Source organism: Gobio gobio (genome assembly GCF_949357685.1).
Source record: "Gobio gobio genome assembly, chromosome: 9".
In the NCBI taxonomy this organism is placed as follows: domain Eukaryota; kingdom Metazoa; phylum Chordata; class Actinopteri; order Cypriniformes; family Gobionidae; genus Gobio; species Gobio gobio.
The window spans coordinates 32500377-32622272 of record NC_137115.1 but is presented as its reverse complement, the minus strand read 5'-3'; the positions used below and the strand labels follow the sequence as shown (position 1 = coordinate 32622272).

General features: G+C 39.4%; 2 protein-coding genes across 2 annotated transcripts; one reads left to right on the top strand and one right to left on the bottom strand.

Annotated features, from left to right (window-relative positions):
- Positions 1-8926: 8926 nt before the first annotated feature.
- Positions 8927-43903, bottom strand: serpini1 (serpin peptidase inhibitor, clade I (neuroserpin), member 1). The gene is made up of 9 exons (XM_079825242.1): positions 43796-43903; positions 24078-24347; positions 18805-19035; positions 15391-15585; positions 12920-13124; positions 12740-12849; positions 12100-12186; positions 10049-10138; positions 8927-9614 (listed from the first exon to the last, which is right to left on the bottom strand). Exons 2-9 carry the CDS (start codon positions 24328-24330, stop codon positions 9541-9543), a joined length of 1245 nt encoding a protein of 414 aa, XP_079681368.1. The 5' UTR covers positions 24331-24347; positions 43796-43903; the 3' UTR covers positions 8927-9540.
- A 384-nt stretch (positions 43904-44287) lies between these two features.
- On the top strand, positions 44288-62774 carry pdcd10a (programmed cell death 10a). The gene is made up of 8 exons (XM_079825098.1): positions 44288-44412; positions 52211-52379; positions 55984-56037; positions 59750-59867; positions 60473-60599; positions 61060-61138; positions 61256-61338; positions 62224-62774. The coding sequence occupies exons 2-8, from the start codon at positions 52290-52292 to the stop codon at positions 62303-62305; spliced, it is 633 nt and encodes a 210-aa protein (XP_079681224.1). The 5' UTR covers positions 44288-44412; positions 52211-52289; the 3' UTR covers positions 62306-62774.
- The last annotated feature ends 59122 nt before the right edge of the window (positions 62775-121896 follow it).

Here is a 121896-nt window from a genome sequence, read left to right as displayed (position 1 = left end):
ATGGACTCCACTAGACCCCTGAGCGTATGCTGTGGATCCTTTAAGTCCTGTAAGATGCGAGGTGGGGCCTCCATGGGTCGGACTTGTTTGTTCAGCACATCCCACAGATGCTCGATTGGATTGAGATCTGGGGAATTTGCAGGCAAACTCGTTGTTGTGCTCCTCAAACCATTCCTGAACCATTTTTGCTTTGTGGCAGGGCGCATTATCCTGCTGAAAGAGGACACAGCCACCAGGGAAAACCGTTTCCATGAAAGGGTGTACATGGTCTGCAACAATGCTTAGGTAGGTTTTACGTGTTAAAGTAACATCCACATGGATAGCAGGACCCAAGGTTTCCCAGCAGAACATTGCCCAAAGCATCACACTGCCTCCGCCGGCTTGCCTTCTTCCCATAATGCATCCTGGTGCCATGTGTTCCCCAGGTAAGTGACGCACACGCACTCGGCCATCCACGTGATGTAAAAGAAAACGTGATTCATCAGACCAGGCCACCTTCTTCCATTGCTCCGTGGTCCAGTTCTGAAGCTCACCCACTGTTGGCGCTTTTGGCAGTGGACAGGGGTCAGCATGGGCACCCTGACTGGTCTGCGGCTATGCAGACTCATACGTAACAAACTGCCATGCACTGAGAATTCTGACACCTTTCTATCAGAACCAGCATTCATTTCTTGAGCAATTTGAGCTACAGTAGCTCGTCTGTTTGATCAGACCACACAGGTCAGCCTTCGCTAACCACGTCTATCAATGAGCCTGGGCCGCCCATGACTCTGTCGCCGGTTCAACACTGTTGATAGATACTGACCACTGCAAAACGGGAACACCCCACAAGAGCTGCAGTTTTGGTGATGCTCTGACCCAGTCGTCTAGCCATCACAATTTGGCCCTTGTCAAACTCACTCAAATCCTTACGCTTGCCCATTTTTCCTGCTTCTAACACATCAACTTTGGGGACAAAATGTTCACTTGCTGCCTAATATATCCCACCCACTAACAGGTGCAGTGACGAAGAGATAATCAGTGTTATTCCCTTCACCAATCATAGTGTTATGCCTGATCGATGTGTGTGTGTGTAACTGTGTATATGTATACACACACACACATATGGTAACACTTTACAATACGGTTGTATTAGTTAACATTAGTTAATGCATTAGTTAACATGAACTAACCATGAACAACACCTCTGTTCAGCATTAGTTAATATTTGTTAATGTTAGTTAATAAAAATACAGCTGTTCATGGTTTGTTAATGTTACTTCACAGTGCATTAACTAATGTTAACAAGATTTTAATAATGCATTAGTAAATGTTGAAATTAAAATTAACAAAGATAAATACATGCTTTATAAGTGCAGTTCATTTAAAGGTCCCGTTTTTCGTGTTTTTTTGAAGCTTTGATTGTGTTTACAGTGTGCAATATAACATGTGTTCACGTTTCATGTGTAAAAAAACACAGTATTTTTCACACAATTTACTTATCTGTATACCGCTGTTTTCACTGTCCTCAAAACGGCCTGAGAATTTCCTCGTTCTATGAAGTCCCTCCTTCAGAAATACGTAACGAGTTCTGATTGTGCCAGCGATTCCCGTGTTGTGATTCGACAGCAGCTTAGCTCACGTTGCCCGGAAAGGTCACGCCTCTTACCATAACGGGGAGATGAACGCGCTCAAACTACAGCCCCTGAAGGCCAAACAAAGGTGATTTGACTCCGGGATGAAAATAACAGCGTCTGAACGACATGGCGACAAACGCAACCGAACCGAACGCCCCCTTTTTTTTTTTAAGAATACGCCGCGTATTCTTGTGGGCGGAGGTTAGTCAACAAACTGTTCTATTGACGTCATTAAAGCAGGATGTACAGGGATGTAGTCCAAACCGGCCGTTCGCTGTAGGCTTTGAAAGGGAACTTCTGTCAAATAAAATATCTCGCTTGGCATTGAACTTTGAGCTTTATAATTTTACAGGGATTATTTATGCTCTAACAGCAACATTACACACTAACTAAAGTTTGAAAAATGGGATCACGAAGAACAGGACCTTTAATTAGTTCATGTTAACTAATGAACCTTATTGTAAAGTGTTACCATATATATATGTGTGTGTGTGTGTGTGTGTGTGTGTGTGTGTGTGTGTGTGTGTGTGTGTGTGTGTGTGTGTGTGTGTGTGTGTGTGTGTGTGTGTGTGTGTGTGTGTGTGTGTGTGTGTGTGTGTGTGTGTGTGTGTGTGTGTGTGTGTGTGTGTGTGTGTGTGTGTGTGTGTGTGTGTGTGTCAAAAATGTCCAATTCGTTTTTCAAAAATTCTCAGAAATGTACTGATTATAAAATGAGATGATAATATTAGCAATACAAATATGATATTTTAATATATTCAAATAAATATTGAAATAAAATGTGATTAAAGAAGCTGAGTTTGATGCTGATACATAATTAACAGTTTCCTTCTTACTGTAAAATAAACTCCTCATATGAGATTACAGCACACAGCTAAAGTTGCACTACATGTATTTTTACACAGCCATACACACAATGTTACAAAACAACCAATGCAATTTAATAGGACAAACTCCATTGAAAGATCAAGGGGAATTTGTCTTATAGCCAACCAGATCTGCACTTCATAACAACTCCTATCCACAGTGTCATCAGTATTCAGAGTTTCATTTATGTGCGCTATCTTGCAGTTATTATGGTTTAGAGGTTAGTTTGGTACCTTGGCAGTCTGACAGAGCTGAGATCTCTTAGTGCATTATCCACCAGCTGCAGACGTTCCACCCGGATCAGTCTCCTCAGGATGCGGATGAAGTTCTCCAGCTGGTATGGATCTCCCAGGTCTTGATAAGACAAGTTCAGCACCTGCAGTCACAGAGACAGGAGCTGTTACGCTAGTCTTTAGTGTCACATGACCCTTCAGAAATCATTCTAATATGCCAATATGGATGGATGGATGGATGCTTGTTTGGTGTCTCACCACACAGTTCTCCCAGTTCTCCTGAAGTCTCTCCTCCCATTTCTGTCCTTCATCCTCTCTCCTCTTCCTCCTTCCTCCTCTGAGAAATATGTCTTCGTTGTTAACAGACAGCTCGTCTTCAGCAGGTCCTGTTTGATGACATCACTGATGGTCTGTGTCCAGTGATTTTAATAAAAAAAATTGTGACCCAGAATGACCTCTTACCCTCTCTGACCCTGGGACAGGCGAGCTGGTCTCCGCGGACATCATGCTCCTCTAGCCAGTGCCATGAAGCAAACCTGAAGCGGCTGGATGGCAACTACACAAAACAAACACAACGACAACGTTCAATGTCTGTATAGTATAGACACATAAGGCATCAATCAAACCACACATGATACTTTGCAATCATATTGACTATTGACTTACTGGTGTGGCAACAATGCCAGAGTCTGGAGTCAGTTCCACAGAGAAAGGAGAGTGTGTGTCGCTTAACTCAGAGTAGTGCGAGTGAGACTTCGGAAAACTTTCACTGCTGGTGTTCACTCCAGAGGAACTAGACAGAGAGAGACTGTCATTAACAAACATTACATCAACCTAATGCTTAATATTCAAATTTGAATAGATATGTATATAGCTATTTGACTTCACATTTCCTGCTATGATAAGCATTATACAACTAAATAATATTTGTTAATGTTATTAATGACATGTAACCAACTCATTTCGATAAAATAGAGACAGATCCTTGGCTTCCTCCCAAAACATACTAATATATATATATATATATATATATATATATATATATATATATATATATATATATATATATATATATATATATATATATATATATATATATATATATATATATATATATATATATATATATATATAGCGGTCAAACGTTTGGTGAAAAGTAAAAAATGCCAGTCAAAAGTTTGGAAACATTTTTAAATGTTTTTAAAAGTAGTCTCTTAATCTCACTAAGGTTGCATTTATTTAATCAAAAAATACACTAAAAGAGTAATACTATGAAATATTATTACAATTTAAATGAACTGGTTTCTGTTGTAATATATTTTAAAATTTAATTAATTCCTGTGATGACAAAGCTGAATTTTCGGCAGCCATTAATTCAGTCTTCAGTGTCACGTGATCTTTCAGAAAATATTTATAATATTTGACAGTATTACTGTTTTTGCTGTATTTTTGATCAAATAAATGCAGCCTTGGTGAGATTAAGATACTTTAAAAAATCTTACCAACCCCAAACTTTTGACCGGTACTGTATGGTTTGTATTAAAATTTTGTATTGTCCCTGTTTTTAATTAATATAGGTAATACAAATGGACATTTAACTGATATTTTTTCCACTAAACTAGGAAATCCCCAATTCCATTTCAGAAATTCCGTTCAACATATGGTAGGCCTATACTGCAAAATTTAAAAATATCTCGATTACTTTTTAATGTAGTCCTAATTATTAGCCTACTTCCTCCATTCATTTATGAATTCAGATTCAATCATATTAAATAATCACTTAATTTAGCTGTTATCATATACAAAACATCTCAGAATCATAGTGTACAGTAGAACACCTACGCTGCCCAAATGTGCTGCCTATGTAGGGAGCTCAGCAGGTTTTGAGATACATCCTCTGTGTGTAATAAGAGCCTGCACGTCCTTACATCCGCTGGGCTGAGGTTCTGGTGTAGATTACCGTGAACTCTGCACCCTGATCCGGATTAAAGTCACCCACGTCACCCGAGCACATCGGCACATTATATCAGAACACTGTATAAGATGTGCTCGCATTAACGATGTCAATGGCTTTTGATGATGTGCTAGGTATTGTGAAGCTATACAACTAATAAATACACATTATTTTCACTTAGCCTAGTGATTCATTCAAATATATTGAACTATTTGTAACATGGACATCGATTAGGCTACATCATGTCTTTATGTTTTAATATAATGCCTTACTATATCATAACAACCTAAAGCCTAAGTCCAATTGCTTTAAAGGTCGATATCCCAGTGGTAATTCCCATAAATTATGCAGAAAAGTAACTATCAACAATTTTCCAAACACGAATAAAGCAGACAGATCTAAAATAAAAGCCAGCTGAACATGCGTTTGTTCTAGCAAGTGTGCTCTATATTAGGAGATACTGTTCAAAACTTTTCCTACCTTTCGGACATGTCCGTAGGTTCTGACAGATCCCTTTGGCATTTGACATGCAGTGAAGAAGGTTATTTACAATGAATATAGTGCGGTTTCCCATTGATGATGGATGAATAGTGTGCTAAAGTGCGACAGGTGAGTGTGAGCTCTGCGCACGCGCGCAGCAGCGTCAGCTTCAGTGATCTGCGCACGGAGGTCAGCCAGGGCAGCACTGCAGTGTGTCTAAGGTTGCACTTCGGTGAATTTTGGAAAATGCAGTAGCCTATAGATGTATAATGTCAGTATAGCTGTGCCTGTACCCCTTTAATGCGGTATTGGTTATATTTTTCATTGTACATGCAGGCTCATTGAGATCATATTGAGATTTGTCAAACACCACAGGACCATTTAAATTAATTTAATATACTTAAAATTAATTAACTGATATATATATATATATATATATATATATATATATATATATATATATATATATATATATATATATATATATATATATATATATATATATATATATATATATATATATATATATATATATAGAGAGAGAGAGAGAGAGAGAGAGAGAGAGAGAGAGAGAGAGAGAGGCCTGAACCTGCTGTCTGTCTGAGAGATTATAACGTACCTAATAATAGCCTTCATAATTGACTCTCATAAACATAGATTAGGGAATTTGCCAGGTGATTTAAATTCTTTTTATTGATGATTGCATGTTTTGATCATTGATTACATATAATACTGGTAAAAAGTTTGGTTAAAAGTAAAAAATACCAGTCCAAAGTTTGGAAACATTAAGGTATCTTAATCTCACCATTTATCAAAAGTAGGCCTACACTAAAACAGAAATACTGTGAAATATTATTACAATTTAAATTAACATGTTTTCTGTTGTAAAATACTTTAAAATGAAATTTATTTCTGTGATGACAAAGCTGAATTTTCTGCAGCTATTACCTCACTCTTCAGTCACATGATCCTTCAGAAAATATTTATTATATTTCACAGTATTACTGTTTTTGCTGTATTTTTGATCAAATAAATGCAGCCTTGGTGAGATTAAGAGACTTTCAAAAACATTTAAAAAAATCTTACCAACCCCAAACTTTTCACCAGTAATGTAAGTCAAATTACATTTTTTAGAAGTATATTCAATATATTAATATTCAAATGAATGAATTTAAGCATATATACTTAAAAATTAATTAACAAATATATATAGGCCTGAGCGGCTTCAATATGCTGTCTGTCAGAGAGGATAACGTACCTAAGACCCTTTTCACATTTCCAGGTTCCTCAGAGTGGAAGTCGTCATGGTTGGGTTAACTTTTATAGTGGTGAATGAGAGTATACACTAAATATATTTTTTGTGTCCCCATTTGCTCACATAAAGATGTTAATTTTTACCATCACTTGACGCTGTATTAGAAACACCCTCACAGCAGCGGTAACTTGTTTTTGTAATTTGATGCAAAAGTAATATAATGCAAAGTATTAGTGTTATAAATGTGCATGCATTTTTTTCATCACAGTCTGTGAAAAGGGTCTATAATACATGATTGACTCTCATAAGCATAGATTCGGGAACTTGACACACTGTAAAAATAAATCAGGTCCCCAATTGAACATTTTCTAGTGAGCGATCACATCTAAAATTTTCAGTTTCATTTCTTGAATTTTAATTGAATTAAATTGCATCAATTCACAGAAATTCAATTTGGCCAACTGAAAAATTTAGATGTGATCGCTCACTAGAAAATTTTCAATTGGACACCTGAATTTTTTTTACAGTGCAGGTGATTTTTTTAATGTAGTTTGATCACTATCTTCTCAGCTGTTTAAAAGATTAATGCAGTTATAAAAGTTTGATAAAATGTTGTTTAATTTTCTATTAAAAGATGATATTTTTTTACATGATCTGTACCTCCTTAGCAGATTTTTGACAAATTAATTCTAACTATTGAACTAATTCTGTACCGGGTGCTAGGTGGATTCTGAAGGGGCTGGAGAGGCTGATGAATTGACAAGGATGTCCTTTAAGCTTGCAAATCAAGATCTGTAGTGCTGAAGAAGAGGAGAATCTGAGAGAACTTTGGATTCTCAATAGAGGATACCAAATCCCAACCATCACAGAGAATCCATGTTAAAAGCCTTGTGAAGAAATTTGATGCAACACTCAAGGACAAAGCAGCAATAAGAGATACTTGTGGAGAATGTGAGCAATGGTTGCAAGAAATTGACAGGAGTGGCCTCCCATGGCGGTTCAAGACTTGTATTTATTAATACATGGCATACCACCAAGAATCCTCTCTGACCACTGCCGCTATATGAGTTCTCAATTTCTACTGTTGCCAAACTTGAGATGGTTGTCAGTTGGTTCTTGCGACGATGACTGGGTTTCCTAGAAATATCAGTAGCATTGCTGTGATATTTGCTCCTGCAAACTGATACTCCCCAATACATGTATTGAAGAGTTCAAAGTAATGCGAGTGAGAGAAGTGCTGCAGTACTGGGAATCTTCAGATCCAAAGATTACTGGAGCAAGAGTGGCAGAGAGAATGGGATAAAAAAGTGGAAAGGAGAAGCTGCAGTGGAAGGAGCTGAGGCGCGGCTGAGCCACAAAATGTTGGTGGGAGCAGTTGCCAAAGGGAAGAGCTGGTCTTGGAAGTCCCACATTTTAAGCTGATCCGAGAGGAAATCAGGGCAGCAGGGGAGGAGTGAACTAGCTGAGCAGTATCAATGAGACAGCAAGGTGACTGGATCAAATGAGAGCAGCAAAAGATCACATTGAATGATCTCTGGAGAATGGATCCACACAGAATCAAGTTTGCAGGCCAGTGAATCGGGGCTTTGCAGGCCAGTTACTTTGTAGGGCATACATGGCACTCAGCATCACTGCATTATGATTTATTTACACGGTTAAAGAGTCGGATTCTTATGCTAAACATGGCCAACATTTTAAATCCTTCTGGATTCGAATACGTTTTTTTTTTTCGAGTATGGGCCTGCGTGAGGTCATCATAGGCGGAATTGCTTGTATGGGCACTTCTCCCGGATGAGCGCATGCGGAGCGCTTTCGGGTTATGGAAGCCGCCTGAAGCGCTGGCATTTTGTTTTTAGACCACGAATTCAACAATGTCACTAAAGAAGTGTGTTTCTGGTTGTGAGGGAAAGATAACCTTGTTAAGCTTCCCAAATAACCCAGCGTTAAACAGTGGATGCAGTTTGTGTGTGTGTCTTTAGCTCCGCCCACTGCACTCCACGAGTTCGGCTGTTTTCGGAAAAAAATCGGTACAGCGTATCGGTCTTTTATAAATATGATAAAACTACAGACTTTTCGGAGGTGTGAAGGATGTAATTCTACTCTATAGGTACTCAAGATTAACATGAGATTGGCTGAAACTGTCTGTTCAACTGTGTGTTTAATTTAGAAGTTTTTCCGTTGGTGGAGCAAAAATACCCTTAAAAAATAACAAGTAATATTGTGTCATAAGTGTAAGTCACTCAATATTAACTTTCTGTTTATTGATGTTGTATAAAATGCAATCTCTCTAGAAAGCTTCTTCTCTCTAAAAATAACATTCTGTCCAACAGCTAAAGCTTGACCGAAATTGGATCATGCAACAGGTCAGTGATCCCAACACCAGCAAATCTACAACAGAATGGCTGAAAAAGAAGAGAATCTGTGGATTGTTATAGTTTTCAATAGAGATTATTTTAGACATCAGGAGGCCTTTTCTCTATCTATATTTTGCATAAATTCTGAAATTAGCACAAGACGACACATTGAAGACATTCATCTTTATTTCTGAAATAGAGAATACAGCTGGTATTTTTTCATCATTTATACCAAATGCACTCTCTCTGGGTCTGCCTGAGTCTCCATGGCAACAGCGCCCCACTACCTGTACATTCGCAACCTTACATTAAATCAAAAACTCATATTTATATAATAAGGCATATTAGTATGTCAGCAGTAGTTCAGCCATGTACAAAACCAAACAAAGGGTGGTGGGGTGGGGGATCAAAAGACCTTAAGTGAGTCTACATATAGAGAAGTGCACAAATCCTTGCAATAAATATCAACGTTTCTCTACAGAACACAATAGCAAATATACAAGAGAAGAAATACAGGAATTACAGGAACGAACGATGCTGGTGTGGAATAAGATGTGATAGAATAATGTAATATTTACAGCTCTGTATTTCCTGGTACGGTTAAAGCTTATGAGTATCAAAACACAATCGCTTTTAGAATATAAATATCCTGTTTATATAATATTTTCTTGTGTGTTTAGAAAACCATGGCAAAGTAATGAGTTTGCTTTCTGTGATGTAACATGGTGGTCGGTTGAAGATAAGCATGAACTTTGCTGGGTGTCACGTTGTGATTGCTGGGCTTTTACATGTCAAAGTTGTTGTCAAAGGGCTCGATGACTTCAGGATTCATAACTCTGCCCATGAAGAGGATTGATCCTGTGAGAAAACAGAATAAAAACGATTAATAAACAGCACAACTGATAACATTCACAGTTTCCACAATTTAAGCAGCACAACTGTTTTTAACATTGATAAAAATAATAAAAACATGTTTCTTGAGCAGCAAATCAGAATATTAGAATGAATTCCGAAGGATCATGTGACACGGAAGACTGGAGTAATGATGCTGAAATTTCAGCTGTGCACCACAGGAATAAATTACATTTTAAAATATATTACAAAAAAAAAAATGATATTGTAAAATATTATTCCAGTTTAAAATAAGTATTTTTGATCAAATACATGCAGCCTTAAGCCACTTTTCAAAACATTAAGAAATTTTACCGACCCCAAATCTTTTAACGGCAGTGTGTATATCATTTTTCTTTTCATTTGTTTTATAGTCATGGGTTTTTGAAGATGGCATGTACCCGTTTTCCTGTTTCTGATGACGAAGAAGAAAGGGTGGTCAGCCATGACCTGAGGGTAAAGGACCAGCGTCCTCGTCAATGCGATCATACCTGTAGAAAGGCAAACAACAGTCGCTCAATGATGTGAAACCATTTTTTTGGGTCAAGATTAAACAATTTTAGAAAATACATTATGGAGAGGCATTGATTTGAATGCACTTTTCATTTATTAAAATGAATTGCGGTATTTTTGTGGGGTTTAAAATGAGGGTGTTGTAAAAAAAGTCTTATTAAATTCTTGGGGGAAAAAAAACCTTTTAGTTTAAAATATTAATACTTAAAAATGTTTTGTTTAGCAAAAATCCATTGTTTAAAGTCAATGCTGTGTAACCAACATGCAGGAAGCCATTTCTTGTCATGTGACAAGAAAACCATAAAACCGGGAATTTTTTTTTTTCCCCTTCAGGCCCTCAAGGTTAGTAGGTTCTTTTTAAACAATCAAATTTGCCCTTTGTATGCCCTATATATTTGTACATACCAATCAGGCATACCATTATGACCACTGACTGGTGAAGGGAATAACACTGATTATCTCTTCGTCACGGCACCTGTTAGTGGGTGGGATATATTAGGCAGCAAGTGAACATTTTGTCCTCAAAGTTGATGTGTTAGAAGCAGGAAAAATGGGCAAGTGTAAGGATTTGAGCGAGTTTGACAAGGGCCAAATTGTTGTGGCTAGACGACTGGGTCAGAGCATCGCCAAAACTGCAGCTCTTGTGGAGAGTTCCCGTTTTGCAGTGGTCAGTATCTATCAAAACTGGTCCAAGGAAGGAACAGTAGTGAACCGGCAACAGGGTCATGGCTCCCTGGTCAGGGCCAAGGCTCATTGATGCATGTGGGGAGCATAACAATGAGTTTGAGCATTACAAATTCCCCATATCTCAATCCAATCGAGCATCTGTGGGATGTGCTAAACAAACACAAAGATCCATGGAGGACTTAAAGGATCTGCTGCTAACATCTTGGTGCCAGATACCACAGCACACCTTCAGGGGTCTAGCAGAGTCCATGCCTCGATGGCTCAGGGCTGTTTTGGCAGCAAAAGGGTGAGCAGCACAATAGGAAGGTGGTCATAATGTTGTGCCCGATCGGTGTATATCAAGACTCATTTCTATATGTAATAATGACTTTGTTCTTAAATGTGATAATGTATCTTATTTTGAGCCTATACATGTATTAGGATGTTTACGGTAATACCATTCTCTTTACCACTGATACCTAAAACATAGGCTCGAAAATGTTTTTTTTTTTTTTAAATGAAAGATTTTTTCCCTTCAAATTTTCTTCCACTTGAAAAATGTATAAAATACATAAAACAAAACACAACTTCTTTTCACCACATCCAACACAAAAAACAATATATTTCATGCTGTATTCATTTATATATAATCTTTAAATCTAGGCTTAAAAATATTAATAATAATAATGGTTATATTGAATATATAAATAGATATATACATTTATGATTAAAAGGGACACAATTTGAGTCATTAAAGCTTTTTGTCTGAAAATGGTAAAAACATCAATTGAAATTACTCATCTAAGAAATTGGCACATGCTTTATTCTTAAATACTTTGTCATATTCTCAGACTTCCTTATTTGTTTTTGACATCAATACAGAACTTCTGGTATATAAAAACTAATATTAAAGGATTTAACCTACACTACATGATGACTCAGTCAACCTTTCGTAAGCCTTTATTAAAAAGACACGTGTTGAACAGGAGGGGGCGCTTTTAGCTTGTCTGAATGTACAAGATTCTCTAAGCAATTTACTGCAGTGAGAAAAAGGCGTATAGAGAACAGACAGAAAATGAAAGGATGGGGAGGAAAGTAAAAGTGCACAAAAGGGAAAATTGAGAAACAGTGATAAAGAAGACTTGAAAAGGGAAAATTTGAATTAGAAATGCAAAGGATGATTGAAGCGTAGACGAAGACAGATAGAGAAAGAATATTAAATGTGTAATGTAATTATAGTTGAATGTGCCAGTAATATAGAGATAAATGTCACCTGATCCTGCCGCCCCCTCGGCCCCTTCCTCCGTCACCTCCAGGTAAGCCTTCTGCACAGCCTTCCCGATAAACAGATCCTGCCCATCTGTAGACAGACAGAATATGTAAATAAAGAAGATTACAGAATATGTAAAGAAAAGATATCTGAATATGCTAAGCAAGTTATTTCCATTTATTTATGAGCTGGTGTAATCAGGGATGCAGTGTATAATACACATTCAGCTCATTCACAGATTATAGATTTAAGGGCATATTTAATATAAAAAAATAGTAAAATAAAAATATTAAATAATATTGTTATATTAATAATAATATTGAATCTTAAAAAAAAAGAATCTAAAAACATTACAGTTTTATTTTCACCACACCCAACAAAACAGAAAACAACACAGCTTCAGCTGAACGTGCTGTATGCATACATGATCATCACAATTAGGCTTAATAATAATAATAATAATAATAAATAAAATTGTTCTTGTATGAGCAAAAGTCGCCACCACAATAGCTGGATGGATGCCAGAGCAAAACAAGAGCGTTACATCATGTCCTTGACCTGTCAATCACGTTTTAATCATCTGTGTACATGTGCAGAATAACAGAGCGTTCTCATAGGTCAGTGGGTTTGTTTTATCGATTACCTGTCACCTCGGCTGTCATGGCTGACAGATCAGCATCTTTGGTGAAGATGTTCTTGATGCCCAGCTGCTGCAGTGTGTCTCTCAGATCAATCTTTTGTTCCACCTTGAATCTAAAAAATGATCCGGTTAGCGTGAACTTTGATGAAAACACCTGGTAAAACATAACACCTTGTGCCTCACCTGGGCAGGTAGACCTCCACCTTCTGCCTCTTGACGTTGTTAGCCCACTCCTCCAGCACCTGGGCTTTGATGATGGGCTCCAGGGCGGCCAGAGGAACCTCCTGACGGGGCAGAACGATCATCATGCTCATGTCTTCACCTTCATAGAGCATCTCCAGGACCTGGTACACTCCACCCGCCTCTGTGGTGCCATCGCTGAACTCTCCTGATGATGGAGAACATGGCGAGGTCAGTGATTATTAAATCTACATGATGGAGAGGATTTCAGTAGGACAAAGCCATGTTATTTTAGTATGATTGAGATCTATAATAGCTTTTAGTAAGTACATAGTAGTTAAGGCCCACCTAATATAAAGTGGGACCGTAATTAGTAATTCGTTTTTATTTGTATATTTTGTTTTCATTTTATTTTTAGTTAAAGTTGTAGCAATTTTGTCATTTTTATATGTTGGTAGAGCATTCGTATCAACTAATTATGGCATTTAGCGGGATGTTAGGCTAACGTTTTGTTCTGAGCCATTTCCAATGTCCTCTAAAGCCAAGATAGGCAATTTCAGAAAGGCTAGCAATAGCAAGCTAATGAGATCCCCCTCTCCCTCCACAGTCTCCAAAGCCACGCCTCCTTCAAAACACATGAACAGAGTCTGAGCAGAGTCTGCAAAATGTCACGAGAGACGGCGTTAAATTACCTCATGTCTCAAAACACATAACATTACAATAGTAATGAACATTAACAACTTAGAGAGCTCTTATTTGAACCAACTGACTGCTGCAGATACATTTCGGCGTTGAAAGTGTTGACTATCAGAGTCTGAGGACACAAACAGCTCAGAGTAGGGTTGCCTTCTCTTATTTACGGTATTTATGGCGTGAACGCAGCATAAGCTCGATGTTCTGGTTCAGGATAAACTGTAAAAGCTGGCTGCTGTTTGTTTGTGGTGCTCTGTGACTGTCTACAACTCTGCATAGTCTTACGAAACACGTTGATGACGTGTGATGTCTGCGTGAACAGGGTGAGCGGAGGTATGCAAATACATACATTGACAACAGGGTTGCCAGGTCTGTGCAACAAAAGTCCCCCAATGACCAGTCAAATGTAGTGTGATTTTCTCCATCGGGTGGCTGAATTCTCCACTGAGAATTTGTATGTCTGGGGGGTATTTGAGTACGTACAGGGGTGGAAATCAACCCGCGGGAAAAAAAAACTAGTTTTTTGGCTTTTAGTATGAATATGTTAGTCTTAATGTTTTAAATAAGCTCCAAAACAATGACAAAATTTGCATTTAGAAGATATAAGCGTTCAAAACTTACAGTCTCTCACTTCCGCCAATATGGAACAATGATTTTGATGACATCACGCTGCACTTCAGCTTCTCATCAGATTTTTGGTCCAATCAAATGCTCTCTAGAATCTCCCCCAAATGGACCCTGAAGCTGCGGCTAAAATCGGTCACTTGTTCACACATTTACTATATTCTACATAGTGAATGGCTCATTCCGCACTATATAGGGGATAGTGAACGATTCAGATTCCATTTCCATTGGAAATAAAGTCGAATAAAGAGTCGAATAAAGTCTGGTTTCACGTTAGTGTCACGCAAACCACAAGGAAAAGAGCTGTTTGATATGTCCCACACTTGTCTTTCTGTTTCAGTGGAAACTACGTCAAAACATTGAATAATACTGTGCGTTTCAAGGCACTTCGGTTGGCCTTTAAAAGTATCCCAATTCCAACGGGAAAACCGCAGACTTGGCAACACCGATTGACCGGCAGGTAGGACATCCTATCATTGTATTCGGACCGAATGCAGTGACTGGACGAAAAATTGTTTTGGTCGTGAGACTTCCACAGATGATATATATGTACAAGTTTTAATATTTAGACCACTTCTATTATTGATTGCTATCAGTATACGACAACCAGTATAACAAAAAGTGTTTATGAAAAACCTTGCCTACCCTTGTGACTGCTTTTCCCGTATTTAAGAGCTAGAGAATGCATATGTTGAAAGCTCTGTTTTTCTCATTTACCTTCACCTGTCTTTTTTGTCAGAGAGATGGATGGGACAAGCGCACTGCAGTGATTCTATGGAATCTGAAAGACTCAGCCCAACCAATCAGCAGTGAGCCATGCATACTGTGTACACTACTGTTTTTAATAGTCTCTTCTGCTCACCATGGCTGCATTTATTTGATTAAAAATACAGTAAAACAGTAATATTGCGAAATATGTGTGCAATTTAATGATTTTTCTATTTTAATATATTATAAAATGCTATTTATTCCTGTGATAACAAAGCTGAATCAGTAGACGTTACTACAGATTTGAAACTTTTTAAGATTTTACTCTTTTCAAGCCAATATTCAAACTTTCCTTTTTAGTTAAACTCCTGTTGTCACTCTATAGGAAAACTTGTACTGCGAATCAAAAAAACAAATTTTAACAAAAATTTATTCAAGCCTGTTCTCACCGTAGTAGAAGTCTCCCTGCTGGTACATCATCAAGGTCTGAACTTCACTGCCGTCATCCTTGGTGAAGGAGAAGGTTCTGGTGTTTTCTGGTCTGAACTGGTTCTTCCAGCTGCCCCTGAAGTACACAGCATTTACTAACATGATCATGGTGGAGCTGCTGAAGTCGTCCCCAGACACCAGGTTGTGGATTTTGCCTGCAACAGCAACAACAAAAACCCAGACTGAAATAAATGCTGCCTGTCACAATCCTCTTTTTCTCGGAACAGGAAAGACGGAATGATCTCTTCAGTGGCATAAAATCATCTCTCTTTCAAAGCCCTGGGATTTGTGCTGGTATCTGACAGTCCTCCTGCAAAGGCTAAAGCTGACTGTGAGAAAATGGATCTGCCTGGAAATGGATTGGAAATGTCATTATAATGCAGAATATGACTGATCTGCCATTATCTACTTTAGTGTCCTGCACTAAAGTCATAGTAATTCCTCTTAACGCCATCTATTAATTTTGAAGAGAGTTGTACTTTAAAGTAAAATCATTCTAAATTGGATTATACACACTATGTTTTTTTTCAGTGGTTAAATTACATTTATATTTCTATATAATATATTTGGGGAGATTAATCCTTTTATTCAGTAAAGTGATCAAAAGTGACAGTACAGATATGTATAATGTTACAAAATAATTCTGATAAAAATATATCAAGGTTTCCACATAAATATTTAGCTATTTTCAATATTGATAATATATATATATATATATATATATATATATATATATATATATATATATATATATATATATATATATATATATATATATATATATATATATATATATATATATATATATATATATATATATATATATATATATATATATATATATATATATATATATATATATATATATATATATATATATATATATATATATATATATTTATTTTTTTTATTTTTTTTGTCATGTGTTTATATATATATAAACGCTCAATGACTGAATATATCATTAGCAAAATTATTAACACCCCAATATCATATATATATATACATATATATATATATATATATATATATATATATATATATATATATATATATATATACATATACATATACATATACATATACATATACATATACATATACATATACATATACATATACATATACATATATATATATATATATATATATATATATATATATATATATATATATATATATATATATATATATATATATGATATTGGGGTGTTAATAATTTTGCTAATGATATATGCAGTCATTGAGCATGATTACCAATCAATGTTTCTTTGCGGTGATTGGTCATATTATCTTTTTAAATGTGGAGTTTGAGTAATGTGTATATGCCAGATGAAGGTCACGTTGCTAATAAAAAGTTTTTGATACCTGCAAGTATCGATAATGTGTGGGATTTCCTTTAACTTTCAATATTGATAATAAGAAATGTTTGAGCAGCAAATCAGCATATTAGAATGATTTCTGTCGGATCATGTGACACTGAAGACTGGAGTAACGATGCTGAAAATTCAGCTTTGCATCACAGGAATAAATTACATTTTAAAATATATTCAAATAGAAAACAGTTATTGTAACGATATTTCACAATAATACTGTTTTTACAGTTTTTTTTTTTTTATCAATTAACTGCAGCTTTGCTGAGCATAGGAGACTTTAACATTAAAAAATACTACTGACTCCAAACTTTTGAATGGCAATGTGTGCATATAACTACATTTAAGAATCTTCTAGTCCATGTCTATTAGCTTTGAGGCCATCTACTGTATATGCTTCTATATGTACTTATAAATGGACAAAACCTTCAGTACATCCCAAGACATGAGGTGATTGGTCTCATCAGCAACAACGATGAGACTGCCTACAGGGAGGAGATCCAGCACCTGGCCACATGGTGCGCTGATAATAACCTGCTCCTCAACACCACCAAAACGAAGGAGCTCATCGTGGACTTCAGGAAGGAGTCAAGAGGCACACACGACACCATCCACATCAATGGAATGGCTGTTGAGCGTGTCTCCAGTTTCAAGTTCCTGGGGACCCACATCTCGGCGGACATGTCGTGGACGACCAACACCTCCAGCCTGGTCAAGAAGGCTCACCAGCGCCTCTTCTTCCTGAGGACACTGAGGAAGAATCAGCTCTCCTCGGCCATCCTGGTGAACTTCTATCGCTGCGCAATAGAAAGCATCCTGACCAACTGTGTGGCAGTGTGGTATGGGAGCTGCTCTGTTGCGGAGCGCAAGGCACTGCAGCGGGTGGTGAAAACTGCCCAGCGCATCACAGGGACTCCACTACCTGCCATCGAACACATCCAGAGGAAACGCTGCCTGCATCGAGCTCGCAGCATCCTCAAGGACTCCTCTCATCCAGCCCACAGACTGTTTTCTCTCCTGCCCTCCGGCAGGCGTTTCAGGATCCACCGGACCAGGACCAGCAGACTAAAGAACAGTTTTTTCCCCAGAGCTGTCTCTTTACTGAACTCAAACCCCCGTTGATCCACTTCCCTCATAAACTGCGAACTCTCCTACCTCACATCTGCCTTCACTTTGTTATTTGCACTACCGACTGTTTATTACAGTAACAACTGTTTACTTATGCATTCTGCACCACCATACCGTAACTGGATTATGCTCATCTGCACTGCCGACTGTATTTACAGTAACAATGTTTACATTTGCATTTTGCACCGTACTTCTAACTGGAATATGCAACCACTTTCCACTGCACTTTTACACTTTCTTTCGGATAGCTCTGTCCATAATTTATTGTACTAACTTAATCCACTGCTATATTCCTCATATTAGCCTAACATATTATTGTATACCTCTAACTGTAAAATTCTGTTCAAGTAATAACCGTCTGTATATTTATTCATAGTACATAGTCACCTGTAAATTCTGTTTATAGTAATAGCCATCTGTATATTATATTCATAGTACATATTCACCTGTAAATTCTGTTTATAGTAATAGCCATCTGTATATTTATTCACTGTATATATTCATCTGTAAATTCAGTTCTACTTATAGTAATAACCATCTCTCTACTTATACATATTTATATATATTCAGAACATTTTTATGTCCTGCACTTACGCAACCATTGTATATCCTGCACTTGCTGCTATTGCACTTCTGGTTAGACCTAAACTGCATTTCGTTGCCTTGTACTTGTACTTGTGTAATGACAATAAAGTTGAATCTAATCTAATCTAAGACATCCGAATATGTCAATATAGGAATAAAAACTATTTGGAAATCCAGTCATTAGGTCTTAGATAACAACAAGGACACACTTTCAAGAAATCTTCACCAATACAGCAGCACACAGCCAGTTTGAACAATTTTTTTCCTCAGTGATATAAGCGGACTTACTCTCCGTGTGGTTCAGCACCCAAGAGTTGATGCGTTCAGCCACGGCTGCTGACTCGCTGAAGTCCACCATCTCCACCTGCGCTTTGAAGTACTTCTTCATGAGCTGCAGAAAGTCCTCATTGAAGTGAACCCCCCTCTGCAGAAAAAGTGAGTTGGCCAGCCGGACCACATACTGCTCTTCATCTGTGGACAGGGCCTGGGTCAGGTTGCTCAGCAGAGAGAACTCCTCATCTGGAGCAGGTGGAGACAACAACAAAACATTTTTTTGTACAATATGATGCAATAGTAAAGTCTGGTATTAATGATATCATTCAAAATTTTAAATCTTTCTGAACCTGTCAAGAACATGTCTAGGACATATTTCACTCCAAAATATTCCAAAAAAACTGACCATTTTTAATTAATGGTTTTCTTTCCTTTTTAACGCCATTCCAGCTTCTATGGCAATGTTTGTGGCAAGAGCCAGGTTTAAATTGAAAAATAAAACTAAATAAGATGACCTTTTCAAAAGTATCAATAGAATAAAACAAGTTTCTCAAACGGTAGAAGTATTACAGTCAAGTATTTTGATGAATTATTACGTTAAATTGTTTGTAACCTCCAAACTTCAAGTTTTTAAAATCATTTTAAAATTTCAGACTAATCTTTTCGTCAAATTTCTTATTACTGTAATACAAATAAATATATATAATTGAAATTTTAAAGTTTAAACCATTTGTTGTACTGCCTTTATTTAAAGGGGTCATGAATTGAGAAATCAACTTTCCCTTGAGCTTTTGATATATAAAAGGTCATGGTAATATAAGCCAAGGCTCAATCCAAGGGGCGGGATAAACGGTTGTCTTTCAAATTTCCTCTGCACGCAATAGGATAGCGTTACCAGAGCAACAAAGGTGAGGCGGAGTTAGTTGATAGATTAAACTTTTGCAGTATCCGGTCGACACGCCCATAAAAACCGAGCGTTCCAGGAGAGAGCCTCAAATCCATGGTAGAAAATAGCCTATTACTCATTCATTATGATGTTTTTGAATGTAAAAACCACAAGAACATCATAAGTATAAGAATAGCCAGTTCAAGACAACTTTATTATACAGTATACAATCACTGCTAAGAATAATGGGAATCACACAATTTGGGCCCTGTCATAGGATACACAATGTGACGCAAGTGTTTTTTGCTAGTTTCAGCCAGACGCAGTTATCATTTTCACTTCCAGCGCCACGTTATTTAGATAGCAAATGCACTTGCGTCCATCTATTCGCCCATGGTCATGCTGGTCTGAAAACGAAGTGCGTTCAGGCGCATTGATTGTGTTGTTGAGGCAACTGAAATCAATTGCGCCATAATTGTTGTGTTATTTAAAGGGCGCATTAGCAATATGCACCTATAGGCGGGTGCACAACACACGTACACTCTGCTTATTACACACACAGGAATGCGCAGCAGCACACAGACATTTTTACATTTTCTCTCTGGAGAAGCTTTCAGTCTTTCCGAAAGCAAATTCCACCATGTAAATAGCAAATCCGTCATGGTGCAAGCGCAACTGGCTTTTAAAGGGAATGGGAGATGAGACTCTGATTGGTTTATTGCACGTTATGCCCAAAACACACCCATGACTCATTAAGGAGACTAGGTTCTACCCTTTTGGACCGTGTGGCGACCGTTTTTTTCCGTCGTTAAAGGTCCCATGGCATGAAATTTTCATTTTATGAGGTTTTTCAACATTAATATGAGTTCCCCTAGCCTGAATATTGTCCCCAAGTGGATAGAAATGTTGATCGGTGTAAACCCGAGTTCTGGCTGTCTTTCTCTGCCTTTGAGAAAATGACAGGCCAGACTAGCCAATCCTGAAGTCTCCTGGTTTGACGTTCAAGCAGGAACGGTTACCTCCCTTTCCTCCACCCAGAGAATCGGGCACGCCCATGCAAGCGCTCGAGAGATCATTGCTTGTGAACGAGTGAACGCTGGCAGTTTCTCAGTGTTTGGATGTACAAATGAAAACAGAAGTCTTTTTTCAGTTCCTTCTGATCTGTGATCAGTGATTTCTGATGTGCAGCTAATTATTTATTATTCGTGCACACTCAGCAACTTCTCTCTCTGTGTTTTCTATCTTGTGAGTCAGTGATTTTGTACGTCCTCGTCGCGTCTATCTGTTCTAAAATGTGCATACAGTCGTTTCTGCTCAACATCAGCAGAGTCACATCTTTAGAGATAAACCTCACACACGCCGAAGCTCGGGCTGCACTGGCCGGTCGGCCTTCAACATCACCGACCCCCAGTACAGCATCTGGCCCACAGCGGAGGCGCCTTATGCGACGCGAGATTAAGCAGAAGGGGGGTAAGCGTGAGCATATCCGGGCTAGCTTTCCCCACAATAAACTGGATTACATTCGATTAAAGGGGTGGTAAACCACGATTTCACTATTCTAACTTTAGCTAACATGTAATGTTGCTGCTTGAGCATAAACAACATCTGCAAAGTTACAACGTTCAAAGTTTAAAGCAAAGGGAGATATTTGCTTTTAAAGAAATCAGTTTCTAAGAACTACAGCAAACGGCCAGTAGGCGACTACACACATTCCTCCAGGGTTGGTGACATCAACAGGCTCAATATTTACATAAACCCCTCCTCCGAGAATATTAAATAAGGGGGGGTGAGGCCATTTTGTATCGCGGCGCTGTTGTGGTATAGTAGGCTGGAGTGTTGTTGCCGCGATGCCGAGGAAACGCTGTTATTTTCATCCGGATTGCAGGTCTGGGGTACTTGCTCTGTTCAGCCTTCCTTGGGACGGGGGTGCGTTGCAGAGCGTTTAACATACAGCATGTTGCACGTGTGTTTGAGTCAGCGGGGAATCAGGCGCGTGCAGGGCTCCCTGCAGCACATATAACAGAGGAAAACATCCACCGTCTTCGCGATTTCAATGCAAGATTTGCACAACGTCAGCTGCGTGAAAAAAACACTGCCGGTGCGTGGATGCACGACGCGCGCGCTGCACATTTCACGGAGGACAACACAAACTTCCACAAACTTCGCGAGTTCAATACAGGATATGCACAACGGCTTGTCCTGAAAGCTGGATTTACAAACAGAAGCTGTTCACGGGCCACAACCTGTAAGTCTGATTTATTTTTCATCGATGTGTTTTCCTGTAATAGGTTGTAGCAAGGAAGTAAACAGATGACAACGCTGTTCTGCAAACCAGTCTGTTAAATGCTCATTCATACTTAACGTTATCCGACGAACACCTAACGTTACAAACACTAACGTTAAAATCTCAACAGCGAACCTGGCATTAGTGTAAATGATTCTTTGATTAGAGCTTTTATGTATTGTTTATCTACAGGCATGCTAAACATGGTTCTGTGTGATTTGGCTAACTTACTAGTTAAAGCCAGTGCTTAGTGTTTGTTTTGGGTTAGTTCTTGCGACAGATATTTGGCTATAATCGTTCTAAAAATACAAAAGTTAAAGTGCCATTCAGTAGCGATCATTATAGATCCGCAGTCTTTACTCTTGAGGACTGAACAGGTTCTGCTCGATCATCTTCACTCAAATGTTCTGGGTCTGATTCGAGCTCATATGGTTTTATTGACGCCGTTGTTTCTAACACTGACCAAAGCACAGTCTTCCGGTAAGGTAAGGGGCGTGACGTTTCCGACATACGTGCACTAGGCGTTTAGCGAATCACAACACACTGGGCCAGCTAACCAATCAGAGCCCATCGCGTATTTTTGAGGGACTGGCTTCATACAACCCGGAAAGCATCAGACCGTTTTACAAGGAGGGACAGAGCAGTGTAGAATAAAGGTCAAATATATGAAAAATAAGGCAATTTTTTTTAAAACGAAGCATGAACACATGTTACAGTGCACCCCACAAACACAGTCAAGCCTTCAAAAGAATGTGTTTTACCACCCCTTTAATGCTGTTGTGTCTTTGTTTGCGCTGTGTACTCAATGCACGTCACTGACGCCTTTCATATGATAGGAACATATCTAAAAATAATGCTATTATCAACACTTACTCATAACTCGTTCATCTCGACAGCTGTAATGGTACTTTGCATGTGTTACAAAGTTGGTAATAATGATGAAGACGGACTCGTGTTTATTCAGAACTCTCAGATACAAACACAATAAACTTGCGCTGACTGACAGCGCTCTCATAACTCAGTAGTTACTATAAATAACTTTGTTAGCGATCGCTGAGCTCAGTCTCTGGTACATTAGTGATGTCCGGTTCGCGAACGATCTTTCTTTTGAACCGGTTCTTTTTAGTGAACCGAATCAGGTTCACCAAATCGGACTGAATCATTCTAAACGGTTCGCGTCTCCAGTCAGCGCTGATCCATAATTTACTAAAGTTACTAACTTTCTGACATGAGTGACAGTCACTCCGACTAGAAATAGACTAATAACCTGAAGTATATGCTGTAACTACAACAGTTCACTGAACTGAGACTGACAGTCACAGAACTGATGTGAAGTGAACTCCGGTCCATCCGTCTCTCTGACAGCAGCTCGTGCCTGCTCGTGCCTCGTAGACCGCGTTAAACCACGCCCCCTCCGCTCATTTAAAATGCAAAGATGTCAGCCAATCACAACAGTGGGCGTTTTTACCGAAGTCTCACAGCAGACACGCCTCTTGAAACAGGGCATTCAGCCACAGGGCAAACATCAGTATTGAAAAAATGCCTTTTATTTCTAATTTATGACATTTTATGATGTAAAAATCATACTAACAATATAAGTACACCTCAGGAAACATTATAAAATAATAGAAAAATGCCATGCCATGGGACCTTTAAAAATTCCAAATGTGGATTAGAACTAAGTGCACCTGCGCCATGCACTTCAGACCATGCAATCAGATCATTAAAATGGTGCCCTTTGTGTGGAAAATTTGCTAAATTTTAATGAAAATATCCTATGAATATTAAAATTGGCTTAAGTTTTGTCTATATTTATGCAAAATATTATACATTTCATTTTGGGATTTTTGGATGTCACATGGCTGTGTTTTGTAAGATTTGCTTGTATAAACCTTTCAAGTCAAACCTAGAATGATACCTATACTTTTTAGTGCATTGAATCAAATGTTGTAATGTTATGATTCGTTTGGTGCAGAATTTGCTGAAATGCCTTTAGAGAAAATGTATAGGAAAAAGTTTGAGGTCACTGCTGCGGCCAATAGGGAAAAGACACAAAAGTTGAAAATGAAAGAGAACAGGTAACCTCTCATGTACTACTATAGATTTTGTTAACTATACCTTCTCTGAAATGACTATAGCCCACGGCCTGTCTGATCTCCTCTAAAGAAGAGCCGCGGGCGCCCAGCTCCACCATGCCCAGAGCCAGAGCCACACTCAGCGGGGAGAAGATGATGTTTTCCTCTCCCCCCGTGATCTGGAGCTGGTGGTACAGTCTGACCGAGAACTCTGCCGTCACATCCTCAGGAACGTCTGCCGCCTGGCAACCACACCCCCGTAGCAACATCAGCGGCAAGAGTCCGAGCAGCAACATGGTAAACGAGGGACGAGCTAATGAGAGACAAGAGAGAAAGAGTGAGTCAGAGTGAGAAGGACATGGTAAATATAACCCCACGCGATTGAGCGGCATCTGTATAGTGTGAAAGAGACACATCATGAAAATATTCGGCATATTTGACATATTCTAATGTTCATGATGCAAAGTTCCATTTCACACTACACAATCATTTCACAGATTTCTGTCCCGATTTTCGCAGTCTGGAAAACTTGCATAAAGTCAGAGCCAGTCAGCGGATTTGGCAGAAAACAGGGCAATGTATCATGGGTCCAGAACAGGTTATTTACATACAGATAGAAAAGATTTTAGAAAATAAAATGTACTTATTGTGCACAGCAGTGTTAGGGAAAGTTACTTTTAACCCTTAAACGCATACCTCGGGTCTTTAGTGACCGGGACGTCATTCACTACCCTCCTCCTCACTCATTTTTTAAATTTAGACAACAAACTTCTTAGTCTTCCTCAATCAATTCATTATAAACAATATAACAAGAAAAAAATGCCTGTTTTCCCATTCATTTTTTGTAAAATATTCTATAGGGTTGCTAACGCCCAGAGGTATATTTTTTTCTGCACAACAATAATTTAATCTTTGATGACTGAATAAGTGCAATTCACCTTCATTCCACAAGGTGGCAATGTCTGATACACAATGATGAAGTGACGTTTCACTCATAGTTACCGCAGGCAGAAAACAAATGATTAGGAAGTATCTTCAGCAACACTTGAAATGGCTCAGCGATTTACAGCAGAGCAAGTACTGAACCGCAATCAAATATTAGTGCCACGGTCACTTGATGGTGGATCTGGTGAAGAAGATGTCAGTGATCAAAATATTGATTTACAATATATTGAAAATAATAGTTTTGAGAATATGTTTGAGATGACAAATATGATCCAGATGCTGAATGTACTGGGAAATGAGCTCTGGTGAGGACTGTGATGATGGTATAAAACATCTGCTTAAACTGAACCCTTCCAAGCTCCAAAAGGTAACAAAATATGCTTTATTTTCTTCTTCTGTAATTGTTACTCTAATATCAGGAGAGTTTTATATTACCGCAACAGGAAGAGATCCATCCATGTTAGATATAGATCCGGGTCGCCAAAGACCCAAAAATGTAAGAATGATTGGCAAAACATTGGGTTAAAAGTAATGTGTTACAAAATTGTGTTACTTCCTAAAAAAAAGTATTAACTGTGAGTATCATGAGTGCATGAGGGAATTAAATGGTTTCTCTTCTTACAGTTATTGGTGCAATTTTACAATACAAATGTATGGAAATCGAGAACCTGTTTCTCTCAGAAATATGCTGCATTATGAAAGAATACAACTCGCTTCCCCAAAGTGTCAGGTCGCAGGTTTGCTCTGTCTCTCCTCTTGTACATGTTCTTTGTTTTTCTTTTGCATGTGTTGGCCACTTGCAGCTGATCGGGTTTTGTAATCAACGTGGCGGTGCACACGCTCACAGCGGTTTCTCATTCTTTTTTTGATTAGTGTTCCTATTTCTAGCTTCCAGTTTTTCTGTTTCGTCTATTCAATTACAAGTTTACCTCAGTTGTTCTGTTTAAAAAAAAAAAACTATTTAGCCCAGTTTTCTTATGACAGTGATTCTTGTCTCTGACTTGCCCGCTGGATTATTTCTATCTGTCCTTGCCTGCTCTCAAACAAGGGATCGTCTGCAAGGGTCTGAATCTCTGCCTGCTCTTGTGGACTGTGTAAACTGGCTGCCAGCTTGGATTTGGACATTCCCCATTCCTGTCTTACCTGAGGGACATGCTCATCCATTGCTTCCTGACCTCTTCCTCTGTGATCTAGCCACCATGCCCGTATGGACTTTGATCTTTTGCTGGGACATTGATTTGACTGTTATTACTCAATAAAATTATTTAATCACATTTATGCACTTGAGTCCTTTTCCTTGAAATCCCCGACATCACACACTGGCCAAAGGATGGACTCAGCAGAACTGATTCCTCTTCGAGTGGTTGTCAAACTCCAAGGTTCTATGTTGGGACTTGAGTCTGAAGAACTCGCTCAAGCATGTAATACCATTGATGCTTTGACTGTACAAGTTTCAGAGCTTATGGAGCAGATGCGTCATCTCCAGACGACTCAATCCGATGTCCCAGTACCAGCGTCACATTCTAATAGTCATGAGCCCTGTAGTAATAATCCTCCTGTCTATGCAGGTGAACCAACTAACTGTCGTTCATTTCTCATTCAGTGCAAAGTGGTGTTTTCACTTCAAACTCAGACGTATTCTGCTGACAGATCAAAAGTTGCTTATGTCATCTCCTTGCTGACTGGAAGAGCTTGTGATTTGGGGTGCGGCTCTTTGGGATCTAGTTCTCCCTGTTGTGCTAACTTCAAGTTATTCAAGACTGAGATGATAGCAGAAGAGGTCGTGGCAGATTTTGCTATTGAGTTTAAAGCGCTGGTGGCCACAAGTGAATGGAATCTTGAAGCATTGACGGCTCGTTTTTTGGATAGTTTGGAGGAGGATATTAAGGATGAGATTTATGCCTGTGATCCCCCCGAAGATCTAGATGACATCATAGAGCTTGTTATTCGTTTGGATGCTCGTATGGAGTTAAGGCGGCGAGTGTGGGGTAATACCAACTTGTCACGGGTTAAATTATCCAGTACTGAACCACTGCAAAATGGAAGAATGCGTTTAACCACTGAAGAGAGGCAACGTTGTCTTACAAAGGGGCTTTGTCTTTATTGCGGTGAACAAGGTCATATTGCTGCGTCTTGTCCGTCACTTCTATTTCTCCTCCAGTTAGCTCACGCAATATTATTCCAGCAAGAGTTTTACAGAATGTTTCTCTTATCAGATGTTCTGCACTTGCTATTCGGGAGCAGAAGGGAATTTTATGGATTCGACCTGGGCTCATCATCAGGGTCTTCCTGTATTTGTTCTTCCATCTCCACTCAGCTCATTTACTTAACGGACATGAGTTAATGTCTGTCACCCATATTACAAGTCCGGTGAGTGTTATATCTGGTAACCACAGAGAGGAACTAAAGTTTTATTTATTTAATTCCTCTTTTGTTCCCATTGTGCTGGGCCATCCATGGTTTTCGCTTCATAATCTGCATGTACATTGGGCAGAAAATATTATTTTATCTTGGTGGTGTTCTCGTTGTGATTCTGTTTATCTTGGTTCTGTCCCATCTTCGGTTTCTGTTTCTTCTGTGTTGCAGGAGGAAGAAGCAGATCGATCTCAAGTTCCTGCTATTTACCATGATCAGCAGGCGGTCTTTAGTCAGTCCCAAGCCGCTTCTCTTCCTCCACATCGACCATATGATTGCGTTGTTGATCTCCTCCCGAGCACTTCTCTGCCTCGCGGACGTCTCTTCTCCTTGTCTGCACCTGAGCGTGAGGCTATGGCGATATATTTATCTGAGTCTCTGGCAGCAGGTCTGATTCGTCCCTCTTCTCCGGCAGGTGCGGAGTTCTTTTTTGTGAAGAAGGATGGCTCTTTGCGCCCTTGTATTGACTATCAGGGGCTGAATGACATTACTGTTAAGAACAGGTACCCCTGCCTTTGATGTCTACGGCTTCGAGGTCTTGAGGGGCACAAGACTCTTCATGAAATTGGACCTACGGAATGCTTATCATCTTGTCCGGATAAGGGAGGGGGACGAATGGAAGATGGCTCTTTGAAAATTTGGTTCTACCATTCGGCTTGGCCAGCGCTCCGGCCGTCTTCCAAGCGCTCGTCAATAATGCACTTCAAGATTTGATCAATGATTGTGTTTGTGTACCTTGATTATATTTTGATCTTTTCTCGTTCTTTTCAGGTGCACGTTCAGCACGTCTGGCGAGTGCTTCAGCGGCTGCTAGAGAATCAATTGTTCGTGAAGGTGGAGAAGTGTACTTTTCATGCCCAGTCAGTTTCGTTCCTAGGGTCTGTCATCTCGGCGGAGGGGATTCGCATAGACCCTGCGAAGCTGAGAGCTGTTTCTAATTGGCCGGTACCTGGCTCTAGAAAAGCATTACAACAATTCCTTTTTGCTAATTCTTAATTTTTATAGATGTTTTATCAGGAATTTTGGCCAGGTGGCAGAACCTCTGAAAGCATTAACCTCCACCAAGATTACATTTTGCTGGTTGAGTGCTGTTTAAGCAGCTTTTGATGATTTGTACTGCTCCAATTCTGATTTTGCCTGATTCTAACTGACAATTTGAGGTGGAGGTGGATGCTTCAGAGGTGGGGGTCGGAGCAGTTCCCAAAGATCCCCTCAGGACAACTGTAGACCTGGTTCGAAGAATGGCAAACCCAATGCTTTATCTCGACAGTTCGGCACCCTTGGCAACGCGCCCCCTCCTGATACGATCTTATCGTCAGATCGTTTGTTGGGGGCTGTTGTCGCATATTGCCCTGGATTTTGTTACTGATCTCCCTCCATCCAGTGGCAATACTGTGATCCTTACCGTTGTGGATCGCTTTTCTAAAGCGGTTCATTTCATTCCCCTCCCTAAACTCCCTTCAGCTAGGAGAGACGGCCCAGGTGGTCATTGACCATGTCTTTCGGATTCATGGTCTTCTGGAGGATGTGGTCTCTGACAGGGGGCCCCAGTTCACCTCTCGCTGGAGGGAATTCTGTTGACAGCTGGGTGCCTCCGCCAGTCTGCCTTCAGGATTCCATCCACTGACCAACGGCCAGACCGAGCAAGCTAACCAGGATCGAACCAATGCTCTGATGTCTAGCTTCCCATAACTCCTCCTCCTGGAGTCAGCAGCTAACTTGGGCTGAATATGCCCATAACTCCTTGCCGGGTTCTTCATGTGTTGTGTCTTGGTTATCAGCCCCCTTTATTTTTGTCTCAGGCTATCGAATTTGCTGTTCCCTTGGTTCAGACATTTATCCAGGGTTGTCGCCATACCTAGAGGAGGGCCAGGGAAGTGCTGCTTCAGTCTGAAAGACGTACTAAAAGAGCGGCTGACCGCCGTCGGACTGCGGCTCCGAGATATGTTTGTGGACAAAGGGTATGGCGCTCAACGAGAGACAGGCCACATAAGGTTCTATCACGCAAGTTGGCACTTAGATTTATTGGGCCATACCCTATTGTCAAGGCCACCAGTCCGGTGGTGGTGCAGCTTAATTTGCCTAATTCTTTTAGTCATGTTCACCCTGTTTTTCACGTTTCTTGTATTAAACCTGTTTTGCGTTCATCCTATTCTCTTTCTGTTTCTACTCCTGTTCCCCCTCCTCCACTGATGTTTGAGGGCGCCCCTGCCTTCATTGTCAGACGGATTTTTCATTCCAGATGCTGCGGACGGGGTTTGCAATATCTAGTGGACTGGGAGGGATATGGTCGAGAGGAGAGATCTTGAGTCACAGCTCGGGACATACTGGACCATTCGCTTATTGAGGATTTTCATCGCCGTCAGTCTCCTTTAGCTAGGGGTTCGCCAGGAGGCATCCCTGGTGGGAGGGGTGCTGTCAGGTCGCAGGTTTGATCTGTCTCCTCTCTTTTTATTTTTATTTTGCACGTGTCGGTCGCTTTGTAATCAACGCGGCCGTGCACGCGCTTACATCTGTTTCTCATTCTTTTTTGATTAGTGTTCCCATTTCTACCTCTCAGTTTTTCTGTTTTGTCTATTCAATTACAAGTTTACTTCAGTTGTTCTTTTTGTTTGTTTGTTTATTTAGCCCAGTTTTCTTGTGCCTGTGATTCCTGTCTCTGACTTGCTTGCTGGATTATTTATATCTGTCCTTGCCTGCATTTAAACAAGGCAGCCTGGGTCTGAATCTCTGCCTGTTTATTTGAGCTGTCTTACCTGAGGGACATGCTCATCCGTTGCTTCCTGACCTCTTCCTCTGCGATCTAGCTGCCCTGTTCGTATGGACTTTGATCTTTTGCTGGGACATTGATTTGACTGTTATTACTCAATAAATTGAGTGACATTTCTGCACTTGAGTTAGGGCTGTACGATTAATCGAAAAATAATCGAAACCGACAACCGGTTATTTCGGTTTTAGTCATGTGACTCCGCCCCGTCAGTCACATCAAGTGCAGTTTGCAGGCACACAGAGAGATGCAGGAGCAGTTTTCTTTGTTTATAGATGCCCAGAATCACTATAATAACTGCATGTCTTACACAGTTTATACAGGGAAGTTAATTGCCGTTCTTATAGCCTATGCGCTGACACACACACACACACACACACACGGTGCGCGCAAGCCCCGAAGCCAGATCGCTTTCACTTTCGTCCTCATAAAGCTTGTCAAGTAAATGCATTTAAAGGCTTGCCAGTTTCAACATTTAAAGTGATTGTGCACTATTCAAAAACAACAATACGGAAAACTTCTCCGTTCAGTGCTCAGCTTTTTTTTGTGACACAGAGAGCGAGCAGTGTCGTGTGCGTCTCTGACAAAGCGCGCACGCCCTGAAGGTAGACCTCTTTCACCTGCGTCCTCACAAAGCTTTGTCATTTGTATGTGGTTTAAGCCCTGCCAGTTTGAACATTAAAGCAATTTTAGACCATCAGATGTGTATTATGTTGAACTAATGCCTGATATATTGTGACAAACGAACACTCAGACAGAAGCTCGCACATCACGTGAAGATCGAGCACAGAGAGCAGCGCAGAAACGCAAGATGAACGCTGTCCTGTGACTAAAGTAAAGTCACTAAAGTAGCTTAGAAACTCAACCATTATAGGCATACATTTTAATACCTTTGAAGTACAAACCACAGCTTCATAATGAATAGAGACGGTATGAGTAATTCACACACACAATCACTCTCTCATTAATGCATTCAAATAAATTATTGTTCATTAATCGTAATCGAGGTAAAATGTTCAATTAATCAAGGTTTTTATTTTTGGTCAGATCGTTACAGCCCTAACTTGAGTCCTTTTCGTTGAGATCCCTGACACACAGGGTTAATGCCTCAGTTTCTCCCTCTGACTGCACAGCCAACGTTCTATGCGCCAGCATACCTGCTTATGCAAGTGAACGAACCCACATTCACCCTCACTTATGCACAGATATAGCTCTACCTTCATCCAAGTATGGCACAGTCTCCCGGCTTTAGTCGTTGCCTGGCAACAGTGTTTTCCACACAAACAAAGAATGCAGGGGAGAATGTGGCCTTGTGCCATTGTGTGATGGAGATAGATAGGAAGAGGCATATCCTGCCTGTATATGTTCTAGAATTATATATGTTAGATGAAACACTTTAAAAACCAATAAATTAAAATTAGACTGAAATAGTTTAAGTATTACAATTAAAAAACTGAAATAAAAATAATTAAATAAAAATAAATTCAATTAAAAGGAAACAAATATTAAACTAATACAAATTACAATGTAATAATAATAGTAACAACAACAACACACTTAGTGACAGGATGCAGTAACACTGGACCTGAGAATTTAAAAAAGCAGTTTCAAACTATATTTTACTTGAAGTAAATATACATTTTTTACAGATAATGTTTGTTCATGCAAAGCTTGCTGCCACGTACAACCCACACACACACACACACACACACACACACACACACACACACGCGACTACTTTAATTACTTTGAGATTTCTTTTGACCTAACTCCTTTAAATCACAATGATTTGAATAGGATAGTTTTCTACCATATTGATACAAAAATACAAAGAAAAAAAAAAAAATTCTATTCTCGGTTATCAACAACATGAAGTGCACTAAATATTACATTATGTCAGGGTTTCCCAGACTGGGAACCTCAGAGGGCTCGTAAGTTTAATAAAAAAAAAAGCTATTAAATAAATAAATTAATTAATTAATCATTAACATTTTAAAAATAAAATAATTAAAAAATACAAACTACAAAAAAAAAAACATTAAAACTATTTCATTTGTTTTACCTGCATGTCATGTGACCATTAACCAACATCAGAGAACTGTGAACGTATTATTTATTATTTATCATCATTATTATCATTAATAACTTCATTTTATTATTCACCTAACTTATTCAATTAAAATATCAGGGCTTACTTTGAGTAAATATATAAGGTCAAAGAGGTTCAGCTTATAAAAAAGTTGGGGAATCCCGGCATTACATTCAAATAAAGTTATGTGAATGTGTACATTAATGTGTTTGAAAGACAAAAGTCTTCCAAAACAGTAATCCATGGTTTAAGGACTCAATGAGTGATTATTTAAATAATAATTATTGTGTTCGTCAGGAGTTGATTAGATATGCAATGTTGCAATGTTGAGAAAATCAATGAATTATGAATATTTGACTGCCATTGTGAGAATAACATGTAATCACTAAAAAAGTAACTGTAGTCTGTTTAAGAGCATTTTAAAACGTAATATATCTACATTTGCTTTTATCCAAGGTGACATACAGTGTGTTCAAATGTGGCAGCTAGGATGTTATGGGTGATCTGAAAAACATCTGACGCACCAGAGTCATCGATTTCCAATCTATCAAAACCTATATTTTATACCATTAACCACCACATGGAATTCAAGTGAAACAAACAACTGATTCAAAAGCCTGGTTTACAATCCACAGAAGATTCATCTGTTCTCATTCCTTGAACTTTCCTGATCTCTCCATTTCAGATACTCTTGTTTTAAGACTCATGTGCGTAGGCTTGTGTAACTGGACCTGACCCTGGTGACCGAGGTCTGGGCCGAAAAACAGATGGTCGCTTGTGAAATGGAGAGAAAAGTGAAGAGAGGATTCGCCTGAAAACAGCACCAAACCTGCCTGACCTTTCGCTCACCCGTGCTGGATTCTGTACAAAAGGCTGATGGCCACCAGGGAGAACTCTACGAGACCACCAACCACCCTAATGGGACCAACCAGACACAAAGACATTCTGGCTCTTGTGCGAGTTGTCCTCTCTGGTGACACTTTATTTGTAGACTTGCAGTGAGAGTAACAAAACTAGTGGTGCTTGCACATGCAAAACCTTGTGATTTTCATTTTTCTAAATGTAATGCAGTTGCTTGGGTGGTTACAAAGTTTCTATATGGATCCCACCTTTGGTTTTTGCTGTTTTATGGTCTGCCAGGTGAAAATCACAAGTTTGATCACTTGATTTGAGATGTCATTATAGGTATGATTTATGGGGAAAAAAGTGAGGAATGAGTTTAATGGCAAAGTTTAACACATTTGTTCAAATCACTGCCAAGAAACTGCCAATGTTTTATTACCTCAAAGCACAATTACAAAAATTCTGAGCATGTCTGATATCAGGCTGTCTTCTCAAGCAAAGCCAAGACAAACCTGTCAGTATCTGCTCAAGTGAAATCAAGCATCAAAGTGCCACAAAACTCTTCTCAATTCCTTTCACACACGCACAGAGCAATTTCTCTAAATATCCTCCCAACTGCCTTCAAAATGTAATCGCAAGCGCATAGTGAAGACGTTTCTGAAATGGGGGCAGCGTAGGCGCCCTTTTAATGCCTTACTTTTTTATGCTTTTCATTTTGAGCTCAAGCTGAAATACAAGAGAGTGGAAGGATATAGAAAGACAATCTGATGGGTGATAGTTTGAAAGACCAGCTTACATATCATGAATATCCATGCAGTTAACCCTTAAACGCATACCTCAGGTCTTTAGAGACACGGGACGTCATTCACAACCCTCCTCCTCATTAATTTTTTTTAAGCTAGACATCAACCTCCTTAGTGTTCCTCAAGCAATTCATTATAAACAATATAACAAGAAGAAAATTATAAAAATGGAATGGGGTCGCTAACGACCCAAGGGATGTAACAGTGTAATTATATTTTTCCGAACAACAATAATTGAATCTTTAATAACTGAATAAGTGCAATTCACCTGTATTTCACAAGGTGGCAATGTATGATACACAATGATAAAGTGATGTTTCACTCATAGTTACCGCAGGCAGACGACAAAAGAATAGGAAGTATCATCAGCAAAACTTGAAATGGCTCAGGGATTTACTGCAGAGCAAGTACTCAAATATTCTTCATCAAATCTGGTGAAGAAGCTGTCAGTGATCAAAATATTGATTTTAAAGATGTTGAAAATGATAGAGCTGAGTAATGATGATAGAGTTTTGAGAATATGTTTGAGATGGTGAATATGATCCAGATACTGAATGTACTGGGAAATGAGCTCTGGTGAGGACAGTGATGATGGTATAAAACATCTGCTCAAACTGAACCCTTCTAAGCTCAAAAAGGTAACAAAATATACTTAATTGTATTCTTCTGTAATTATTACTCTAATATCAAAAGAGTTTTATATCATTGCGACAGTTAGAGATCCATCCATGTTAGATATAGATCCGGGTCGCTAAAGACCCGAATATGTAATAATGATTAACTGATGCATTGCGTTTCTAGTTAAACTGACTAAGTTTGTAGTTAGCAAGAGGCAAAGTGGAAATGCCAGCATTCAAAACACAACATGTGGAGTGATCAGAAAACTTAGCAACAATAAGTGAGATTACCTACTTGGTTTTTACATAACGTATTGAATATTTCAAGGTTGAGATATAATTAGGCAAAGTATATATTGCCATTTTTATACATCAGGAAACTTTTTTTTAAAGAAAACCTTTGGAGAAACAAGAATGAGAAAATTGGGAATTGAGGCCAAATTGAAAATGGATAAAATAAATAAATAATACATTTTATTATGCAAAGACATCTCCATTTGCTTGCCATTTCATTTTACTGCCATCTAGAACAAACAACAGAGATCTCCATGTTAATTTTTTCTTTTCTAATCAGAGCAGTATTTTAAATTTGACATCTTTAACATTGGAGGCAAAGCAAACAAACTTGGTTTTCCATCAAGTTCTGAATGGAGCTCTTATTTCCCAAAGATGATCATTCATTATAGCGCAGGCGCCTCTGTCATTATCAGAGGGAGAATTACAGTCGGTGGCACCAGAACACTATCCACATCCATCAGCCTCCTCTTTCCTGACAGGATGGCCCAGATAGAGCGAAACATACTGGGTAAAAACTGCCATCTCTCTCCTCTTCTAGCTCCAGAAGCCTCCAGAGGACAGACCCAGTGGTGCAGTGCTGTTTAGCAGGGGACACAGAAAAAGATGACGGAGCGGGAGAAGAGTTTGACAGCAAGTGAAATGTTGAGCTGGTTCAGGAATCGGAATGAGACTAAATATATTCAGACCGAAGGCTGCAGAGAAGACACACTAGTTGAGGAGTTAAAGAGCCATGCACTGATGACAGTGCAGTGGTGAGGGAACTCCACTGGGGACCAGAGAAGTGCAAGACATGGGTCAGATTTAATTAAACTGTATTCAAGCGACGGACACCCACAGGAAGCAGCTGAACACTGGTGTACACAACAAATGACAGTTTTCATTCTGAAGATACAGAAAACTAAGCTAACCAGATTTCAGACATACGTTTTTGCTGCCTTCAAGTGCACCTGGGAAATTTTTACTTCTGAGTTGGACATGTGTTTTTATTAAGTTTTGAAGGTTTATTTATATTATTATTAGCATTTTTCTATTGTATATTTTTGACATCATTTTCATTTATGCATGGTATCTAACAAAAACCTTTCGCATAACATGTGAATGATTAACTTTTACATTTGTTGTCTATACATTCTTGTACATAATGCATTAAAGGGATGGTAAAACACATTCTTTCGAAATCTTGATTGTGTTTGTGGGGTGCACTGTAACATGTGTTCATGCTTAGTTTTTAAAAAGTTGCATTATTTTTCATTTATTTTACCTTTATTCTACACCACTCTGTCCCTCCTTGTAAAACGGTCTGATGGTTTCCGGGTTGTATGAAGCTGGTCCCTCAAAAATACGCAATGGGCTCAGATTGGTTAGCTGGCCCAGTGTGTTGTGATTCGCTAACTGCCTAGTTCACGTCTGAAATTGGTAATTAAATTGCTGTCTAATATGGAGGGGTCAGAGAGTTCTCAGATTTCATCAACAATATCTTAATTTGTGTTCTGAAGATGAACGAAGGTCTTACGGGGTTTGGAACGACACGAGGGCAAGTAATTAATGACAGAATGTTCATTTTTGTGTGAACTAACCATTATGAAAGTATTATGCAATTATTTAAGACATTTCTCCTTATATAGAACCTTTTTTTTTGCATGAAGGGTTCTTTAAAATTGAGTCTAGAACCCCACTGAACCTTTTTTTTGTAAAATAATTGTTTAATGAACCCATTATGGGTGCAGAATCATTAAGAGGAATCTAAATGTAATTCTTTATTATTTCAATCATGTGTTTCCATCAGTCCAGTTTTTAAAAGTGTGCAGGCTCAAAACCAAAGAAATACAGATTGTATGGGTTTACAGTAGCCAAGCTCTTATCCTCCCAGCAGTCCTGTGCAACCAAGGTCAACACATGACAGCATCCATCTATCATTAGAGGGTTAGTATCTGGCTCGTCCTGACAGCGTTGTGGCAGAGGTTCAGAGTAAGAGGCTTTGACCACAGTATGTGTGTGTTTGTGTGTGATATTATCTCCTTCCGTCTCTACTGGCACAGCTGTCCAACAGCATTACCCACTGCTGGAAAATAAACAAATCAGGGCCATAAATCGCTGCCACCATAGAGACCACCCGGCTGATGCACATCATTCCATTATTAATTATATGAAGCATCTTTGCTCTCTTATGCAAGCAACATATCGCTCTTTCCATTTGTCATGAAAGTAATTTCCTTTTAACACACACACACACACACACACACACACACACACACACACACACACACACACACACACACACACACACACACACACACACACACACACACACACACACACACACACACACACACACACACACACACACACACACACACACACACACACACACACACACACACACACACACACACACACACACACACACACACACACACACACACACACACACACACACACACACACACACACACACACACACACACACACACACACACACACACACACACACACACACACACACACACACACACACACACACACACACACACACACACACACACACACACACACACACACACACACACACACACACACACACACACACACACACACACACACACACACACACACACACACACACACACACACACACACACACACACACACACACACACACACACACACACACACACACACACACACACACACACACACACACACACACACACACACACACACACACACACACACACACACACACACACACACACACACACACACACACACACACACACACACACACACACACACACTAATATTAACACATTTGGTAAATATCAGCAAAAAAGGATGTGAAAATAAATCTGTCGCCCAATTATTGCAACGTCCTTTTCCCAAGATAACAGCTCTGAGTCTTCTCCGATAATGCCTGATGAGTTTGGAGAACACCGGACAAGAGGTCAGATATCATTCCTTCATACAGAATCTCTCCAGACAAATTCCCAGCTCCATGTTGGTGCTTCTTCTCTTCAGTTCACCTTACTCATTCATTTTCTATAGGGTTCAGGTCAGGGAACTTGGATGCCCATGGCAGAATGTTCATTTTGTGCTCAGTGACACATTTTTGTGTTGATTTTAATGTTTGTTTAGAATCATTGTCTAGCAGAAGCGGTCAAGTTGATATTTTATCTGTTGGTATTTGCTAAAATCCATGATACCATGTATCTGAACAAGAAGTCCGGGACCTTCAGCAAAAAAAATAGGCCCACAACATTAAAGATCCAGCAGTATATTAAACCTGTTTGCACCAAACCTATCTGGTGGGTTTGCCGCCAAAAAGCTATTTGAAGATGGCTGAGCAGCTGAATCCAAGCCTTACATCACCAAGTGCAATGCAAAGCGTTGGATGCAGTGGTGTAAAGCACACCATTTTTTTTTTGTTTAATCGGTTTCTTTTGAAGTTCTGAATATACTGGAGTTTGTTTTAGGATGAGTGAGGAGGATTTTTCTTGAAACCCTCCCAAAACATTTGTGGTGATGTAAGTGGTGTTTGATATTTTTTTAGGCTCTCTGACCCTAAGACTCAACTAATCTCTGCAATTCTCCAGCTGTGATCCTTGGAGAGTCACTGAAGCGCTCATCACCGTGCATTAGGATGATATAGACACACCTCTTCAGATTCGTAACATATTTAGTTGATTAGAATTTCTTAATTATTGCCATGATGGTGGAAAATTGGGATTTTCAAGGCTTTAGCTATTTTCTTACAGCCTTTTTATTTTGTGAAGCTCAATCTTTTCCTGCACATCAGAACAATATTCTTTGGTTTTACTCATTGAATGATTAAAGGAATTTTATCTTTCTGTTTCCTCATATTTATACTCCCATAGTCATGGCTGGACAATTTCATGATCCTAGTCACCCTGGTTTGCTAAAAAAAAAAACATGGGGGGAACGGGATCGACAAAGGACCTCGAGTCAGAATTTGAACTAACCACTCGGCCATCAGAGCCAACACTTCAGATATATTTTACTCATAAGAATTTCTAGGAGTGCCAATAATTGTGGCCAACATGAACAATGCCTTTGCTCATATTTACCAAGGGTGCCAATAGTAGTGGAGGGCACCTTGTGTGTGTGTGTGTGTGTGTGTGTGAACTGCTTTAATACAGCAAATTGCCTGACTTTGACTTTACCTCTCCTTGAAACCCTTTTAAAAACCTTAAGTTAAAAACCTTTTATCCTTCCCAAGTTCAAAGGCAGAGTCCCTTTCTCCCTGTGCTGACGAGTGAAGACGTGACTCAGAAATGCAGATGTCCTTCAAAACCACCCCCTGGGAGGGCAAAACAGTGACAAACCTAATCGCTCATGGTCTGCCAATGCTCAGACACTTCAAATCTCCTCATCAACATTCATGCCGATTCAGCAGTTCTACAGGAGGTTTACCAGCGGCAGAACAGCCTCAAACATAGAACAAAGTCAGCAATGCTTCTATTTTATTGAATTAATTAATACAAGTCTATAATTTAAACTACTTCATTAAAATATTCTGTTCAATAGCTTATTATTAAAAATTATTAAATATAGTATTCAAATATATATTTAAAAAATAACAGAAACATGAAACCACGTGAAAAAAATTAAATATTCTAAGCTTACTACAGCTTATTATTAATAATAATTAAAAAATATATATATTCAAAAAATTTAATATTTTTAACTTTTACATATGAATAAAAATATGAATCATTAAACAAATAACAAACATAAAACGACTTATTATATAAAATATTATGGGCTCCCTACAGCTTTTTATTAAAAAAATAAAAATACTAAAATATATGCAAAATATAACATTTAAATATTAATTTAATTTAATATATGTAAATAAGACTAGTGCGATACAAGACCATAGCAACATTGTCTGTAGAAAGATAAACTCCACTCACAACCATATTAAGCCTTTTCAATTTTCACATGATATGCACAAGGATATCAGAGAAAATATAACTATATAAATATCATTATATAAATAGGAATACAGCCCTATATAAGTGCTGTCAAATCGATTAATCACATCCAAAAAAAAATTGTGTTTACATAATGTGTGTACTGTATAGCCCACTTACAGGTTGCAGGTTTGCCCACTTACAAAGCATGTAGAAGTCTGTTATTTTTATCATAGGTAGGTACTCTTCAACTGTGAGTGACGGAATCTAAAACAAAAATCCAGAAAATCACATTGTATGATTTTTAAGTAATTCATTTGCATTTTATTGCATGACATAAGTATTTGATACATCAGAAAAGCAGAACTTAATATTTGATAAACCCTTGTTTGCAATTACAGAGATCATACGTTTCCTGTAGTTCTTGACCAGGTTTGCACACACTGCAGCAGGGATTTTGGCCCCCTCCTCCATACAGACCTTCTCCAGAGCCTTCAGGTTTCGGGGCTGTCGCTGGGCAGGAGGTTGTTGGCCAAGATCTCACAATACATGGCCCAATCCATCCTCCCCTCAATATGGTGCAGTCGCCCGGTCCCATTTGTGGAGTTTAGACCAAAAAGCTCTATTTTTGTCTCATCAGACCACATGACCTTCTCCCATTCCTCCTCTGGATCCTCCCGATGGTCATTGGCAAACTTCAGACGGGCCTGGACATGCGCAGGGGGACCTTGTGTGTGCTGCAGGATTTTAATCCATGACGGCGTAGTGTTACTAATGGTTTTCTTTGAGACTGTGGTCCCAGCTCTCTTCAGGTCATTGACCAGGTCCTGCCGTGTAGTTCTGGGCTGATCCCTCACCTTCCTCATGATCACTGATGCCCCACGAAGTGAGATCTTGCATGATGCCCCAGACCGAGGGAGATTGACCGTCATCTTGAACTGCATCCATTTTCCAATAATTGCGCCAACAGTTGTTGCCTTCTCACCAAGCTGCTTGCCTATTGTCCTGTAGCCCATCCCAGCCTTGTGCAAGTCTACAATTTTATCCCTGATGTCCTTACACAGCTCTCTGGTCTTGGCCATTGTGGAGAGGTTGTAGTCTGTTTGATTGAGTGTGTGGACAGGTGTCTTTTATACAGGTAACGAGTTCAAACAGGTGCAGTTAATAAAGGTAATGAGTGAAGAACAGGAGGGCTTCTTAAAGAAAACTAACAGGTCTGTGAGAGCCGGAATTCTTACTGGTTGGTAGGTGATCAAATACTTAGGTCATGCAATAAAATGCAAATTAATTATTTAAAAATCATACAATGTGATTTTCTCTCACAGTTGAAGTATGATAAAAATTAAGTTTTAAGCTTTGTAAGTAGGAAAACCTGCAAAATCGTCAGTGTATCAAATACTTGTTCTCCCCACTGTATGTGTGTATTCAAATATACATAATTATGATCGATTTGACAGCACTAATAAACAACAAAAAAGGAGGTATTAATATTAGTTATTAGTATTTTCTCCGCTACAATTCATCCTTATTATTGCACAAACTGACTGCATTTTATTGATGGATATGCCACACAAACCTGATTGAGATGAGAGCAGCACAGCACAGGCTGTACTCAATGCAGAGGACAGAGAACATAAGAACGATGGAGACCAAATTAAAATGTACTCGCTTTCCAGTTAATCAAAGTCTGCATCTTTTCAGAAGCAAAGAAATAATTGCTCCATGTCGGTCAGTTGTTCTGACCTGCTTTCTGCTATAGGGCACGTTAAGCAGATGCATTTCACAGGCTTGACACATAACTGAACAGTAATCAATAACAGGGGCTTTGCATACTGTATGTTATAAGAAAGGCCATTACAGATGCTCAAGGAACATGTTCAAAAAGCAACAGTGAAGTTCAATATATTCTGCACACTTAGTGACAAAACCTTTGAGAGAACACAGATGTTTATAATACTCTTTATGCCATCTGTGCTGTCCTGAGGCCAAGCGACGAGTGTTTGCGGGAAGACAGTACTCTGTCAGACCTGGGAAAAATCCCTTCTGACAATGAGCCAGCGAATTTAAGCTATATATGGCTGCAACTACACTGTAAACCTTAAAATTGAACAATAAATATGTAAAGCCTTCTTAAAAAAAAAAAAAAAAAAAAAAAAAAAAAATAGGGCTGTCAAAAGATTAATCGCGATTAATCGCATCCAAAATAAAAGTTTGTGTTTACATAATATATGTGTGTGTACTCTGTTAATTATTATTTATATATAAATACACACACATTCATGTATATATATATTTAAGGAATATTTGCATGTATATACTGTATATACATTTATATAATCTATAATATATATATAAATATAAATGTTTTATATATAAAAATAATATTTTTTTTCTTAAATATATACATGCTTGTGTGTGTGTATTTATATATAGATAATAATTAACAGAGTACACACACATATATTATGTAAACACAAACTTTTATTTTGGATGCGATTAATCACGATTAATCTTTTGACAGCCCTAAAAAAAATATAACATACCAATCCACCAGTATGGTTAAAAAAAAAAGGAAAACATCAGCCAAAGCTTACATCAAATGAATGTGTGTGTACACACTATCTTACTATACCCATGCATTTTATATTCCACCATGCAAAAAATTAATAAATAAATAACGCAGAATGGTTTAAGAAATTATTTGTTTGTAGCAAAAATGGTGCTGAGCAAGTTACACACTTAAGTGTAATTCTTTAGGCTATAGGTTTGTTCAAAATTGTAACCCTACACATGCAATAATAACAACAGTGATGCTGGTCTTATTTTAGAAAACATAGTGCTATATTTGACTGTATATGTTGCAAACTGTGCTGGTTCTGTCAATACATTTGAGAGAGCACTTGAACCGTCACCATTATTCATGCTTTCAAATGAATGGCTCACGCAAACCTGCAATCAATCTGGGAATCAATATCCACTGATTGGAGGTGACCACCAAGGAGTTCACATATGTATGTGTGAGTGTTATTGCGAGCCCTGAAAAGTGCAGCAATTCTGTTCCAACTCCTTTACACCTTGCAGCTTTTCCCCCCCACCGTTCCTTTCTAGTCCTCTCTCTTTCCTCATCCTTTTCCTATCGATCCCTCGATTTCATTGCCTCCCTACTCATAGCGATTGCACTTTAACACCTCATTTTCCCTCCCCTCTCCTTTAGTGGCCTCTCTCTTGCTCATATACTCCACATTACACACACACTCTCCAGCACACCTAATCTCCACGTGAAATGCATCCCACAGAACAAACCAGCTATTTTACACCAGCAGTAGCAAGGGGGGTTCGGAAAGGAGGTGCGTTCTCCATTCTGCTCTCCCTGCGTGTCTCATTTACAGAAACATGAAATAGGATTTTCTTGCAAGAGATGATTTACGCATCCCCAGATATACGCCCAGATGTGGGGATTCATTGCTGCCCTGTTTGCACATACCCTCCACTGCCCTCACTGATTCAATACAAACATTTGAATTATCGAATCAATAAAATAGGCTTAAAATAGAAAATGAAGAAAAAACCCAAGAATCTCACAAAAAAAACACCCCACAACACTACGTGCTTATCAAGACAAGGAGAACGAATGGTTAAAAGATATGAAACAACAGCAAAATGATCCTGGATTTTCTTCACCAAGGATTGTTTGATTTCTACAGAATGAAATGTATGCTAAATAGATGTATGTGAATTGAATGTAAAACTGCAAATGCATATATCACTGCAAGTACAATTCTAAGCTTTATAGAAATGTTATATTACAAATGTAAAACTAGACCAGGAAAAAAAAAACATTTGAGAGGAAGATTACATGGAAAATGTACACACGTTTCACCTGTTATTAAAGGACATTCACATCTGCACACCCTCTCTTGTAGAGAATAAACCCACCATACCAATAGCATGTTGATGAATTATAAACCTTACAGAACACATTTTTCCTTATAATACTGAGTAGGTGACATTGAAAGAGGATAACATGAAATGAAGATGCGTGGATGTCTCTTACCGTGAGATGTCAGAGAGATGCTGATGCTCAGGGATGCTGATGTTAAATCCTGCTCGTCTCTGCACCCTCACACACCTTTATTATGAGAGACAGCCCTGCCCCTTCTCTTCTGATTGGCCAGACCTAAACCTAGCTTTAAAGCGAGCCTTTTTGTTTTTCGTCGTTTATTTGTCGTGTTCCGCGTGCTATTTTTATCCTATATTAATCTTATTGCGTTTAATTTAACATTTAAAATAGAAATACATATTAACCAAACGGAGTTTCTATGAATACTGCGATATGGCAAAACAGACGCCAGTCTTTTGACTGGAAGTCGCAAGTTTTAGAAATGGCGGTGGTGGGAGTTGTAGTCCTTTGTCAAATGTCTGCGTATTGCCTTGCACCGTTTGAAGTATTTTAAAGGACTACTAAACGTCACACCTATATCCGTTCCATCCCCTCGCTGTTCTCTGATTGGTGCTCACCGCGACCTAGCCCCGCCCCTCATTCTTTAGATTGGTCATGCAGAAAACTTCCGTCTTTAGCTAGCGATTCCAATCCACACAGAAAGGAAAATATTCAAAAGAGTTACCGAGCTCATCGGCAGTCAAATAAACATCTATACGAGCTACACACAGGTAGGAGAGGCTGAAATCACACTTTTTAAAATTAACCTGGAATTAACGATGTTCGTTTCGCTGCGGTTTTTATGAAAATAATTTGTTTTGGGACTAGCAGTCACCTAGCTAACAGAGACTTTAGCAATCCAGCTAATCAGAGCCTCACAATAGATCAGAAAGTAAGAAAAGTAATGAGGTTTAAATTTGATCGATTTTGTTTTATACAAGGCCAGGAAGCCCATCTCAGACCAGTTTTTACCAGGCCTTAAGTTCTAATGGAGAGTAAATCAGTTTTGAAGACAGTAAAGGCAGGCCTGCTGAAGACTGAGAGAAAATAGAATAGGAATTTGCTCAATCAGGTTTAGAATGACACAGTTTAAATATTACATAACCTTTGATCTTATACAAATCAGTCATCCGAATCATGTTAGATAGCTGTTATAACGTTACAAATGTTGGTATCATGGATCGGTTAAAGACCAGACGTTAGAGTCAAGCTGTTACAGTGTTTCACACAATTGCAGTTTTGATAAATATGATGACGTCACATTTGGGTGTAAACCTGAAAAATCTTGACAGCTTATATCAGTCATTACAATCTGTTGTGATGCCATTATCCACTTATGCAAGAGTCAGATGTAGTTTACGTTTATACCGTGTGAGAAAAATAGCTGGATTGATTACATTGAAGTGAAGGAGACCTATCATATATATCAAATAATCAATTTAATACATTTTTTTATACCGAGGGTTCTTGAATTGGCTGAGAATCTTGATCTGTGAAATGTGCAAAAACTTGCTTTAGAGCGACAATTAAGGACTAGTTTTATTGTTAACTGACCAATATTTGTCTGTTTAAAAATGCTTGAGTGGAAGAAAATATTGTTTTAGGTGTATTTACTGAAATTTGTATTAGTATTTGTGTTGATTTACTACTGTAATAAGCATTAAGTGTGGATTTTTTGTGACGGCTAGACAGCATCGGATTGAAACCATCATATATTCAAGTATATTAATGTTTAAAAGCCTGTTTTTAGATGTATACAGCTTGATGACAGTATTTATATAACTACAGTATTGTGAGGTACTAAAATGATTGAACAAAATACTTGTGATATTCAATAAAAATGACAGCAGTGCAATAAACAAAACCGAGAAGACCTATGCAAATCTGCATTATTTCATATTGTGGTGGTTCAATAATTGTCCAAACTTTTCCTCACTTGACTGTGAATATGTTGTTTCACATTAATTTCACGTTTACTCTTTAATCCACTATAAGGTAAAAATGTAGTATAGGTGGATCTGATTCAGGATTCACCTGTGTTAGGGTGTTACCCATTTTAGAGCCAAGGCTAGACTCTGACTAGAGACACTACTACAGGAATCAAGTGTTGGTTGGCCTTTGACAATAGGAAAAAGGTGAGTCATTATAATGCATATGTAACCTGGCAACCATGTTTTATAAGAGGAGTGCTGGTATTTCTAGCCATTAAGTGAAGCAACGGCCTGCTCTATGTGAAGACGTCACGGTGATCCCTATGAATGTCACCCAGATAAGGCCACCTCCCACAGCGGGGGCCAAAGGCCTTCCGATCAGGTGGGAATGACTCACGTCCTCCTGTCCATTAGCCTGAATCGGCGGCATTGAGATAAGCGTGCCTCGCTTTCAATGGTTTGAAAAGTTCCGTGTAGCTTGAGAGGAACTGTGACCTTCTGCAGATAACAAGAAGCGCTATTGTTTCACACGTGTTGGGTGAAGGAATAAACACTTTGGCATGTTGTTGTAGACTTTGAGAAGAAATAAAGTGACTTAAGGCCTGTTCGCATAAAGGACGATTACTATAATAATCATTCTAATTCTTTGAGAATAAGGAAGTCCATACCACATTGATGACAATACTGAGGAACGATATCTTTGGAATCAATTTAAAAAAAAAAAATTTTCTTTCAGCTGATAAACGATATAACATGCTAATCAGAATCCGCTCAACTGAGCATTTAAAGCGGCAGATGGCATAACTGCAGCACACATTTGTAATAAACAGAACGTTATAATTACATTGGTGTGGATGCTAATTTGTTATTGTTAGTAGGGTTGGGCGATGTCCCCTAAATTGGCAGTTGACGATGTTTACAGTGAAACATCGCGATGGACAATGATATTGTCGCCTTGGGGTGTATTTTACACTATCTCTTTACATAAATACTATTTTCTACTTAAAAACTATAATTTTGTTATTTTACTTACCCAACTAATGACTCATCCGCGCATTCCAATAGGTTGCACGTAAGGGGGAAAAAGTAGCTTCCTTCCACTTAAGAAGAGTTGTGCACTTTTTATTTTAATACATCTCTTTATATAAATACTAGGCCTGTCGCGATTGGACGATACAATCGACTGCGTCGACGCTGTTAATTAGTTGACGTCAATATTTTTAGTCGACTGGGTAAGTTAGGTAAGATATGAAATTGTAGTAGTACCGGTACTTTGACAGCACTCTAATAAGAGCAGTATTTCTTCATTTGCGTCTGTGTGACAGTAGGAGTGAGGACGTGTGTGTGAGCTCTGCTTCCACCGTTCACTAAACAATGGAAGCAGAACAATCAAATATATGCGTAGCTAAGGAAAAAGAACGCACAGAAAAGTGCTGACCTTAAGCGCGCACAGCCGCACACATGCCTTTCACTCAGACAGATTGCGACGCCAGTTTAGCGGATTATTGGGTTTGAATGGTAAAAAATATGTAAAAATACACGTCCTGGCGAGTATTCGGGTAAACACAGCCGGATATGTCTTTAGTGAATCTATACAGAGTTGAATGAGAAATCGGGGAATTTTGTCCGTGCAGCTCTTAAAGGGCCGGACCTAATATTCTGTGTGAAGCAGGGCAGGAACCTGGCAGGAACATGCCGGCCAAGTGAGTTATTAAGGTTTTTTTAACCCCAAAATAATGAATAGTAAATTCTGTCATATTATTCAATTACTTTTACTTTTTTTTGCCATGGTATCGATTCAGTATCGGTATTTAGGTATTTTAGTCTGGTATCGTATCGAAGTCATAATTTTGGTATCATGACAGTACTATTCCATATAAAAAGTATTTGCTGATATTCTCTTTTTTTGTTATGTTGGTTATGTACAAATTTGTACCTTTTCACAATTTCACTCTTTTAGTTTTACATTTTGTCAAGGGCTTGTTTACATTAATACTTTTTTATAGTACACTACTGAAGGCCAATGTTGCAAGTTAAATTAAATGTTTTTAAGTAAAATTGTTGCAAATTATTGTGATAAATTAGTCGATAGATTAATCGATAGATTAATCAATATAAAAATAGTCATTAGTGGTTAGTATTTTACTAACCCAACTAATTACTCATCCGGGCTTTCCGTCGAAGAAACATTGAAATTTATACATGGTCTATGGTTAAAGATATCAGACTTCTTTACGCAATCTGTTACTGATTTTGCATTTTGTTTTTTAAACGTTCATTCGTGTAGTTCATATGACCACTTTACAATATTTCAACAACATAATTAATTTTGTAGCCTATGCTATGCTTTGCATGACAAAGTTAATTGTACTGCTAAATATAAGTGAAATTTCGGACTGAGCGTTGTTCCCGTTTTCTTGTTCTTGATTTGTTGTTCTTATTTGTTTTAATAAATGTGTGTTATCACCTTCATTCTTTCATTTGATTTGACATTATGGCCAAGGCAAATTGTCTTTAAAAGTATTAACCAGACAAAAGTTATTTGACGTTCGCTGCAGTCTGGGTTTATCTTAAACTGCCGCTTCAGTGCAGTAGCCACAGAAGAGCAATGAGCAAGACTTCCTGAGACACTATAGGCTACTAATAATTCATTAATAAGGGTTGTTTTCTTTTGTACAAAATTAAATATTTCAAGTTAAATGTAAAGTGTAAGACAAAAAAGACAAGAGGCTAACAATGTCAAGATCAATATTTGTGTAGCCTGCCTGACACGGTATTTTCACAGACTAACATGATGTCACGTTGTTAGCTAATTGTTAGTTATCTTTAAAGTTATATTGGTGTGAATGGGCCTTTTATGGACCCTTTTCACAGACTGATGACACATTTACACAGTCATTTATCATAAATCTAGCAATGTGTTTAATATTTATATTTTTATTTTTAAATGTATGTACATTTATAACACCTATACTTTGTGATTTCTTACCTTGGCATTAAATTACAGAAAACGGGTTAGTGCTGCCGCCTGAGTTTTTCTAATACTATGGCTGAGTGAGTGACAGCAGATCATTTGACATCATTCTTTCTTCCGCTATCATGGATTTTTTTTCTTTTGCAATAGAGTGGTGCAGGTATGATGTCACTTTGTAGGCCAATCGTCAGTTAGCATCATACTGGTTCCCTCGACAAGTAAAAAGCTAAAGTGAACTACACCATGGTCCTACAACTTCAACCTCACCACCACTAATATTTCGACAACTCTTTCAGTTTTTATCTAAACATTTTCCCAGAAAATTTGAGACTAGAGACGGTCTGTTGCTAGCTAGTACTGCAGCTAACTTGCGGTCTGCAGCTATCTGCTGTATATTAGCTGATATGTGGTGACATTTACCGGGAGTGAGCCAACCTTAAAAATGAAAACTCACAGACAAAAAGGGGGATGAGTTAAATAAAAAAAGAAAGTTTTGTGAGAAATGGAGGTATGGAGATAATGGAGTTTCAAGAGGCTGGCTACAATATGATTCTGACGCTGTCGTGATGAGTTGTTCGGTGTGTCGCCAGTATGCTAAAGATAAATTATATGTACACTTCTATTAGGGCTGGGTATTGTTAGGAATTTGACAATTCGATTCGATTTCGATTCTTGAGGCTTCGATTCGATTTAGATTCGATTCGATATTGATTTATTAGCTTCGATATCGATTCAATAATAAGTAAATACATTCTTAAATTTAAATTAAATATAAATTCTTTATAAAGACAACTAGCCTATATTTGTTTTTAGAAGGTGGTCATTTATTAACTTGATAGTTCTGAAACTTTGTTAACATGGGGAGGTGTAGGCTGCAACATTTGCATGTAAATGGTAAACGACAAACACAACCAAGAAAACTGCGATCATGTGGTTTCATTCATACTTCGATATGTTTAGAAGACAGCAAACTCCGTAGACAAAAATAAAACGCACACTCGTTTGATTTATAGTGCTAGAGCCTAGACCTGTGTAGCCTAAAATAATAGCCTATATATATATATATATATATATATATATATATATATATATATATATATATATATATATATATATATATATATATATATATATATATATATATATATATATATATATACTTTAACCCAAGCTAATTAATTAAAACGGTTTAATGGGTAAATCTTCTACAAATATCTTTTTATGTTTAATTTTCTTTTCTGACACTCTTCAGTTCTTGTTAAAACACACTGCATGTGCTTCTTGTGTGCATTTTGAGCACCTTTTGTGTGAAATCTTATTTATTTTGTCCATTAAAAGTGTGCTTTCACTTTAAAGGTCCTGTTCTTCGTGATCCCATTTTTCAAACTTTAGTTAGTGTGTAATATTGCTGTTAGAGCATTTATAATACCTGTAAAATTATAAAGCTCAAAGTTCAATGCCAAGCGAGATATTTTATTTAACAGAAGTTCCCTTTCAAAGCCTACAGCGAACGGCTGGTTAGGACTACATCCTGGTATTTCCTGCTTTAATTACGTCAGTAGAGCAGTATGTCGACTAACCTCCGCCCACAAGAACGCGCGAAAAAGGGGGCGTGGTCTTGTTGCTCCCGCGTGGAGAATAGGAAGTGTTGCGTTCGGTTGCGTTCGTATAGTTTGTTTGTCGCCATGTCGTCGAGACGCTGTTATTTTCATCCCGGAGTCAAGTCACCTTTGTTTGGCTTTCCCAGGGACGCTGTACTTAGAGATCATTGAGCGCATGCATCCCCGTTATGGTGAGAGGCGTGACCTTTCTGGTAACGTGCGCTCTGCGTGCCCTAAGCTGCTGTCGAATCACAACACGGGAACCGCTGGCACAATCAGAACTCGTTACGTGTTTCTGAAGGAGGGACTTCATAGAACAGGGAAATCTTTCAAGCCGTTTTGAGGACAGTGAAAACAGCGGTATACAGATAAGTAAATTGTGTGAAAAATACTGTGTTTTTTTACACGCGAAACATGAACACATGTTATATTGCACACTGTAAACACAAACAAAGCTTCAAAAAAACACGAAAAACGGGACCTTTAATTGAGCGTCAGCAGCGCAGCAAAAATAGGCTCTGCGCCGAAACCCCCGCTTCACTGCTGCTCACGCGAAGCTCCTGCTCCCGGTGTGAATGCACTCGTTGATTAACATGGGCGCCGAAAAAATACGGGCTGCTCACGCTTGCGGTGTGAAACGGCCGTTACAGTGGAATCCAAAATGAGCCCAAACGTCGGCTTTTAACGTTGGCGGTGCAGGCTTGAACGGAGCGCAGCTGCTGTCTGCCATCTTGCTTTTTTTGTAAAGCGCGTCTTGTACAATGTTGAACGCTCTCACTAGAGTGTTACCCACAGCGCCGCCACTGGCCGGTGGGCTGAATCGATTCATAGGATTTGATGAATCGATATTGAATTGAGAAACAAATAATTGCAATGCATTGATGAATCGATATTTTTACCCAGCCCTAACTTCTATGTACTCTTATTCATTGTATCTGACATGTTTCATTTGTCTTCATTGTGTGCCTACTTGTTTGACACTTTTGCACTCTGTACAGAACTTTTGGTCAACTACAGTTTCTATAAGTGCTTTACAAAGAAAGTTGATTACATTTTGATCAATATATAGATTTTTTTTATTATACATTTCAAATTTTGCTCTGGACAATTTTGTATGTTTGTATTCAACATAATACCTTATTATCTCAATTAAATGTACTGAAATTAATGTATATGTGACAAAATAAGGCTGTTTATTATTCCGGCCGGTAAAAAATATGCTTGTCTGGTGGATTTTTTCATCTACCAGTCCCCATGGCAGGTGAGCCAAAAAGTTAATTTCGGACCCTGCCTGTTTGGCGTGATTACGTTTAATATCCCAGACAGCAACTTGTTAGCAACCGCCTTTTTCAAGACACATAACAGCGATGATGAGTGGGGTACTACTGATGTATTTTATGTCATAGACATAACAACATCTTGTGTTCACCACAGACCTTCTTTCAGCCATTTAACCAAAATCCCATTCAAAAAGCCCATTGACTTCGGGACGATGGAACCGGAAGGGCTAAAATGCTAACTCATGTCCGCGTTTTGGACTGCAAGGTGATGTCATACCTGCACCACTGTATTGGGGAAATGGGAATACAAAAGTTCTATTTGCTGTATTTTCCCTTCATCGCAATAGAAGTTTACCCAACTATGATGACTTCTGCTTCTGAGAACTCTGAGAAATGTAAAAAAAAGTCAGTTTGTTGAATTTTGCTATGTCTACTTAAGATTTTCCCTACAATCTGTCTTTGGGCCGTACAACCTGAGAAGGATAATTCAAAATCTAGCATTACCATCATAAAGTCATGGGTGCACCATCCAGGAAATAGCCTTTATTTTTCTTACACTGGCCACGTGTCTCATACCTTTAATCTTGAGGGGCCCAAATCGCCTAAATCTCACCGAAAACATGGCGCTTTCCCAAGGCTATCACGTCTACCTTTGAACGCAGGTTGAAAATGTCATTTCCTTATTTGTGAAATGGAATCCCGCTACCCTTTTATAATCTCTTTCTCATTGGTGCCCCTTTCAGAGATCGTCTGGGCCCCCCTCATCGCGAGCCCCCCAGGAGTGAATGACGCTCCCCCCGTCCCTTCCGCGCCCTGACGAGGATGACAATGGAAGAGATGAAGAATGAAGCGGACGCAACCTCGATGGTATCCATGACTCTCTACGCCGTGATGTACCCTGTCTTCAATGAGGTACGGTGTGGTTAGTCTCCAGTAGGAGAGTTCAGTTATGGTTTTGTTGACACAGACTGCAGTTCAGGATTAGGAGATGCAAATGATGCACACCCACATGCTCAGGAAGGTCTGAGGTAGTGACGTCACTCATTTTATAGCACTACTAGTTCTGGTTGCACTGATATTTTTTTACAGCCAAGTTGGATGCTAAAGTTATTATCTGGCTGACCATCATCTTTGTATATTTTTTGAGTGAATACATTTTACTTACGATGAGAATTGGGGGAGTGAGTAACTAAATGAAAGGAACTTAGTTAATTAAAAATGTGTAACTTTCAATCTAGGAGTCAATCTAGCGTTTTTTAAGCACATTTTTAGTATTTTTGTAGACACAAGTGAGGTTAGGCAATAACAATCTCTTCTACAATGTCTAGTTCATTTCAGCAAATAGTTTCAGTATGGATCTTTTCAGTTAAAAGGTTACAAATGATTCTCAGTAGTGTTCCCTGAAGTTCCTGTGTGACATTTTATCATATTTGTTTTGTTGTTAAATAAATGCTTTGAGTTAAATATTAAAGGTAGCTGATTTTTTTAAATATAAATAGTTTTAAAGGATTTTTTTAATTGTAATTCAACTGATTGAGATGGTTAGGCCTACAAAATTAATATATTTCTAGCTGCTTTGTTTGTAACATTTTGTAGTTTCACTTTTTTTCACGTTTGTATCCAATTTCCAAGAAATGTACTGTTCAAATGTTTGGGGTTAGTAAGAATTTTCTTTTTATGTTTTTTAAGTCTCTTATCCTCACCAAGGCTTCATTTATTTGATCAAATACAGTAAAAACTGTAATATTGTATATGTTTTCTGTTTGAATATAGTTTAAAGTGCCCCTATTATGATATTTTAAAGGTTTCCTACAACAGAAAAAACTTTAATTTTCTCATAATATACATTGTACATCACCATATTTTTCAATTATTCTCAAACGACTCGTTGGATGAATCAGATTCTCTAAATCCCTCCTTTCCGAGAGCCTGCTCTGCTCTGAATGGCCAGACGGCCCAGTCTGTTGTGATTAGGGCTGCAACTAATGATTCTTTTGATAATCAATTAGTTGGTTGATTAATTTTTTTCAATTAATCGGATAAAAAAAAGCCCTTTTTTACTGACAGTTCCACATCCTGCCCAATGCTGTCCTTCAAACAAACATGTCAGCTGCGTGCTATGAACACATTTACATTTTACATTTACATTTATGCATTTGGCAGACGCTTTTATCCAAAGCGACTTACATTGCATTCAAGGTACACATTTTACATTTTGTCAGTTCTTGCTTTCCCTGGGAATCGAACCCATGACCTTGGCGTTGCTAGCGCCACGCTCTACTGTTTGAGCTATAGGAAAGCTATGAAAACGTATAGTAAATATACCTTACAAAAATTAACCATGGTTTTACAACGAATAAAACAAACAAAAAAATAATATTAATAATAATAAATAAATAAAACAGGGTTGTAGATTGTAGTTATTCCATGGTAACCAAATTAACCATAGTTTTGCTTCAGTCCATAGCTTAACTATGGTATTTGTGTGGTTATACAAATGGTAATCAATACGGCAAAAAACATGGTTTTACTATCTAATAGAACCATGGTTAATTTTCGTAAGGGTATGTCTGTGCTATAGCCTACATTATGTGCAAAATAAGTTACTATGCAAAAGGACAGTTTAAATCCCTACATTAAAATTATATTAAAGAAAAACAAAAACACACAAAAACACAAACTCGGTGTTACCAGATAAGAGGAATGTTCTGCAGGATCACACACACATTCGCTATGGACAAAGTAACCTAATACCGTCCAAAATGGAAATACTCGCGTGAATTAGTAGCATTTACAGATAAGGATATAACCACTGTTCTCCTATATAGATCAGTGGATATAACCTGTAAAATTAACGTTTTGTGCTGAGGACGCACACGCGTCTGTCAAAGCGCATGACAGAGTATGTTAAACACTAATGCATTATCTTGAAAATTAAAATAAAGAATTCTCATGTTTTGGGCGCTTGAATAATGTTCCTTTCCAGCTGCGGCTCACTCTGTTTCCACTCCATTTTTAGATGCATTTTGTCAATAATTATTCAGTGCTTTAATTTGGCGTGACTGGTGGAAGTTGGTGGCAGACCCGACAAATTGATAATGAGAACCGTTGTCGATGATTTTCATGATCAATTATTAACGATTTTATTGACTAGTTGTCGCAGCCCTAGTTGTGATTGGTCTACCGCTTACAGCACACGTCAGAAACAAAGCGCCCATTACCATACACTTCAGCTCTGCTTCCTGCAGCTCAGCGTTTGTACACACTGTAAAGACAGTAACAATGGTGTCAATTTTACCATATCATCTGAGCACGATGATGAAACATTGGAAGAAATAGTTCAACCCGAACCACCATCGCAAGGACAACTTGAGCAGGACGTTTCTCAGTGATACGCTATGTATCACTATACGCTATGATACGCAATATATTTTGAGGTACATTGAGATGTTTCAACTGTAATTCCTCACCATCAGCATTAACAAGTGTATGTCCATAAACAACTGGTGTGTATATTTCTAATTTGTTGCGGTGCACGTGGGAACTGATCAATAACGGTGCATACGTTAGCCCAGCACAATCATGAATGACTGATGTAACAAACTTTTGTAAAACAACTTTCTCCATCATTTATCTTTACTCAAAGTAGTAAGAACAACAGACAATCTGCATTAATAGACAATAACTTTATCGTGCACTTTCATTCACAAAAAGCTATATTGCACACTGCATGAAAGGGAATATTTGAAAACCCATTATAGGGGCACTTTAAAATGTAATTTATTATTATTTAAGCTGAATTTTCATCAACATTACCCCAGTCTTCAGTGTCACATGATCCTTCAGAAATCATTCTGATATGCTGACTTGCTGCTCAAGAAACATTTATTATCATTATCAATCTTGAAAACATTTGTGCTACTTCAGTTTTGCATAAACTGATTTTTTTTTAGGATTCTCTGAAGAAAGTTCAAAAGAACAACATATTGCATACTTTGCTGCATGGTACATTGCCATTTGAGATAAATGTTGCCGTTGCATTTACTGCAGAAATAGTTATGTTGTAATATACTATACTGCTACAGTGATATAAGAATTCGGTCATTGGAACATAATATACTGGACTGTTAACTTTGGTGATTTTCTTTCATCAAGGAGAGCAAAACAAATCGAATTTTGTCTTCTAAAAATCTGACAACCATTCAATTGTCCAATTTTATAACCAAATATGCACACTGACTCTTTAACACTGGAATCTTAAGCATGTCGTAATTGATCTTCATACTCCCTTATGAGCACAGTAAACACACAGGACACTTTTTACACAGTCTACATGTGCTGCTGTGGATTAATTCATGTCTCTTTAATTAGAGGCAAAATCTACACCCACGACCAACTATATTTCCATTTTAATGTGGTGATGATGACTATGTATAATGTATGCAACACTAAAACCAAACAACCTGCTTTATCTGGCAGTAAATTAAGATGGCTTGTGTGTGTGTGTGTTTTACAGCTGGAGAGAGTAAATCTGTCTGCAGCACAGACTCTGAGAGCGGCTTTCATAAAGGTGAGTAAACATGCCGTGATTCTGTGCTCTTCAGCTTTTTTTCTTCATATATTTAATTTGTCAGAAAATCACCTTCAGACCATCTGAATTTGATCTACTTCAAGGAGAAATCAAAATGAACCCCATTAACTTGTTTAATACCTGTTCCTGGTCTTATTGTGCATGAGTCATCAGTCATTGTTATTCCAATGTCTAATTTAGAAACTTGCTCCACCTCTAAAACAATTTTCAATTCCTTTTCTGCTAATATCACCATGGCCAGAAAGTAATATTTGTCAGCTATTTAGGCATTGGTTTCTGTCTGTTTTCATTTCTGTCTTTAGAAAAGAGTTAGATGTATTATGTGGGCTTTGATTGAAAAATCTAAAGGTGGAAGCTAAGATGCAGAAAGAGGGTAATTTGGAAATGGTCATGTTATGAACATTTTTTAAAGCGTTCATATATCATTTTCAGCAACTTTGCCTATCCCGATACACCTGATACAAGCTGTGCTGATAGGCTAAGATAGACAATCTTAACTCTTTCCCTGCCAATGACAAGTTTTTTTTATGGCTTTGTGTTTTCACTGTTATACGGTAGGGGGCGCAATTACGCATCTGAACGAGTACAGATCAAAACACAGGCAACAAAGCAGCAGAAACAAGCAATCTCATATGCAAGCAGATGCATATGAAAAAAAAATTATGCGATCATCCACCATTAATAGCATATAAATCAAAATGGCCTAATGTTACTGAATTAAATGTCGTCCCAAGATAATTCACAATAGGACTGTGCATATTTGTGGGTGTTGATGGACTCAATTGACGGACTCAAGTTTTGGGACGCGTGCCTTTACATGCACATGAACATTAATGACATCCCATTCTTAATCCGTAGGGTTTAATATGGGGTTGGCCCACCCTTTGCAGCTATAACAGCTTCAACTCTTCTGGGAAGGCTTTCCACAAGTTTTAGGAGTGTGTTTATGGGAATTTTTGACCATTCTTCTAGATGCGCATTTGTCAGGCACTGATGTTGGATGTCTCCGCTCTAATTCATCCCAAAGGTGTTCTATCGGGTTGAGGTCAGGATTCTGTGCAGGCCGGTCAAGCTCCTCCACACCAAACTCGCTCATCCTTGTCTTTATGGACCTTGCTTTGTGCACTGGTGTGCAGTCATGTTGGAACAGGAAGGGGCCATCCCCAAACTGTTCCCACAAAGTTGGGAGCATGAAATCGTCCAAAATGTCTTGGTATGCTGAAGCATTAAGAGTTCCTTTCACTGGAACTAAGGGGCCAAGCCCAACCCCTGAAAAACAACCCCACACCATAATCCCCCCTCCACCAAACTTTACACTTGGCACAATAAAGTCAGGCAAGTACCGTTCTCCTGGCAACTGCCAAACCCAGACTCGTCCTTCAGATTGCCAGAGAGAGAAGAGTCCAGTGGCGGTGTGCTTTACACCACTGTATCCGACGCTTTGCATTGCACTTGGTGATGTAAGGTTTGGATGCAGCTGCTTGGCCATGGAAACTCATTCCATGAAGCTCTCTACGCACTGATCTTGAGCTAATCTGAAGGCCACACAAAGTTTGGAGGTCTGTAGCTATTGACTAGCAGAAAGTTGGTGACTTCTGCGCACTGTGCACCTCAGCATGCGCTGACCCCACTCTGTGATTTTACGTGGCTTACCACTTCGTGGCTGAGTTGCTGTTGTTCCCAATTTTTTCCACTTTGTTATAATACCACTAACAGTTGACCGTGGAATATTTTAGTAGTGAGGAAATTTCATGAAAGGACTTCTTGCACAGGTGGCAACCTATTACGGTACCATGTAGAGGGCTGCATTGGGATTGAGTCCCGCCGGGTCCCGCGGGACCCAACGTAAATCTCGCGGGAGCGGGCGGTTTGAATTTTGCTGCGGGCGGGAACGGGCGGCTAAAAAAAACACAGCGGGAATCGGCGGGATAGGGAGGTTGCCTAACGACATGATGGAGAAGATGTCAATAGATGATGTAGAAAAGAACCTCAAACGAGGTATTTACAGCACAAAAGCTAAGCAAGGAAAGTCTGACATTTGGAGAAGTTTCTCAATTGTTTTGGTAGGCAAAGTCATGCGGTATAACGTTATATGTCTCCACATATTGCGCAGCTGGCAAATACATAGATACTTGATCATACCTCACCAAAAACGCTCAGCACTCCCTGCAGGTCAAGTTGACTGTTTGGTGTTTTTGACAAACAATACATAGAAGTTTAGTGAGTGGAATTGGATTGTTTCTAAATGTCCGTTTGCTATTTTGTGTTCACATTACGTTCTGTTGAAGCATGTTTTCTCAGGTTTCCTTTCAGTCGGAACTGACCAACGAATTGGGATCTGTTTTTTGTTTCTCAATCTGGTTTTCTGTTTTCTGTTTTGCAAAGCAGTCTATTTTTATGTGCAAAGTTTTTGATAAAAACGAAATTATATTTGAATGTATTTGGCCTTTTTTTTTTTTTACATGCAGGCCAGGGAAACGAAACAAACAACCCCATGAATCTCTTTAATAATATCAATACAAATACGTGTTTTTTTCCCCCTGCGGGACGGGAGAAGACACAAAATCAATGCATCTCTATTATTGTGCGGGAATAAATTCTCGGAGTTTTGCGGGTGCGGGCGGGAGTGGACATACATATTGCGGGAGCGGGCGGGAGTGTAACACATACGTTGCGGGAGCGGGCGGTAATGGTCAGAAATTCGCCGGGCGGGAGCGGGATGAAGAAAACAGTCCCGCGCAGGGCTCTAGTACCATGCATTCTTTCACACGTTTGTAGAAGCAGTCTGCATGCCTAGGCACTTGATTTTATACATATGTGGTCATGGAAGTGATTGGAACTCCTATATTCAATGATTTGGGGGTGTGTCCCAATACTTTTGGCAATAATAGTGTATGTTTTGATCATAGTACTGAATCCGAGCCAGACGTTTGACACAAACGTGATTTTCTCAGCTTTTTGCTCAATGTTGCTTTTTTTTATGAAACTTGCCCACATTCAAGTGTTGATAAAAAAAAAGAAGGCATGAAGCTAGAATAAAACAAATTTTCAGGCTCTGTTCTTTCTTTTGGTATATTGCATGTTCAGATATTCATGCAACATGAAAGTTTTGTGAAAATGAACAAAAACGCTGGCGGGGAAAGAGTTAAAAGTTATAAAGATTACATTTTAAACATACAGTAGCAAAACGTCCAGTTTAATTCTAAATTCCAAAGAAAGTTGGTCATGAGTTGGTTTTGGTGCCAAGTAACTAACATTATAAATAGACCAGAGGGGAAAATAAAATGCTACAAAAGCACTGTTTTCGTTTTGAGTCAGTGTCTTCTGAATCAAAGAGCTTTGTCAAATTTGAGCACAAAAATTTGGTGCAGAGCAGCTCCATTTCTGCTCATGGCTTTGTAATATTGTTGTGTAAGATTCATATAAATAAATGTTAGAAGACAAAGCATTTTGACATGTTTCTCTTTTCCTGTTGGTAATATACATAGATTGATTTGTCTTTAAGTTTCAATATAAGAAGAGTTTGAAATGTTGATCAAATTTTGAAAAACTCTTATTAAAACAAATAGTTTATTGTTTTTTTCTCTTCATAATTTGGCAAAGGAATTATTATAATATATTTTTTTAAATATCAGAAACGCTTTGTTTGTGGTTATTTTGGACTGACTTGTGCTCTGTTTGTCCATATCAGGCAGAGAAGGAGAACCCTGGACTGACTCAGGATATTATCATGAAAATTCTGGAGAAGAAGAACGTGGAGATCAACTTCACAGAGTCTTTATTACGCATGGCTGCCGACGATGTTGAGGGTGTGTATGAGATTTTACATTTCTGAAGAGGAGAAAAACATGCTTGTATGGTTTGCAATGCAAAGTCTTGTCGAAGTTGCAGCCTTGTACCTCTAGGGGGAGCTGTTTCCCCATGAATTAAATGGTAATGACGCTAATGCATTTTCCCTCATAATTTAATTTCTTCCTTTTTGCAAGTGTTTTTTCGACATGTTCAGATGTATTCTGCTAATTAATGCACAGCAACGCACTGGGTTTTTGGGTAATGCTCATTTTTGTTGATTTGGAATGTAAAGAATACTAAATGTACCTCCAAATTTAATCCAAGCCAATTGTAAAATCCTTGTTTTGCTCTTCCTACTGTAATCTATCCTTGTATTTTTTGTTTGTGAGGTGGCTTACAGTGTTTACCGGATAATATAGAAGTTTCTGCATCTGCAGTGCATTTGACATTTCAGCATTTGTTCATTAGCATGTATTATGGTCTCAATGCAGATGGCTGTCGATCATGATTGGCCATTAAAAGTAGTTAAAGTTCTATTATGTGTTAATAACGGGTCATTAGAATTCAGTTGTTGTTGCCATGGTGACTGAGTGTTTCCTGTGGGTGTGTTCTTTGTGTGCAGAGTACATGATTGACAGGCCCGAGCGGGAGTTCCAGGACCTGAACGAAAGAGCTCGCGCACTGAAACACATCCTCAGCAAAATCCCAGATGAAATCAATGACCGAGTCCGTTTCCTGCAGACAATCAAGTGAGAACTTATTCATACACACAAATAAACAAATTCTCATGCCTATTTTTTTCTTCCATGTGCGTCATGAATTTCATATCATTACGTCAGTCTCTACTTGAACACTTGCTCTGACAGAGGTTCTTTTTGAAGTATTTATTTAATATTTAAAGAAATGTCGGGCTCATGTTTCACTCTAAAATCAAAAGGAAAAAATAGGACATTTTTGATAAGTTTTCTTTTTCCTTCTTTCTTTTGATTTCTGAGGGTGTTTCTTTTTTCCAGACGTTTTTTTATACAGTTTAAAATGTAACAATTTTGACAGTTGTATGTAAAAAGCATTAACAGTTAAATCTAAAGTATTCCCCACCATTACTTTCCCCACTGATGGCTGTAAATATGGCCTGTGAGTGGAAAAAGTCACATGACTGAGAGACATTTATGCAATATGTCTCAACATTTGTTTAATTGCTGTCCACAGAGATATAGCCAGTGCGATTAAAGAACTGCTGGACACAGTGAACAACGTCTTTAAGAAATACCAGTACCAGAACAGAAGGGTGAGTGACCACACACACACACACACACACACACGCACAGTCATTATTAGATCGATGAAGCCAGTATACTGTCTCACTTGCTGAGGGAAGAAATAAAAATGGCTTTGTGTTTTCCAGGCACTTGAGCATCAGAAGAAAGAGTTTGTGAAACACTCAAAAAGCTTCAGCGACACTCTGAAAACATACTTCAAAGACGGAAAGTATGGAAGTTTTAAGATTCACCCATTATCTTCACTGCACATTACACTGTTTTTTTCCCATATAAATTTATAACGGGTAGTTTTTGTCTTGGTTCTTATCATCTTTTGTGCTTCCATCAAAGAACTAGTAAAGGTAAATTGATTTGTAAATGAAATAACAATAATATGAATAGATAAAATTGTCACAGTACTTATTTTTAAATGTCCCTTTTGCTCACCAAGGCTGCATCTATTTGATCAAATACAGTAAAAATAAGAATATTGTGAAATATTATTGCAATTTCAAATAACTTTTTTTATTTGAATATATTTTAAAATGTAATTAATTCCTATGATGTAAAGCTGAATGTTCAGCATCATAGTCTTCAGTGTCACATGATCCTTCAGAAATCATGCTCTTTTCTTATTATTATCAATGTTGAAAACAATTGTCCTGCTTCATATTTTTGTGGAACTGTGATACATTTTTTGCAGGATTATTTGAATGGAAAGTTCAAAAGAACAGCATTTACAAAATAGAAAGCATGTGATAACTGTCTTTACTGTCACTATTGATCAGTTTAATGCATCTATGTTTAAAGTAATATTACTGACTGCAAACTTTTAAACAGTAGTGTACCTTATTAGCACTGCGTGACTTTAAAACTTATTTGAGAGGCGACAATAATGATGGTAGTTGATGAACGCATAAATGTACAAAATTTCCATCTTTTTGGAAATGGCATTTCACTCACACTGCATTTTTTGGTCATTTTCAGCTCAACCTAAACTAGCTCTTTTGTTAGGTGCCCGAAGTGTCGCTGCATAACATTTGTAATTTCACCTGTAACATTATTATGTGTTCAGATCTAATTTGTATTCCTTCCTTCTCCACCTTTCTTCCAGGGCAATAAATGTGTTTGCCAGTGCCAACCGGCTCATCCACCAAACCAACTTGATACTGCAGACCTTCAAAACTGTCGCGTAGGAGTCGTAGAAGTGTATTTTTTTTTTAAATAACCTTTATATGAACAATGTAAAAACAACAACTTTGGACTGTAATTTATGATTCTTTTCTCCTGGCAGTAACACTTAAGGCAGGATGGCTTCTATTATGGTTTCTAACCCCATCTAAATCTAATCTTCTTCATGAGCTGGAGTGACCACCCAGTGTTTCTCATATCCTGAGCTTTACAGTCACACTATCGCTGTGGAGACTCTCTCGCTTGCTTTCTCCCTCTCTCTCGCTTCCGAAGTGTTTTTGTTCTGTCTGGTCAGTCCAAGAAAAAGCCAAATGCCTGGGGGCCTTAAAGGTGAGGGACACGGGGTGTTCCAGACGTGCTTGTAAATGCTGGGGTTTAGCTGTCTCCTCTGATGCTTTGAACTTGAATGAGAGATGTATATTTAATAGATATTTGGTAACAGAATTGTTCAAATAAACAGCACATGTCAAACTCAAGTTGTTTGGATTTGTTCTCTTTTTAAAATCCCCCTTTCAGCATGAAGAATAGCTAAGGTAAGAATTACTATTCTTACCTTAAATGGTAAGTTCACCCAAAAAGAAAAAATCTGTCATTAATTACGCACCCTCATGTCGTTCCAAACCCGTAAGACCTTTGTTCATCTTTTGAACACAAATTACGATATTTTTGATGAAATCCGCGAGCCCTCTGGTCCTTCCATAGACAGCTATTTAATTAAAACTTTCATGGTACAGAAAGGCAGTAAAAACAAAGTTAAAATCGTCCGTGTGACTCCAGTGGTTCCAACTTGATTTAATGTAGCTTCGAGAATACTTTGTGCTAAAAACACAAACAAAAATAACGACTTTATTCAACAATTTCTTCACGTCTGTGTCCGTCTCCTACGCTGTTGACGCAGTAAATACAGTGCAGTGCTTCCAAGTTACGTCAGAGCTACACCAGAACGTCGGCTTACCATTGGCTGAAGCTGTTCATGTGAGCACCACGCTGCATGCGTGTAATGCTGACGCAGGCGAGAAGAAATTGATGAATAAAGTTATTTTTGTTAGTTTTTTGCGCACAAGTATTCTCGACGCTTCATAAAATTTAAGGTTGAACCACTGTAGTCACATGGACTATTTTAATGATAATTTTATTGCCTTTCTGGACCTTAAAAGTGGTTAATAAATAGCTGTCTATGGAGGGGTCAGAGAGCTCTCGGATTTCATCAAAAATATCTTAATTTGTGTTCCGAAGAAGGTCCTCAGTTTTGGAACGACATGAGGGCGAGTAATTAATGACAGAATTTTCATTTTTGGGTGAACTAACCCTTTAAGCCTATTGCTCATAATTTTGGTTAAGGATAATTTCAAGACCCCTAACCTCAAGTATTAAACTTTTTTGCACATAAATGATATATCAGTCATGCTAAAAGAAAAAAAAAATGGATGAAAAAATCTGACATGGGCAATATTTTCTAATAACAGCTAATTTCGAATGACTTTTTACCATACTTGTCACAATGCATTTTAGGATTGGCTTCTCCACATTGAATTTTGCTAGCATGCCTATATTTTAAAATGCTCTCTAATTGGTAAATAATCAGTTTTAGGTGATGTCTTTCTAAGCAAAGAAATAAGACAAATTAAAAAAAAATATTTTATAAAATTTGTAATGTCTGGACTGAGATAAACGAATCAATAGTTCTTAGACAACGTGTTTGTTTTGGCTCATTTTAAAGTTGAATAAGATCCAAGCTTCACTTTTACAATTATTTTTTTAACAGCTGAAGGAAATGCAAATTCACACCTGTACAGAAGAGAGCGCAGCTCAAGCAAACACTCTTACTTCAGCAATAAAAAAAACAACAACAACACAAATATGAGGTTTAATTTTTGCTTATTAGTATTGTTGAATTGGATCATTGAAGGTCAGCAGCAAATACAAGGGTTTTTATTCATTTTAAGGAATACTGCATCTTTTTTTTGTGCAAGTGAGATGAGTAAACACACTTCTGATTATTCTCAACATGAAGACGAGAGGTGTCAGTCAATAAATAGAAAAACAAAGTAACTTGCGTTACTTATTTGAAAAAGTAATTTAGATATTTTGCTGTAAATGTAAAAGTAACAAGTTACTTTACACATTACTTGAAAAAGTAATTAATTACATAACTTGCGTTACTTTTAATGTGTTTCTACCAAACATTAACTGTAAACTGTAAAGTTAACTGCTTGGGCTAGTCTTAAGTTAGTCATCTAATTGTTTTCTTCAAGACTTCAAACTTTTTAAAAGTCTGTTACACAAAAAGGTAGATCGGTCTAACTTTAATCAGAAAATGAACACTAGTTGGTCAAACTAGTTCTTAAGGCAGTCTTAACCCTGATCTTATGCTTTTTTTCTAGCATCAGTCTGAACGGAGAAATGTGTGACAATAGTCCTCACTCACTCGCGTCCTGGTTTCCAAAGACTTTGAAAGAGGACTGGTAATGTATAATAATATATGTGGGCTTTCACATTGCTGACAGTTCCCTCATACTACCTGGACATACTCCTACTCATGCCTCACTTACTTTGTCCGCCTCATGGAAGTGCTCTTCTCATAGGAGCTTGAACTTGAGATCTTGGTGTTCTCCACAGCAGTGCAGAAATCTGCAAAGAATGAAAAGTTTTGGATGCATTGATTGATAGGTAGGACTAGGAGGTGGCATTATAGTAGCTTTGTATTTTTAGGACAAAAACTAGTCTATAGGTAAAAGTTTTGGAACAAATTTGTACACACACAGCCACTTAATTTGGTTTTAAAAGTTTCTGTGACACTGAAAAGATACCTTTCATTTACATTTATTTATGCATTTGATAAATTATTTGATCTAAATTGACTTGCTATGCATTCAGCCTATGAACTGAACACATGACCTTGGTGTTTTTAGCACCATACTGTTTGAGCAACAGTTGAACAATGCTTTCATATCCTGTTTACAATATACTTCAATATATTTCTAGTGCCAAAAACCCTTTTGCTTATGATGAGGTTACTGGAGAAGTTGTGAAGTGTCTTTAAAATTCTTAGGAACTTATGGGTTTTATACTTTCCTTACAGAACTGCCCTATTTGGATTCAAAGGGTTTTTATCAGTGTGGCATTTTTGAAGACCCTTGTATGCTCCGTCAAGCTGTTTTCATATTTATAGTGTTCTTCCCTCCCTTGACACCTTGAAAACATTTAAATGGTCCGCCAAAGTAATTTTGATTATTATTATTCCTTACTTTATTATCTTAATCATCATATGATCTTAATCAAAACGGCCCTTTTTAAAATTATGTCTACAGGTTCTCTAAGGTTTTCTGCCAAGTAGCAATCTAAAAAACCTTCAATGTTCCCTCAAGTTATGCTTTTATATTTTCGGTGTTCCTTACATTTATGAGCACTGATACCTTGAGAACTTCTTAGAGGTTTCAGTCAGTATGGCGTTTTGAAGACCCTTGAATGGTCCTTCAAATTGTTTTCATGTTTACATTGTTTCTTCCTGCCCTTTATGATCTCAACACCTTGAGAACTTTGCTTTATAGAGATTATCCAAAGGACCTTCTGAACGACCTTAAAAGGTCCAACAGTTATTTTTTTTATAGTGGTTCTATAAAAAATAGAGGCCTTTTTAAAACTATGCCTAGGCTCTACAAATATTTCTTCCAAGACCCTCGATGGTCCCTCAAATCTTTTCATTTCTGATATTTCTTCCAGGTTTCCATCTAAATGTGAAGCAAAGTCCGGATGACGGTGGTATTGGTAACCTAGTAACCAACAGTAAATAAAACACCATAACTGGAAACAGCTGATTAGTAATGTGGGTGTACTGTTCGCTACGTCAGAATTTATTCGGCAAATGCGTTTCCATCCCCCATTTTTCGCATTAACTTTTCAAAGTCAAAAACCACCTCTAAAGAGTTTTAAAGAATTAAAAAACTCTTTAATTCTCTAAAGAATTAAAGAGTTTTTTTTCTTTTCGAAATTTGCTGTTTCTATCACTCGTTTCTGATGCGATACTTCAAAATGAACATAAAAACAGTGTGAAGGAAACATAGATGTTCTCCAAAGTGGTCCATCATTGTGGCATTCTGAGGAACCCCAAATGGGCCATCAGCTTGTTTTCATGTTTAATGTGTTGCTTCCTTCCTATTATGACCTTTGGGACCTTGAGAACAAGCTTTGAAAATACACCATACAATAAGATGGCTTTGTTTTGTTGTTCCCATAAAGTTCTTGGAGAAGTCTTCGACGCAATGCTGTGCATTAAAGCAACTTCCAATATAAGAGATTCATAGTAAGCCAATCCTTGAACTGTTCTGGAATATGTGTGAATATATTATATATGTACCCATTATACTGTATGCTTTTAGTCTCCTGCAGTGGAACGGTTTTGTCGTTCCTCTTAAGGTTGTTCTTTCCATCGTATAGCCAGACTGCAGTGTATCAGGATCTTACTATCATCCCTTATTCACAGCATGTCCTACTGTTTCTCCTCAGGTGTTCTCCCTATTGCTGTAATGCATAATGCATGTTCTCCCTGTATGAACTCTAGGCTCCATGTCCCAGAGCAACTTCCTTCCTCTCCACTGCACTTTGATTGACAGCTGTTACGGGCCGAAACCATGGAGACCGTATAAGTGTTAGGAGTGTCTCCTGACTGCAGAGGACCTTGTGAACACGCCATGGCTCTTGTTGTGAGAGGGGATATTTTAACATGAGCGGCAGAGCTTTTGAAGTCCACTTTGATAGATCATGTCTGAGTTTTAATGCTGCATAGGTAGCTTTTATAGGTGATGTCTGATCTCAGTCTTTACTGAATCTTGAGGGTAAAACTTTAAACTTAGGCTTTGGAAGTGCAGATATGAGCATTTTTGAAACCTGCAGTGCAGTTTGAATTTCCACCAATCCTGTAAATAAACAACACAAGATCATAAACCAAATCTGCATGAATTAAGTTAATAGAGGAAGACTGATGTAGGCCTAAAAGATATAAAATAAATACAATCTTGCTAATTGACTTTTGGGCAAAATTCTTTAGAAATATTGTCAACTCAATAAGATCTTTTTCTTCTTAAATTTTTCATTGTGATGATCAAAAATAATTTCATTTCTGTTGCAAGCATCATAACGTTTCTCAATGTACTAATAAACAAGCTGGCTAACTGACTTTTCGTCCAAATTATTTAGAAATATTATGAACTCAATTAGATCCTTTTTTGTCTCCATAGAAAAAAATTATCAGCAAGGCTATATTTTGTACAGTATACCAGGGATTTATTGTTTAATTATTGCCAAACTAATTTATTAAAAATAAGTCAACCTAAGCTAAAGTTCAGCTAAACATTTCATTGTCCTTCCCACTTAAAAAGGTGGCGGTTTGGGGGGAACAATCCAACGCTCTCCATTGATTTCATATTGTGTGAGGCTGCCTCCTCGTCATTTATGACTTATAACAAAAAACAGAACAATGTCTAAAAGCTGATATGTGACAGGGTGTACAGCAAACAAGCTAAAAAAACACATAAATACGTTTTTATAAGCTGTCGACCCAAAAAACGAGCGTTTAAGGAGACAAAAGTGGATACAGACAATAAACTGTGAAGCATCAGCAGGAAGAATGGGTAAATGTTGGGATCCTGACACTCAGTATGCCTATGTGTGCAGTAAACATTTTGACACTGTTAAGTCAAATATCCAAATGTCAGTTTTATATATTATTCCTGGCGCTGATTACGTTCGCCTCTGGGTGTAGTTCTCAGTGTGCTCTGTCTCAATAGCCTGTTTTTGGGGTCAACAGCTTATAAAAACTTCTGGGTTTTGTTTAGCTTGTTTGCTGTACACTTTGTCACATATCAGCTTTTAGACATTGTTCTGTTTTTTTGTAATAAGTCATAAATGACAAGGAGACTGCTACACGCAATGCAAAGTCAATGGAGAGTGTTAGATTGTTTTCAGATTATGACGTGAGTCGATCTGTCTCTCTTGTAAAGTATGTAAATAAAAGTAATATGGTTCCATACTCAGTTTTTTATGCAATATGTAAGTCTTGTCCTTCCTCTTTATCCATGAAGGGTCGTTGGAAAAGGTTGAAGATGCCTAAAATGCAACATTGCACATTCTTGAGGAGTCTATTTTATGGCTTTATTACAGTGCTGTGTTTGTTTTGTAAATTAATGGGATTTGTTTTAGGTCGCCGCTCGGAGTTGCAGGAGTTGAAAAGATGATTTGGAATATGACTATTTCAGGTAAGCTCCAACTCACTTTGTCACTTTGAGAAGTTCCTGTTGTTTTTGCAGAGAGCCGCAGGTAATGAACACATCATGGTCCAAGTGTCTAAATATCTTACGATGTGTCACGCCAACTCACGTTTAGGCGGACGGGGAGTTTGAAGGACGCCACATCTCACATCGCCGGCATTCTGCACTTCCCGCATATCAATTAATATGCAAATCAGCGGCGCTTTACTCAAGGCAATCAAGTAGATGCCTCACTGGCTTTTTTTTTCTTTTTATGTCTTTTTGATGTCACACCCAATGAGTTTCAACAGGGCAATTAGGAGTTTTAACGCCTCACTAATATGAAAGATCATGTTGTCGCTCTTGCTCCTGTATAAGCACACATGCATGCCCTCCTATTGAATTATATAAGGAGCGCTCGTCACTCATAACGTCGCTTTTCATAAAAGCCCTCGAGCGATTGCTCACTTTAGTGTGTCGGTAGCTGTCAGCACTTCTTTTTGCCTCTGGATTTGGCCTTGTCATCAAAAATGTGCTGGGGTTATGCCCTGTTGCCTCATGGGATATCACCCCCCATTTTCTTGCAGCATACAGATGAGTTGTTAACTACTTTTACTGACTCCGTTTGACTTTCCTTTAGTTTTTGGTTTAATTTCGTTTAACGGCAGACCTTTCTCAGTCCACAGAAATCACAGCCTGAGGTGTATACTTGCCGGGGAGAAACATTTTTTCGGTTCTTCTGTAGATATTATTGACAGGCATGCACAACAAAAAGTCGACAGTGAGTATCTCGGGACTGTAGCCTGAAGCCACAATGCAAACGCTCTGATGCGGGCTGTTATCGTTATTTGTCATCGTTACGGTAAGGGACCGTTACTCAGCGTTTGATATGCGTCTCACAGTGTGAAGAAGACAATTTGTGTTTGTCTCTTCATGTGTGGGTACTTTTGCCCTGGAAGGTAGCGAGAGGAATGATGGAAAGAATGGAATTTTAAGTAAACAAGAAAAACAAACCGAGGGAACACAGCGAAACATGAAAAAGACTAGTTAATTGAAAATTGTGGGGTGCTTTATCTCTGTAGCTGTGGGCGGGATCCTTTTTGAAGTCTCACCTCCTTGGGGAATCGTCTAGTGTTCGGGATTAGACACGCAGCTCGTCTCAGTGTATGTGTGGAGTCCCAATCCTCTTGGCACTCTGGCCCAAAAGATGCTATTTCCCATAATCCCTCAGTCGCTCTTGAGTTTACGGCATCACCGTTTGATTTTCATTATTTGGAATGTGTGTTAAATATGCACGTCCTAATTTCACTACGTGACCTCAATCTGATACTCATTAGGAGCCAATGCATCTGTCAGCCCTAGGTCAGTGCTTCAGGATGCAGATTTTACACTGGTCATCTATTAGCAACCCGACACTGTGCTAAAATTGTTTATGGTACAATGGTAAACAATGACTTTGCACCATTAATGTGAATATTTCCAATAATCAAAGTTATTTGATAATCCCATTTACATTAAGTGTTTCATTCTTCTGATTATTCTCGAAGAATTGTGGTCATTTTTATTGCCATTATTCACATTCCCCAATGCACAGCACAACTGATGAACTTGCATACAGTAGGTGTGTTATTGGCCACTGTTTTACTCTATACAGACGTGAAAAAGAAAGGATACCCTATTCAATTCTGTGGTTGTATGTATCTGGACATGATAAAAGAGTCATCTGGTCCTTGGCAGGTCTTAAAGTTAGGTAAATTCAACCTCAGATGAACTGCAACATATGACATATTACACCATGTCATTAATTATTTAACAAAAACTAGGACACCCCTACTGCTTCCATAGAAATTAAGAGGGTAAGTAGAAGTCAGGCGCTGCTTATCGAATGTCTTTGATCAATTGATCATCAGCAAGTGTGAGCAACTCCATAAAAGCAGAAGTTTTGGCAGTTTGCTGGTCTGGAGCCTTCAGGTGTGTGTTAACACAATGCCAAGGAGGAAAGACATCAGCAATGATCTTAGAGAAGCAATTGTTGCTGCCATGATGCCATAATTCTGGGAAGGGTTATACGGCCATTTCCAAACAATTTGAAGTCCATTATTCTAAAGTAAGAAAGATTATTCACAAGTGGAAAACATTCAAGATCTTCCCAGGACTGGACGTCCCAGCAAATTCACCCCAAGGTCAGACCATGCACTGCTCAGAGAAATCGCAAAACATCCACAAACTACACCTTATACTTTACAGGCCACAGTTTAACATGTTACATTTAGAAAAACATGTACAATTAGAAAAAGACTGGACAAATGTGGCACGTTTGGAAGGGTTGCCAGGAGAAAGATTCTTCTCTCTAAAAAGAACATGGCAGCACTGCTTAGGTTTGCTTCTGGAACAATGTCCTTAGGGCAGACGAGACCAAAGTGGAGATGTCTAGCCATAATGCACAGCGCCGAGTAGGGTTGATGATTTTTTGGCTTGTTTTGTAGCCACAGGACCTGGCTACCTCACAGTCATTGAGTAAACAACTCCTCTGTATACCAAAGTTTTCTGAGTAAATTGTGAGGCCATCTGTGCATCTTTATTTCTATGTATTCGACCATTAATATAGGGTACTGCATTATATTCATGCCACGTAATGCTGTCAACATGAACACAGTCTCTTTAGCACCCCAAAAATGTGATGTCTTCTTTACCACTATGTTTACAAATCACGTTCAACCGTCAATTGAGTAAGTGATGAGCACATGCTCATTTTGGTCAGTGGAATAGATGGGGGATTAAAGTGTTTTCTACGATTATGTTTAGCCTACTATGATTATGAGCTTAATCGCATCAATTTGAATGAAGTGTTGCGTTTACACGTGGTAAAGTTTAATCACAATATTGCCTAATAATCGCATTAGCAGGTATCCAGCAAGCAATTTTGCATTTAAAATATGTCTAACAGTTGTCCAAACACAGCCCTGATGTCTAGGCTAAAACAAATTTTGGGCTGTCAGTGAAAATGTAATCTAATAATAATAGCCCAACTTGGAATAGTCATCTTGAACATGTCAAAGAAATGAAACCAAACACCAATCACTGTTGACTTTGCTTACATGATGGAATATCATACATCTCACGAGTTATTTTTGCAAAAAACTACATGCAAATTCGAGGTTATTTTTGTCTAGAAGTGCTCATAGCCGCGGTCTTTGGGTCTAGTCTGTAGTTAACTGAGAGAAATGATGGCTATTGCTTGCTGGGTAGTTTAGGTAAAGGAAGAAAACATCTGCTCATTTTCTCCAAAGGCAAAGTGAGAAGGAGGGAAAAACAACGAGGGAGATGACAGAACCGAAATATGCTGACAGAGGGAATGAGACTGCCGAGGTGACGAAGAACTGAAGAGGTGATGGGAGGAGGCGTCAAAGCGTCAAGACGTAGTCTTGTAGTCGTGAGAAGGAGGAAAGTTTTAAACGAAAGGTGAAAATGACACGTTAGAGGTAAGGTTTGGGCTGTGCTCTAGTGAATTTTCTGTCAAGTTTTTATTTTTAACACAATCAACACTTGATTTGAATGTTTTACTGTGTGATGTTGGTGGGAGCTCTCTCTTACCCTGTTTCCGGTTATTAACGCATTTTCAGCAGGGAAAATGAACAAGTTATGTATTTAACATATCGTTGAAATCTTCTCAAAGATTCAGGAATGATTTCCTGAAACTTATTTTTATCCTCCTTCAACACTGCTTCAGTTCTCCGTGGTCCCGTCACCTGCGTCCTGTACAGTTCTGAGTTCAGACAGAAGGGGGCAGTGTGGAGCTGCGCATCATATCCCGGTGTTGTTTACATGCTCAAACCTTTGACGTTTGAGTGAATTTTACCGCATTTCAGTGGATTCAGTGTTTACATAATGATTTAGAGTGTTTTAGCATCACCTTAACTTTTTTAATAAAATGCTATTTTCAAAGAAAATCAAACGCTGGAAATGGAAAATTAGATTCCTTTAATATCACTTGTTTATTCTTGGCACAAATGAGATTAAAGAGAGATCAACTATATAGGGTTTTATTTAGGTAAATCTGTTTAAGCAAAATAAAAAATATCCTAGTAATCTCACATCACCCTTAGAGGTTCAGAAGAGATCTCAACATCTCAAATTCTGCTAATATTCGCCAAAAACCTCTGCAGCTGTGATATTTTAGAATCATTGATAGGCTACTATTATATTTTTTGTTTTATTTTTATGGTTTTAGTTTTTGTTATAACCCTGGCCTGTAGACAAAATGCAAATATCTTACAATAAACTGAATTCCCATTAATCCAATATTAAATGATCTGAGATGCTATCCAAATTAATTTTATAGCTCCCTTGTTGTATGACAATGTCTTATTTGTACCCGTTTTTCTTATGTATTTAAGGAGGAACATCAGAGATAAAGTTGATATTAAAACAGTGTTTCATAATCTGATGGTTCTTTAGATTCTTACACCTGTCTAACACTAACTGAATCCATGACTGAAACACTGAAGGATCATGTAATCCATATCCATGATGCTCTTGTCTTGATACTCCTTTAAGGTCATTTATTATTGTTTCAAGCTCTGCAGTGACGTGTTGGCTGGAAGACACAAGTCAAAAGGTCAATTTACCTGTTGTCATGGCAGCACAGGTTTTAACCACAGCGCTGGATAAGAGTCCGACACTACAGGCACGGAATGTCGGAGGTCATTGATACAGGTGAAATGTTTTGCGATGTCACATGCTAAATGCCATTTAAAACTATTTTAAATAGCATTTAGGTACTTATTTTAATTAGTATGTTTTTATGATCTCATATTAAAGGCACAATATGTACGATTTTTGTATTAAAATATCCAAAAACCACATTTGACTTGTGTACTTACACTATCCCAAATGTTTCCAAGAATGTTTAAATCCAGAGAAAAAAGCTATTTTTTGCCCGTGCGTCGTCTATCAATGACATCATACCTGCTTTACCCTCGATTTCCTGTTTTATTTTTGTAGAAACCATGGAAACACCAAAGCCGCTTTAATATATTAGTGAAGTTCCAAATGTAATTTAGGGAGGAGCAAGCCCATCTAATCTTTCAATCAACAGCCAACAGCCAGAGTATATAAACAGATGCTTACCTCTCCTCAGTCTCAGATGTTCCAGCATCCCACCACCTCCCCAAACTCCACTTTTATCTTAGGTACCTTGCCCTACATAATCATTTAGTCACTATGGGGGTATATCAGAGGTCGAGTTGAAGCCGCTTCATCGAGCCCCTCATCAGTAGACAGCAAGCCAAATAAGCTTAAACTAAATATCTTAAGATTATATGGGCAAACAAATTTGTTAATGTGTTTTATTAGACAGGTGAGCAACTGTTTGGAGACATTCATTGACAAAAAACAAATCATTGTTGCAGGGCCGGCTCTGTAAATCTGGGGGCCCTAAGCAGGATAATTTTGGGGCCCTGCCTTGCAGTGAATAATGGAGTATTGCACTGCAAACCAGCAACTGTATACAATCTAACACTTACATATTTCATCTGTATATCTTTTAACATGATTGCCTACAATTATTTTACTGCTTATTAAAGTACACTCACTGAAACAGTAAAAGTAAAGATTATAGATTTGCAAATTTAAGGTCAATTTGTTGTAAACAAATAAATATTAATAATTTAGCATTAACAATATATAGCTAACTTACAACATTAGCCATAGTGGTATGCGGATCGCTATGCTCTACTGAAGCAGCAGTAGAGTCACCTCCTCCAGCTGTTGAGATTACAATATAATTAATAATAAATACAGTATGCAGAGTAGATAAAACACATTAATTTTAAATTAATATTAAAGTACAATTAGACAACATAGTGAATTATGATTATAAAACAAAAATTTTTATTGGCAAGAGGAAAATTAGCTATGTTGAAGTTGCGCACAAAACTATTCAAAAGAAAGGCAGTGGGAAATATTTACTTGTGTCAGCCTCATGAAATGTTTCTCCACGACCACCAAAATATTTAAGAATGGCTCCTCCTAAGAAAGTGACATTTAGGTTTTTACAATTATGTTAAGGGTAAATTAAAAGAAATCCAATGTTAAATTATATTATTTAATTATTGGTTGATTAACTCTTACATACTGTTCATATTTTAAACCTTCACAGCATGGACTGCATTCACTGTAAAAAAAAAATCAGGTGCCCAATTGAAAATTTTCTAGTGAGCGATCACATCTAAAATTTTCAGTTGGCCAAATTTAATTTCTTGAATTTTAATTGAATTAAAATGCATCAATTCACATTAATTCAATTTGACCAACTGAAAAATTTAGATGTGATCGCTCACTAGAAAATTTTCAATTGGGGACCTGATTTTTTTTACAGTGTTCTTTACTAAAATTTACCACAAATCCATTTTGCTTTTAGGTGTCTTGTATCGATCATCATTCAAAAATGCTTCAGAGAGGACACTGTGTTTTCTTTAGGTTTAAATGGTCTGGGCGATTTAGCTTAACAATATATAAAATATTTCATAATAGTATATAGATTAATATTTATTAATAATCTTTAATTGCCTATTCAATTAAGACCATAAGAAAAAGCTTGTATTTAACCGCTTTATTTTAAACTTCATTTTGATTTTGACTGTCAAATGATTGCTCTTTCTCTTCCTATTACTTTCTTTCTCTCGAATGTTCTTAAACTATTTTTTTATTGTAATAAGCGTCTATTGAGACAAAGATTTTTCGTTTTTTTCTTTCCCAGAACTAGTGTAGGTCATGTAACGTTAACTGTTAAAAAGAAAATACATTCAAAGGAGGTGGGTCTGTCTCTACGCGGTCTGTAGCCCAGAGCTGGGGCCGACGGCTGGACCATAGCGCAAGCAATGTTGATTCAGCATAATCGACGGACAGCTAACGTTATGCTGCGTTCACACCAAACGCAAATAGAGTGTCTGGAGCGAGTGATTTGATTTCAATGTTAAGTCAATGGAAAGGCGCGTTGACGCTCGTCTAGAGGTCCCGCGGCGCGGAAGGCGCTTTTCGCGCGGTGCGAATGACGCGAATTGAGTGTCTTGCGTGATAAACTGCGGCGACGCTGGCGAGTGCAATCTGTAGTTAGGGGGCCCCCTAGTGGCGGCGGGGCCCTAAGCAGCCGCTTAGTTCGCTTATAGGGAGAGCCGGCTCTGCATTGTTGTATAACTCAACACAGTTAGTCTTACTGTTTAAATCTCATTTTTTTGATTTACCATGTGTACCATATTTTACCATGCCTAATATTGATCTAGCTTGCTGTAGTGTGCAACAAATGTCTCATAGTAGCCACCGAGCAGAACCGGAAGTTGTCATCTGCGACATAATAAAAGCTCAGCGAAATCAAGGCGTCATCACACCTTCGCTTTGAATAAGCGACCTCTAGCTGTGAAAAATTATATATTGTGGGTTTAATCGAGAATACCTGTAATGAAAATTAGGAAAAAACATTTCCAAAACTTTCTGAAAACATGTGTACATCCTTTATATTGTACACACACACACACACACACACACACACACACACACACACACGCACACACTTAGGTTGTTTTGCTATCTAAGTGAGAACATTCCATAGGCTTAATGTTTTTTATACTGTACAAACTGTACATTCTATTCCCCTACACCTAAAGCTACCCATCACAGGAAACATTCTACATTTTTACATTTTAATAAAAACAATTTTTAGTATGTTTTTAAAGCTATTTTAAATATGAGGATATATGAAATGTCCTCATATTTCATGTTTACTTCGTAATACCTCTCATTATACAAATTATACATTTGTGTCCTCATAAATCACAAAAACAAACACACATGCGCACACACACACACACATAGGCCCAGTTTCACAGTGCTTAGATCAATTAGGACATACAAAGGGGACATCGGATGAAATTGTCACTTTTTTTAAAGCTTTTTTTGCATTTAGTTGGGTTTCTGGCTTGCTTTGCAGTATTAGCATAGACCCCACCCTGAGTGAGTTGTACAATGTACACTGTCTGCCAGTTGATCGCCGACGTTTAACGCCTCGTGACTAAACAAAGGGCGCCAATGTGAGTGTGCACACCGATACGCAAAACGGCAGGCGTAAAAGCGTCATTTTAAAAAAGAACGCCTCGGGTTCGTTGTTTTATTTTGCCGCGGTGCGTTAAAAACTGGCCGACCAATGAGATCAGCGCTTTTGTTTACGTGCCTGAAGCTGCTGAAGTGACAGTAAAACACGACTTGGTGGCGCTCAAGCACAAAACGGTCTTGCCAAGCACACCCTGATACGACAAAGAAGTAGTAAGTAGACAAAGAAGAAGATGAGCTGCTAATGCTGTTTGCCAGTTAGCAAAAAGTGTGTGAATGGTTTTGGCCATAGACATAATATGTCTAGGGTTTTGACAAGCATGTAAATACTGTCTCTCTTCTTCTTCTCTGTGTCAAGCGAGTGTCAGAAGCGTAAAGTGCCGCAGCACCACCTTGTGTACCGGGAACGCTATCTACTGAATTTGTACGTTCACTCAGCGCATTGCCAGTGAAAATCGCTTGGGTGTGAACACTCGAGACGCGCCGGAAAAAATGCTGGCAATAAGCGCGCGCACGCCAGTGATGCGCGGGTTGATCCAAAATGAGCGGGTGCCCGCGGCCACCCGCGGTTACCCGCGGTTACGAGTCATCCAAAAATATTTTTAATGATATTCGGGTCACGGTCGGTCGGATCGTCAATAAATCCTTATTTACCTTTTGAATGTTGAGCGTTATTAACTTTTGAATAAATGCTGACGCGGGACAAAATGCCCGATTTCCCAAAACGTTGAACTGAGCAATGCCATTGTACCATTTTAATAGGCTACTTTTAAACGCATTTAAAGTCAGTTTTATGTATTTTCTGAGAGGGGGCGGGATTTTTGTTGGGAAAGTCGGGGGAGAGACGCACACTTCGATTAGACTGGATAAACACATGCAGCATCTTAATTGTTAAGAAAATTAAACGAAATAAATGAATAAATCAAGCCTGTATTACATAACACTAGGCTATATCATACAGCATTCAGAAAAATAACAGTTTGCGCTCCTAAGGGCTTTCACACTTTTCCAAATGTTTTCCAAATGTGGGCTGATGAATTCTTCAAGCCGGGTCGAAACATAAACATCGCGTTCATCAATAATATGCATCTGGAGCTGAAATGGAAAATGATGGGCCGCCGCAAGAACTTCCTGCTCTCGCTGCTGCACCTCTGAGCGCACCACGCCAGGGCCTGAAACATTTTCTCAATGGCCCAATGAGCTACGATGAGCATTTACTACTTTAAAAAAATGCGGGTCAGGAAGCGGGTCGGGTACAATATTTTCTTCTTTTTTTTTTGCGGTCCGAGTTCCGGGCGGGTTAGTTGAAAACGTCGGTCGGGTGCGGGTTGTTTATACATTGACCCGCGCATCACTGGCGCACGCGCGCGATATTCGTCCCGGTGTGTACAGGCCTTTAGTTTTATTTTTGAAGGGTATATACTTAAATATGTTTATGTCTGCACGAATCATTTTACACCAGACTTCTTTGTGAACGAGGGTCAATACAAAGGGACAATAAAAAATCACAGGTTTTGCTAAAAAGTTGCTATTCGATGGATTAGTACCAACTGTTCGTGAACCAGTTTATAGTCTCTAGAGCGATACTGGTCATGGCTAGCCTGATGTCGTCATACTCCGATTCTAGTCAGAATATGAGTCTGATACTGCTCCATTGGACTTTGATTATGAGGCGTGTTTCAATCGAACCAGGAAAGAAAATGCCTCTGCACTCAGTTGGATAGACCTACAACCAATCAGAGCAACGGAGTAAGTAACGTGTGGAGCGACGCATAGTTGTCAACAGAACTCAACTGCACGCACGCTGGAAAAAGTAGAAGAAGATGAGTGTTAACGATCTTTGTCGGTGTTGTTAAAAGAATTTAAGGATACACTGAGCACTTACCAACACGATCATCATTTTTGAGAGAAATAGTAAAGGTGAATGCATATACGAACAAGTTCTCCGTTTAGGATTAGAACGCATTCGACCCAAGCGCTCTTTGGTGAAGTGGATGATTACGTTACTGTTGATCATCTGTCCATCATCGTATAAAGCCCGTCCTGACAATTTGATTGGTCCGAACTGCTCTGGTTCGGGTTGCTCCACAATGGATCAAGTCCAGACTGGCATCCAGGCTAGGTCATGGCAGTAATGAAAGGGAGAGCGCGCACTTTATTACAGCTTATCAGAGTTATTTTACGGAAATAAAGTTTACCAGCTTATTAAACAACCTGAAAAAGGCAAACGGTCTGTATATATTTGTTTACTGTTAATTGTAAGAAGGGTTTTGTGTAATTCGCTCTGTAAGTTGATGATATTGTAAGGGAGAAAAAGAGTTTATGGATAAAGGCCCGTTCACACAGGACGATAACTATAAAGATAACAATTACATTGCAATAATTACAAAGTATATAGTTCTAAAAATCGTTCTCAGTATTAAAGAATAGCAGAGTTCTCACCACAGCCATTACGATAACGATATAGAGAAACTGTATTGTTGGAATAATTTTCAGAACAATTTTATCCAGCTGATGAACAATAAAAACATTGACAGCCAATCAGAATCCATCCTGCTGTAATGAGCTCAAGAATTTAAAGCACCAGACAAGCACGCGCTTAGAATAAACAGAACAACATCGTTCCTCTGGTGTGAATGCTAATATAGTTATCGTTATAGTTTATAGTTACCGTCCTTGGTGTGAACGGGCCTTAAGACTTTATTGACCACTTCTTGTACTGGTTTTTTTCAGCTCTTACAGTGATTGTCTGGAGTGAAAACGAACGTGTGATTACAATAAACTTCATAAAACTCATAAGTAAAGTTTTGGCCATCATTCGGACGGGATCCATTACAACGGGCTTGTACTAATAGTGGATAAAAGCAAGATGACAACATCATTTATAACTGTAATTAAACTGAATAACCTGTTCTATCTCCATGCAGCATATATTCTGGTACTGACAGTTTTTGAGCGTAAGATTGTTCTGTTTTGTTTCTGGACCAACACAATTGAAGTGGCTTTGAGCATGAGCTCTTGAAGCTCCGCTCTCTGTTCCGGGAGCACCAGCTCATTTGCATTTAAAGGGACACATACAAAAACTGCACTTTTTTTTGCTCACCCCCAAAAATTGGTGATTTCAACATTGCGGGGTATTTTGAGCTAAGACTTCTCATACACACTCTGGGGACATCAGAGACTTATTTTCAATCTTATAAAAGGGGCATCCAATGTCCCCTTTAAGTATCTTTTATAAACATGCCTTTGATAAAAAACACATTATTGGTGTGCATCTTGAGACAAAACAATGGCACTGACATATTTTAAGATATGTCAGTGCAAGTTGCTTTCAGTTAAAACAGCTAAAACATGCATTTTAGTCTGGGGCTAGGCTTAAGCATTGTCTGTGAAACTGGGGGGTAGTGTCTGTGTGTTTGGCCATTAGCAGGAAGTTGACATCATCTGAACAGAATTGTGTGTGTTTGTGTCTTTCTTCGTTTTTTGGAACATTTGTTATCTGTGTGTCAGTGTCTGACAGCATCTTTATCGTTCATTTTTGCTCTCATACTGATGTAACAAAGTTGTTTGTTGCTATTGTCAAGACACCATTAACAGTGAGTTGTAGGAAGAAGAACAGGTAGAGCAGCTGATGCGAGTGAAAATGTTTGTTTGGACTTGCCTTTTGCCTATGGTTCTCGACGCCTGTAGCTCTCTCTCGCTCTCACACAAACACACACACACACACACACACACACACACACACACACACACACACACACACACACACACACACACACACACACACACACACACACACACACACACACACACACACACACACACACACACACACACACACACCTAGAGGCAAATCCCATCTCACCATCTCCTACAAACCAACAGAATTTCCTCCTTTATCGTAATCTTTGTCTCTAAGTGCCCTTTTGAATTATTTTCTCGCACTGTTTCCCCCTCATTCTTGTAAAGGAATGGTTGATGTGAAAATGAAAATTAATTTTTTTCACTAACTGTAACGTTGATATAAAGTAAACCTATGATATAAAGATATGACACAGACTTCTCTTATGCTCACAAAGGCTGCATTTATTTGATAAAAAAAACAGTGTTGTTACCATTTAAAATAGCTCTTTTCTACTTGAATATATTTTAGAATATAATTTATTCCTGTGATGTTAAAGCTGAATTTTCAGCATCATTACTCCAGTCTTCAGTGTCACATGATCCTTCAAAAATCATTAATATGATGATTTGCTGCTCAAGAAACATTTATGATTATCAATGTTGAAAGCAAGTTGTGCTGCCTCACAGCATTTATTTGAAATAGGTCTTTTGTAACATTATAAATGTCTTTACTGTCACTTTTGATCAATTTAATGCATCCTTGCTGAATAAAAGCATTAACCACAGTTATAAAAATGACAAAAATATGACTTCGACTGTACAATTGGTTTTGATCTCAGCAGTTCTTCCAGCAGTCAATTATCATCATTTAGTCTATATTATAATTATTATACTTTATATGTTTTACTTTAGATGGACAGGAAAAAAATGGAAGCTGTGTCCATCATCTTATTGTGTGTTGCTTCACCACATTGGACATACCGTTAATTAGAGAATTGATGACCAGCAGGTTTTAGGGCCCACAGTATGGAGGTGATTTTTTCCGACACCCTGTTGGTGGAAAAGGGTCTGTGGTGGACGGATGACGTGTTTAACAGCGATGGTGCTCCTTGCAGGCATAAACGCCTCTCATCTCTCATTCTGCCCATGTCCTGCAGTCCTTCTCTGCCCTATGGCCCTCTCGTCTCTCTCGCCCTCATTTTCTGGAAGATATAACCAGCAGGAGGTGTTTGAAGAGGCTTCATCTGTTTCACCAGTGTTATTTGGCATCTTAACATAATGTGCTTGTCTCTGTCCAAGACTCATCAAAGAGAAAATCAAAACAGCTCGCTTTTATCTCTGTCCGGGTGTCTCAGAAAGACACAAAACAGTTTGCGTTTATGTAAATGAAAGTCTGTCTGTCTGTCTGTGTGTATGTCTACGCGTCTGTGTTGAACGCTCACACTCATCAAAGACAATCTCAAACAAATTCACCGGGGCACTGAAAAAGAATCTGGGAATGATAAAAGCTTCATTAGTATCTGCTCTTGTTTTATCAAAGCTTGCTGTGTGTTTGTGTGTTCACTTCCTCCCTGTGATGCTGAAATGCATGTTGCCTTCCTCCAAAGGAAACAATACATATTCTACGGTGTAATGAACTCCGGTTCAACTCCGCGAATACACACAAACACACACGATGGGTTTAATAATGCAAGTTATCTCAGACTACACAGTCATTCCAGGAGGCAAAAACAATTTTGCCCAATGGTTTGAGTTTTTTTTTCTCTCTTTTTTTCAAAGACAACACGGACTGTAGAAAATTGTGCCATTCTGATTGTCCAATTGCAACATTCTGCAGCATAATGCTTTAGCACAGTGACAACAAAACTTGACCCGTTGACCTATACTCTTTCTTCTGTGCATAAAATAATTTCAAGTCAAATTGATATGTTCTTATTTATTTATTGTTTTGCTTTATTTTATTTTAATGGTTTTGCTTTGCTTGTGTTTTGTTGTTTATGTTTTAGTTTTTGTTGTATTTTAAATAATATTTTTGTATATTTATTTATATTTATTTATATTTTTATTTATTATATTTTATTTGTTTATTATTGGTTTTTATTTTATTTTATTTTTTTGCTTTGCTTATATTGTTTGTTTTGTTATTTTATGTGATGTTTTTGTTCTATGTTTTTTATGTTATGTTGTTGTTTCTGTTTTGTTTTGTAATTAGCTGTGTAAGATATAACGATTAGGCATAACATTATGACCACTTTCCTAATATTGTGTTGGTCCCTTTTTTGCTCCCAAAACAGCCCTGACCCGTCGAGACATGGTGTGCTGTGGTATCTGGCACCAAGATGTTAGCAGCAGATCATTTGAGTTCTGTAAGTTGTGAGGTGGGGCCTCCATGGATCGGACTTGTTTGTTCAGCACATCCCACAGATGCTCGATTGGATTGAGATATGGGTAATTTGGAGGCCAAGTCAACACCTCAAACTCATTGTTGTGTTTCTCAAACCATTCCTGAACCATTTTTGCTTTGTGGCAGGGCGCATTATGCTGCTGAAAGAGGACACAGCCACCAGGGAATTATGTTTCCATGAAAGGATGTACATGGTCTGCAACAATGGTAGGGGGTACGTGTCAAAGTAACATCCACATGGATGGAAGGACCCAAGGTTTCCCAGCAGAACATGCCCAAAGCCGGCTTACCTTCTTCCCATAGTGCATCCTGGTGCCATGTGTTACCCAGGTAAGCGATGCACACGCACCCGGCCATCCATGTGATGTATAGGAAAACGTGATTCTTCAGACCAAGCCACCTTCTTCCATTGCTCTGTGGTCCAGTTATGATGCTCACATGCCCACTGTTGGTGCTTTCGGCGGTGGACAGGGGTCAGCATGGGCACCCTGACTGGTCTGTGGCTATGCAGCCCCATACGCAACAAACTGCCATGACCTGTGTATTCTGACACCTTTCTATCAGAACCAGTATTAACTTCTTGAGCAATTCGAGCTACAGCTCGTCTGTTTGATTGGACCACACAGGCCAGCCTTCGCTCCCCACGTGCATCAATGAGCCTTGTGCCCATGAGCCTGTCGCCGGTTCACCACTGTTCCCTCCTTGGACCACTTTTGATAGATACTGACCACTGCAGACCGGGAACACCCCTGAAGAGCTGCAGTTTTGGAGATGCTCTGACGCAGTCATCTAGCCATCACAATTTGGCCCTTGTCAAACTCGCTCAAATCCTTGTACTTGCCCATTTTTCTGTATGTCAAAAGGATCAGTAAGATTCGTAATGTTTTTAAATGAAGTCTCTTATGCTAGCCAAGGCCATTTATATACAGTATGTATGTATGTATGTATGTGTGTATGTATATTCTGTACAATACCACAGAGTAGAAAGATTGCACCAGGGTTCAGTTTGTCCCGCAATTGAAAACTTTACAGAACACTGAGGGCACAATTAGAGGGTGATAAAGTGGAGATTTTGTGTGTGCGTGCTTCTAAAAGAGAGGGGACGCACTGCAGTGTGAACAGAGCATAACTAACAAGCTATTTGAAACATTCCTCCTGTCTGGATTATCCTGATGCTCAAATTAAATTATGTTTACTGGAGCGTCCCAGGCGTGGATGGCGGCGCAGTGAATCTGCATAAGAGAGAAGCCACTTCTCCTCATCAATATTCAAATTCACTGACTTATTCTCTCACACAGAAGCAGCTGCGACAGCGACGCTCGCGGCCAAGCACACGTCAAGACTGTGGCTGAACTCTGTAGTGAGTTTTTTTTACACAAAAACGCACACATTTTTTCACTGCAAGTGTTTGTTGACTACATGTCAAACTACATGATTATGCTTTCAGAAAACACACTGTCCATCTGCTTTTCATAACTCAATTTCAGACCCATAAGGGCTTGAAAAAAACAAAAGCAATGCTCAAAGTCTAAGTTGTTCAACCAAAAATTGTAATTATGTCATCATTCATGTCATTCTAACCCTGGTGATTTTCTTTTTTCTGTATGAAAGCGAACATCTGAAGCAAAAAAACCCCCCAAAAAAACAAACATCATAAAGGGCTATAAAAGTAGTCCATATTAATAGATATATCTACTGTTCAAAAGTTTGGGATCAGCAAGATTCTTAATGCTTTTTAAAGAAGTATCTTATGCTCACCAAGGCCATTTATTTAAACAAAAATACAGTAAAACAGTAATATTGTGTAATATTAATACAATTTAAAATAACTGTTTTCTATTGTACTATATTTTAAAATGTAATTTATTCCTGTGATAGTAAAGCTGGTTTTTCAGCATCATTACTCCACTCCTTCAGAAATCATTCTAATTCTCAATAAACATTTCTTATTATCAATGTTGAACACAGTTAATTTATTTCAAATATTTTTCTAATTATTTTTGTTGACAGCATAATAGCTTTTTTACAGGATCCTTTAATGAATAGAAAGTTCAAAAGAACGGTATTTATTTGAAATAGAATTCTTTTTTAACATAAAAGTCTTTACTGTCACATTACTGTCAATTTAATATAGCCTTGCTGAATAAAACTTTTATAAAATATATATATATATAAATCTTACTGACCCCAAACATTTGTAAAGTAGTGTGTATATCATTTGTGACTGAATCCTTTTATTGTGACAGATTTTATCAATACTTTTCAATCTGAAACTGACAATTAGACTGATTTGGTTTTTGAACTCAAATGATTAGGTAACAGTCCAGTGGAATGGGAGTTTATCACTGAATTACAACTTAAATTTGTGTCTCTTTGTCGCGCAAAGTTATATTATGACTTGAAATATATCATGCAAATCTCCGTTTCCCATTCATTGTTATTGCATGTAAAAGAACAGCCAATTTTATTTAAAATATCTTCTTTTTGTGTTCAACAAAATAATCAAAGCCTTACGATCTCCGACCGAGGGTAAAGTGTGAGTAAATTACAGAATTTTGATGAACTATTGATTTGACATAAGGGCACATTAACATTGTGAATTGCAAGGTTTGAGTGTACGATATTCACCCAAGAGAAGTTGAGATACCGGCCACTGCCTTTCCTGCACAACTCAACGGCTGCATTAGCACACTGATTGGAATGGATGACTAGCATGTACGGGACAGTTGTTCGGGACCTTGAATAAGTATATGGCCAGTGGGCAGATGAATAATGGAAGTTGTGTGCCGTGGCTCATTTTCTCCGCACCAGAAGCCATAACACAGACGTCTTTAACATTCCTTGTGTTGCTCTCATGTGTTCAGCGTCTGCGTTTGACGCACAAAATGAGAACTTTTTGAAATGAGAGTTTGATGGTGTTTTTGTTAGGAGCAGTGATGGGAGATGATTGTATAAAAAACAGCACAGAAAACGCCCTGTGGAAACGTCGAGGCCTGAGGGCAAAACCTTTGTCGTTTTCACTTTGCAACTTAACAAGTCAGCCGTCAGATTCCCGCCATTCAAGCAAACCTTTCAATGAGCAGTCTAGCAATGCAGTTGATGTTAAACTCACTGAAAAGGTCGCTTCTTCTTCCTCTTCTGTTTTGCAGACTTTGCCTTATGCGGCTTCCCATATTCTTTCTCTCTCTATCACTTACTGACCAACCCAGGAAGCTTTTTTAGCAACACTTCAATTCAGTGAAGAGCAAAGGTGCACATTTAAATGTGTAATTGAAACTTTTTTTTTTTTTTTTGAATCTGTGTATTTTATCATTCTCGTGCTGCCACAGAAAATGATGACAAATGTTCGGTTGTGCGAGTGCCTCCTCATCAACACCTCATCAATCAAGAAGTGTTTTCTGGCAAGCTTCATCACTATTCTTCATTAAAAGTACATAAAATGAGTATAACATTCACAGTTTAAAACTTATGATCAATAGTAATTTGCTTTCTCCATAATTCTTGAATTCATCATATTCAGTGCTAAAAGAAAATCCAGTTAATTATGTGTTTCTTGTCTCATTAATTTGTGCTTATCTTGTAAATACAATAATTCCGACTTTAATTGAATGCAACATTCATAAAATGCTTATTTTGCTTTTGTAGTGTGGAGAACTTCAGACCCTTTTTCCTGGAGGAACACAAAGATGTAGCAGCATCAAGATTATCACAGATGATGATGGTGTTGGACGCTTACAAGGATGGTATCGGATTGTGAAACAAGTTAGTTCATCCAAAAATGACATTTCTGTCATTAATTACTCACCCTCATGTTGTTCTAAACCCGCAAGACCTTTGTTTATCTTCGGAACACAAATTAAGATATTTTCAATGAAATCCTAGAGGTTTTGTGAACCAGCCATATTGCAACCGGCTCATTATTGGCCGAAACTGGTCACGTGAGCACAGTGTCGCCGAGCCCAGGGCACCAAGTGCTCAGGGGGGCACCACAAGAAAATGCTCTCTCTACACAGCTTTGTCCGGTCTCGTTAGCAACAAGTTTTTACCTGTATGCTCACCTCTAGGTCTCCTCAAGCTACTTACCTGTCTTACCTGTGATTCCAAGTCTCCTTCATTGTCCCTCATCTCGTGTGAGTTCTCCTGTGTCTTCTCCGCTCCAGTCTGTCTCCATCCCGCTTCATCTGCATAGAACAAGGACAGTATCACTCAGTTATCCACATCTGTCTCCTGGCTATTCCACGTTCACTCACCTGCCCTGCCATTCACTCTTCTGGTTGTTCAATAAACATCCGTTACCTGCATCCTTTGTCTCTGTCCCTTCCAGTGGTGGAATGTAACGAAGTACAAATACTTCGTTACACTGTAAAAAAAAAATCCCAATTTTACGGAAAATAACTCTAAATTGTTTACAGTATTTTCCTGTAATTTTGAATTATGTTTAAAACTATGTAAAATTACAAACAATATCTGTAAATAAACAACTTGACTGTTATTTTAAGGATTATATCATTAATGACAAATAACAGTAATTCTCATTTTTATAAAGGAAAATTACTGTATTATTTATACAGTATTTTTCTGTTTTCATAAATGACATACAAATTCATGTACAATTACAAAACATATCTGTAAATTAACAACTTGACCATTATTTTATCATTAATGACAAATTACAGTAATTATCATTTTTATAAAGGAAAATTACTGTATTATTTATACAGTATTTTTCTGTTTTCTTAAATTACATACAAATGTATGTAAAATTACAGAACTAATCTGTAATAAAATATTTAGCTCATTGTATTAAAGGTTTATGTCCATACTAACAATTTAACATTATTCTTTGTAATTTTAAAGTAAATCTTATTAGTTTCACTGTAAAAATAAAATAGTAAAAAAATGGTAAATGACTGGCAGCTACGGCTGCCAAACAAAAACTGTAAAATTAAAGTAAAATATCTTAATTCAAATAAAGTGCAAAAACTTTACGTAAATTTACATTAAAAGTTTGAGAGAAAACTGTTATTTTACAGATTTTTCCTTATATAAATTAAGATAATTTACGTTAATTTTATGTTTTTGTTCAGTCATTTGATTTTTGTAATAATTTTTTTTGTTTACAGTGTAGGTGTATTTTTACATTCAAACTGTAATTCTGGATACAAATGTAACAAACTATATAGGAAACTTAATATCAAACAATAATCTGTTTTTAAAGAGTACAAATCTGCACCGCTCTCCAGGTTGAAACTTTCAAGCCTCTGCCCACACCACAAAACACCACTTGACCAATTAATTAAATATAACAGCAAATAAAAATAAATATACACATTTGCTAACTGTAGTTTAAAACAAACATTATTATTTGTAAGGTTATTTGCTGTCTTTACGTGTTCACTTGAGCGTAATTGGTCAATCTGAACGTCATCTAGAAATCTGGCCAATGACAACTGTGCGCGCCTTCTACCGATCAAATTTGAAAATACACCCCGTTGTCGTTGGAGTGCTCTGCTCGCGCGCGCGGCAATTCTAATCTGCAACAGGACTGCTTCGTCGGTCCATTAAAGGGGTGGTAAAACACATTCTTTTGAAGGCTTGACTGTGTTTGTGGGGTGCACTGTAACATGTGTTCATGCTTCGTTTTAAAAAAAATTGCCTTATTTTTCATATATTTGACCTTTATTCTACACTGCTCTGTCCCTCCTTGTAAAACGGTCTGATGGTTTCCGGGTTGTATGAAGCCAGTCCCTCAAAAATACGCGATGGGCTCAGATTGGTTAGCTGGCCCAGTGTGTTGTGATTCGCTAAACGCCTAGTGCACGTATGTCGGAAACGTCACGCCCCTTACCGGAGGCTGTGCTTTGGTCAGTGTTAGAAACAACGGCGTCAATAAAACCATACCAATCTGAGCCCGAATCAGACCCAGAAAATTTGAGTGAAGATGATCGAGCAGAACCTGTTCAGTCCTCAAGAGTAAAGACTGCGGATCTATAATGATCGCTACTGAATGGCACTTTAACTTTTGTATTTTTAGAACGATTATAGCCAAATATCTGTCGCAAGAACTAACCCAAAACAAACACTAAGCACTGGCTTTAACTAGTAAGTTAGCCAAATCACACACAGAACCATGTTTAGCATGCCTGTAGATAAACAATACATCAAAGCTCTAATCAAAGAATCATTTACACTAATGTCAGGTTCGCTGTTGAGATTTTAACGTTAGTGTTTGTAACGTTAGGTGTTCGTCGGATAACGTTAAGTATGAATGAGCATTTAACAGACTGGTTTGCAGAACAGCGTTGTCATCTGTTTACTTCCTTGCTACAACCTATTACAGGAAAACACATCGATGAAAAATAAATCAGACTTACAGGTTGTGGCCCGTGAACAGCTTCTGTTTGTAAATCCAGCTTTCAGGACAAGCCGTTGTGCATATCCTGTATTGAACTCGCGAAGTTTGTGGAAGTTTGTGTTGTCCTCCGTGAAATGTGCAGCGCGCGCGTCATGCATCCACGCACCGGCAGTGTTTTTTTCACGCAGCTGACGTTGTGCAAATCTGGCATTGAAATCGCGAAGACGGTGGATGTTTTCCTCTTTTAGATGTGCTGCAGGGAGCCCTGCGCGCGCCTGATTCCCCGCTGACTCAAACACACGTGCATATAACATGTTTTATGTTAAACGCTCTGCAACGCACCCCCGTCCCAAGGAAGGCTGAACAGAGCAAGTACCCCAGACCTGCAATCCGGATGAAAATAACAGCGTTTCCTCGGCATCGCGGCAACAACACTCCAGCCTACTATACCACAACAGCGCCGCGATACAAAATGGCCTCACCCCCCCTTATTTAATATTCTCGGAGGAGGGGTTTATGTAAATATTGAGCCTGTTGATGTCACCAACCCTGGAGGAATGTGTGTAGTCGCCTACTGGCCGTTTGCTGTAGTCCTTAGAAACTGATTTCTTTAAAAGCAAATATCTCCCTTTGCTTTAAACTTTGAACGTTGTAACTTTGCAGATGTTGTTTATGCTCAAGCAGCAACATTACACGTTAGCTAAAGTTAGAATAGTGAAATCGTGGTTTACCACCCCTTTAATGGCATCACATGGATCATTTTACATCTGTTAAAATCTTATTTTGGACGAATTTTGATTGTGGGATGTCGACTGAGAACGAAAAACATGGATATGAACAGACATTTAAGTTACCGGTGGCGGACAACAGACGGCAGAAGGTAAATAAATCCCTTTATATTTTTTCTACTGTCACATCAACATATATAGTGTATTAAAGTTATACTAAGCGCGAATAACTTGCATATTCTGTTTCTGTGTTTTGTTATGTTGTAATACTGTTAAGCTAGGACTGGGCACTATGACGATGATAGTGACTATCCAATATTGCACACAATTATCTCAAAATCCCTGTCATGTGAGGTATTCGCTTGATTTAAACAGTCAGTTATGTTTGAAGTAACGTTAGAGTTAAACGGTTCAAGTTAACGTGGGGGATCCCGGATGCTTGTCATCGTGCTCTCGTTCTTAAAGGGGCAGCAGCTTAATAAACTGCCGTCTCATAATTTGAATCAAACAACAAAAGACTAGAGAAGACCTACGTTTTTAAGAATCAAGTGATATTAATGCATAGAATATCATGCAGTGAAGACTAAGCAGTATTATTCTGTAGTATTTCTTAATAAAATATCTATAAAATAACTATACTGTGATATTGTTATTGTGAAATAAAATTTCTCATGTATGAAGTATAATATGGTCATAATGCCCATCCCTACTGTCAGCTAGTTTTAAGATCAAGCTTGTCATAAAAGTAAAGGAGTATTGGAATGAGTAATCGGAGAACACTGTCATGGACACTCATTCTGCAGAGAGGACAGGAAACCACCATCCTTGGACTCTGAAGAATTACAGGCAAACCAGGAGTTTGGATCTACTGTCAAGTTTTTGTATGGACCTGGTGAGTACGTTTGGCAAGTCCATGTCTCTGTCAGTAAGTTGATAATTAATATTAATGTTTTATCAAATAAATTAATATTCATTTGTGTGTTTGTGTGTGTGTGTGTGTGTGTGTGTGTGTGTGTGTGTGTTTCTTCCCCCCTCATAATCCTGAAGTTTTGGGAATGAAAATCTGAATGAAAAGGAAGTGAGTATTCATGTCATATCCAACATTAATACTATTACGGTACCCTTATGTGTGTGGAAATGTGAACACAGGCAACTCAAGGCACAACTCTGGTTCAAACGTACCTTCTTGAGTTTAAAAGCATAGCTCACTCAAAATGAAAACTCCCTCATCGTTTTCTCACCCTCATGCCTTATCAAACTTATATGACTTTCTTCTGTGAAACACAATATTTTGAATAATGTTGGTAACCAAGCTACATTGGACCAAATTTTATGCATAATAATTACCAATAACCATATAGCCAGAATGTCTCAATGTCAAATGTTGTTTAAAGGAAAGGTACAAAAAAAAAAATCCTCCCTTTTTAAGGACTTTTCAGTGAATCGATGTCTTTTTCTTTCTTTCTTTTACAGATCCAGCTGATTATTGGAGATTTGGAAAAGGATTGCTCATTATCTGCTGTGTCTGTCCCTTCTGGTGCAGAATCATGGACCTGTTGTATGTTTTGATTTAAATTTCTTATTACACTATATAGCTTGGATTCTGAATTAAAAGGTAAATGTTTGTCCACGTATATTATCAGAGCTATATGGAGCCGTCGGGGGTTAGTTGAATATATAAGAAAAGAACATAACTTATTTGGAAAATACAAAGTAAATACAAAACAGTAAATGGCACAATTTGTTATTTTGTTATAAGGTGAAATCATGACCTCATCATAATATTAGTAACCCTAACTTACAAGATAAATGCAATTTTTAGTTTTTCAATTCCTCCTGGGGGCTCTGAAGAATTTGTTTACATAAATTTACATCTGAATAATACAAGTTTTAGAATCAATAGTGAATCCGTGACAATCTTGTAAATGTATCAGTTTTGTACTTTTTTTTTCAGTTTGAAATTTTATTCAACTTTAAAATTTTGATGAAACTGTTCCACTGTTATCTGTATTTGAAATGTGTTATGTATTGTATTGTTTACAGACTGTATTTTGTCTTCCAAAATAAAACTGTAAATTTAACACTTTATTGAATGTTTTGTTATTGTAATAATCTGTAAAATAACAGTGTTTTTCTGCAGAATTTTTAGTACTGTCACTTTATTGAAGGTGTTTGATCATAATAATCTAGGAAAAATCTGTAAAATAACAGTTTTACACTGTTAAAAAATGGTAAATGACTGGCAGCTACGGCTGCCAAACAAAAAACTTAAAATTAAAGTTAAATATCTTAATTTAAACAAGGAAAAATCAGTAAACTAACAATTTAAAACTGTATAAAAAATGGTAAATGACTGGCAGCTACGGCTGCCAAACAAAAACCGTGAAATTAAAGTAAAATATCTTAATTTAAACAAGGAAAAAATCTGTAAAATAACAGTGTTTTTCACTAAAACTTTTAATGTAAATTTCTGTAAAATTATTGTTTTTGAATTTTATTTGAATTAAGATATTTTACCTTAATTTTATGGTTTTTGTTTGGCAGCCGTAGCTGCCAGTCATTTACCTTCTTTTTACGATTTTTTTTTTTACAGTGTAGGCTACACTGTGTAACTTTTTTAGTTTATTCTTAGCTAAAAACACTTAGTTCTTTCAAAAATATATGTGCTCATTAATGTATATTTACTTCTTTCAAGTAATAAAGTATTCTCGTAAGTTTATAATATGCCATTGAAAATACATACAGGTAAGGGGTTCGAATGCGGGTCGCCATGTTGCTCCTCCATCTTGAAAGTACATTAGCCAAATACCCGTAAATTCAAGCTTCGCCTTTTGCGTTTTAACACTCGATGGCACCGTGTCGAATGTGGACGAGGTCGAACTGGAAGCCATATTAATCTTGGACTAAATCGGCCACCGTAGGAGTTAAAACGAAATCGGAATTGAGAGGAACAGAAACGTCTCGGTTACGTATGTAACCCTCGTTCCCTGAAGGAGGGAACGGAGACGCCACGTCGGAGTACCGACGAATAGGAATCTCGCTCGCGAGAGCCAATCTACTTCGAGTGTAACTAAACGAGCCAATGCACATTGGCATGCAATGATTGCACCAGGTGCTCATGCCACGCCGCGCGGGTATAAATGAGACACAGGTGATTGCATCAAATCAGCCTTTTGCTGAGGAGCCGGGTAGGTAGACAGGCACCCCAGCAGGGTACAGAGGACATGGCGACGGGACGTGGCGTCTCCGTTCCCTCCTTCAGGGAACGAGGGTTACATACGTAACCGAGACGTTCCCATTCAGTCGGTCACTCTCGACGCCACGTCGGAGTACCGACGAATAGGAATCCCTACCAAAGCGCCATGGCTTCTGCCCCCATCCAGTGCCCTGTGTGAGCCACCTGAGCTCTCTTACCTGATGAGACGGGGCTCACACCGGGAAGTCCATCACTGCTGTTCCGCATGACCCGCTCAGTGATTATTGGATAACACTGGGAAAGCGTGCCCTAGAGAAGGGAACGCTGCGGAGCCCACATCGTACCCCGAAGGAGTTATGTGGAGTACAATGCTGAGCCGTAGCCCGCAAGGAGAAGGGGGCTCAGTCCCACTGCAGGGAAGGCTCTCCCAAGGGAAAGACACGGGCTTCCCGTAGGAGCGACCGTGGAAGAAATATGGGATCCCCGCAGGGTCACTCATATGGCCTAAGCCCAATACCGGTTCTCAAGGATTCAGCGGCAAGGGGCCTGATGCCAGACGTTCCGCCACGTCCGGCACCGAGGGCGGTGGAGGACTCACAGAGTTTGCTTCTGGAGAATATAAGCGCCGTAGCGCAGCAAGCCGACAAGAGCCGGGGCCTCTCAGTGCTTCTACCCGTTTGAGGTGAGAACACAGGAGGAGACCGGCTCTACACGTAGGCTATAGAATCTAGCGAACGTGTTGGGTGTCGCCCAGCCCGCAGCTCTACAGATGTCTGACAGCGAGGCGCCACGTGCCAGCGCCCAGGAGGATGCAACACTTCTAGTAGAGTGTGCTCGCACCCTGAGCGGACAGGGCACACCTTGTGCTTGGTAAGCCAAGGTGATGGCATCCACTATCCAGTGGGCCATCCTCTGCTTGGAGACAGCCTTTCCCTTCTGCTGGCCTCCGTGACAGACAAAGAGCTGATCTGAGGTTCTGAAGCTTTGAGTTCTATCCACGTAAACCCGCAGAGCGCGGACGGGACAGAGCAAAGCTAGGGCTGGGTCTGCCTCCTCCGGGGGCAGCGCTTGCAGGTTCACCACCTGGTCCCTGAAGGGAGTGGTAGGAACCTTGGGCACATAGCCAGGCCGGGGTCTCAACACCACGTGGGTATCACCCGGCCCGAACTCTAGGCACGATTCGTCGACCGAAAATGCCTGCAGGTCCCCTACCCTCTTGATGGAGGCCAATGCAGCCAACAGCGAAGTCTTCATTGACAGAATCTTTAGCTCTGCTGACTGCAAAGGCTCAAATGGGGCATTCTGAAGTGCTCGGAGCACCAGAGCAAGATCCCAAGAGGGTATGGAGGGGGGGCGAGGAGGATTTAACCGTCTCGCCCCCCTAAGGAACCTGACGACCAGGTCGTGCTTCCCAACCGTCTTACCTTCTACATGGTCGTGATAGGCGGATATTGCAGCAACATAAACCTTGAGGGTGGAGGGCGACAGCCTACGCTCCAACCCCTGTTGCAGGAAGGAAAGCACAGACGCGATCGAACATCTTCGGGGGTCTTCTCGGCAAGAAGAACACCACTCGACGAACAGGTTCCACTTCAAGGCGTAAGCCTGTCTTGTAGACGGTGCTCGTGCCGAAGTGATGGTGTTAACTACCTCTTGGGGTAAGTCACCTAGAACCTCTGCGTCCCGTCCAGGGGCCAGACATGAAGCTTCCACAGGTCTGGACGCGGGTGCCAAAGGGTGCCCCGTCTCTGAGTCAGAAGGTCCTTCCTCAGAGGAATCGGCCAAGGAGGGGCTGTCGCGAGGAGCATAAGTTCTGGAAACCAGGTCCGGTTGGGCCAGTACGGCGCCACCAGCAGGACCTGCTCCTCGTCCTCCCTGACCTTGCACAGAGTCTGTGCAAGTAGGCTCACTGGGGGAAACGCATATTTGCGCAGCCCCTGGGGCCAGCTGTGCGCCAGGGCATCCGTGCCGAGTGTACCCTCGGTCAGCGAATAGAACCACTGGCAGTGGGACGTTTCTGGGGAGGCAAACAGGTCGACCTGTGCCACCCCGAACTGTCTCCAAACCAGCTGAACCACCTGGGGGTGGAGTCGCCACTCGCCTGGGAGCGCAGCTCGTGAAAGCTCGTCGGCCACACGGTTGTGCACACCAGGAACATGAATGGCCCGAAGCGACCTCAGACACTTCTGACTCCAGAGGAGGAGATGGCGGGCGAGTTGCGACATGCGACGGGAGCGCAGACCACCTTGTCGGTTGATATACGCAACGGTCGCAGTGTTGTCCGTGCGGACCAGTACATCTTTGCCCCGTAACCACGCTTTGAGGCGGCTCAGAGCAAGATGCACTGCTAGCAACTCGAGGCAATTGATATGCCAATGCAGGTGCGGGCCCGTCCAAACCCCTGACACTGCATGCCCGTTGTACGTGGCTCCCCAGCCCATGGCAGAGGCATCCGTGAAAACCACAGCGTGCCTGGACACCTGTTCCAGGGGCACTCCGGCCCGAAGGAACGAGGGGTCTGACCATGGACTGAAGGACTGGCGGCAGGCCGGTGTGATGCTCACCCGGTGAGTGCCGCGTTGCCACGCCCATCTCGGGACTCGGCCGTGTAGCCAATGCTGAAGCGGTCTCATATGAAGCAGGCCGAGCGGTGTTACTGCCGCAGCGGCCGCCATATGCCCCAGGAGCCTCTGAAACTGTTTCAGTGGAACCGCCATCCTGCCTTGAAACGTGTTCAGGCAGCTCAGCATTGACTGGACACGCTCCTCCGTGAGGCGCGCTGTCTGTTCGACCGAATCCAACTCCATACCGAGAAAAGAGATCCTCTGCACGGGGGCGAGTTTGCTCTTTTCCCAGTTGACCCGAAGACCCAACTGGCTGAGGTGTCTGAGCACCAGGTCCCTGTGTTCGCACAACTGATCCTTGGACTGTGCTAGAATGAGCCAGTCGTCGAGATAGTTGAGGATGCGAACGCCCTGTTCTCTCATGGGCACAAGGGCCCCCTCCGTGACTTTCGTGAAGACACGGGGGGACAGGGACAGCCCGAAGGGCAGGACTCTGTACTGATATGCTCGACCCTCGAACGCAAAGCGCAGAAACGGCCTGTGTCGAGGAAGAATCGAGACATGAAAGTACGCATCCTTCAGGTCGATCGCTGCAAACCAATCCTGGGGACGGATGCATTCGAAAATGCGTTTCTGCGTGAGCATCTTGAACGGTAGCTTGTGGAGGCTCCGATTCAGGACTCGCAGGTCCAAGATTGGCCGTAACCCACCGGTTTTCTTGGGTACAATGAAGTATGGGCTGTAGAAGCCGGTCTTCATATCGGCTGGAGGGACCGGCTCTATCGCGTCCTTCGCCAGTAGGACAGCGATTTCCGCACGCAGGACATGGGCATCTGCAGCATTCACCGAGGTGAAGCGGACGCCCTTGAACCTGGGGGGGCGCCGGGCGAACTGAATCGCATAGCCGAGCCTGATGGTCCGAATGAGCCAGCGAGACGGACTGGGGAGCTCTAGCCAGGCTCGCAGAGACCGTGCAAGCGGGACCATAGGGACCACCGGCGCACCCACGGTGGGGCAGCGAGGTGGAATGCAGGTACCGGGCTGGGGCGGCTGTCTCGTGGAGGCGGCCCGCAGCGAGGTGAGAGTGTGCTGTGCAACACTTACCTGATTCCACAGGTGGGCAGGAGGAACGTGAGGAGGTCGTCCACTGCTGCCCGCTGGCGAAGGGGGAGGATGAGTGTGGTCCGGCGTTTGACCGGCCACAACTCTCCGAGCCCCCTGAGGACCCAGAGATGGAGGAAACTGCTCTTTTATTGAAAATTTGGGTACCGCTGGGGCTGAGCCCAGCGGCGGAACAGAAACAAAACGGAACACAAAATTCTCCTCCCGGCCCTCCTCCGGGGGATGGAGCGGTGCGGTCACCGTCTCCAGAAGAGCAGTCCTCCCCATCTCCGGGTCGCCCGTCTCAGGGCCACTTGCCCTTGCCCCTGCCTTTGCCACCTCTCTTGGAAGGAGCCTGGACGGGCTGGGCGGCCTGCTTGCGCCCGGCTCCACGACGTCGCTTGGGTGGAGGCTGCTGCTGCGACGCGGGAGCGGAGGCAGACGCAGGCGGCCGCCCTCGGCGACGAGCAGACTGAGGTGCTGCCGGCGGCGGGGTGGAGACAGCAGCTGACCGCCGTGGCAGGATGTGACTGATGGCCTCAGTCTGCTTCTGTGCGGCCGAGAACTGCTGGGCGAAGTTCTGGACCGTGTCGCCGAAGAGGCCGGTCTGGGAGACGGGGGAGTTAAGGAACCTGATCTTGTCGGTCTCCCTCATGTCTGCCAGACACAGCCAGAGATGGCGTTCCTGGACCACCATAGTGGACATTGCACGACTCACGGCCCGCGCCGTAACCTTCGTCGCACGAAGCGCGAGGTCCGTTGCGGTTCTCAGTTCTTGGAGAACTGCGGGATCGTGACCACCCTCGTGCAGGTTCTTCAGTGCCTGGGCCTGATGAACCTGCAACAACGCCATAGCGTGTAAGGCGGAGCCTGCCTCTCCACAAGCCTGGTAGGCCTTTCCGATCAGATCGGACGAGTACCTACAGGCTCGGGAGGGGAGACACGGGTTCCCCCTGGATGTGGAGTTAGGGCACAGTTGCATAGCAACGGCCCGTTCCACGGGAGGAACCTGCGTGTAACCCTTTGCAGGTCCGCCATCGAGGGTGGTGAGGGAGGAGGATCCACTGGGCCGGTTTCGGGCAGTAAAAGGTGCCGTCCACGACCTAGTGAGCTCCTCGTGCACCTCCGGGAAGAAAGGAACCGGGGTGGGGCGCTGAGAACCAGCACGGGCCACCCCGAGAAACCAATCATCCAACCTCGAAGGTTCGGGACACGGTGGAGGGTTCCACACGAGCCCGATCTTCTCGGCGGCCCGGGAAAGCATGGCCATAATCTCCGGATCCGTATCGGGCACAGCGGATCTTCCCGAAGGAGCCCCCTGCGCCGACACGTCATCTCCAGAGAAGTCTGACCCTCCCTCCGATGCAGCGATGGACATCTGATCATCAGGGGGAGCCCCGAAGGATACGGATGGTGCACATCTCGAGGACGGCCCACCACGTTCCGACGGCAGCTCTGCTGGCTGCGGAGTGCGTGAGGGATGAGGGTTCCCCGGGGGTTGGTTCCCTGGGGGAAGCGCGCTCACCGTAACCCTCAAATCACCCGTGCTACTGCCTGAAGTAACCCTCTGTGGAGGGTTAGATCGAGGCAGAGGCACGGGGACTCCACCCCTTGCGAGATGGAGTCTAGACCGCAACTCCGAGATGGTCATGTTCCCGCAGTGAGAACATGAGTCATCCACCAACGCTGCCTCAGCGTGCTGAACGCCCAAACACGAGATACAGCGCTGGTGACCATCCCTTGGTGACAGGTAACCACCGCATCCAGAAACACACAGATAGAATGTCATCTTGAAAAAGACGCAAGCTCTATCTGTGTTTGCTCTTTCAGAAGGACGCTCTCCTTGGTGCTGAAGCACGCAGGGGGCGGGGTCGCGGCGACACAGTCAGGGGGTGGGTGCAGCCTGACGTGCGTGCTCTCTCACACGAAGGCGCTCTCTTACCAGCCGTAAGAACGGCTTTTCAGCGCTCTCCACCTAGCGCACCGAACCAGCTGTGAGAACAGCCTTTGTGATTGCTCTAAACAAACAACACAGAGAGATGATCCGAAAACCACGCGACCGCTGCTGTGCCGTCACACCAACACCGACTGAAGAGATCGCTTCCGAAAGGCGGCTTCCGTCTTCAGTCAGGACTGCGAAGTAGTGAGTGATATCTGGCGTTACCATCTACCACCCGGCTCCGAAGCAAAAGGTTGATTTGATGCAATCACCTGTGTCTCATTTATACCCGCGCGGCGTGGCATGAGCACCTGGTGCAATCATTGCATGCCAATGTGCATTGGCTCGTTTAGTTACACTCGAAGTAGATTGGCTCTCGCGAGCGAGATTCCTATTCGTCGGTACTCCGACGTGGCGTCGAGAGTGACCGACTGAATGGGAACTAATATTCACTGGATGGTCATATACCTTTTAACCGCTAGATGGGGGAAAATATCAGACAGTGTAGCTTTAAGTACATTTTTCATGTATCTGTACTTTACTTAAAGGGTTAGTTCACCCAAAAATGAAAATGATGTCATTAATTACTCACCCTCATGTCGTTCGACACCCGTAAGATCTCCGTTCATCTTCGGAACACAAATGAAGATATTTTAGTTGAAAGCTGATGGCTGAGAAAGGCTTCAGATAGGCCTCCATTGGCATTCAGTACATTCAAACTCCCAAGACCCATAAAAGGCACTAAAAACGTTGTTACAAAGTCCATCTCACCACAGTGGCTGTACAATAATTTTACGATGCGACGACAATAGTTTTTGTGCGCAAAAAAAAATCTAAATAACCCCTTTATCCAACTTGTTCTTGTCTTCCGTGTATGCCTCCACGACGCATGCGCGAGAATATGACGCAGATCCGGCGTTCGGACACATGACCCAGAAGCGACTTGTTTACAAGCAGAGGAAGACGCGCGTATCTAAGCTGTTGAATTCTACATTGATCGTGCTTTAGGTCTCGGCGTAGTGCTCAAAATGGGGCTAAAGTGTGCATTTCATGGTTTCCCGAACGCCGGCGCTACGTCATATTCTCACGCATGCGTCATGGTGCTTCGTGAGTTCACGGCAGAGGCCAAAACGGAAGACAAGAAGAGGTTGAATAAAGTCGTTATTTTGATTTTTTTTTTCATACAAAAACTATTGTCGTCGCTTCGTAAAATTATTGTAGAGCCACTGTGGTGAGATGGACTTTGTAACGACGTTTTTAGCGCCTTTTATGGGTCTTGTGAGTGTGAATGTACTGAATGCCAATGGAGGCCTATCTGAGGCCTTTCTCAGCCATCAGCTTTCAACAAAAATATCTTAATTTGTGTTCCGAAGATGAACGGAGGTCTTACGGGTGTCGAACGACATGAGGGTGAGTAATTAATGACAGAATTTTCATTTTTGGGTGAACTAACCCTTTAAGTAGAATCAATAGTGCAGACTTTTTACTTTTACTTCGTTACATTTTGCAGCAATTATTATACTTTATACTCTACTACATTTCTACAACGTTTCGTTACATTTTCATTACATTTTCTGATCAGTTTCAGTTGCTCGACTTTAACGCTTGTCCTCTTGTAATGAACTGACGCTGTTGAGGCTCACGCAGCCTCATGAGGAGAAATGGAAACAAATCAGCGCCGCTCACACAGAGAAACTCAGTCACATACTGCAGTAACAATTCAAAATGGAGTTTTTATATTTAAAACATATAATACAGTTAAAACATCCAAGTTAAAACGACCAAGAGTGCTGTTTTCCTGAATGCCATCACGACTGAAAATGTGTCACTGATTTCATATGACACTGACAGTTCTATAAACAATTAATTTAAAAAAGTTACTTACATTTTAGATGTAATATATTGACTGTTTTTGTTCTATTTCAGCAGCGAAAATAGTTCCAAACAAAGCAGCAACAGAGTGTTACTGAATGATTCTGTGTTTTGAATGAATCGGTTGAATCAAAGATTTAATGACCTGTTCATAAACGACTGCCTCATTCTTGAAGGAATCAGCCGTTTGAACGAATCGACTCAATGATTCACTCATTAAGACCTGCCAACACCTACTGGCAGTTTAGTTTCATGTTAAAACATTCTTTTTCAACATTTCTTGTTTGTATTCAAAAAAATATTTAAAACAATCTCATAACATAATTTAATTAAGTTGTAATTTTTCAGTGTAAATTATTTAATTTGATTGGTAACAGCCCTATATTTGTCTTATTCTAATTTAATTTATTGATCAAATTTAAGAATATAAAATGATAGCTGAAGCATAGCCTATATTTAATAAGATTAGGGGAAAAAATGCCCTTTATAAAAGGGAAAATATCATAAATATGCAGATTTAAATACGTCAAAGCAGTTCACTGAACACTATAATGAGAATATTGCTTCAGAATAATTATATTTAACTCTGCAGATCACCCTGATAACCAGAATTGTAAGTCAGAATGTAAACTGGGCCACAGATGGTAAGCACAATTACATTAACTCAAAACTAACTTAGTTAAAATGCCACAGCCCATAATAATTTTTTTTTATAATATAGAAATTAAGAGAATAAATTGTTATGGAAGTACTTTTACTTTTAATACTTAAAGTACATTTAAAAGCAAGTACTTTTTACTTTTACTTAAGTAGGGTTGTCATTGTGGTACTTCTACTTTTACTAAAGTAAATATATCTCTGGGTATTTGTACTTTTACTTAAGTGCTGAGATTCAGTACTTCCTCCACCACTGGTCCCTTCTCTATTGTAACACAACAGGAGCTGGCCAATAATGAGCTGGCATTCTGACATAGAACCTGGAAGTGCTGCATTGTGTTTAATATGTGAATAGCGTAGGATGGCGTTAAAGAGAAGAGATTGTTGAATAAAGTCATTATTTTATTTTATTTATTTTATTTTCACATGGACTATTTTAACAATGTCTTTACTATCTTTCTGGGCCTTGAAAGTTTCAATGACACTGCTGCCTATGTGTGGTTAAGAAAGAAGATGAACAAAGGTCTTACGGGTTTGGAAAGACATGAGAGTGAGTAATTAATGACAGAAATTACACTTTAACATGGTACTCCAAGATACACCACTGTTAAAAATGTTTTAACATTTTTATTTTCATTTTCATTTTTTATTAAATTGATCAAAAGTGACAGTAAAGACATTTCCAATTTCTATTTCAAATAGAAGCTGTTCTTTTGAACATTCTATTCTAATCAAAGTATCATGAAAAAAAAGCAACCACCAAGTTTCCACAACAATATTAAGCAGCTCGACTGTTATCAACATTGATGATAATAAGTTATTTCACAAAGTTATTTTAAATATTTTTCATAAATTATAAATGTTTATATTACATTTTTAGGTACTAGTAAATCAAATGAAACTAAATGAAAATAGTTTAACTATAATAACCCTGCTTTCAAAATCATAAAATCTCACCAACCCCAAACATTTCGAACGGTAGCGTACTTCAAATAATGCCATGGTATTAACATGGTAAATGTCCAAATACTTTTGTATGACAATAGTAGTTTCGGTAATTGGCTTATAACATAACCCTTATTTTAATTTGACCTTATTGGCTTATAATGGTAAAATTCCATCAAATTGAATTGAATAATCCTTATGTATTTGAATTGAATTATTGAATAAGGATTATATAATTAAAATACGTAAGAATTATTCAATTCAATTGGATTGAATTGAATTTTACTATTAATTGCGTACATCTTAAAAATATTTTTTGAAAATATTTTTTTATACACTCTAAAAAAAAAAGAAGGTTGAACCACTTTTGGTGCTATATAGCACCATATCTTAACATGTTCTGTATAGCAGTGCTATATAGCACCTTAGTTAGCGGTGCTATATAGCACCTTAGTAAAAGAACCGGTGAAGAACCGCTGAAAAACCACTGAAGCACCAAAATTGGTGCTATATAGCACTTAAAAAGGTTCCCCTGATTACGAGCCAAGAACCATTTTTGGTGCCAAATAGAACGTTTTTTTTTTTTTTTTAATGTAGTCATTTTCATCTGAAGTTCTTCTTACACACGAGAGCAGATCTACACTCTAAAAAAAAAAAGGTTCTATATTGCACCAAAAATGGTCCTTAGCTCGTAATCATAGGGGAACCTTTTTTAGTGCTATATAGCACCAATTTTGGTGCTTCAGTGGTTCTTCAGAGGTTCTTCAGAGGTTCTTCAGCGGTTCTTCAGAGGTTCTTCAGAGGTTCTTCACCGGTTCTTTGACTAAGGTGCTATATAGCACCTCTGAAGAACCGCTGAAGAACCACTGAAGCACCAAAATTGGTGCTATATAGCACTAAAAAAGGTTCCCCTATGATTACGAGCCTTTTTTTTTTTTAGAGTGTAGTGTTGTTTTAGAGTTCCAGTGAATAATCTTCTTTTGTGTTTTTTTTTTTTTTTACTAAAAGAAAGTCATATAGATGATGACAGAATTTTCATTTCGGGGTGAACGATCCCTTTAACTTCGGGTTGCCCCAAGCAGATTGTTCCTATAACGTGTACTTTAAGTTGCTTCAAATGGAAAAGTGTCTGCTGAATGAATGATAATAGTGAAAGCTGATGCACGACTCTCAAGTTAGCCATAAACCTCCCTCTCAGTTAAATCCATCGATTCTGCATGTAAGCACAACTCCAAAAAAATCATTACCATCTTCATGACGGATGATATTTTTCGGAGAGAAATGTTTCTGCTCGTCAACGCTGCTGTCGGATGTACCCTTTTGTCCTTGAAAGACAAAGCGAGCATAACATCACAATAGAGTGATTGATGACTCGAGAGCGGGGTGTTTGTCAATTCCCCATAACTTTTGCCGAAATATATCCGCTCCTTCCAATGAGGATGGATTGGATATTCATTTTCGTTTTACTGCTTTAACAACTCATGATAATTTGTGGCCTCACATTTAGCGTTTAGACAGCAAGCTTGTTTGATGTAATGGCCTAACAGACCATGTAATGGATTACTACGCTATCTCTTCAAGAGAATGTGGCAGCGGTTCAGATACCCATCTGTCTCTCTTTGTTGAGATGCAAAGTTGTGTTTAAAACTTATTTTAATTGATAAACTTTGTGAAAAGGGGTCAAAGGTCAGCCGGGTTTTGTTTGTGTCCTTCATAAGTTGCTTTGACTTCATGCTGTTGTTTTCTGTACACTGAGTTTCTAGCATATGTAGCATAACATTTTATAACACATCAATATTTTCGGTTACAAGCACCAGACGTCTGACAACCAATTTCTATTTTATGTTTTATTCAAAGGCAGAAATTACGCATCACAGCTTCATATGTCGGAGTATACATGCTAACCACCGTATACCAATTGGCCATTGTTATAGATTGTTTTAGATAAAAAAAAAAAAAAGATGAATTACTCCACTCAACTTCAATAGGAGGAGCACTTGCATCTGGGCTGTCTAGTTAGCTTCAACATTAGGTGAGCAAAAGGTAGAACAAATCTCTTTTTTTTGTCGGTTTCTCCATTGATGGTTATTTTTTTGTAGGTGTGTATTTAAAAAAAATATTTTGCATGCTAATAATGAGTTTTAGTCTTTTAATTAGAAAACCCTGTGTATGGCCCTGCTATTGTAAAATGTAGTTTTAGGAGTTTTTCATGCTAGATGTAGTTGTTTAAAGCGCAAATCTGCAGTTTATCTATAAAGATAGTTGAAAATTTGCTTCAACTAATTCAGAGTTGTGAGATCCAGGCACTCACAGGACGCTCAACGCCCATGTACCCTGTTGAGAACAGCCTTACCTCGGGTAGACATTTGCCGCTGGATCTGATGTCTCTATAATGGTTAAATATGAGAGATCATTCATTTTGTGTATGTGTAACAGGCAGTCTCAAAAAGAGACTTGTTTTATGTCTAATTTCATTTTATTATAGATGGGCTACATATAGGCTATACGATGGAGATAATCAGAGTATATGCAAATATTGACTGAACCATTAATATGATTCTTATTTTTAAATTGAGATTGAAAAGAGTTGTTTTTTTATATGCCTTTTTGTTTCAGGCTAAATATAGGCTACATGCAGTGAAGATAATCAATATGTACACGTTGCCTGAACCACATTTTTGTGGCTATTAATATGTTTAAGATTTTATAAATGAAAACTAAAAGAGGCAGGGTGGTGTTTTATATATCATATTTTGTTACATTGTCAATATACAGGCGAACGACATTATAGATAATTATAGATAATATAGATAATGGTACATTGCTGTTCCATTTGCAGAATTACTGGATTTCCATCCTCCCGTCCCCAGGAGTTCTTATTCCTGAGTCGAACTTGCCATGTCCGAACTACCAAGGACACAAGTCTGAACTTTTATTATTTGGTACTGAGAAATGCTCAACGCTCAGACAAATGGTGTGCTTTGTGTTCTTTCACTGCCCTGGGAATGAATCCTTATTGTGAAACTCAATTGTGAGGAACATTCAATTTGAATTGTTCTACTTTAAAAATAATAGTATTAAAAAGATGTTTGACAAGTGAAATGTTGTTCTGAGGCAATGGTTGATACACATTGAGATTGTCATTGACATGGTTGTGTTACAATTATACAGTTATAATTTATTTAGCTATTAAAACCCCCTTTGTCTCTATAGTTTAGAAAGGTAATGGGGTCTTAAAAGAGCCACATTAAACACACTTTCAAGTTTTATGTGCATAGGTTTTGGTCCTACCAAATTTACAGAAAATGGCAGTCCATAATGTTACCTGAATTAATTTACAAGTAGTTAGAGAAAAGCAAAACTCAAGCTTTCTGTTTTAAATACGTATAAATTCCTAATGACTGTACATTTCTTGTTAATAATCTGTGTGATGAAATATAGAAGACCTTATTTACATCTTGCATTGCCCTTCTTGCAGGAGACCATGCGGATGGAGTCAGGATAAGCTCTAAATGCACTGGATCTGTGGAATGTGGTAATCTGCTCTTGACAAATAATGAGATTAACCTCCTACATCATGCTGTGTGCACTTAAAAATATGCATTTTTAATAAGGGGCAGAAAGCTTGAGTCAGCATTCAGAATGACCTCTGGATTAATTATGTGAGGCTCGTAACCAGCAAAGTTTTTGATATATATATTCCACTTTTTTCCTTTGATCCGGTGGCCTCAGCTCATTCTAGGTTTGATCGCAGAGACTTTTGTGACATTTCAAGTTCTTTCTTGCGCACAGAGCAGGAGGTAATGGATCACACCGATTTATGAGACTTCAAGCGGATACGAGGAACGTCTCGCGGTGGTGAGCAAGTTGAGAACTACATCAGGGCTAATAACTCCCTGAGGTCCCTGTGAGATCAATTATTCTGACAAATGTTGGAGAATCAGGGATTTTTGTGTGTATCAATGGACAAAATTCTAAATAGCTGCTGTTTTCATTTCGTGTCTAATATGGAAACACAATTCACCATTTACTTTCTTAATACATTTCCCTGATCTGGACCGTTTTTGGTGTTTTAATAAACAAGTAATGGCAATAATAGCAAACACTGATAGACTAGGTCTGACCCTATTTTTGTCTCATGTTAACTTTTGCATTAAAGGGTTAGTTCACCCAAAAAGGAAAATTCTGTCATTAATTACTTACCCTCATGACGTTGGACACCCATAAGACCTGCCTTCATCTTCGGAACACAAATTAAGATATTTTAGTTGAAATCTGATGGCTCAGAAAGGCCTCCATTGGCAAAATGCACTTTACACTCTCAAGACCCATAAAAGGTACTAAAGACGTCGTTACAAAATCCATCTCACTACAGTGGTTCTACAATAACTTTATGAATCGACGAGAATAGTTTTTGTATGCAAAAACCCCCCTAAATAACGACTTATATAGTGATGACCGATTTCAAAATACTGCATCATGAAGCTTCGAAGCGTTATGAATCAGTGAGTCGATTCAGCAGTTTGGATCGCCAAAGTCACGTGATTTCAGCAGTTTGACGGTTAGACACGCGATCCGAATCATAACATCTCGCTGATTCATAACGCTTCGAAGCTTCATGATGCCGTGTTTTGAAATCGGTCATCACTATATAAGTCGTTATTTAGTTTTTTTTTTTCGCACAAAAACTTTTCTCGTCGCTTCATAAAGTTATTGTAGAACCACTGTAGTGAGATGGACTTTGTAACGACGTCTTTAGTACCTTTTAATGGTCTTGAGAGTGTAAAGTGCATTGTGCCAATGGAGGCCTTTCTGAGCCATCGGATTTCAACTAAAATATCTTAATTTGTGTTCCGAAGATGAACAGACGTCTTACGGATGTCGAACGACATAAGGGTTAGTAATTAATGACAGAATTTTCATTTTTGGGTGAACTAACCCTTTAACTAGCTAAGGACAGACTGTTCTAAATGTTAAATTCCCAGTCAAGCTGTATTATATGAGCATCCAAATGAATAGTACCTCCTCCAGAGAAACCAAGTGTGTGTGTGGTGTGTATGCGTGCTGTTATTTGTCGAAATGAGTGTCTCAGTGATACCAGATGTTAGGACAGACCTGCTGGTCACCTGTTTGTCCTTTTCCTCTGTCTGTTTCTATAACAGCTGCTCGGTTTTGTAGGGCCGTACACACAGCTGATAGAAATTAGGAGGCCTTTAAAGTATATGATTTTTATATAGTGGAAATGATTTTACATTATGATTTGCTTCATGTACTTCCATGGTTCAAGTTGTCTAAACGTGGGAGGTCATATGTTAATTTGAGGCTGATATGTTCTTATGCTAAACTGAATAATATATTGATATCTGCTATTTTTTGGGCTAATTAAGTGCTCAAAGTCAGCATTTGCAGTCTTTATAGCTGTTTCGACTTAATTTTATAAATAACTAATTTTGCAACACCGATACTGTTATTGAACTGAACCGAATCAACATTGAACTGACTTCAGTTGAATGTCTTTTTTAGAGCTGCATTACAGCAGAATTTGAATTTCTCATATTTAATGAAGTTCTCATCATTGATCATGTCTGTGAAGCTGCTTTAAAACAATCTGTATTGTATAAAGTGATATATATATATATATATATATATATATATATATATATATATATATATATATATATATACACCGATCAGGCATAACATTTTGACCGAATATTGTGTTGGTCCCCCTTTTGCTGCCAAAACAGCCCTGACCCGTTGAGGCATGGATTCCACTAGACTCCTGAAGGTGTGCTGTGGTATCTGGCACCAAGATGTTAGCAGCAGATCCTTTAAGTCCTGTACTGGATCCGACTTGTTTGTTCAGCACATCCCACAGATGGTCGATTGGATTGAGATCTGGGGCATTTGGAGGCAAAGTCAACACCTCAAACTTGGTGTTGTGCTCCTCAAAACCATTCCTGAACCATTTTTGCTTTGTGGCAGGGCGCATTATCCTGCTGAAAGAGGACACAGCCACCAGGGAATAGCGTTTCTATGAAAGGGTGTTCATGGTCTGCAACAATGCTAGGAAGGAACAGTGGTGAACAAAGGCTGGCCTGTGTGGTCAGATCAAAGAGACGAGCTACTGTAGCTCAAATTGCTCATGAAGTTAATGCTGGTTCTGATAGAAAGGTGTCAGAATACACAATGCATCACAGTTTGTTGCCTATGGGGCTACATAGCCGCAGACCAGTCAGGGTGCCCATGCTGACCCCTGTCCACTGCCGAAAGCACCAACAGTGGGCATGTGAGCATCAGAACTGGACTACAGAGCAATGGAAGAAGGTGGCCTGGTCTGATGAATCATGTTTTCTTTTACATCACGTGGCTGGACGGGTGCATGTGCGTCACTTACCTGGGGAACACATGGCACCAGGATGCATTATGGGAAGAAGGCAAGCCGGAGGAGGCAGTGTGATGCTTTGGGCAATGTTCTACTGGGAAACCTTGGGTCCTGCCATCCATGTGGATGTTACTTTGACACGTACCACCTACCTAAGGACCACTTTTGATAGATACTGACCACTGCAGACCGTGAACACTTCACAAGAGCTGCAGTTTTGGAGATGCTTTGACCCAGTCGTCTGGCCTTCACAATTTGGCCCTTGTCAAACTCGCTCAAATCCTTACGCTTGCCCATTTTCCCCGCTTCTAACACATCAACTTTGAGGACAAAATGTTCACTTGCTGCCTAATATATCCCACCCACTAACAGGTGATGAAGAGATAATCAGTGTTATTCCCTTTACCTGTCAGTGGTCATAATGTTATCGGTATATAAATTAAGGTGAATTGACTTGACTTTTTATCATTTATTCATGAAACGTAGATGTTAAATTCCAGAATGGGGTGAAAGCTGAATGTGACTTTAAAACAATGGCTACATAACTATTTGTCTATAGTTAACCTTGACCAATTAGCCTGTGTGGTCACATTAGCCATTTCAAATGCAGAGCAAGACATTTCATTATAATTACAAAGACACACATTTTTAATTAACATTATGTGCACTGATGAATACAACCAGCAAAGTATTAAGAGTGTAAAAATGCTTTAAGAAGTGTTTGATGAGTTTCTGCCTTTTTGCATTTCCTATATACTCTTAAGAACTAAATCAATCCATCAGTGTGTTTGTAAGCTAGTGTCGTTCTTTCAGACCAAACAAATCTTTCTCTAGCTTTGCAAGAGAGCTTAATTGTTGTCCTCTATGTTTAATTTGCAGCTGTCAGGTGCATTTACTGTGTTCAAGACAGACACTTTTTTGTTGGAGAAAGTGCCACAGAAGTGGTTAATTTGAGCAATCCCCATTTGAATTTTGGCAAGACATGGATGTCCTGTATTCGAGTTGGTAAGAAAATACGACCTAGTTTCATAGAGGCTTAGATTAAACCAGGATTGGGCCTTAGTTCAATTAGGACATTCAAGTAACTTTTAAAAACTTGCCTTAGAAAACACATTACATGGTGTGCATCTTGAGACAAAACAAGGGCACTGATATTAAGATGTGTCAGTGCAAGTTGCTTTCAGTTAAAACTTACATTTTAGTCTGGGACTAGGCTTAAGCCTGGTCTGTGAAACCGGGGGTGCATGATTTTGCTTTACTGTTATTTTTAAGTAATGAATGACTAATTCAGAGCTTTTAAACGTTACAATAATTGTGGTAAAATAAATACATAGCTTTACCATAGCTTTTAAAGTTTGAATTAGTTTAATAATAATAATAATAATATTAAACTCAAAAACTATTATTTTCCTTGGTGATGCAATAATGCCAAAATGGATCAGTATGTGGCAAAATGATTTGTGATTTTACAACATTAATTTACCTGCAATAATAATATTAACATGTGTTATAATTATTATTAATAATACATACTGTAAGTAGTGTTTAAAAGAAATGGAATATGCAATTTTTAAAGTTGAATAACTTTTGAGAATATTTCTTTGGAATAGCTGCCAGTGACGTTGCGCCTGTGTTGTTTTGTTGAACAGTAGCAGAGAATCCAGCTGTGTCGGATAGATTTACATCCCTCGTGGCTCTCTGTTCATTTGTGTGTGTGTTCAGTCTGCGTCCAGGTGTTGTGTTTTGGCAGGCCTTACTGAACAGATGCTACGGTGTGTGTCCCTGCATACTGTGATATCACTGTGCCCTTGAGTTAGAAAATTAGCAAATTCCAGAGATCTCCTCTCAAGCTGTTTGCGTGAGTGTCCATCTAGTTGTATGTGTGTGCCTCTTTGCTAAAGCGCTCGTCTTGCAGCAATTAGCTTTATACTATCAGGTTTTTTTGTTGTCTGATATTCGGTGCCGGCGGTGTTGTCTTAATGACATATATTAGTTACATTCAGATTCAGAAAGTGTTTGCATGTAATGTGAGCATTAGTGTTCTATTCACACTCGGTAAACACTAGGGCAAAGATCACATGCTAATAAAAGTCGGAAAGGAGTTTTGGCTTATGCTACATTGACGCTGACTCCCATCTGTTCACATCCTCAAACTTATCAATTATTGCTCATATTATCTCCTCCCAGACCTGGATCAGACCTTTGGATGCTCCAATACATAATGTCCAAGAGATTCTCAATTGGATTCAGATATGGGAAATGTGAGGGCTAGTCAATGGCATCAATGCCTTCATCATCAAAAAACTGCCTAAACATAGCCACATGAGGCCGTGGCATTATCATGCACGAGGATGAACCCAGGGCCCACTGCACCAGCATAAGGTCTGACAATGGCTCTGAGGATTTCATCCCGGTACTTAACAGCAGTAAGGGAACTATTGTGAGGTCTGTGTGACCCTCCAAGGATATTCCTCCCCAGACCATTACTGACCCACCACCGGTCATGCTGAATAATGTTACACACGGCATAACATTCCCCACTGCATCTCCAGAATGTTTCATGTGTGTCACATGTGCTCAGTGTGAACCTGCTCTCATCCGTGAAGAGAACCGGGCACCAATGGCGGACTTGCCAATTCTGGTATTCACTAACAATCGAGCTGCGCGGTACTGAACTGTGAGCACAGGTCGCACTAGAGGACGTCCAGCTCTCATGCCACGCCCATGAAGTCTGTTTCTGACAGTTTGGTTTGAAATATGGACACTAGTTGCCTGCTGGAGGTCTTTTTGATGGGCTCTTACAGTGCTCCTCCTGTTCCTCCTCGCACAAAAGAGCAGATACCAGTCATGATGCTGGGTTGTTGCCCTTCTATGTCCCTGTCCAGCTCTTTTTCGTGTAACGGCCGGTCTCCTGGTATCTCCTCCGTGCTCTTGAAACTGTGCTAGGAGACACACCAAACCTCCTTGCGATGGCACGTATGGATGTGCCATCCTGGTACTGCCTCATGCTATAGACAGTGAAAAGGACCCTAAAAAACCCCCCAAAACTAAAGACAAATCAGTCAGGAAGAATAAGGAGAGAAAAATAGTCTGTGGCCGGCATAGATATACATAATAAAGGCTAAATGTCTTACGGTGGAGTCTCCAACGTCATCACCGGCGGCCATCTTGTCACAGGCAGGGGTCTGTGGTACCTGATGTAAGGCGAGTGATCTGAATGAACACAAATACTCTTATCTCACTGAAATCTTGACGGATTTACAAATGGTTTGGTTTATTACAAACGTTATTAACGTGGCTGTAATTATGGATGCTTGAACAAATTATGAATAATTTTTCATAAGTATGAAGTGTCATAACTACATCTCTGATGTTTATAACAAACCAAACAGTTTGAAATTCAGTACAAAATTTAGCAAGTTATGGTTATGAGCAAGCACCATGAAAACAATGTTACGAGTGAGCGAGCTGCCTGTGACAAGATGGCCGCCAGCTGCGGACGTCGACCTCCATTGGCCAGCAGAGCGGACGAGACATCTAGCCTTGATTATGTAAATCTATGGTGGCCACCATCTTCTGCTTCTTCATCAGGTTTTTTTTGGCGGTTGACAAACAACGAAATGGTGTATTACCGCCACCGACTGGTATGGAGTAGAGGGCTGCATTGGGATTGAGTCCCGCCGGGTCCCGCGGGACCCAACGTAAATCTCGCGGGAGCGGGCGGTTTGAATTTTGCTGCGGGCGGGAATGGGCGGCTAAAAAAAACAGCGGGAATCGGCGGGATAGGGAGGTTGCCTAACGACAAGATGGAGAAGATGTCAATAGATGATGTAGAAAAGAACCTCAAACGAGGTAGGCTATTTACAGCACAATAGCTAAGCAAGGAAAGTCTGACATTTGGAGAAGTTTCTCAATTGTTTTGGTAGGCAAAATCATGCGGTATAACGTTATATGTATCCACATATTGCGCAGCTGGCAAATACATAGCTACTTGATCATACCTCACCAAAAACGCTCAGCACTCCCTGCAGGTCAAGTTGACTGTTTGGTGTTTTTGACAAACAATACATAGAAGTTTAGTGAGTGGAAATGGATTGTTTCTAAATGTCCGTTTGCTATTTTGTGTTCACATTACGTTCTGTTGAAGCATGTTTTCTCAGGTTTCCTTTCAGTCGGTCACGTTCGACGTACGTCGGAACTGACCGACGAATTGGGATCTGTTTTTTGTTTCTCAATCTGTTTTTCTGTTTTCTGTTTTCTGTTTTGCAAAGCAGTCTATTTTTATGTGCAAAGTTTTTGATAAAAACGAAATTATATTTTAATGTATATCTTTTTTTTTTTTTTTTTTACATGCAGGCCAGGGAAACGAAACAAACAACCCAGTGAATCTCTTTAATAATATCAATACAAATACGTGTTTTTTTTCTCCTGCGGGACGGGAGAAGACACAAAATCAATGCATCTCTATTATTGTGCGGGAATAAATTGTCAGAGTTTTGCGGGTGCGGGCGGGAGTGGACATACATATTGCGGGAGCGGGCGGGACTGTAACACATACGTTGCGGGAGCTGGCGGTAATGGTCAGAAATTCGGCGGGTGCGGGCGGGAGCGGGATGAAGAAAACAGTCCCGCGCAGGGCTCTAGTATGGAGTGTGGATCAAAATGACACATTTCCTCCCTTTTTATATTCTCTCCCACAAATTAGCCACTTTTAGATATATAGCATTAATTTCCTGAATTATTTTGTAAAATATATCCTAATTTAAATTGCATTTAAATTTTTCCTAGATTTTGTATTAAAACCCTTCTTTCAGTCTCATATTTCTGATAGTATAACAAAACATGTTCCAAGGTTTCTTCTTGCCCACAAAATTCACACTTTCCCGTATCATGTCTACCCATTTTAAAAAGTGTACTATTTAGTCTTGTGTGTCCAAATCTCATCCTTCATATTATTATCTAATCTCTCCAGTTTTTTCCTGCACTTCTCATCTCTCCCACTTTCCTTTGAATCCCGTAAAACCATCAACCTTTCTTCTCCTGATCCCATTGTTTTTGCCACCTTTCCTTCAACCTTTTCTTAATAATACCCTTGATTTCATTCTTATGTGGCCACCACCTGCAAAATCATTCCCTTTTTGATGGTTGTCTTGCTGTTGCCTCTCCAGTGCACCTGTTGTCACTTGTATTTGCACCAAAGCAGGTGCAACTGATTCACAATCACTTATGCTTCCTAATTGGACAGATTGATATCCCTGAAGTTTAATTGACTGTGTTTTTAAGTTTAACTATACTGCAGTTATTGAGTGTTCCCTTAATTTTTTGAGCAGTGTATTTCAGAAACACGTTTGATTATTTTGTTGTTGTTGAACCTATTGTTCAGTGTCCCATCACAGTCTCCTCTAAATTGACATAGAGCTGTGCCCTTCAAGGAGGCTTTTTCTGTATTGCAGCCACAACTTTATGCTGCGTTCACACCAAACGCGAATAGAGTGTCTGGCGCGAGTGATTTCAATGTTAAGTCAATGGAAAGGCGCGTTGACGCGCGTCTGGAGGTCTCGCGGCGCGGAAGGCGTGTTTCGCGCGGCGCGAAAGGCGCGAATCCACCTCATCGGCATTCGCGCGAACTGGACGCGAATTGAGCGTCTTGCCAATACGCACGTTACACGCGAATGGGGCTTTTGTGCATTCACGCGTTTGAAGCGCATTCGCGTCTGACGCCCGAGTTGAAAATGTTGAACTTTGGCGTCAATTCGCGCTGCGTTAACCAATCAGGAGCCTGCTTGCTGCTGTCACGTGGTAAAGTGACGTGTATGAGAAACCCTGCATAAATTAAAAATAGTACTATTGTGTCACAAAATGTAGTTTTAAGACTTTTTCAGGTGGGAATGTAGTTGTTTAAAGCTCAAATCTGTGGTTTATTTATAAAGAGAGCGCCTATTTAAAAAAAAATATCTTGTGTTTTTGGAGTTGTGAGATCCAGGCGATCACCGGGCAATCACTGCTCATAACCCCGGCGAAGGCAGCCTTTCCTCGGCCAGTCCTTCTGGCGTCTGCCGCTGGCTCTGATGTCCTGTAGTGGTTCGTTTTGTGTAGATCTAACGGCCGAGCTTTGCTCTCATGAATCTATAATTTGTTGTCTGCAAAATCGTTTTGACTGAGGGCAAAGAGAAGTTTCATAACTTTATATTTTAAGGATATTTAAATATATATGTAGTGAAGATAATGTAGGAGTTGCCTGGACCACATTTGTGTGGCTATTAATGCTTAATATATATGTTTAATGAAAATGAAAAGAGGCAGAGTGGTGTTTTATGACATATTTCTCCTGGAGTGCCTTGAACTCGCGTCAATTTCGCTTCAAACGCTCGATTTCTACGCGCGTCCAATTCTCTGCGGACGCGCGAATGCATTCAAAATGTTCGCGCGTGAAACTAGACGCGATTTTGACGCTCAATTCGCGTTTGGTGTGAACGCAGCATAAGAGTGGACTGGCTTGCCCGTGGAAGAGTTCACCACAATGGTCTCCAATCGCTTGGGTCCATCCAACCTCAGACTGAGGCCCTGTTCACACGAACACAGGTATTTTCAAAACCGCAGTTTTTTCTACGTGGTTTGGCTGTTTGTCCACAACCAAACGCAGTATCCGGTTACTGAAACGTCCAGGTATCCCCTGCTGTATTCTTGCCCCCGGTTGCAAATGTAGATACTGTGTCACAGCCAGTGAAGGCATAAAACACAGGAAGGGTCTTGGATTTGTCAGAACCCAGAGACTTGGAAGTCTCATGGCAGGTATGTATCTGAAGTTCTTGCCAGTCCCAAATGCCACCCACATCTCCTCAATGTCCAGCTCTGACACATGTGGAATGGCTAGGCCACCACTCTGTGTCCACAGTGCACGGGGTGATCTTTTTTAATCCTTTTCTTGCAGAATTTGCAGCATGGTAGCATCCTTGTATCTGCTTCTTCATGTATGCAATAGGAAATCTGATTTGATTCTTGTGCAGGCCAGAGTGTCAAAATAGAAACAGAGGACTTTCTTGCTGTCTCATGGTACACCAGTTGTCAATAGTGACAAGCAGATTAGCAGATAGTCTTGAGTCAGTGTGCTGGTTGTAGGCCCATGTCATCAGGATGTGGAGACTACTGGCAGTTACAAATCCAAGGCCCTTCCTGTTTTCTATTCCTTCACTGGCTGTGACAGTATCTGCATTTGCAACCAGGGGCAAGAAGATAGCATGGTATACTTGGAATGCAGATGACATGGCAACAAACCCCCCCACTAACTAAGGATGTACTGGTGCAGAACTTCAAAAGAGCTGTGTACCAAGGAGAACACTGTTGAGGACAAGCACTTGAGGTGGCAACAGACTGGGGTTGGTTGGACCCAAGCATTTGGAGACCAATGATTGTGGTCAACTATTTCACAGCCAAGCTAGACCATCTTTGAGCTCTTAAACTGTGGCTGCAAGAAAGGCTGCTGGTCGGTTGTTGTTGAACCCATTCTTCAGTCTCCTACACAATCAAAAAAAAAGTTTTTCTGAAATAGATTTTTTGAAGTAAATATTTGTTTGACATTTTTTTTTAAACTATGTTGCTATGGACATATTGAATATTCTACGTCAGTCTTTACATCACTGTTTTGTCAGGGTTAATGAACAAAAGGATTAAGCGTTTGGCATGTTACACAACAAGCATGCAACAAAGTATAGCCTAGGTTCTTAGATACTGTGATTTCCTTCTCACTTCACTGAATTCATTATTAAAGTGATAGTTCAACCAAAAATGAAAATTACCCCATGATTTACTCACCCTCAAGCCATCCTAGATGTATATGACATTCTTCTTTCAGACGAATACAATCAGAGTTATATAGAGCTTTATAATGGCAGTGAATGGCAGCCCAAACTTTAAAGTCCAAAACAGTGCATCCATCCATTTTTAAAAGCAATTCACATGGGTCTGGGGGGTTAACCCATTTGTGCCCAAATTTTTCTGAATGGTTTCATGCAAATAGTAATGTTAATATAGTGTTCTATGTGAACATGTTCTGCATTTCAATGTCAAATTTGAATAGAAGGAGAACATTTGGCATCCAACTTAAAATAACTGCTTTCAACAGATCAATTTTTATTCATAAACAAATGTATTATGTATAAAAGTCAAAGAACATTTGATGTAAACTCAAAAAAGCTGCATCTATCTTATAATCCTTTGAATATGAAAACAAAACAAACATTGTCTTAAAAGTGGTGGAACATCGTGCAGAACAAAGTTCTCAATGCTTATGCTACGTCAGACGAGCGTAACTGGTGTGCAATGTGGTCAGACGTAGCATAAGCATTGAGAACTGTGAGAGGCACGGGTGCTACACTTTTTTCCGTAAGTTGAATACGGAAGGCGATTCGCCGGAAGCTAGATAATTTGCTTTATAAAGTTTTAAATATGGATATTTTTCTTACACAAACGCATCAATTCGCTTCAGAATTAACTTTATTAACCCCCTCGGAGCCGTGTGGAGTGGTTTAATGATGGATATAGATGCACTTTTATCAACCATAAAAAACAGAGCAACAGTCACTGCCATTATAAAGCTTGGAAGAGCCAGAACTCTGATTGTATTCGTCTGAAAGAATGTTGCTCCCAAGGTTTTTTTCTCCATTCTGTCACCTGATGAAGTTTTGGTTCCTTGCCACCGTCAACTATGTTGCCTTTGGCTAGTGTCTTCACAACTATGCTCCTTTTTAGAAAGAAATGGTATCTGTGAGGATTTCCAGTCAGGATTTAGACCATATCATACTGAGAATGCTCTCATCAGAGTTACAAATTATTTGCTCATCATCTGATCGTGGTTGTATCTATTAGTGTTACTCGATCTTAGCGCTGCATTCGATACTATCGACCACAACATTCTTGTGAATAGAATCGAAAATGATGTTGGCATTGGTGGAATTGCATTGGCATGGTTTAAATAATACTTATCTGACTGTTATCAGTTTGTAGCAGTAAATGAAGAGATGTCACACCGATTACAAGTAAAGTATGGAGTACAGCAAGGCTCCGTGCTAGGACCGTTGCTTTTCACCCTGTACATGCTACCCTTGGGAGATATTAGGAAGCATGGCATTAGTTTTAATTGTTATGCTGACTACACTCAGCTCTATATTTCTTTGCGCCCTGACGAAACTTACCAATTCATAAGATTAACGGAATGCATAGCTGATATAAAAAAATTGGATGACTGGTAATTTCCTGCAACTTAATTCTGGAAAATAAATAAATATATTATTGGACCAAAAACCTCAGCATATAGTAACCTAGAATACTGTCTAACACTTGATGACTGCTCTGTCAAGTCCTCATCATCAGTTAGGAACCTAGGTGTGCTCTTTGATGCCAATCTTTCATTTGAAAGCCACATTTCCAGCATCTGTAGAACTGCATTCGTCCATCTTAAAAATATATCTAAATTATGACGCATGCTTTCAATGCAAAATGCTGAACAGTTAGTTCATGCATTCATGACCTCAAGGCTAGATCATTGTAATGCTCTACTAGGTGGTTGCTCTGCTTGCTTAATAAATAAACTGCTGATGGTCCAAAACACAGCAGCTCTTAATGCATTATACTCCATCACGTCGATTGTGGTCTCAGAACTCTGGCCAGTTGATAATGCCTAGAATATCAAAATCAACTGCAGGCGGTCGATCCTTTTCCTATTTAGCACCTAAACTGTGGAACAGTCTTCCTAGCATTGTTCGGGAAGCAGACACACTCTGTCAGTTTAAATCTAGACTAAAAACACATCTCTTTACTATGGCATACACATAAAACACTTTTTCAATTTATATTATTCAAATCAGTTAAATGATTGTTAGGCTGCATTAACTAGGTCAGCCTGACCCGGGAACACTTCCCATAACACCTGATCGTTACATCATAAAAAGAATGGCATAAGCTAATGTTAGTCTCTCTGTTTATCCTGAGGTTTACTGCAGTCAGCTGGATCCGGGCCGTATCCAGATCAGACCAGATGGTGGACCTGCGCTAGCCACGACCAATGAATCCCTGAAGTGTCTGCAGAGGCCGTGTCAACTAGACTCTCCCCTGTGACGGCCCATAGACACAATATCCTCAATAAACCCGTCTCCGGCCTGATGACTATGATTTTCAATCAGATGGAACTGGACAAATATTCTGAATATTCTGACTGGCCTGTAATGTTGCCTGAATTATGATCATACACTGTTTGTTCGTTGGCCAGAGGAGAACTGGCACCCCGACTGAGCCTGGTTGCTCCCTAGGTTTTTTTCTCCATTCTGTCACCTGATGGAGTTTTGGTTCCTTGCCACCGTCAACTATGTTGCCTTTGGCTATTGGCTTGCTTAGTTGGGGACACTAAATATTCTACTATATTACTGATCTGCCCGCATTGACACTATATGATAACTGAACTGAGCTGGATGACATCACTGTTTTCTCCAGAGCGGCTGTACAGCCAAATTAAATTCTGTTGCATTATTTTTCTGTTATCACTGTAAAACTGCTTTGAAACAATCGGCATTGTATAAAGCGCTATATAAATAAAGGTGTCTTGACTTGACTTGAACGGAACATTAAACTGTATTCAGTATTAAGTGACAAGTCTTGTGACTAGAACTTGTTTCCGGTATCTTTAGAATGATTTAAAGTTAGTGTGCAGTTAATTAATAAAGTTAATGACCTCTGCATTACCGTGCAGATCTGTAATATATAGAGGAATCCTGTCTGCCTCCAATGAAACAGATGTAGTTATCTTTTTGAAACAGGAAGCAATGCAGGTTTTTGGGTGCTGGAGTAGAGGCTTCCAAAGCAAAATAGAAGAAAATTAAAAATCGGGCTACCAAACTCAACTGAGATTAGTTCCCCTACTCGGCTTTGCACTGGAAGCATTTGGGTTGGACTTTTGGATGTGTGCCAGTCTGTGGGAGAAAAAATGGGTGCAGTTCATCAGAGCAGTGATTCTGCCGTGAATAAGACCATCCGTCCGTTACCAAGCAACGGTTCCACTCGCTCCATCATCAGTGCCGGCCCGGGAGACGGGCGCAGAAACGTTGTTATTGATGGCTCCGTACACCCGTCTAATCTCTCGGCTGACACAGAGGGTTTAAATAACCAAGAGAGAAATGAGGACAGACGCCCACGACTATGCACGCTGTCTGTGCCCCCACTGGCAGAAGAGTCAATTAAAGTTGAGGAACTTTTGGATAGGAGTTAAAAGTCAAAATTGACGTGAATAGAAGCCAATTACTAACCAAATCATTCCTGTGTGTAATGTATTCCAGATGCTGAGTGCACCTGTTGCTTTAGCGAGTCCTGAGAGATGGGGGGCGGTCACGTGGAAACGAGATGACCCCAATGTTGATTCATCCATAAATGCATGTTCTATACAGTGTAACTAAAGTTATATTGACATTTTTGTTCTCTTTTAAACATTATTGGCATAGATGGTTCCATGAAGATCTTTTAATATCAATGAAACCTTTCCAACATAAGAGTATTATAGTGGAAAAAGGTTCTTTAGATTTTTAAAATGTTCTTCACATTAAGAAAAAAGGTTATTATAGAACTGTTTACTGAAAGGTTCTTTGGGAAACCAAAAATGGTTCTTCTATGGCATTGCTGTGAAACCCCCCTTTTGGAGCTTTTATATTTAAGAACATATTGACATTCACTCTCCCACATGATTATATCAGTGTCTTGGCATCAAACCACTGTTAGGCACTACTGTAATAAAAGTTTGAAGAACCAAAGTACAGTTTATTGAAACCAAAATGTGATCCAAATACAAAAGAAACAAAGACTTAGCTGAAACTCGACTATGACAATAACAAACATAACTTGAAAATAAACCTGGACTAGACATGGACTCACCAAACAGGGGTTACACAAACAAAGCTAGACAAGAGACAATGATAATATGAGCGCTATTTAAACACAAGGACTAATGACTAACATGAAAAACTTGTGAACAATCAAGACGATCAACCGACATAAGAACACGACATAAGACTAGGGACGCACAAAATGTATATATTAGACATTCTGGTCCACACTCCATACCAGTTGGTGGAGGTAATGCACCAATATGTTGTTTGCCAACCACCAATAAAACCTAGAAGAAACAGGGAAGCACAAGGGTGCGTCTGAAACCTGGAAAATGCTGCCTTCGTAGGACACATTTCAAGGTAGGAAGGCATACAGGCACGTCCGAATCTAATGTTAGCTTCACTTCCTGTCTCCTGAGATACCTTCATCTGATCGATTTTTGAAGGCTGCATATATGCATCCTTCACTGTTTTTTATATTCCACAATCCTGTGCTTTTCCTTCTGTGACAGTTGAACTGGAAAAAAAGATGGTGTCCGAAAGTTGCGTTTGCTGGTCAGTTTGTGTGTAAATGTAATTTTTTTTTTCAACTTCTGATGTCATTTCTAGCCAGAAATTACTAATGCAGTAATTAAATATTTGTTTAGTTCTCACCAAAGCTCTCTCTATTTTGCTGTAGATCATTAAACTGTTACACTGCCTTAGAAGTCTGTCCGAAATCAGTTTCGTGAGGTGCCTTCATGCACAAACGCTGCCTTACAAGCCATTGTCTGATGAGGCAGCGAGGCAACGAGTCAGCAGCCAAGGTTTTCGGACACAGCCCTAATTTTCGCATCCTTGTTTCCTTTCCTCGCGTCTCAGCTCCAACCCCCATAGGATGCGAGGGAAGGCTGCAAGGAAAGAAAATGAGGACGGAGGAATTGAAGGAAAGCTTATTTGTATATTGGAATATTCTTGATCACTCGAGTGTCACCAGCTGCACTCAAGGGATCTGCCCTTAAGTTGTTGAAGTTTGGTTATTAAATAAATTAATTAATAATAATAATAAAGCAAGATCCCCTGTTGAAATATGTGATATATGGTTTATTTAAACTGAAACCGTAAAGCATAAATTAAATTATTGTGACAGATGTGAAGGGGGAGGAGAATTTATACGTGCGTCAGGCTTCTCGACCAGAAAAACTTCTGTATAGGATACACCTGTGCATCATCGCTTAGCTCTTCTGGAAGCCTCCTCACTCCTCTTTCCTCACAAAAAGAGAATTGAGATGTCCTTCAAGAAGACTGAGTTTGATAGGTTTCCAGGTCACAGGCTGGACGACGGAGGAGCAAGGAATCGAGGAAGCATCAATTTGAGTATTGAGAAGCACCCCAAGACTAGCCTGGCTCCGCCCTCCTACATACTTCCGCTCAATTTTCATTTTCCTTCAGTACTCCGTCTGGGACTGCGGTATAGTTTTAGGTTTTCTCCGAACAAATTTTTACCAGTCCAAACAGCGAACAGAGGGAGTGACTGAGAACGATGACGTTGATGTCGTGTGCTAGTTTGAGTTGTAGTTCAGTAATGGCGGCAGAGAAAAGATGAGAATGAAGCCAATCATTCCGTTG

Bases quoted from the DNA above. Each gene is read 5' to 3' on its own strand.
- serpini1 (XM_079825242.1), bottom strand. From the start codon at position 24,330: ATGTTGCTGCTCGGACTCTTGCCGCTGATGTTGCTACGGGGGTGTGGT. The intron at 10,139-12,099 runs GTGACATTTATC...GCCTTTCTACAG, and splicing joins CGAGGGGGCGGCAGGATCAG to GTATGATCGCATTGACGAGG. The intron at 9,615-10,048 runs GTACATGCCATC...GTTTTCTCACAG, and splicing joins CATCAGAAACAGGAAAACGG to GATCAATCCTCTTCATGGGC.
- pdcd10a (XM_079825098.1), top strand. From the start codon at position 52,290: ATGACAATGGAAGAGATGAAGAATGAAGCGGACGCAACCTCGATGGTA. The intron at 52,380-55,983 runs GTACGGTGTGGT...TGTGTTTTACAG, and splicing joins TGTACCCTGTCTTCAATGAG to CTGGAGAGAGTAAATCTGTC. The intron at 60,600-61,059 runs GTGAGAACTTAT...TGCTGTCCACAG, and splicing joins CGTTTCCTGCAGACAATCAA to AGATATAGCCAGTGCGATTA.